Source organism: Staurois parvus, unplaced genomic scaffold (genome assembly GCF_062004578.1).
Source record: "Staurois parvus isolate SC_StPar_1 unplaced genomic scaffold, SC_StPar_1.0 ptg000321l, whole genome shotgun sequence".
NCBI lineage: Eukaryota > Metazoa > Chordata > Amphibia > Anura > Ranidae > Staurois > Staurois parvus.
Genome location: NW_028318117.1, coordinates 8,573,343 through 8,717,521, shown reverse-complemented (window position 1 = coordinate 8,717,521; position 144,179 = coordinate 8,573,343).

Here is a 144,179-nt window from a genome sequence, read left to right as displayed (position 1 = left end):
CTGGGACACGTGACAGGTCCCAGAAGACTATGTGGCCATTCACAAAGCGCAGCGCTTCTCGCGCATGCGCAGTGAGCACCTGGCTGTGAAGCAGCAAGCAGTCACAGCCTGGTGCCCACACTAAAGATGCCGGCACCAGCGAGAGAGGACAGCCAGTGAAACCAGCGGTGGTGAGGACACGGCTGGACCAAGGGACAGGTAAGTGGTTGTATTTTAGAAGTCAGTAGCTACAGTTTTAGTAGCTGCTGACTTTTTGTTTTCAGCTGGAACTCTGCTTTAAGCACTGAAACTGTCACAGCAACCTTTCTTAAACTTTTTATCTTGGGGTAACCCTTGAAATAACTTTCTAGATTCAGGGAACCCCTGCTAATAATTATTATAGCAAAAGCTCACAGTATAATAGTGTGATGGATACTAGGAAGAGCACTCCTTATATTTGTGGTAATTGAGTATCCACTTACAGATAGGTAAAAAGATCATACTTTTCAGTGCTTAGACGTTACTCATTGCTCAAGGAACTCCTAGCAACCTCAAGAGGAACCCTAGGGTTCCATGGAATCCTGGTTTAGAAACACTGCACCACAGGAAGAAGGACAATGGTAAATGTAAAATATCCAGTTTACAAGCCATTCTGAAATCTCACTAATCTAAGAGTTTTTGCAGTTTTTCTATAGTTACAAAAAAAATTGGATACATATCACCACCAGAGGTAGGATGGTTCTGAACTTATGTTTGTCTGCATTTTGAAGTTGCATTATACTGAGATATACTCAGTAATATTGGAAAGAAGTTAGAATGTCCTATGCACTGATTGGCTGAATAATGCTAAGCTCCACCTTGTCAACCATATCCATACTGCAAAAGCCTTAAACCACAGTTTAGACTGGCATGGACTCACTAAAACTGCTACTAACACTGAGCTGAATTACCCATAATATCACAATATGTATGCTTTATGCCATATGCAGCTGAATTTTCAGTCTCAGATATTTTGTGGTGATTAACGCCAAACTCCTGCCTGACCTTTAATCTTGCAGTTATACAGGCCCCTCTTATATACTAACATTGCTTGGTCATATTTCAATGCACATTGTGAACTTCCCATAGTGTGAATTAGAAACAGCAACAAGTAAGCTAATGCCCTCCTCATTTCCTGGCTGTATGATGTCCTGGCCCATACCTTTCATCATTGAATATCAATTTTTTCAATCATAGAAGTCCAGCATCACATGTGGGCATTGCTTAGGGTCACCGCATACATATGCAGTGCAGCCTGCCTAGGAATACTCACTCCACCAGACTGACACCCACTGATTACTTCATTTTGATATTTACATAATTCCCCCCAAAAAGCCAGCACCCTTCTTGCAGGTCTGAGGACTCTTGAGGGGAGTACTGAAACAGGGAACTGTTATGTTTTCAGGAAGCTATGTACAGCACCTTGTTGGCCCCTCTTGCCAGCCACGATCTGCTTGCTTTTCACAGAGAACCACCGAAACCCAGTGGTGGCAATATTAGGTCTAAAATGAGGTATGTATTTAATATAAAAATTGTGATTAGCCTGTTGATGAAGGTGGAAAGAAGGAACCACTGAAGGAAAATATCAGCAGATGCAACAAGTTTTTAATGAAGCACTGCTTGAATACGCTAGGCCAGATTGCTGTTTGAAATGTTCTGGTTGGCTGTAGCCAATAGGCACCTTGGGAACACACTAAACCTTTGATTCAGTCAGGGGATTGCCAACTGATGCATACCCCAGATTGGGTGTCGGCAACCCGCGGCTCCAGAGCCGCATGCGGCTCTTTTTCATCTTTGCTGCGGCTCCGGAGCACACTGCCCACCAGGTGACAGGCAATAGGGTCTTCTGTGTGCCGGGCGCCCGCTCCCCTCCCTCCTCTCGGGCGGCCGCCCCAAAAGTCAGGACTCTGCAGCTAGCGCAGCAATGGGCAAACTACGGCCTGGCGGACCTTTTCATCTGGCCCGCGGAGCGTGGCAAACATTGGCTGTCAGGATGTAGGCGGGGCAGCGTGACAAACTCCTCTCCTCTCACAGTCCGCCCTGAAGACCGGAACGGCGAGAGGAACGCGCAGAGCAAAGGTAAGTGAATTGACACAATATGGGGAATGAATTACTATAGGGGGGATGAATTACTATATGGGGGATGAATTACTATGGTGGATGAATTACTATATGGGTTATGAATTACTATGGGGGATGAATTACTATATGGGGGATGAATTACTATGGGGGATGAATTACTATATGGGGGATTAATTACTATGGGGGATGAATTACTATGTGGGGGATGAATTACTATGGGGGATGAATTACTATATGGGGGATGAATTACTATGGGGGATGAATTACTATATGGGGGATGAATTACTATATGGGGGATGAATTACTATGGGGGATGAATTACTATATGGGGGATGAATTACTATGGGGGATGAATTACTATATGGGGGATGAATTACTATATGGGGGATGAATTACTATGGGGGATGAATTACTATGGGGGATGAATTACTATATGGGGGATGAATTACTATGGGGGATGAATTACTATATGGGGGATGAATTACTATGGGGGATGAATTACTATATGGGGGATGTATTTTCAGTTTTAAAAATGTGGCTTTCAAAATAAATTTCAATCGTGGTTTTGGCGAGATTTGGCTCATTTGAAAAAAAAGGTTGCCCAGCACTGACCTAAGGCTATGATTGTGATTATGACGATACACTGTGGCCCTGATTAACCCTTTGCTCACTGGGCCCTTAAACCCCCTTCATGACCAGAGCGCTTTTTGCAATATATGCAGTGTCGGATTTGTTTTAAATGTTGCAATGGTTTTGCGGCTCACAGTCTTTTTTTCCCTCTCGGAAATGGGTCCAAGTGGCTCTTTATGTCTTAAAGGTTGCAGACCCCTGCCCCAGATGATTTAATTTATTATGTTCCTCTTTCATTGCAATCTACAATAAGTGCTACAAGAATAATGAATGAATCCCAAAGAGACTGACACCTCACTAGAGGCACTATGAAAGCCTTGCTCAGTCTGTCTGCAAAGGATAAAACATTTATAAAATACATTTGGAATAATGTAACACACACTTTCATGATATTAGTATAATCACTCTTTCTAGCCTCAGAAGTTGCAGGTTGCATACTTTATTGGTGTTCATTGTTCTGTGCTTAAAAGAAAGCTTTAGCTACTGTACTGTGTATGAGGCCAATATCTCAGCAATGAAATTCAAGCCACGTTAGGCAAGAAAATGAACAGACAGATGCTAGATGATTTGTTTACCAATTAACATGCATACCAATGAATAAGCATGCACACCACAAGATGGGACAAATTTATTAATAGCTTATGCACCTGTTATTTTATTTATCTGTATACTTTTTGTAATGCATTTTTAAATTTAAACTACTCCCCAAAGGTTCCTTGAAGCATATTTGATACCCAGCATAGCAGCTTGCACATCTGTCTGCTGGCGAAAGTTCCAAACGGAACTGCTTTAGTAACCGAGGCCAGAGAGAAAATCATGATCTGTGTAGCCTGTTATACAAACACTCAGCCATTTGCAAAATCTTAGAAGTAACAAGAAAAGTCTATAAATGTCATGAAAACTGTAAAACAATGTACAGTGGGGCAAAAAAGTATTTAGTCAGCCACCAATTGTGCGAGTTCTCCCACTTAAAAAGATGAGAGAGGCCTGTAATTGGCATCATAGGTAGACCTCAACTATGAGAGACAAAATGAGAAAAAAATCCAGACAATCACATTGGCTTATTTGGAAAGAATGTATTTGCAAATTATGGTGGAAAATATGTATTTGGTCAATATCAAAAGTTCATCTCAATACTTTGTTATATATCCTTTGTTGGCAATGACAGAGGTCAAATGTTTCCTGTAGGTCTTCACAAGGTTGGCACACACTGTTGCTGGTATGTTGGCCCATTCCTCCATGCAGATCTCTTCTAGAGCAGTGATGTTTTGGGGCTGTTGCTGGGCAACACGGACTTTCAACTCCCTCCAAAGGTTTTCTTTGGGATTAAGATCTGGAGACTGGCTAGGCCACTCCAGGACCTTGAAATGCTTCTTACGAAGCCACTCCTTCGTTGCCCGGGCGGTATGTTTGGGATCATTGTCATGTTGGAAGACCCAGCCATGTTTCATCTTCAATGCCCTTGCTGATTGAAGGAGGTTTGCGCTCAAAATCTCACGATACATGGCCCCATTCATTCTGTCCTGTACATGGATCAGTCGCCCTGGTCCCTTTGCGGAGAAACAGCCCCAAAGCATGATGTTGCCACCCCCATGCTTCACAGTAGGTATGGTGTTCTTTGGATGCAACTCAGCATTCTCTCTCCTCCAAACACGACGAGTTGTGTTTCTACCAAACAGTTCTATTTTGGTTTCATCTGACCATATGACATTCTCCCAATCCTCTTCTGGATCATCCAAATGCTCTCTAGCAAACTTCAGACGGGCCTGGACATGTACTGGCTTAAGCAGGGGGACACGTCTGGCACTGCAGGATCTGAGTCCCTGGCGGCGTAGTGTGTTACTGATGGTAGTCTTTGTTACGTTGTTCCCAGCTCTCTGCAGGTCATTCACTAGGTCCCCCGTGTGGTCCTGGGATTTTTGCTCACTGTTCTTGTGATCATTTTGACCCCACGGGGTGAGATCTTGCATGGAGCCTCAGATCGAGGGAGATTATCAGTGTATGTCTTCCATTTTCTAATTATTGCTTCCAGAGTTGATTTGTTCATACCAAGCTGCTTGCCTATTGCAGATTCAGTCTACCCAGCCTGGTGCAGGTCTACAATTTTGTTTCTGGTGTCCTTTGACAGCTCTGTGATCTTCACCATAGTGGAGTTTGGAGTGTGACTGTTTGAGGTTGTAGACAGGTGTCCTTTATACTGATAACAAGTTCAAACAGGTGCCATTGATACAGGTAATGAGTGCAGGACAGAGGAACCTCTTAAAGAAGAAGGTACAGGTCTGTGAGAGCCAGAAATCTTGCTTGTTTGTAGGTGACCAAATACTTATTTTCCACCATAATTTGCAAATAAATTCTTTCCAAATCAGCCAATGTGATTCTCTGGATTTTTTTTCTAATTTTTCTCTCATAGTTGAGGTCTACCTATGATGCCATTTACAGGCCTCTCTCATCTTTTTAAGTGGGAGAACTTGCACAATTGGTGACTGACTAAATACTTTTTTTTGCCCCACTGTATACTGTGATTTCCCTTTAATTTAAATAGTAGGGTCAGATTTTCTTCCATTTAAAGTAGAGTGGACGGCTGTAGAAAAAACAAACTTTGAAATGTTGCCTCCCAAATGATCAGGTATACCCTGCAAATATTTGTTAATGAATCACTTTAATGATAAACTTTTTAAAGTTTTTCTATGCTATTACGTGACAGCAAAACAATGACTTGATGACATCAGTAACCTATGGAATTAATAGGAATTCAGTGGCATTGTCTACCCCAATGTCTGTCCTCCACAGACACACAGACTAGTTGGAGCTTTACAGTCACACGACTGCATAGTAAAACTTTAAAAAGCAGGTATTACCATTGGGATTAATTAGAAATGTATGCAGGGAGTATTAAAGCAATAAAGAGGCATAATTTAAACAGTGGCCTACTGTGTAGCCTTTACATTTAATTTAACTGTAAAAATGTGTTCAGAGCTAAAATGTAAGATTTGTAATGTTACTACCTGTCTTATGTGTGTCTGATTTCCAGTTTAATTGAATTATTCCTATCCCAGCCTGTTGCTCCCAGGTTCTACCAGTACGATACAGTGTTTGCTATCCCTAATTTCACTTACAGTATTGTCTGACAGTGTAGTCTGGTATCAATTATGAGACATCAATAAGTGTCTTCATCTCCATGCAAATTTTATTTGTCACATGATACAATAAAACATTAAAATTATATAAAGATAATAAAATGATATTGTACAACTTGGGTAACAATTTCTTATAATCTGACGTGTTTCAAAATATTCTCTTCTTCAATGGTAATGAGAAGGCACAGACAGAACTCAATGAATCACATACAACTGATAAAAATATATCCCACTGGAGGGCTGCACCAACATCACTCCCCAGTGGGACCCAGAATTTACAAGATGGAATATACAGTTGGCTAAGACAGAAATGCTTCCAACTTATAGAACCTTGGACTAGGATCACCCTTTCCAATGAGAACTAGGAACCCAAATAGCATGCTACCTGAGTTAGACTCTTACATGAAAGTTCTGCTGACAGATGACAGCATGTGGGATAACCTCCCCCAGGTGCACATCTCATAGCTGTATATTCCACCTTGGGCCCCCACTCCCCATACAGTTTTCTGGGTAGGGTGAGCTGTGTTCCATCATCCTTATTATACTAAGATGTGCGTCTGTGGACCTTGCTGAGTGAGGCATTCTGGGTCCCACTGGGGAGTGATGGTGGGGCACCTCTCCAGTGTGATGTGTTAATATCAGTTGTATGTCATGTGATACATTGGGTTCTGTCTGTACCTTCTCATTTTCCTTGAAGAAGAAAATACCTTGAAACATGTTGGAACATGAGAAATTGTTACCTGAGTTGTGCTGCGATTACTAGATGTTTTAATAGCTTTGTATAATTTTAATGTTTTCTGTGTCATGTGAAAAACAAAATTTTTTATTTTATGTATAATAGACATGTGCACGCTAGGAATTTTCATTTTGTTTCTTTTCAGATGCATTTGTTCATTGAAGAATTTCATTTGTCATATTCATTATGTTAAACTGAATCGTTTTCAGAATTTTTTTCATATCTTTGGAATTCATTTCATATATTCGTTGGTCTGGGTGGATTAAAAAAATGTTACAGTTTTTCTGGAAGATTACTATATATTCTATATATTTTTGAATCAGAAAGATTTGATATTTTCGGACACTAGTCCAACCCACCAAGAGAAATGGCATAAGCTGATTGTACAATATTGACTGGCGTCATGTGCATCCAAATTAACGAATGGAACGAAATTCAAATCCATGTGTTATTCGAATCCGAAATATCGAACAAATTTGAAAGTTGAATTAATTTCTCTATGGGTTCGAACTACTATTGCATCATGGCACATCATTTGAATGAAACAGATGCATTTGCTAATTTCATTTTTAAAAAAATTTGGATTCATTTACATTCGTTACTATGTCCATTCAGAGATTCGTATACTCTTTATCCAATTCTCCGTAAAATACATTTTTGTTAAAAAAATGAATCATAATGAAATGCACATGCCTAATATATAATCTAGTAGTTGAAATGCCTGCATGCCTGTAAGTCCCAAAATCATTGTTGTGTTGTGTAGTCTGGTATCATTACACTGTCCATTCGGAACCCTAATGCATCTCAATGATCGGACTTTAGTCTAGAAACACTGTAAACACTAAAGGGATAAGAAAATTGCTCATAAAGTGTATCTCTATGTAAAATCACTTTTTTTAGTTGTGGATAGAGTACAGAAGTGTTAGACCTGTCCCCATTGATGGGATTCCCCCTTCTATTTGTAATGTTACCATTGTCATTAAAATAGAAAGAGATGGGACATCCCAAAATTTAGAGTTGTCCCAATGCAAGAGGTGAGGGTAAATCTTCCAATGGGGACATTAGTTCAGGGGACAACAATGTAAAAGGGAAATTTCCTTCACCTGGTGGATTTTTGTAACTTTCTGTTGCATCTTAGAGACAGGAGGTGAAGGTTAATTTTTCAATGGCACACAGACAACAAAAAGTCATCCATAGGGAGTTTAACTCCTTCATAATTTATCCAACACAAAACAATTAAAGAGTTTTGGCAATAGATATACATTAATCAATTCCTATAGGGGCTTGTATGAAATCTAGACTATTATATTTATTATTATATTTTAAGTTCAAGATTTATTTTATAGGATAATTCAAGAATAACTTGCATAGAGCTCTGTTGAAGTGCATATGCACCTTTCTTGGAGAAGTAGCCATCTTCAACCATAAAATGTGTAACTAAAAAAATTTAAAAAACTGTAATGTGTAACCACTAAAAATACATTTTTACTTTAATAATTATTTGCTTTTACACCTTTTTGACAGTATTGTAAAGCCAACTAAGTGTAACTTTTTATCAATTTGATTTAGTCAAGAATGTAAGATTACAATGTTGCTTCATGACTGACTCTGAGTTTAATATATCACCCTAAAGAGTTTTAGTGAGCATGCTGGGTGTTTAGCTAAGGGCTATATGTCATAATTCATTAGTCACATTGTTAAGGCTATGAGGTCTCACTATTATATGCTGATCATAATTTAATATTAGGCACAGTTAGTCTGCATCTATAGATGGCAGATGTACTGGCTACTTATTTTTGTAATGTTAATGGACATTTTAGCGTAGAGCAGGAAAGTCAGAAAGCGTATGCAGAAGACATATATGACTAGGTTTGCAGAGGAGCTGGGTTTTCAAATAGTAATAGCTATGAGAGTGGAATTTGGATTGGGCTAGCCAGAGAGTGTCTTCAAGACTAATAGGGGCGTGGGAGAGAGATTTCACAGTCAGTTGGTTTAACTTTGGGTGAACTTTCCTGCTCAAACCATTTTTTATACTGTATTTATTAGTTACTGTTTTGTCCAGCTCATGTCATGGAAATTTTGTGAAGTCATGAGGGTATTTGATAGCAATGAACCTAGCCAATGAGTAAAAGGGTTGAAGACTACCCTTTTTTTAGAGTCATGTCACAGTAACCTAGTGTATTTGATGTTACAGGCTCTATCTACAGTTACTTGTGGCCCCAAAATTCCCAAGATGGTTTGGTGCTGCTGGGGGTTTATCATGTGGGTATGCAGCTATAGGCATGCTTCATTCAATGTATGCCTTCAAAAAGCTTTGAAACAGCTAGGTCTTCAGTTATGTTTGCTTGGATCTGCAATTATGATATTTTACACCTATTTGCATGTTTTGGTGGTGTATTTAGGTTATTATATTTAGGGCTCTTTCAAAGAAGTTCAGGCAAGTGGTAAGGTTTGTTTTTCAGAGGGCAGTATAGCAGTAGCTGGCAGACGATTAGGAGATTTTACTGCTGCCTCCCGATACCTGTTTTTTTTTCTTAATTTAAATTTTACATTGCTGCCTGTAACACTCTGCATCCAGAGTTAGAATGATGTGGCCAACAAGCAAAAAACATTACTGCCTCCCAGCTGCAAGTGTGAAAGAGCACTTACAGTGTAACGTGAAACATGGTCACATTCCTCCACCCCCCACCCTCAAATAGCCTCACCACATACCAGAATGGTGGGGTTCTTCACCCCTTGATCATAATCACAGGGAGTGACTAATAAATCATAATGGAGCACAAGTATGGTGACTTCAAAATGTAGTCTATCAATTACTTCTTCCTGCCTCACAACAGTAGGTCTGTACCTCTGTACAGAACTGGGGCTAGAGAAAGAGTTTGCTGAAGCCTGTTTATTGAATCCGTGATGCACTGATATTGAGTGTAATGCCCTGCTGGCGTAATTGCAGAAAAATAATAAATTCACTTTTTTTTTTCTTTTATCAATGTGGTTGCAATTATTTTTTTTTCCAAAAGGTGAACTATGCTTTTAAAACTGTGTTTCTTCTTATTTAAAACAAGCACAGTGGCTAAAAAGTCAGCATACTGGTTAAGTGTATAGCAATTCTGTCTAGCAGCACTAAGGTCGTCGGTTTGGATCCCAACCATGGCACTACCTGCACAGAGTTTGCATGTTCCTCTGGGTCAGGGGCGGACTAACCATTCGAGCACTCGGGTATGGCCCGAGGGCCCGGGTTCAATAGGAGGCTCCATGAGATACCCCTGGTACCTTTCATTGGCTTTTTCATAGGCTTTTTTGGGTATGGGTGAGGACACTGGGGCCCCATGATTCCCTATTGCCCGGGGGCCCCATGAGTTGTCAGTCCGCCCCTGCTCTGGGTACTTTAGTTTCCTCCCACACTCTAAAGACATGCATGTAGGTCAATTGGCTCCTGTCTAAATTTGTCCTGGTATGTATGAATGTGAGTTAGGGACCTTAGACTGTAGGCTCCTTGAAGACATGGACTGGTGTAAATGTAAAATATATGTAAACTGTTGGTGCAATATAAATGCCTGTAATAAATTTAAATAATACTTTGATATTCGTATCACAGCAATGCCACATTTAAAGTGGGATTCCATTTCCACTAAAAAAAGAAGAAGCAAAATACAAAAAAGTAACAGTAGTCCCCTGCAGATCAAAAATAACTGTGCAAACAATTTATCAACATTTTACCTAATAAGAGATCAATTGCTGAGCACAAGGAGAGAGAATGAACTGAGCAAATGACATTTCTGGAGAAGTTGTCACAAATTGCATGGCTAGGAGGAAACAACACAGCTTCAATTTGCCGCATCATTTATATATTTTGTGAATTAAAACACATTTGGGGTTATTCTATACAGCCTGGCAAATGGAAATAATCTTTTAAGTATAGTAATCTATACTATAACTATCTTACATTTATACATCTACCTTGGCCTTATTAAACAAACACAATTTTTATTATATTTGAAACCCCAGGAAAACCATATGCACTTTCCCAGGGCATTTTCCAGGATGAATGTGCTATCTGAACAATGTGTACAGTATACTCTCCAAACACTGCTGTTAGGAATAGTAATGATACAAGTGACTATGTTCAGTATTGTAAGCATTTTAAAACAACACAAAGCTGCCTTCAAAGAGGTAAGGCATGATTTAAGGACTTTTCACAAAACAGGCAATTTATTTGTGATTCATAAAAGTCACATATTAGCATACAATTTAAGCTTTGAGAACATCTCATATTTGTTTTTTTCAATGCAGTTTATTCCTGAAATGTTTTGAACCTTTCTAATTAATTGTGAAATGTATGTCTCTTTATGGCTGGACATGTCTCTTGTATTTATATCACTTTTAATGAGGAGGACTAACTATTTCCCATGCATCATGTAGCTAGAATGAGCACATCCTTTCTCTGTATCAATTTTCCTTCTGCTGACTGGTTGTATTTATTATAAACATAGTTTTAATGAATAATGCATATCTCTTCTTGGTTTTACCCCATGTGGCCTCCTCACAATATAACTGCAAGGGAAAGGGTTAGAATGTATTCAACTAAATCTATCTATCTATCTATCTATCTATCTATCTATCTATCTATCTATCTATCTAGAAATGTAATACTAGACGGCTTATCAATTCTTAAATTAGGTGTTTGCATCAGTTTTATTTTTTAACCCTTTTCCTTTGTTTTTTATCTAAGGATTTTACCAGTAAAACCCTAGTGTAACAATGTCTAGAGCCTATTCACACTAAGCACATGTTCAATCTATTTTAATTTATTTTAGCATGTAGGTTAATATCCATTGTGTATTGGCAGTTGTGGGAAAAGCCTTGCTCTTAATTTATTGATTTTGTTGTGAAAAATGTACAATGACCTCAGGTAAGTTTCCATACCTTAAAATTAAAGGCCGCATGCTGCATTTTTCCACAATGCACACATAGACAACAATTGTTTTGTATTTGCCCTTGACGTGATTGGCATTGATCAAGTACACAAAAACACCAGAAACTTCACATAGTATGAATGGTTTCTTATTCACTGTTCTGCATCTGGACATTTGGACTACAGAACATCTCCTCCTCCTCATCTCAATAATATGGAGGTGAGGTTTTCTGTGATTTGTGATCAAAGGTGATCTGTGAAGGTCTGATAACACTGCTTGGGTTTTCCTACAGCAAAGGCAGAGTGCGCAGGAATTTATTAACTCATTGGATTTCTGGCAGGAGGCAAATAAGAAAAGGTAATTGTTAGATTTTACATATGGTTTATTGCCACCACAGGCAATCCTTGGGAAATAAGTAATTAGGAAACGTTTTATTTTGCTAAAAATTATTCAGAATACAATATGTGCCCTGAAATGCTTTTTTTGTTCCACTTTTTTTTTACTAAAGTTAATTTATCTTGACACTGTCCTTGAAGATGAGGGAGTGCAACCTGTAACTGGGCTTTAAATGCAGTGACCCTGATCAACCAGATTTCCATTTTCAGCATTTTTACGTCTAAAAAATGGATTTGGCTTGATTGCTATGGGGTATTGCACAATATTTGATTATTTTAACTATTAAAATCAAATGTAAATCAATTGCTCTCAGGGTGGATTGACACTTTATTGAATATTTGAACTGTTTGGCAAAGATGCACTGTGTGATATGAAGAACTACTGCAACATGCAGATGCAAACTTGCACAACAAAGAGATATACATAAAAAAAAAAAAAATTTCAGACAAATGTTCTTCTACCACAATATGAATTCTTGGTGACATACAGTATAATTTCCCTTTAAGACCTTATCAGCTAAATTCAGGCTTTGTTGCTGGTAAACATGACTGGCAGTTAATCATTACTCTAATTAATAATAGAGGGTTTAGTTTCTGTAAAAGTCATTCTAATTGTCCTCTTGCAATTTCCTATCACAAAGTCCATTGGCGCCATTGATTACAAAACTCAATTCAGCAAGCTGGAAAAATTCATTAAAATGTTAATGTCTGAAGATTTTTGAAGAAGACAAAAAGTCGTTCACAAACTGCTAGAAAATAAGAATATCTACAAAGGACATTTTCAAAGTGATGCCAAACGTCTGTTGTGTAATTCACAGTGCCTAGAAGAACTGTGTGAATTTATTAGGCTTTTCTATGTTTACTCTGAATGGAAACCAAAACAGAGAAAAGAGGAAAAAGAAATCAAAATTTTATAGTATAAAACAAAGAACCTACCTAATAGGCAGTGGTGTAACCCTTATTATATCACACAAATAAAATTATTATATACCAGGCCTCACAATCTGTTTTCTTGTAATCACTCCAACAATCCAGTGTTAGTGTAAGAGCGGTTCTCTTAATGGGTAAACTTCATTCTTTTCCACAAGCATTCTTGTTGTTAAAAAGGTATGATACCCCCATTCTATCAATATTAGTCCTGCACTGGACTCCAAGTTCCATTTATGATGACATTTGTGCTCAATCCACTCCTTTCAGTTTGAAGAATATGCAAACCCAACATTTCACATTCCTGATACGTGCTTGCTGTACCACATACTTGTATGAAAGAGTATCCTGTCTCTTTGTATTGCTGGCTTTGTGTGAAATTCCTTGTGTCCCTATCAGTGACTCTGCTTTCCTATTAAAAACTGATAACACTACCCACATGGAAGAAAAATATATTTGAAATATATGTTAAAAATATTCTTCCCAAATATATTGCCATATATTTGAAATACTAAAATGTTGGCCATATTCAATATACTTTAAAATATATTTCAATAAATATATATATTATATAAATACTTTTTTTTTAAATATATTCTTCAGATTTTTTTTAAAATATAAAAAAATCATTTTAACATATATTTTTACATATATTTGTAAATGCATTATAAAAATGTAGATTTGCATTTTTAAAGACAGACAGTATATTTGAAATGTATTTTTAAAAATATTTTTCATATATTTTGTAATAAAAATGCATTTCAACATGCAGTATATATATGGCCACAATTGTAGTATTTCAAATATATGGCAATATATTTGGGAAGAATATTTTAAAATATATTTCAAATATATTTTTCTTTCATATGGGTAGGAATGAAAGCACAATATGGTCAGTTTTTTAGCGATGCTGGGAACTCAGCCTGCTTTCCTCCAATGATCAGGCTGGTGGAACGGTGGAGTTCTGTTGTTTGCATGGACATTTTATTATAGATACACATACTGGACTGATATTAGTTTTGTTTTTGTTGTGTTTTATGAACTTTTTAGTTTGGTTTCTTAAATATTTTCTAGTAAAATTGATACTTATGTGGACAATTCAAGCTGGCCACGTGAACTGTATGTCAGTACAATCAGTAGATCCTGAGATACAGACATTTATATGTAAATCTCAAATTTTCCTGGAAGAATCAGAATTGGTCCTACTTTTACTCATCTCGCAAGTCTGCCCTTTGGTCAGTTGGAGCTCTTATCATATTAACCTCCCTGGCGGTATTCCCGAGTGTAGCTCGAGGTAACGTTTCAGTACCAAAAGTGGTAACCCCGAGCTACACTCGGGCTTACCATGCGGCTTTGCACAGGGATTCTCTACAGCGCTTACCTTGTCCTTCGCTCCCGCGATGCATCCCCTGCAGCTTCCCCGGCCATCTCCTCCGGCCGATGCCGGCATCTGGCTTCTGTGTTCCGGTCCCTGTGACGTCGGGACATATGGGCGCCAGAACCGGCAGCAAATTTGAAAATTAAAAAAAAATGACATTTTTTTTAAAACGATTATTTCATAGCAAAACATTCCTGTATCAAAGCATTTCACATACATTTTGTCCCGAGTGCTTTGTCCTGTGCCCTGCCTGCATTTTGACTGTTCTTTCTGCCTGGAAACTTAGAAAAGTCCACGGCGTCCAAAAAGCGTCCCTTTAGGTCAAAATCGGTTTTAGATCGGCTAGAGAACAGCGATAGTAAATCAGAACTACTTGCAGAATTGAGTGATAATGATTCATGGGGGAAATTCGTCATCAGACACTGAAAACGATTGCTCAGTGATGTGCGAACTTGGCGCTATATTTCAAATTTCAGTGTTTTTGGTTTGATTATATTATTGAATTAAATTTATTATTATTATATTATTATTTTTTATGAGTATTTATTAAATTATAATTTATGATTTCGTGTTTCAAGTTTTATCATATCTGGAATGTTTACTAGACTCTTGTTCGGACAGATTTCAGGGAGTTATTCCTAAATTACAGTCCTACAATAAAAAAAATACATATTTCCATGCAAAAAAATGGTACCTCTTTCAGCACCAAAAATCTGAAATAATCATACAGCCAGGGAGGTTAATGGACCAGCAGAGGACATTGTTAGGCAGAAAGGGGTAGGACAAATTTATACATTTACATAAAAAAATCAGGATTTGCATATAACTTCAAGAAGACTTCTAGATATATATATTTTATACATAGTTACGTTGGTCCAGCTTGGATCAATGTAACTATGCATATCCCAAGCCCCTGGAAGCTGGGAATCACTGAAGTAGACACCATTGCTCTGCATCATTGTGAACACAGGAAATCAGCCATTCAGCACAGGCGCCATTCAGAGAATGCCTTGCATTTCCAAATTAATGCAAAGCGTTCTCTGAGCAGATGAGGTGTAGAGGCGTGGTGAGGTCAAAAACAAAAATTAGTTTTGTTTGCACTGATCCTTTAGAGTTTAAGTTAAATTTTAGATCCAAAAAGTGTGCAATAGCACATGCATCACATATACAGCTACTTCTCATATTTACATCCAACAAAGAAAAGAAAAAGAAAGGGGACTTTTCAAGTACTACTTGTACATATATGACATACAATTGAACATTGGTATAAAACTTAATTTTTATTAAATTTTATTTAGAAATCCCATAGACTCTGGTGGGCGGTGGATTGACATGGATAATCTTGACTATATTCCAATCACACACATTGCTGGAAATACAGCTCATCAATTGCGGGTACTGTAGCAACTACCAGCTGGGACTGGAAACATCATAGACAAACATACATATTCGCCAGCACACCATTAATCTCCAAATATGGTCCAAAGAGGTTTTAATTACAAAAAGATCACATCACAGAAGAAATTGCAATGTTTTGGAGCCACGCAGGACCCCTTCACATGCCTGATGAAGAGGTCCTGCGCAGCTCTGAAACGTTGCACTTTCTTCTGTGATGTGATCTTTTTGCGATAAAAACCTCTTTGGACCATATTTAGAGATCCATGGTGTGCTGGCGAATATGTATGTTTGGATTGACATGGGTATCTTCCATGCGACACCAGGGTATTGCCATCTCTGCACAGGTACGAGACTATTGTCAATTTATTCTATTCCCAATGGTGCAGGTCATCAAGCAGAGGTTGAGAACTTGGAGCAATCTTCCTTTAACTATTATTGGTATAATTAATTTACTAAAAATTAAAGTGCTCACTGTACTGTTATATGCACTTCGGCATTCTCCAACATGGATACCCAAGAGTTTCTTTAACCTGCTTCATTCTCTTATAAGTTCCTTCATCCGGCAGTCTCGCCCACCCAGATTCAGTAAACAAATTCTCTGTAGGTCAGGTACCCAAGGAGACTTGGCGTGTCCTGATTTTTACATATATTTTTTAGCTGCTCTCCTTACCCATGCTCACAATTGGCTGATTTCAGATTACACCATTTCCTTGGTTGTCTTAGAGGCGGCTTATGTGGGATCATTTGAGATGCTTCACAATTTATTATACCATGGATATCGGGCTGTGTTCCCACCTCTCACCTCGTCAATGCAAGTGATTGTCAAGGTTTGGTACATTACCATGCCTAAACACTCCTTGACTCCTGCCTTTTGCTCTCCTCACACACTGGTATGGTATATCCCCAATCTCCAAAATTTGTGACTCTCCCTTACTCCTCTAGTTGGGCCTCAAGAGGTATCAAATATTTAGATAATATATGTGACAGAGGCTCAGTGACTACCTTTGAGTGACTAAAAACACAATATGACATTCCAAACTCTCACTTCTTTTGATTTCTGCAGTGACTCCATGCCTTCTGTTTTCAGTTTGGGGCAGATCCAATTCACCTATTACCTGATGATTTGGAGTCTCTTCTACATGATAAAAAAGCCACTGTCAGTCATCTATAAGGAAATGTTACCCTCAATCCATACAGGTCTAGATTCCTTACAATCAAGATGGCAGGCAGAGATTGCAGAACTTGACGGGTAGGATTCGGAAGATGCTTGGGGTTATCCCCTTTCTTACCTAATGGCCACCAGAGACAAACTGATACAGTTTAAAGTATTGCATATTTCTGATCTAATGCATATAACCCCATCTAGGCTTCATAGAATATATCCTGATGTGCTATCTAAGTGTTGGCGCTGTGGTGATTCCTCAGCGGATTTCTTCCACATATTTTAGCATTGTCCTCACATCTCTGCATTCTGACTGGAGATCCTGACACTTGAATACCATAAACATCCCATAGACTGTAGATGTGTGTTTATTATATTTGGTCAAAGAAAGACCATAGTTTTGATATGGAATGCTTCCCAACCCCCCTCTTTAAATTATTGGAAGACACTGGTCGACTTAGTTGTACCATTTTACAAATTAACTTACGTATCCAGGGCATACCCAAAAAGTTTAATAAAATTTGAGATGTGTGGCTTGAGTCATCTACGGTTGCGGATGATTCTGAGTGAGGGAGAATGGGTACTCTTTTAATCCGGAGAAGGGAAATTATTTTTCCCCTTTATGCAGATATAAATAATCTACACAATAATGCAAAAAGTATTGGGACACCCCTCCAAAATATTAGATTCAGTTGTTTCAATCACCTCCATGGCCACAGGTGTATAAAATCAAGCACATAGGCATGCAGACTGCTTCTACAAACATTTGTGAAAGAATGGGTTGCTCTTAGGGGCTCAGTGAAGTCAAGTGTTGTACCGTGATAGGTTGCCATCTGTGAAATTTCTTTGCTAATGAATATTCCATGGTCAACTGTTAGTGGCATTATACCAAAGTGGAAGCAACTGGGAACAACAGCCACTCAGCCACGAAATGGTAGGCCACGTAAAATGACAGAGCAGGGTCGGCGCATGCTGAAGCGCACAGTGCACAGAAGTCACCAATTGTCTGCATTGTCAATAGCTAAAGACCTTCAGATTAGCACAACAACAGTGCGTAGAGAGCTTCATGGAATGGGTTTCCAAGGCCGAGCAGCTGCATCCAAGCCTTACATCACCAACTGCAATGCAAAGCATTGGATGCAGTGGTGTATACCATGCCGCCACTGGACTCTAGAGCAGTGGAGACATGTTCTCTTCTCTGTCTGGCAATCTGATGGACGTGTCTGGGTTTGGAGGCTGCCAAGAGAGTACTTGCCTGACTGCATTGTGCCAAGTGGGCCAATCCAATATTGAACCCTACGGACAAATAATGAGATGCCATTTATGTGTGTGTAAAGGCAGGCGTCCCAATACTTTTGGCAATATAATGTATGTTCTATTATCCCTCAAATTTTTTTGAAATCCCGAGGTATTTGACTGCTCCTAAGGACCCTACCCTGACCTGGGTACCTTCCTACTACATATCCTTTTTATTCACCTAAACTGCAAGGATCTCTGTTCTTCCTTGTGTACCAACTAGATAGCAACACTGGTTAATAGAGAAGTTGAGTGAACTACTGTTATATTTCTGTTGTTTTTATTCTTCTTTTTATCTTGTGATTGTACTAAAGTGAGCCAGTGAATGCCTAGAGGCTCTGTTATGTAACCTCTTTTGTTATGTAACCTCTAAAAACTCAAATACCCCCCCCAAAAAAAAATAAAAACAGCACTAGGCAATAATAATCTATATATGCAAGGTGTACAAAACATATAGGGGGTGATTTACTAAAATTGGGGAGTGCAAAATCTGATGCAGCTCTGTACAGTAACCAGTCAAGCAACCAGGTTTTATTGTCAAAGCTTAATTGAACAAAATGAAGTTAGACGCTGGTTGGCTATCATGTACAGCTGCACCAGATTTTGAACTCTCCAGTTTTAGTAAATCAATCCTGTATGGTAAGGTGGGTTGTTACTTTGTTTTTATTTTTGAAAATCATTTGATATCTATACATACAAATGTTGTTATTATTATTTCATTGTCTTAATCACAATCATTATCACATCTTAAAATATCAATATCTGCCTTTTTTTTTTGTGAATTTGCAATACTCAAGGGTATACACTGACAAACGTAACAGCAAACTTGGTGCACACAGCTCATGCTCTTATCAAGAATGTTTGAAGACACTTGCAGTGATTTATAGGAAAGGGCAGGAACCTAAGGGACAGCTAAATATAGAAATAAGTCAACAGTTGAAAGGAGCAGGTACTTTGCCGGCAGGCAGAAGTGATGTCTTTTTGAAATGTCTGCATGCTGTCACAGTATGACATGTCTTCAGCTTGTCAGTCTGTCATGAGGTTCTGATACATTACAAATTTTTTTTCTTAACCTAGAAGAAAACATTGTGGGCGAATGTGACTGAGGTCATTCTGCACAACCTGAAAGTGTTTGCAGTTCAATTTTCTGAGTATTTACCTGTGTCTTTGCATTGTAACATTAAAACACACTCATGCTTTCTGCCACCAGTCTGTGATACTTACAAGAGACACGGGAGCAAAAGGTGCAGTTTAAGGAGGCATTGTCACTTCTGTAAAAACATAGGCAGGATTGTAAGAGACACTATATTTACCAATAGCAGGTAGGTTTCTGTTCTCTTGCAAAGCTAGAGCTGTGGTGTGAGTCTTCAGTATCTGATACTTTCAAGTGTGTCAGGCAGTGCTGGGAAAGGGTTATCTAGTGACCAGGGCGAAGATGCCAAACTGCGCCCCTGCCCCCGATATATGAGCATTATGTATGAGCAAAAATCCCCCACCCAAAAAAAAAAAAAAAATCAAGCACTACTCTGCATTCTGACCCCTAAGCATATGTTCCCTTTGTAATCCAAACTTCTCTCTAAATGAAAATTCCCCCACATCCCAGCACAAATCTTTGACCCCCCCATCCCCCCTACCACCTCAAATCCTCTCTCTTCCCAAATCTCTCCTCCTAGCACAATTCCCCCCACCCCCAACACCCATGCAAGTACAAATCCTCTACTGCTCAAAATTTCCTTCCAAGCACAAATCCTCTCCCAGCAAATATTCCCCCTATGCCCACTCCTAGCACAACCCCCCCCCCCCAAATATCCCTAAGAGTATTGCATGAGCAAATCCTGCCTTTCAGCACAAATCCGCCTGAATCCCCTTAGCACAAATCCCCCTAATAATTCCTACTAGTATGAATCCCCCCCCAAATTCCCCTACCTAACACAACCCCCCCCCCCAAAAAAAAATGCCCTTTCTAGCACAAAGCCCTTACCCTCCAAATCCCCTCTCCCAGCGCAAATCCCCTCCCAAACTTCCCCTCATAATACAGATCTCCCTCCCCAAATTTTCCCTCCTTACACACACAACCTCCCCTCCCCAATTTCCCCTTCAAGCACAAATCCTCCCCCACAAATCTCCCTTCCTAACACAAATATCCCCATCAAAAATGTTTTTTTTCTTTACTAGAACAAATCCCTTTCACCTTCCCAAATCCCCCCTCTCAGCACAAATTCATCCAAATCACCCTTCCTAGCCCCCCCCATTATCCCCCTACACAAATCCTCTCCCCCTCAATCTCCACTCCTAGCACATATTCATCCCCACCAAAACTTCCCAACTAGCACTAATCATCTTATCCTACTACCCTCCTAGCACACGCTCATCTCCAGTTTCTTACTTTGCACCCCCAACATGTCCCCAGTACAATTCCCTACCTTCTTTTAAGCACACAGACCTAAGATGCAGAGTGGCAGTGGCTGTGTGATGCCCTTCCCCCCAGTCTCCTTCTCATATTGTCACACTAGAATTGAGGGGGAGCCTAGGGCCAGCAAACTTTTAACATTTTGCCCAGGTGGACAAAGATGTTTGGCTACTGCAGGGGGACAGGAGAGCAGCTCAGGAACAGTGGCTGTCACATCGGGACTTTGCTACTAAAATGTGGTCCCTTTAAAAAGGAGAATATATATAATTGGTAGAGATGCTATACATGATGCCAAATAGACTAAACAAACTACTATCAGGGGGCCAAACATTTCTGACAACATACCTCTTATGATATAAATAAATTTACAATAGCTGAACAGATCTTGAAAAAGGGCAGAGCCTAGCAGCCCTCCATCCACCTGGCTTTCAAAGTGTTGAGGAATATCATAGAAGTTAGCCTTCAAGAGTGGCATATGTGTAAGCCTATGGTAAATACAGACCACCAAAGTAAACAGTGCAGACCTCCATTCCTTAGCTTCTCTATCAAATAAAACAATCAGCTGTCCAATATCTTCATCTCTCACCATAGCATAACCAGCTGGGACCTATAGTGCCTCATCGGTACTCCCTGGACAATAGCCAGGGTAGTTCCTCCTTATATGTGTGCCCACCGATGGACTTCCATCATACGGCCATACATCGGTGTGGCCGATGATGTCATCTTTCGGTGCTGCTGACACGACTGGGCATTTGCAAGCGTGTTGCCCAGGCAACTCACCACAGCAGATTAGGGTAATCCCCAGTATGGATACCAGAAGCTTTAGGTCTAGTTTTGTTATATAAAACCAATTTTTCTAAATCATTTTGCTGAATGTTGGTCTTGTTGGACTGTTCTTTTAGAGCTCATCTCTGTTCTATCTCTTTATTCTCCTGAGCACTCTGTTGGTCTCACCCTCCCCTGATATACTGCCCTTCAACTTTGATATGTTATTGGAGAAACTACGTTCCATTGGTCACTATCTTCATAACACCAGGGCCTCATGGGCTGACCATATAGCACTGTAAAAAATGTTGCTATTACCTCATATTTTTTACATGTTTCAGACTCTCCCACTTCACCTGTTGTCCTCCCAATTCCTTCTAAATTTGTTCATATGGAACAAAAAGCATCCACATATAAGTAACTAGGTACTATGTATGCTGACCTAATAGGCAGTTATAGGTGCTCCTAACATTACAACTTACTATAGAGTTATTATACTCAATCAAGCTAAACTCTGGTGGATGCCTACCTCAGCCCTCTCCTGGATGCAGACTGAACAATCAGCATTACAAACCTCACCACGGCTACTACAAAGTGCCTTACTAATGAACTAAAGAATATATCCACTACTCTTGAAGCAAAATCACAGCAACTTGAAGCAGCACAGCAAATAAGGACTAACATCCCACACATATAGAAAGGGATTCCAAAGTGTTCTCACTTTCCTCAATGAAACTTCTTACTTTTGACCTCTCCACTAGGTCTGAGTGGGCATCGAACACATGAGTAACCAAGTAAGTATACTACAATGGTACTATCATTACTTAATCAAGCTTGTGCACTAACTACAATATTAACTGTACTGACTTCACTAAATACCTCTGAACATTCTGCAAAACATTTACAAAAAAATCAGTTGGTCCAACAATCCATTTTGTAAGACTTACTGCACTTCTAAGTAAACCTTAAACCTCTAACCAAAAGAATATCTTACACATACTGATTACTCTTTAAACCAGAATTGCAAACCCAGTTCACCTCAATGGTCTACTTGGAAGACCTTTTACACTTCTCAGTCTGCCCTGCTCATTGGTATTCCAGGTTCAACATGACACTGAAACTCTAAATACTGTACCTATCACATAGGGAAGCCTTGCAGAAGTTATTTCATCGGTGATACTACAAGCACTCTAAATTCGCTTCTATTTTCCTGGATCACTCACCACAATGCTGGAGCAACTGTGACCACATAGGAACTCTCTCCCACATCTCACGGTCCTGCCCTGGCCTTGCTAGATTCTGGAAAGATGGTAACAAATTCCACTCCTCAGTCACACAGATAACTGTACCCATTACACCACATCTGGCTCTTTTCGGAATAGTACAAGCTTTACCTTGTGATATGCAATAGTTTACAACTCATACTCTGGTAGCAGCCAGATTGGCCATAGCCAAGAAATGAAAAAATGCCCAGTCACCTCAACTTCAAGACATTATTAAAATGTTTAATGACCACTTTCTATTTGAATATTCCTTTGCTAAAGCTAATGCAGCAATCCCCAAATTCCTCTCACAATGGCACCTATGGATCTCTGATGAGCTCTTGCCTGTCATGACATCACATCCACCAAAGCCTCTAGATCCCTTTTTTCAAGTACAAGACCTTAAACTATTAGTTAATAAACCTGGAGAAGATTTCAGGGACACCTATTAATTCATCTGTCTGATCACTTTTCTGGTACAGTCTGGTGTTGGCCAGTTATTCTACTGTTTGCATGTTTGTTTGCAGATCTGTACACATCTTGATAATAACTTGGTTGTTGGGACCACCTTTAAGGGTGATGTCTTTCTCTCCATATAGTTTACTCACTGCATTCTTCTAATATACAATGTTTTAACTGCTTTGAAATGTATTTATAGTATGCTTTCCAGAATAATTCTTCTCCTACATCCAAAGTATCAGAATATCCCTGTGTTATAGCTGTTCTTCGCTGGATAAATTTAACAAAAGCTGTCAACACTGTTCCAACTAGCACAAACATGAAATCTACCACCAAACAACCCAACATGTTTTGTTGTAATCTTTTCTTTTTGGGGGATGCCTTCCTTTTATATAATTCTATGCACCCTATTTCTGGCATATGACTTCATCATTCACTGTCATGTGCGCAATGTTAATGGCGTCAACACACGTAACATTGTTTTTCTGTTGATTTTGGGTCCGTGCTAGTTGGAACAATGCTGCCAACGTTTGCTAAATTTATCCAATGAAGAACAATTAATATGGCACAGGGACATTATGATGCTTGGATGGAGGAATTAGGAGGAGGGATGGAGAATTAGGAGGAAAATTATTCTGGTGAGCTTACCCAGACAGAAAGGTAGGGCAATTTTCAAGTACCCTATTTAACTATCTGTACCCTGTGGACCAATATCACACACAGAAATTACAGACATTTTATTATCCTTCCTACTACTATAGATAGTCCAAAATATGTGGCATGCATAGTAACCCAGAGAAAGAGATATAGACGCAGCCCAGTGCTGGCTTATCTGTATCATCGCAAGACATTCATAAAGACTGTTATAGTGAAATTGTGTACAGAGGCACAGAGAGATAGAAGGACCCAACAAAGAGCGGGGAATTGTGGGATATGTAGTCCAGAAGGCTGGATTTGCAGAGGGACCAATACTGTTGTGGACTACAAGTTCAAACTAGCTGGAAGAGGAAGTGGAATACTGGGAGAGGACATATATATCGGATCCCAGGAGAAGAACTTCCTCTTGGGACTACGGGCTGAAACTGCAAGCTGCTATGGAGAGTTAGGCAGGCTGCGTGGTCCATGAAGTGTAAAGAGACTTTTTGCAGGTGAGCTACAGACCTCCAAGAAGATCATCCATCCCCAGCTTCCTGTTGGCAGAGTGACTAACTGGAGTAGTTTACATCATCACAACCACGACTGAATTCCAGTGTCGCAAGGTGCTAGGTCAGGTGCCCCACGCTGGCTGCAGATTCCCTTGAGCTGCGGTGTCATCAGTATTGGTGAGTGGGCAGAAGTCCATGCTGTGTACACTGTTCACTAAAGGACATTGCATGCAGACACCTTTTACCACGTCTTCTAATAAATCAGCAATCTCCACTAGGAATCATTTACTTTTATCTTCCACTGCTGCTGGTTGCCATTGCACATTAATCTCTTTGGGCCCTATTGTGCTAGATGATTCAAGACATCCTTCTCAATTGGGACTCCTTTTACTATCTCTCAAACCAATGACTCTGTGCCTCACATCTGTGTGTATATATAAGGGGAACTCTATTTAGAATTTGTTCATAGAGTAGTTTACATGGTTAGCTCATACAAAGTGTGTTGTCATTTCTGGACCTGTGACATCATGATTCTAAGGGAGCAGGCTGACACTGAGAAGTCTTTCTTTTCCCTTTCATACCAGGGCTCAAAAGCTCCCCCTGAGTATATTTGAAGCACTGTCTGACTTATTAAGTTCACTATTGCAAGCGTATTTGTATTTCACCTTGAGACTAAAAAACAGGTTATAAACTGTGATAGGTAGTCATGAAGTTTAATGAGGAAGTATTTGCATTAACTGTCTGTTGACTAAAGAACCTTTAGTAAATACTGAATTGATTTATTGCATTCTTCTTTGAAATCATGATTTCTTGTACATTATGTCTGAACCCAGGGTGTTAGAGGTGTCGGGAGGCTTGCAAGGTCAGGGTAACCTTTGGGGACCATCATCTTACAGCGACCCTATATTTATATAGGAAAGTAGATAGAACATTGGGAAAGCTGGCATCACATTTCAAATTTAAATAATAAAGAATGCGATTTTATTGATGGTTTACTAAAGTTTTAAATTACATCTCTGATGGGTTTGACACGCATGTCATATTCATTACACCAGACATAAATAAGGTTAGGGTGATGGTCACAATGTCAACATTCTAAATAACATCTGTACTTACAGAAATGAGAAGGATGCTATTGCTACGTTCCTTCTAATGAGTGCTAGTTGCCCTGCTGTCTCTGGCATCAATACTGTATAAGCAGATAACCTGTAAAAAAATGAGCCTAAAAGAACTAAATTGAATACTTTTTCAGTGATTTATAGTGGTTGTAAAGGTAGAAGGTATTTTTACCTTAATGAATTCTCTGAATTAAGGTAAGAAACCTTCTTTGATCAAGTCCCCTCTCAACCCCCCTAAATACAGTTACCTGAGCCCGATCTCGTTCCTGTGCTGTGCCCAAGAGCAGCGGCCCTCTCCGTTCTTCACAAAACCATTGCAAAGAGCAGGTAAATATAACATGTGTTTTATTTTATTTTTTAATTTAATGTTTACAATCACTTTAATCACTTGACATCCTGAGGATTTAGCCCTCTTAATGACCACGCCTCTTTTTGCTATTAGGCGCTGCAGTATTTCAACTAATAATTGCGTGGACATGCAATGCTGTATCCAAACAAAATGTACGTCCTTTTTTTCACAGGTGGTATTTTATCACCTGTGCGCTTTTTATTTTTGCACTATAAACAAAAAAGACTGAAAATTTTAAAGAAAAACAATATTTTTTACTTTCGGCTATACAAAAATATATAGTAAACACAAAGTTAGTGATAGATTTAGGCCAAAATGTATTCTGCTACATGTTTTTGGTAAAAAAATCCCAATAAGTGTATATTGATTGCTTTGTGTGAAAGTTATAGCGTCTACAAACTATGGTATAGATACTGCAATTTGCGCCATTTTTTGCTATACAGCACTGCACTAGTTTAACTGAGAACTGTGCAATCATGCAATACGGTACATAAATTAAATTTATGTCCTTTTTTCCAAACAAATAGAGCTTTCTTTTTGTGGTATTTGATCACCTGTGCTCTTTTTATTTTTGGTGCTATAAACAAAAAATTTTGAAAAGAAATTTAAAAAAAGGAAAAAACGCTATTTTCTCATTTCTGTCATAAAAAATATCCAAAAAACTCAAATTTCATCATAAATGTAGGACAAAATGTATTCTGCTACATGTTTTTGGTTAAAAAAATCCCAATAAGTGTATATTTATTGCTTTGTGTGAAAGTTATAGCGTCTACAAACTATGGTATAGATAATGGAATTTACACAGCTTTTACTTTCTGACTGCCCATCACATTTCTTGTGGTGCTCAAATACCAGGATAGTACAAACACCCCCAAATGACCCATTGTTGGAAAGTAGACACTAAACTATCTTCTGAGAGGCATATTGAGTCCATGGAAGATTTTTTTTTTTTATCCACAAGGTTTTAGAAAATGACAAAAAGCATTTCTTTTTTTTTTACACAAGGTTGTCATTGAAATTACATATTTCTCACACAAGCCATGGATATATACACGCCAAAATACATTCTTCTACTTCTACCGAGTATGGAGATACCACATGTGAGCCTTTTTGGGAGCCTAGCCACATACAGGAGCCTGAAATCCAATAACCACTTTGAAAGCCTGAAGGTGCGTAACTTCCTCATTTCATTTCCTCACTACCTATCACAGTTTCGGAGGCCCTGAAATGTAAGGATAGCACCAAACCCCCCCAAATGACCCTTTTTTGGAAAGTAGACACCCCAAGGAATTTAAAAAGAGGCATGGTGAGAATTTAGCAGATCTCATTTTTTTCTCACAAGGTTTTGAAACATATATATATATATATATATATATATATTAAAAAAAAGAAAAATATGTTTTTGTTTTCTTTCTTCATTTTTCAAAACCTTGTGGCAACAAATGAGATCTGCAAAATACTCACCATGCTTCTGATCAAATTCCTTGGGGTGTCTACTTTCCAAAAAGTGGTCATTTGGAGGGGTTTGGTGCTATCCTGGCATTTCAGAGCCTCCGAAACTGTGATAGGTAGTCATGAAGTTTAATGAGGAAATAAAGCCCTTTAAAAGCCTGAAGGTGCTTATTGGATTTTGGGGTCCTGTACTTGACTGCCAAAAAGTCTCTCACATGTGATATCCCCATACTTGGCAGAAGTAGGAGAATGTATTTTGGGGAGTAATTATACATATATCCATGGCATGTGTGAGCAAAAAATCATTTAAGAGACAATTTTGTGTAAAAATAAAATTATTTTTTTTTGTCATTTTCCAAAAACTTGTGGTAAAATAATAAATTCTTCTATTGATTCAACATGCCTCTCAGAAAATAGATTAAGGTGTCTACTTTCCAAAAAGGGGTCGTTTTGGGGGGTGGGGGATTGCCCAGCAATAGAAGTTTATGGCACACATCATTCACTCTTCTAAGCACCTGAAGACCAAGCCTTTTCTGACACTTTTTGTTCCCATGAAAACAAATCTGTATTTTTTGCTAGGAAATTACTTTGAACCCTCAAATATTATATATTTTCAAACACAAAGTTTTTGCAAAAGATACACTTTTTTTACTTTTAATGCACAAAAACTATAAAAAAAACTATATATACTCTAGATATCTCCTCTGCCTTTACATTATCTAATCTCACCAAGATTGGTGTGATCAGATGCTTTCCCATATATAGAGATTCTTGGCACCATTCCAGTCTCCAATCAGCTCTATGGTCAGCTGGCAGAAACACCGGCTGCATTTTCAGGTTCCCCTCCTGGCACTGGACTGCTCGAGAAGGCCGTGGAAGGAAGCGGGGGAGGTGGGCATCGTCTCCCACTGCTTATAAAAGCAATCCTACAGCTAATTAGCCACTAGGATTGCTTTTACATGAAAGTGGATCGCCGGCTGAAAAAAAACTATACCAGGATGATGCCTGCAGCTGTAGGCATCTTCCTGGTATAACCACTCAAAGTCCAGGGATGTACCAGTATGTCGCTGGTCCTTGTTGGGTATATATACTATGTTCTTTTTTTTTGTATGCAGCCTGTGGATTGAATGAAAAAAAAGAGAAGAAATTTCTGCCAGAAAAAGTGTGTGGTATGCCTACCATTAGAATACACCCCCCTGCATTCACCCACTTCTAATGGTGGGCACACATTAGGTCGCAAGGTGCCGCATGCGCCAATTCCAAGATTGTACAACTGTCTAACCCTTTGAGGACCGTAAGATTTTGGAACGCCAAAAGAATCATTTTTTTTGTTTTTAAAGTTCGTACACTTCAGTTGCTGTAACTAACCCATTTCATGAAATAATTGGCAAAAAGCTAGATCCATTTTTTGTTTTTTGATAAGAACTAATATTTTGACTCAAACCACAAAAAAAAAAAGAGTTTTAAGTTGTTAATCAGATGATACACGCAATTAAAAACATGGGACAAATACATCCCTTGGTCCTCAAAGGGCTAAGCAGTGGTACGCTTGAATAAAAATTGTCCACGTATAAGTGGTACCCCATATGGAAAAAGGATGACACCAAGTCCCAAACTATCTTGCCACTGCTCCCCATGTATTTTGGGCATCTTGGGGGCTCCACATGACTATCTTTTCCCTCATAAATCCGTATAGACTGTTGCCCTCTCACAGGTCTTATACATCTTGACCCCATATCTGGCACACTTGCTGAGAAGAAATAGTTTGAATGGAAGGAGGCCATAAAAATTAACGAGGTACTCACCAATGCAGATTTTTTGCTGGGGAGTAAAGACATCTGCAAATTTTTGGTTAAAGTGATTTACGAGGGGGTCTAATTTTGTGGAGCCGGTCAAATTCAGGGTCACTCCGAGGATGATAGAGTGTTTTGTCATTGAAATGCATAAAACATATTATACTCTCATATCTATGCCTGGCTATGGCAGCAGAGAACACGGGCATATGATGAATTGGGTCTGTGGACCAATACAACCGCAATTCATTTTTTTAGTAATGCTCATGTTGAGGGTTAGGCCCAAAAAAAAATTACATTTGGAAACCGTAATGCATTTCCATGCGACTGGTCTGGCAAGGTTTGAATTTGGTTTGGCTGCTATAAATTGTTGTGCATATAAATTGCTTTGATCCACAATCAACGCATACAGATATTCTGTGAAAAACAGCTCCAAAAATCAAGGGGAGTAGTTAAATTTGCTGTTTCCACCTGAATTCCGGGTTGGGCAGTGAATGGGGGAAGTACGGGTGCTGATTCTGCAAACACTGCGGTTTTATGTGCAATGTATCAAGTGACAGTGACCTACTGACACTGCACTTGCTGGGGCAGAAGTAAGCAGAGGGGCTAAACGCAGGTGTTGGCAGGTGCAGGGGCTGATCCCACTAACGCTGTGTTTTTGGGGACACTATACTAATGTGAACACTGGTATAGTGCTGATCTGATCAAAGATATTGATCCATTCAGACACTATACTTGCATTATACAGTATGTTTATTGTGTATGAGCGTGTTCCTGGCAACCAATGGGTTAAATGTGATTACTGGTGTACTGACGGGCAATCTGACGCTATCTGGGAGGGGAGTGAAAACCATGGGAGCGCGAATCACATATATATATATGTGATTTTGCGCACCCGTGCCGCCCTGTAGCAGTATTTCTGCTATAGGGCGGTCAGGAAACAGTTACAGAAGCGGTTTTTGTTATGGCGCTACATTACTTTAACTGAGAATTGCGCGGTCATGCAACACTACACCCATATTAAATTTACGTCATTTTTTCCCACAAATTGAGCTTTCTTCGGTGGTATTTGATCGCCTGTGCATTTCTTATTTTTTGCGCTATAAAAAAAAAGGACCGGCAATTTTGAGAAAAAACAATATTTTGGACTTTTTGCTATAAAACATGTCCAGTAAAAAAAAATTTAAAATCAAATTTCTTCATACATTTAGGCGAAAATGTATTCTGATACATGTCTTTGCTAAAAAAAATCCCAATATGTGTAAATTAATTGGTTTACGTGAAAGTAGCATTTACAAATGGCGGTGTAGGTACTGGAATTAGTTTTTTGTATACTAATAATGGCGGCGATCAGAGACTTATAGCAGCGATTAGTGACTTATAGCGGGACTGCGGGACTGCGGCGGGCATTCTGACACGGGGGGGAACTGACCAGTGATACCAATACAGTGATCAGTGCTAAAAAAAAGCACTGACACTGTACTAATGGGACTGGGGAGGAATGGGTTAACATTTGAGGGCAATCAAAGGGTTAACTGTGTGATAGGATTGTTTTACTAGGGGGTGGGGGGGTGGTGCTAAGCCATCTCGATCAGTGTGCCCAAACTGACAGGGAGGAGGGCTGCAGTGTTTGCTGGTAATCACTGGGCAGCAGCGGGTAATCATCATCCGGGACCCAGTGACTGACACCCACGGCCGCGATCGGCAAATGCAAAATCATGTATATATACGTGATTTTCGCAGCGGGTCCGCCCTGCCGCAGTAAATGTACTGTGGGCAGGCGGTAAGCAGTTAAAGAGTCCCCCTAACTATTGTTTCCAATACAGAAACATTTAATATGATGTGTTGGAGAATCACTGAACACAGAATGTTTACTAAATTGAATTGAACGTTTATTTGCATTTTGGAAAAAAAAGTAACTAGAACCTAAACTATAAATGGTGAATGCTTGTGAGCTATTATGAAATGAGGTGTTCAATATGTGACTTTAGATGTCCTTATTTCTCACGTGAGGTTCGCTGGCACTTGCACTGACTCATATGCTAGTGTATATATAATATTTTCAAAATAGATAGTGCCGCGCTCCCATGTACCAATATGTATATCTTATACTTTCAAAGTGCTAATGAATAGCTTTCAAGATACTGCATGTATCAAACAATTATTACTAGTGACTCAAAACATCATTGTGAATATTAATCTTCATGCAAGTGACATTAATAACTGATAATCCTAAGGTGATAGTGCCTATTAAAGTACAGTGATATACAAATCAGAAATACTCCTCTATTCTACTGTGATCCTTATATTTATATTGTGCAAACACATATATATTATGTGCACGTGCTTATGATATATTCAATAAAAAAAAAAAAAAAAAAAAAAAAAAAAAAAGTCTTTCAAAATAAATGTGCAGGTGGATTCTTGGTTCCCTCTCGCCGAGTGCTTAATGGTCTCCCTATGTGCTCACCTCTATATTTGCCTGAATAAATCCAGGCAAATACACTTTTTATCCTTCCAGGATAGATGGGATGGAATGATGCTCTTGAATTATCTCAGAAGGTGGATGTGGATTTATATTTGTTCTCCTGTAGTTGCTCATGAGTGGGTATACTGACCATCTCTCTGAGGATCTCCCAATTCCCCTCCTGGGGCTGTTTCCTTTTCCAGTCCTCCTTATATCAGCTCAAAGGGTGTTGTTCAATTGAGAAAGGAAGACAAACAGACCATAGTGTCTTATCCTTGTGCAAAAAGGGGGTTTATTGCTGCCAGTTGCACAGTAGTATACAATTGTAGTCCAGCATAAATGTGCTCTGCCTCTGTTCCTGCAGTGCTGTCTACCTGTGTCTGTATTCAGATCACCGAGCCTCTCCAGTGCAATGTCGTGACGTCAGAGCCCCTCCCCTACGCGTATCGTCACAGGGTCACGTGACTTCATCAGGGGGAATGATTAGATCCCCCTGATCCCCCCTGATCTAATCATTCCCCCTGATGAAGTCACGTGACCCTGTGACGATACGCGTAGGGGAGGGGCTCTGACGTCACGACATTGCACTGGAGAGGCTCGGTGATCTGAATACAGACACAGGTAGACAGCACTGCAGGAACAGAGGCAGAGCACATTTATGCTGGACTACAATTGTATACTACTGTGCAACTGGCAGCAATAAACCCCCTTTTTGCACAAGGATAAGACACTATGGTCTGTTTGTCTTCCTTTCTCAATTGAACAACACCCTTTGAGCTGATATAAGGAGGACTGGAAAAGGAAACAGCCCCAGGAGGGGAATTGGGAGATCCTCAGAGAGATGGTCAGTATACCCACTCATGAGCAACTACAGGAGAACAAATATAAATCCACATCCACCTTCTGAGATAATTCAAGAGCATCATTCCATCCCATCTATCCTGGAAGGATAAAAAGTGTATTTGCCTGGATTTATTCAGGCAAATATAGAGGTGAGCACATAGGGAGACCATTAAGCACTCGGCGAGAGGGAACCAAGAATCCACCTGCACATTTATTTTGAAAGACTTTTTTTTTTTTTTTTTTTTTTTATTGAATATATCATAAGCACGTGCACATAATATATATGTGTTTGCACAATATAAATATAAGGATCACAGTAGAATAGAGGAGTATTTCTGATTTGTATATCACTGTACTTTAATAGGCACTATCACCTTAGGATTATCAGTTATTAATGTCACTTGCATTAAGATTAATATTCACAATGATGTTTTGAGTCACTAGTAATAATTGTTTGATACATGCAGTATCTTGAAAGCTATTCATTAGCACTTTGAAAGTATAAGATATACATATTGGTACATGGGAGCGCGGCACTATCTATTTTGAAAATAGAACCTAAACTATGCTTTGGAAAGGGTGGGAAAGCAGTAGAACCTCTATCTGGAAACAACAAACAAAAACTGTTTTGAGTGGAAGAAGGCCATATTCAGTTTACATTTTTTTTGTTAGCTGTTTCTTTCACAATACAGATATACAGCCATAAGGCTCTAGGCACAGGAGTGCTTAGGCACACTCACACACCAGGAAGCTATTATTCAGGAGGAATTCTAAACTAAGCTCATTCACACGGGTGTAGTGATCTGTACACCTATTCGAAGGGTCATCTTCACCCATGTGGAATGCACAGGTACATAGAGCCCAATATAGACATCCTGTTCAAATCACTGAAACACAGGCAGTTCCACAGACACTTCAGGATGAGCTTGGACATCCTCGCAGGTCTTGTGCATTCTTCATGTATGAAGATGACCCTTTGCCTAGTTGTGCAGATCAGTACACCTGAGTGAATAAGGCCAAAAAGTATATTTTTCAGGGTACAATTAACATTTCTAAATGTTCAGATTTGATTCTACTCAGATTCTATCCTGCAACATAGCAACATTACATTTATAGGTTCTGTTTCACTTTAAGAATATAATGCAAAAAAAAGACCTTAATAGAGTTTTCCATTCAGTGAATACCACTTGTCACAAGGATCCTTAGTTCCAGAGCTATAGAGGGCAATTGGAGTTGAGAATCTTTACTCAATAAACTGCAGAGCTGCTGACTTAGAATACCTAGTTCAGATAAAATCTTGGGTTTTGCTTCCTCATGTCAGAGCTGCTCCCGATGACTTGTGATCTGATAACTATTGGGGTAATGAAGAAGAAGCAGCTGGAGAGGTTCACAAAGCACAGATCCAAAGAATGAATGAAGTAGAAGCATGCAGATGTTTGATTATTTTCAAATTGTTTTTTATAGATTTATTCAATTATTTAAGCTGTAAATTTGATCAGCAGAATTCAGGTGAAGAACCAAACTTATAGTTTTCAAAAACCATTTTCTATAATATGTTCAAAGCAGTTAAAGTTGCATGAAAGTTGCCATGTGTATGACCCCTCAAATCTCATAACACTAACAATCTCAGGTAGCAGTACCTTGTATGATTCCAGATATACATTTTTGGGGCTGAAGGCAATGGTGTGTCTAGGAACTCTGAAAATGCACTTCTATTTTTTGGGAGGAAATCTAGACAAAAGGCACTTTTTTAGGGTACTGCTTAAGCACAATTTATTTTTCTAGATGTTCTCTATAACATAAAATCTTTACTTTTTGCATTCAGGTTGTTTTTTCAAAAAGGAGAGTGAACAAAAAAAAGAAACAAAAATCCAAATGCAGTGTTTATGTAAACAGACCAGCTCCAGGCATTTACTCCAAGCAAAACATAAGTGCAATTTTTATACAACGCAGCAGAAACTGTGTGAATTATTACAATAACAAAATATATTTTGGATCTGGACATCATTTTGTTTGCTAAAAAAGAAAGATGAGATTTCAGTTTGAGGTGATGCCGGGCTTACCCTGAACTCTTACTGTTCACTGTTCATGGAATTGGCTATCTAAATGGCCAGATGTGGCCATGTTCTCCTGCCCAAACCTCCTGCAATATTACTACCATCACTAAATGACATCTTCCTGCTGTATGGGCTGCAAGCATCACTGGTTACATAGTTACAAAGTTTAATAGGCTAAAAAGGACACTGGTCCATCAAGTTCAATCTATATATGTTTGATTATTGTTCATTAAAGAGTGCCATAGTCCTGTATATTCTGCTTCATGAAGAATACATCTAAATGTTTTTTTAAGCTGTACCATTTCTTTGAGAGGGAGGTTTTTAAGCTGCCAACACTCCTGCCTAGTACCATTTCCTTGGGAGGGAGGTTAACATTTTTACTGCCCACCTGTAAAAGACTTTTTCAAAATATAAGGTTAAATCTCCTTTCTTCTAACCTCAAATTGTGTCTGTGTGTCATTTTCAGGGACCTTGGAGTAAACAATTTATTACACTTACTGAAGTCACCTTTGATATATTTATACCTTGTAATCATATCCTCTGTTCAGCTCCTCTTCTCCAGAGTGGATAACTGTAATCTATGTAATCAATCATCATAGCTGAGGTCCTATATCCCCCTTATTACTTTTACTGCCCTTTGTTGAATTTTTTCCTAAGGAATAGTGATCAAAACTGAACTGCTTATTTAAGATGAGACCAACCCAGTGTTTTGTAAAGGGGTAAAATTATTAATTTATCTCTTGAATGTGTGCCTTTTTAATGCATGATGTTATTTTGCTAGCTTTGCTAGCTGCAGCTTGGCACTAGATGCTAATGCCAAGTCTGTGATTCACAAGAACCCCCAGATCCTTTTCCATCACTGATTCTCCAGGGCAGCCTCTCCTATTGTGTATTTTGCATGTATATTTTTAGCACCTAAGTGCATAACTTTACATTTCTCAACATTGAACCCTATTTGCCATGTAGCTGCCTACCACCTGTTTTATCATGGATGCTAACGTTAAGTGGCCACACAGCATCATTGGTTGCTAGGATGCAGGCAGCCATGAGTGTCATAGTAGTAACCACGGATCCCACTGCCTGCTGGCTTGCTTCATCATTAAGCTGCAGTAAAAACATTAAAGTGGTTCTAAAAGCTGTTTTTTTTTTTGCCTTTATGCATTCTATGTAGAGATGAGCGAATCGAACATGACGAAGTGGAATTCGTTCCGAAGATTTGGAAAAATTCTATTCGCGACGAATCCGAAGATTAGCAAACTTCGGATGCACGAATCGAATTTTCCCAAAAATGGCGGCGACATGTGTGGCGACAGGAGAAAATGGACAGAGAAGATGGGGCGGGGATCTCTGGGAAGGCGCGCAGACAAGGCGCGCTGACCCATAATGCATTCATGAGTCATGAATCATGACATGTGATCGCATTAGCCAATCAGCAGCCAGCCAGCCAGCACTGTGTAATGGTGGAGCTATAAATCGCGGCCATCTTAGAATTCTCCATTAGCCTCCGGTCATTCAAGAGAGACAGACCTCTGTGTATTGAGGGACAGAGTTAGGGCCACAGAGACTTTAGGGCCACAGAATCGTTACTCAGGGACACAGAATTGTTACTCAGGGACACAGAATTGTTACTCAGGGACACAGAATCGTTACTCAGGGACACAGAATCGTTACTCAGGGACACAGAATCGTTACTCAGGGACACAGAAATGTTACTCAGGGACACAGAATTGTTACTCAGGGACACAGAATCGTTACTTCGGGCCACAGCTATCAAAGAATCTAAAATTTAAAGTGACATACACCCTTTTTTTTTTGGTGGCTGTCGTGCACAGTTGGTGCTGCATTTTGACGATTGTGCAAAATAAACTGACTTTCTGCTTCACAACCACTATTGTACGTTCAAAGAGTTAAATCCATTTACACGCCGGCTGGCGGTAATATTTTTTGGGTGATTAGTGCATTCCAGTGACAGAAACGTACAGTTTCCAGCCAACAGCAAGCTGCAATTGACCGATTGTGTACAATAAACTGACTTTCTGCTTCACAACCACTATTGTACGTTCAAAGAGTTAGATCCATTTACACGCCGGGTGGCGGTAATATTTTTTGGGTGATTAGTGCATTCCAGTGACATAAACGTACAGTTTCCAGCCAATGGCAAGCTGCAATTGACCGATTGTGCAAAATAAACTGACTTTCTGCTTCACAACCACTATTGTACGTTCAAAGAGTTAAATCCATTTACACAACGGCTGGCGGTAATATTTTTTGGGTGATTAGTGCATTCCAGTGACAAACGTACAGTTTCCAGCCAACGGCAAGCTGCAATTGACCGATTGTGTACAATAAACTGACTTTCTGCTTCACAACCACTATTGTACGCTCAAAGAGTTAAATCCATATACACGCCGGGTGGCGGTAATATTTTTTGGGTGATTAGTGCATTCCAGTGACATAAACGTACAGTTTCCAGCCAACGGCAAGCTGCAATTGACCGATTGTGCTAAATAAACTGACTTTCTGCTTCACAACCACTATTGTACGTTCAAAGAGTTAAATCCATTTACACGCCGGGTGGCGGTAATATTTTTTGGGTGATTAGTGCATTCCAGTGACATAAACGTACAGTTTCCTGCCAACGGCAAGCTGCAATTGACCGATTGTGCTAAATAAACTGACTTTCTGCTTCACAACCACTATTGTACGTTCAAAGAGTTAAATCCATATACACGCCGGGTGGCGGTAATATTTTTTGGGGGATTAGTGCATTCCAGTGACAGAAACGTACAGTTTCCAGCCAACGGCAAGCTGCAATTGACCGATTGTGCTAAATAAACTGACTTTCTGCTTCACAACCACTATTGTACGTTCAAAGAGTTAGATCCATTTACACGCCGGGTGGCGGTAATATTTTTTGGGTGATTAGTGCATTCCAGTGACATAAACGTACAGTTTCCAGCCAACGGCAAGCTGCAATTGACCGATTGTGTACAATAAACTGACTTTCTGCTTCACAACCACTATTGTACGTTTAAAGAGTTAAATCCATTTACACGCCGGCTGGCGGTAATATTTTTTGGGTGATTAGTGCATTCCAGTGACATAAACGTACAGTTTCCAGCCAACGGCAAGCTGCAATTGACCGATTGTGTACAATAAACGGACTTTCTGCTTCACAACCACTATTGTACGTTCAAAGAGTTAGATCCATTTACACGCCGGGTGGCGGTAATATTTTTTGGGTGATTAGTGCATTCCAGTGACATAAACGTACAGTTTCCAGCCAACGGCAAGCTGCAATTGACCGATTGTGCTAAATAAACTGACTTTCTGCTTCACAACCACTATTGTACGTTCAAAGAGTTAAATCCATATACACGCCGGGTGGCGGTAATATTTTTTGGGTGATTAGTGCATTCCAGTGACATAAACGTACAGTTTCCAGCCAACGGCAAGCTGCAATTGACCGATTGTGCTAAATAAACTGACTTTCTGCTTCACAACCACTATTGTACGTTCAAAGAGTTAGATCCATTTACACGCCGGGTGGCGGTAATATTTTTTGGGTGATTAGTGCATTCCAGTGACATAAACGTACAGTTTCCAGCCAACGGCAAGCTGCAATTGACCGATTGTGCTAAATAAACTGACTTTCTGCTTCACAACCACTATTGTACGTTTAAAGAGTTAAATCCATTTACACGCCGGCTGGTGGTAATATTTTTTGGGTGATTAGTGCATTCCAGTGACAGAAACGTACAGTTTCCAGCCAACAGCAAGCTGCAATTGACCGATTGTGTACAATAAACTGACTTTCTGCTTCACAACCACTATTGTACGTTCAAAGAGTTAAATCCATTTACACGCCGGCTGGCGGTAATATTTTTTGGGTGATTAGTGCATTCCAGTGACAGAAACGTACAGTTTCTAGCCAAAGGCAAGCTGCAATTGACCGATTGTGTACAATAAACTGACTTTCTGCTTCACAACCACTATTGTACGTTCAAAGAGTGAGATCCATTTACACGCCGGGTGGCGGTAATATTTTTTGGGTGATTAGTGCATTCCAGTGACATAAACGTACAGTTTACAGCCAACGGCAAGCTGCAATTGACTGATTGTGCAAAATAAACTGACTTTCTGCTTCACAACCACTATTGTACATTCAAAGAGTTAAATCCATTTACACGCCGGCTGGCGGTAATATTTTTTGGGTGATTAGTGCATTCCAGTGACAGAAACGTACAGTTTCCAGCCACCGGCAAGCTGCAATTGACCGATTGTGTACAATAAACTGACTTTCTGCTTCACAACCACTATTGGACGTTCAAAGAGTTAGATCCATTTACACGCCGGGTGGCGGTAATATTTTTTGGGTGATTAGTGCATTCCAGTGACATAAACGTACAGTTTCCAGCCAACGGCAAGCTGCAATTCACCGATTGTGTACAATAAACTGACTTTCTGCTTCACAACCACTATTGTACGTTCAAAGAGTTAAATCCATATACACGCCGGGTGGCGGTAATATTTTTTGGGTGATTAGTGCATTCCAGTGACATAAACGTACAGTTTCCAGCCAACGGCAAGCTGCAATTGACTGATTGTGCTAAATAAACTGACTTTCTGCTTCACAACCACTATTGTACGTTCAAAGAGTTAGATCCATTTACATGCTGGGTGGCGGTAATATTTTTTGGGTGATTAGTGCATTCCAGTGACATAAACGTACAGTTTCCAGCCAACGGCAAGCTGCAATTGACCGATTGTGCTAAATAAACTGACTTTTGCTTCACAACCACTATTGTACGTTCAAAGAGTTAGATCCATTTACACGCCGGCTGGCGGTAATATTTTTTGGGTGATTAGTGCATTTCAGTGACAGAAACGTACAGTTTCCAGCCAACGGCAAGCTGCAATTGACCGATTGTGCTAAATAAACTGACTTTCTGCTTCACAACCACTATTGTACGTTCAAAGAGTTAGATCCATTTACACGCAGGCTGGCGGTAATATTTTTTGGGTGATTAGTGCATTCCAGTGACAGAATCGTACAGTTTCCAGCCAACGGCAAGCTGCAATTGACCGATTGTGTACAATAAACTGACTTTCTGCTTCACAACCACTATTGTACGTTCAAAGAGTTAGATCCATTTACACGCCGGGTGGTGGTAATATTTTTTGGGTGATTAGTGCATTCCAGTGACATAAACGTACAGTTTCCAGCCAATGGCAAGCTGCAATTGACCGATTGTGCTAAATAAACTGACTTTCTGCTTCACAGCCACTATTGTACGTTCAAAGAGTTAAATCCGGTTTTATTTTTGGGGTGCTTATTGAATTAAAGAGTATGTCAGACAACACGCAGAGGAGTGGCAGAGGAGGCAATGTTTCAGGAGCGAGCAGACGTGGCAGCAGAGGAAGGGGTTGAGGCAGCACTAGTCGCAGCTAGAGGCCAGTGCTCCCGGTGTCATCCAGCGGTCGTGTCTCCACCGACAACCCTGCCGTCATCGATTGGTTGACTCGGTCGTCTTCCTCTTCTCAGGTCACCTCTGACACCTACAGCCAACGGTCAGTGGTTACGTCAGACACAACCGTTAGTTGGCATGGCCCGGGAGCAAGCCCACTGAAATCACGTGTCCTCGACCTGCCCCTGTCCTTTGGTGTTCCCTCACCAAGCGAAGTATCGCATGCTGTGGGCTCAGCCCCACTGTACAGTGAGGAAGAGCTAACAGAGGGCGGTCAGGAACGGGGGGAGACATCCGCCTCTTCAGCAGCCAGGCGAAGAAGTACTGGCGAGGAGAGTGGCTCGGTAGCCGGTCTAGAGACAGGTCTGTCTCCTGACCCACATGCAGCCGAGGGGGCTAGTAGTGACGCGGAGACCCTAATTGATGATGATGAGGCTGATCGCACTTGGCAGCCTCGTCGTCTTTCTTGGAATCCGTTTCCAAGAGACAACAGTTTGCGAGCACGCACCCGACGGTGCAGAAGCTGAACGTCCTCCTGTCCAAGTTGCTGGTGCTGCAGTCCCTCCCTTTCCAAGTGGTGGACTCAGCACCTTTCCGAGAAATGATGGCTTGTGCCGAGCCGCGGTGGAGAGTGCCAAGCCAGCATTTCTTCGCCAAAAAGGCAGTGCTAGCCTTGCATTCACATGTAGAAGAGATGGTGGGCCAGTCTTTGAGCATGTCGGTCTCTGCCAAAGTGCACGGCAGCGCCGACGTGTGGAGCTGTAACTACGGTCAGGGACAGTACATGTCATTTACGGCCCACTGGGTGAACGTGGTGCCAGCACAGCCGCACCAGCAACTTGGACAGGTCACGCCGCTTTTGCCTCCACGTTTGCACGTCCTTGGTCCAGCAAAGATGTCCGCCTCTACCACCTCTTCTTCCGCCGTGTCCTCAGCCGCCACCCCCGTGCCAAGTCCCATTACCCGACCGGCATATCACATGTGCAGGGCGCAACGGTGTCACGCTGTGCTGCACCTGGTATGCCTTGGCGAACGTAGTCACACAGGGGAGGAACTTCTGAGTGTAATGAACAGAGAAATCGACAGATGGCTGTCTCCGCGCAAACTGAAAATCGGAACCATGTTGACCGACAACGGAAAGAACATGGTGTCTGCTCTGCGTCAAGGAAGGTTGTGCCATGCGCCATGCATGGCTCACGTGTTCAATCTGGTTGTCAAGCGGTTCCTAAAATCCACCATCCCACTGCAAGACATCCTTAAAATGTCACGTAAACTTTGCATGCATTTCAGCCATTCCTACACCGCAAAGCACACCCTCCTTGAGCTGCAGCAGCAGAACAGAATTCCACAGCATCTCCTGATCTGCGACGTTGCAACAAGGTGGAATTCAACCCTACATATGTTAGACCGCCTTTACGAACAGCGAAAGGCCATCACCGATTTCCTGATGTTACAAGCGGATAAAGGTACTCCCCTGTGTAACTTAGATGTCAGCCATTGGCAGCTCATGCGTGACACCTGCCGCTTGCTCAGGCCCTTTGAGGAGGCCACGCTATTCGTGAGTCGGCAGGACTATGGGATGAACGACGTCATTCCTCTGTTGCACGTCCTGGAACAAATGCTGTTAACAATGGCTGGTCAGGGTGCGGTAGACGTGGCGCACAGATCTCAACGCCACATGACCCCTGTGGGAGCAGGACAGGAAGAAGAGGAGGAGGTAGAGGAGGACATTGGTGCTCAGGAATTATTGAGTGAAATTGGTGGTTTTTCCACTCAGCGGACAGGAGTGGAGGAGCAGGAGCATCTGGTAGAGGAGGAGGAGGAGACAGAGGACCCAGACGCACCGTGGCATTATGCTGTGGAGATGGAGGCAGGGAGTCCCTCGCATTCCTTGGCACAAATGGCCCATAGCATGCTCGGTTGCTTGCGTAGCGACAGCCGAATAATAACCATCAGACAGAGGGATGACTTTTGGCTGTCCACCTTGTTGGACCCTCGCTACCGTTCAAAAATGGTGACCTTTTTCACACCTGCTGAGAGGGAGGCCAAAATAAAGTACTATAAAAACCACCTATGTAGTCAGTTGGTCTCTGCCTTTCTGCGCCAACGTCCATCCTCAGACACTGTGGGCCCTGTGCGCTCGCGTTCCGCTGCCATGGCAGCAGTGGAGGGGTGGGGTGGTAGGAGCAGTGGCAGCTCCACCAGCAGCGGCTGCCGCAGTCTGCAGTCGATGATGAGTAGCTTTCTTCACCAGCGCAGTGAGGAAACTACTAACCAGCCGCAGCAGCAGCAGCATCAGGTGGACCTGGAGCAGGACCTAAAACAACAGGCTTGGGCCTACTTGGACAGCACCCTGCCAACCGAGGTAGACAATCCCCTTGACTACTGGGCAACGAAACTTGACCTTTGGCCCCAACTAGCTGAATTTGCCCTTGAAAGGCTGTCATGCCCGGCCAGTAGCGTGGCATCGGAGCGCGTGTTTAGTGCGGCAGGAGGTATTGTAACTCCGCGGAGGACACGACTGTCCACCCAAAGTGTGGAGAGACTCACGTTTGTAAAAATGAATCAGGCGTGGATTAGTCTGGATTTCAAACCACCAGTTCCTGACACAACTGACCTAATAACCTAGCCGTTCAGGCCGTTCAGGCCGCTCCCTGAACACCTCGGGAATTGCTTTGTATATCTGTCGCCTTAGAGGCCGCTGTCTGAACAGCTCATGAATTGCTTTCTATATGTGTCGCCTTTGAGGCCGCTGGCTGGACAGCTGATGAATTGATTTGTATATATGTACTTATTGTCCGCTGTCCGGACAGCTCATGAATTACTTTTTGTATATAGCCTTCCAAACCACTCTCAGAATAAGTCATGATATTCATGCTGTGTATAGCCTTATAGGCCAATGGTCAATCAAGTCATGATTGTTATAGTGTTTATAGCCTTATAGGCCGCTGTCTTTACAACTTTATAATTCCATGCAGTATATAGCCCTATCGGCCACTTTCTGGCATCCAGTTGCTGTAGCCCCCATCACCACACTGTGCCACGGGCCCCTGTACCGCCTTCTCATACTGCTGCCAGATCCATCCTCTGCCATGTGTGTCTTTGTCGTCTGCTCACGCTGCTGGGTTCCAGTTTTAAACCTAGGCCTGTGTATGGCTTCCGAATACTGCTGCCGCCACCGCCACCCTGCGCCATGTGCCTCTGTCGTCTGCTCACGCTGCTGACGGCTTCCGCTTTTTAACCTAGGCCTGTGTATGGCTTCCGAATACTGCTGCCTCCACCGCCACCCTGCGCCATGTGCCTCTGTTGTCTGCTCACGCTGCTGACGGCTTCCGCTTTTTAAACTAGTCCTGTGTATGTCTTCCGAATACTGCTGCCTCCACCGCCACCCTGCGCCATGTGCCACTTTCAGGTCTCCTTACACTGTTGGTGGGTTCCATTTTGTGATAGGGTGCTGTATGGCCTTCAATTGCTGCTGCCTCCACCGCCGCCCTGCGCCATGTGCCTCTGTCGTCTGCTCACGCTGCTGACGGCTTCCGCTTTTTAACCGAGGCCTGTGTTTGGCTTCCGAATACTGCTGCATCAACCGCCACCCTGCGCCATGTGTCTCTGTCGTCTGCTCACGCTGCTGACGGCTTCCGCTTTTTAACCTAGGCCTGTGTATGGCTTCCGAATACTGCTGCCTCCACCGCCACCCTGCGCCATGTGCCTCTGTCGTCTGCTCACGTTGCTGACAGCTTCCGCTTTTTAACCGAGGCCTGTGTTTGGCTTCCGAATACTGCTGCCTCCACCGCCACCCTGCGCCATGTGCCACTTTCAGGTCTCCTTACACTGTTGGTGGGTTCCATTTTGTGATAGGGTGCTGTATGGCCTTCCATTGCTGCTGCCTCCACCGCCACCCTGCGCCATGTGCCTCTGTCGTCTGCTCACGCTGCTGACGGCTTCCGCTTTTTAACCGAGGCCTGTGTTTGGCTTCCGAATACTGCTGCATCCACCGCCACCCTGCGCCATGTGTCTCTGTCGTCTGCTCACGCTGCTGACGACTTCCGCTTTTTAACCTAGGCCTGTGTATGTCCTTCAATTGAAGCTGCTTCTGCTCCGCCACTCTGCCATTGGACTCTTGATAGTCGTCTCCCCACGCTGCTGCTGGGGGGACTTTTTAACATAGGCCTCTGTATGGCCTTCAATTTTAGCTGCTTACGCTCCGCCACTCTGCCATGGGCCCCTGTTCCGCCTCCTCATGCTGCTGCCAGGCCCTTAATCTGCCATGGTCCCCCGTACCGACTCCTCATGCTGCTGCCAGGCCCGTAATCTGTCATGGGCCCCTGTACCGCCTCCTCATGCTGCTGCCAGGTCCAGAGTGTGTCATGGGTCCCTGTACGGCCTCCCATTGCTGCTGTCTCCATCGCCACACTCTGCCATGTGCCACTTTCAGGTCTCCTCACACTGCTGGTGGATTCCATTTTGTCATAGGGTGCTGTATGGCCTCCCATTGCTGCTGCCTCCACCGCCACACTGTGGCTCCACACTCTGGTTTTGGCCCTGTGACTGCCCAAATGAGTGAAGTGTGCGGTGATTCTAAGATCGACGGCACTCATCTGCATGTCATACTGACTGACAGTATTATTTCTCTTCCCCAGCAGACTCCAAGGGCATTTAAATTAAAGGTACAGTGTTCTGCACTAATATAAAGGCTCTCTGAAGCCTAGAAACACCCTTTTTATAAGTTAAATTCGCAGTGAATATATTCGGCTCGAAGCGAATTTTTTCCGCGAATTTGGCGAATCAGCCGAACCGAATTTTTGAATAATTCGCTCATCTCTAATTCTATGCATGACGGTAAAAAAACTTCAGTGTGCCGCTCCACCCACAAGCCCCTAATACATACCTGAGCCTGATCCCGATCCTGCAATATGCACAGGAGCATCGGCTCTCCCATGAATTTCTCTCCTCATTGGCTGAGACCCAGCAGCAGGAGCCATTGGCTCCCACTGCTGTCAATTACAACCAGTGAAGAGGTGGAGGGATTAAGCCATGCTCTGTGTGTCCCATAGACACACAGAGGCAGCTTGGGAGTGAGCATGCACTAGTGCCCCCAGAGCAAGTAGCTTGCTCTGGGGGCACTCGGCAAGGGGAAGGGACCAGAAGCGCTGTCCAGGGGACCCGAGAAGAGGTGGATCAGGGCTGCTCTGTGTAAAACCATTGCACAGGGCAGGTAAGTAAGCTGTGTTTATTAAAAAAAAATCAAGCCCTTAAAACCACTTTAACATCACATAAAAAAGTATAATATCTGTAATACAACATTGTAATCATGAAGCAGATCCAGTGGCACACAAACTTGCCCTGGCTGTCAGTACTGGCCACTCTCATCATTGAGTACACATAACAAACAAATAATAAACCTAAGAAAGAGAGCCATCCCTTCTTAAATTCTTGTGAACCTCAAACATGTTTGTATGTGCTGAGATTAACGCCCTGGTACACAAAGAAAAATTATAAACAAGCTGTTTGGTACCACTGTGAACCTGCAACCGCCATGGATCTGACAATGCTGAATAACAAAAGATCACCAGATTTATAACAAAAACCTGTTGTGCTTGTCTGCTACCTATAGCTCATGACCTCAAATGCTCCCCTCCATAATTCATTAGGATATTTTCCTACCCTTCATTCAGCCTTGGTTGTATTTATTATTCCAAAAAGTCAGTGTGATGGAAAGGTAGTGGTGTAAAAAAGCATTTATGACCAACTTTCTTTGCATATGACTTTGTCATGGTCTGCCTACCTGGTTGTGTGGCAGGGTTGTATCCTTTCCTTGCACACCAGAAAGTTGAGTGATATAAATACCCTTTCGTATTTGAGCAACACGTCTCTGCTCATGCAATAGGGTGTAGCAATTTTTGCCCTATAAAACCCAAAGGCAGTAAAAGTGGATTCTGCATTTAGACCATTTTATCAGCTCACTAATTAAATCAGCTTAAATGCTATAGCTACCTGTCAATCCATGGCTTGTAGTGAATGGCCAAATTCCCTGCACGTTTTGAGCTCTAATAGTCTATTAAAAACTATAGCCTCCCTGTAAAGCTAATTTATTTTGTAATAGTACAATAATTGGTAGGCAATAAAAAATAAAAAGTGCATACATGAAGATAACCCCTTTATGCCTTTATTTGTATAACACATCGTTTCAACATTGTAAATGTTACAAAGTTGATTTCAACATGTTTTATGACATGTGGTATTTTTGGCAGAGAGATAATAACGAGTAAAAGGATTATATATATAACAAAATAGCAGGTGCGAGTTGGGATTACCACCAGCTGTTTATGTAAATTTCCAGAACATTATAAAGAGAAATGCATGTTTGTGACATCTCTATTGTTCCAGCACCTTAACTGCAACCCTTGCGACTTCAGTACTGTTGGAGAAGAGAAGAAAACTTGACTGTGATAAATGATAGTTCATAGCAGTTATATGTGCATCCCAAAACAAATTGCAATATAACTCACATAAAAGTTCCCTCATAAATGGAAAAGTACAATAGCACAATCTATAATTTTAGTAAAAATGACACTTTTCTTGTAAATGTACACTAACATTTTGTTTTTTTACAAGCAGTATGATGGAATTATGCAAAAAAAAATAATAGTCACACTTATTATCTGTTTTAGACAGCTTAAAGCTCCACCAGCAAAGCTATGTCAACCCATTTGTCTTTCAAAAGATTCTCTAATTCTGTACAGTTGGTTTTATGACCCAGACAAACTTACTAGACAGCACAGCCAGGTTCTGCACCTCTGTGTAATTAAAGCCTGATTCCACTTCTTCAGATATTCTTCAATTGCCACACACTAGCTTTATAATAATGATAAAGTGAATAGCTTCAATGCTTGAACATTGGTATTTAGCATATTACACTGACCCTGTAAAAGTGAGCACTTACCTGTACTCGATTTCAAGAGAATACAGAGAAGGGCAACAAAGCTAATAAGGGGGCTAGAGGACCTCAGTTATGAGGAACAACTACAAACATTAAACTAATTCTCCCTGAAGAAGAGACCCTTAAGAGGGGCGATGATCATAATATGCCAGTCATTAATGAGGACTAGTATTGGGAGGACACTATTTAATCTAAGGTCTCTAAAGAAGACACACAGTCAAATACAATGAAGTTTGACAAGAGGCAGTTCAATCTTAAACTGAGTAAGGAGTTATTTTGCTGTTAGAGCTGTAAGGATGGGGAATTCCCTTTCACAGTTGGTGGTGTCAGCGTGCAGAGTTTGGTTTAATTAAAAAAATTATAGATGTACCGTATTTCGCGCTCCATAAGACGCACCTGACCATAAGACGCACCTAGATTTTAGAGGTGGAAAACAAGAAAAAACCAATGGACTGCAGACATAGTACAGGAAATGACCAGAGACTGCGGACATAGTACAGGAGATGACCAGAGACTGCGGACATAGTACAGGAGATGACCAGAGACTAGACTGCGGACACAGTACAGGAGATGACCAGAGACTGCGGACACAGTACAGGAGATGACCAGAGACTGCGGACACAGTACAGGAGATGACCAGAGACTGCGGACACAGTACAGGAGATGACCAGAGACTGCGGACACATTACAGGAAATGACCAGAGACTGCGGGCACAGTACAGGAGATGACCAGAGACTGCGGACACAGTACAGGAGATGACCAGAGACTGCGGACATAGTACAAGAGATGACCAGAGACTGCAGACATATAATATATATGATATATATATAATATAATTAATTATAATACAATGTTATGCAGAAAATGGGCCTTATATATATTTTCCCAGTGTTATTTATTATAATTGAATAAGAAAATTCTACACCACGTGTCTCATATAATGTTCTAAACATGAAAGCGTCTGCGTTTATTTTTTCTCCCTATGCTGAGCATTGCACCAATAAATCTGGTGAGTTTTGTATTTGTTTTTGTATATTCATGTTATACTTTATTTTCAGATGGAATATACTTTCCTTAATGTGTTTGCCATGTAAATTGCTTCAATAAATTTACTGAAGAAGAGGTATGAAACCATGAAATGAGTAGACAACAGACACTTTTATGTTTAGAACATTATATGTAATGCTTGTGATTTAGAATTTGAATGCTGAACTGGTCGGACCAGTTCTGTTATTCAACCTTACCAACTATGTAACCAACGTCTCCTACCTATGCTGGTAATTGTAGCTCTGATACTAAGAAATTATCCCCAAAGTTTGTCCAGAAAAAAACACTTTCAGGGGTGTCATATTTTTGTCCCCCACTGCACATTTGTTGACCCCTACATCACTGTTGTCCCTTGTGGTGACTTGGGGATCACTGAGTGCAGCAGGGATCCACAGGATATTGACCATTAGGGTTCATGCACAGTGGGCTTACACAGGCCGGGCACAGTTCTGTGTAAGTCCATGTACAGGAGCCCCTAACCTTTAAGCTCCACCAACAGTTTTTACAGTTTCTGGATATCCACATAATGATCTAAATGCCACTGCTCTAAAACAAATTATATCATATGTGCATATGTGAGGTAACCTACAAAATGTACTCTGTTGGGAAGACTTGGTGGGCAAGGTTATAGAAACACTGGCATAGAACATCAGCAGGCACTGCATAGGAGAAGATGTTTATCACACAACCTCCTTAATAATCTCATTTGATGATTGAAACCATCAAATACATCCAAGAACTGCATATTTCTACATGCTATCCATCTGTGTATTTCTTATCTATGTGTTATTTTGCTCACCATAATCACCAGTGATAATTCATCAACAGCAGAATTTTAATTACTTTTTCTCTAGGAGCTATTCCAGGAGACCACAGTCAGAAATTATTCAGTTGTTGCCACTGCTGAACTTTATTAACATAAATAGAAACAAAAGCAGGAAATTATCACTGGTGGGATATCAATGAATAATAGATTAACCCAGTTATTTTGCCGTGTGCTGCATTGATTTGAGCCCTCTTTCCTGACAACGGTCCTAGTTAATCATATGTATCACACAATTCATCTTCATCTCATTCATCTCATAAATATTATCCTGTAGGCTGTTTTTGAATTAGCCTCTAATTAGATTTATCTTTTCGTGGTTTTATGGTAGAGTAGATAATACATGAGAAAATAATCAACTGGACATGATTTTTTTTTTCTACGTGCTCATTTTCAATGACCTCAGGAGTCTGTGGGCAGTGATAAAGGATCATAGATTTTTTTTCAGATGAGTCATTTTAAATCTGATGCTTGATACTGTACATGAAAAATGACCTTTGTGCAAAAGACTACTAACTTTACTTCAGTTCAAGTTACTTCAAGGATTGTTAAGAAAAAGTACCCACTGGAAACTGGAGTCAAGTTATATCTTAGGCTTTCCATACATGTGAAGGCCAACCAACCCAGGTGGCTCTATCTTTAAAGATCAGTTACAGTCAAAACCTTTTTTAACATTTTGGATAGAGTAGGCGAGAGCTAGAACGTCTCTCTGTGACCTCACTAGGCAGACTTCCATCCACTTCCTGTCCCTATACCTAGTAAAGGAGAATAAATGATGCTTAGACTGGAAGATAGAAACGACAATAAAATATTGACAGGCAATCCAAAGCTGTCCATAAACTGATTAAAATATAAAAAATGTCAATCAGTGTATGGCTGTCCATCAAATGATCGACTTCTATTGTAGGGACATGTTGAAGATTTTTTCTCCATCAGTGGCTGCAGCCGCTGATCAGTGTATTCCAACAGTGGGGTGTCCTGCTGTCAGGATACAATGTCCCACTGGGAGGTTTCCTCCAGTCACCTTATTTATGTGGATGGAGGAATCAGTTAAGATTTTTTGTCCAGCCCATTGGCTGAAAAAAAAAAATAACAATGTATAGCCAGATTAACCCTTTCCAACTATGATAACATTGTTTTTATTGTTGTTTTAATCTCCATTGGGTAGATTTTCAACATACAACTGATTCTTGAGGAGGCACTGTATGTTTAGAGAGAAATGAGGCACTAAATGAAGTAGAGGTGCAAGGCACTGCATATAATAATAAGCTGCATATAACAGAAAGGCATAAGGACCTCATGTAATTAAGCTTTAATGATAGCTGGACAGGAAGCATGGAGGATTGCATGGAAAGGGAACTGCCTGGCAATGTATACTGTTTTCCACAGCCTGAATGCTCAGGTGCGTCACAGATTCATGTGGATCCGTTGTGTTACCAAGAGATGACAGGTATTTCTCAATAAAGCACAGAAGCATTGCCAATAGTTCTGTTTGTGCAGTTTTGCTATGTCTTCTCTCAACTCATGTGTGTTCTCAAAATTCTGTCACTTCAACACCTTTAGCATTGTGCAAATACACTTCACCATCTGCCAAGTTTTTACTGTAAGGCTGATGCTTTCTATTACTCTGGCACATTCACTTCTTTAGTACTTACTGTATCCTCATCAGTGAGCTAAAACTAAAATTCCTCTGCTTTGCTATCTAATTCAATCGATTCTATACTATTCCATTTACGGGAAGTAACTATTTAGGCAATGAACAAATGACTCTTTTTTCTTTTTTTATCCCTAAATTATCCCTTTTCAAATAAAATCTACATAAATAAAGTAAAACGTAAACCTACAACACAATCGTGCAATAGCAATCAAAAATAAATAAAAATTACAATGCGTTAAAATATAATAAAATAGTGTCCCAAAATATCTCTCAAACAATTCCAGTCATTTTCTTTCCACCTTCACAACTTCTTCTTGTGATATTGTATACGAAATTCCAAATATGATGCTCCAATGTAGAAAAACCTCAAAAAAACATAAACCGCAAATAGTGTATTATCTTAATTACATACAATTGTGCGCTATGTGTCATGCACACTCCCTAACCGGTGTGCATGACACATAGTGCACAATTGTATGTAATTAAGATAATACACTATTTGCGGTTTATGTTTTTTGAGGTTTTTCTACATTGGAGCATCATATTTGGAATTTCGTATACAATATCACAAGAAAAAGTTGTGAAGGTGGAGAGAAAATGATGGGAATTGTTTGAGAGATATTTTGGGACACTATTTTATTTTAACGCATTGTAATTTTTATTTATTTTTGATTGCTATTGCACGGTTGTGTTGTAGGTTTACGTTTTACTTTATTTATGTAGATTTTATTTGAAAAGGGATAATTTAGGGATACAAAAAGAAAAAAGAGTCATTTGTTCATTATATCACTTTCAAGGGTGAAACTTTTTATTTTTTATTTTTCTTCATTGTAGTTATTTAAATTCGGCAGTGTTCACAATAGTGATACTTAACTATTTAGGCACTCTTGCTTTATTTACAGGCAGGGGTGGACTGACAACTCATGGGGCCCCTGGGCAATAGGGGATCATGGGGCCCCTGTGTCCTTGCCCAAACTCAAAAAAGCCTATGAAAAAGGTACCAGGGGCATCTCATGGGGCCCCCTACTGACCCCGGGCCCTCGAGCAGTGCCCGAGTTTCCAAATGGTCAGTCCTGCCCGTTTACAGGTTTATTGTCTTGTTTTTGTATGTGCATTTATGGCTTTGGTCACTAGCCTTTTCAGCAGAGCCATTTTTTTTGCAGTTTTCCACACACATGCTAAAATGCACATTTTTTAACATAGCAATGCACTTAAAGCCCCAAAACATTATATATTTTCTGAAAGCAGGGGACCTATAGAATATAAACATGGTAATTGCAATTTTTTTTATGTTAGAAGATGTTACTGTTTTCAAGTCTATATTTTCAGTAAAAAGCTACATTGAAATTATTTGTAGTATATGCAAATAGAGTAAATACTTCAAATTGTCCAAACATAGGATGAGACAGAGTCAAGTAATTGGATTCCAAATACATCAAGGCCCAAAACTGCATAAAAAAGTTGATAAACTACAATACCCCAAATTTTCCCTATATAATATATATAGGGGGTGTTCAAGTCAAACTGGGACTTTTGAATTTTATATAATAAAATAACAAATTTCAAGGAGTGGTAGACATGTGCAGATGGAAAAAAATAATTTTTTTTTTTTTTCATTATTTAAATAATTTCATTTCGTTAAATTAATTTTCAGAATTTGTTTCATTTTCAAATTAAATTCAAATTCAATTTGACCGAATTTGAACTGAAATTCAAATTCCAATTTATTCTATTCGTAATTCGAATTTCGGAAGATGGTTATAAAATTTCTATTTATTCTATTCTATTTTATTTATTTTTTTTCTATTCTATTTTTTAAATTCTATTCTCCTATTTTTTATTCTATTCTTTTCTATTATACTCTCCTCTATTCTATTCTAATCTATTCAAATTCATTCTATTTTAAATTAGAATTTCGGAAGATAGTTATATTATTTCTACTTTTTCCTATTCTATTGTTTTTTTCTATTCTATTCTTTTCTATTCTATTCTAATCTATTCTATTCAATTTTTTTCTATTCAAAATTCAAATTTCGGAAGATAGTTACATTCTGTCTATTTTATTCTATTCTGTTGTTTTTTTTCTATTCTTTTCTATTTGATTCTATTCTTTTCTAATCTATCTGAATTTGAATTACATTGTACAGGGTGCTGTGATTGGTCCAGGTGCCATGTGAAAGCTCTGGGCCAATCACACCATCACTATAGGCATCACAGCTGTTATGTTTAAAATTCATTCATAACAGCTTTGTCGACATTGTGACCATGTCATTGCATAGGTACCGAGAGCCCCAAACCACTGTGACACACAGTGTGCTTGTGCTAAGTGACGTACAGGTATGTTGGTTGGCCTACTTGTGCTGCCTGCACACAGTACATGTACTGTGGGCAGTCCAGAAGAGGTTAAAAATTGTGCCATGAGCTGGATTTTAACTAGCCAGTTTGATCCAATATCCATTCCTATTCAAAGTGGTCCAGCCTAAATAACGTACTTTATCAAAACAAAAGCCTTTAAATTATTTTACATTTTAATATGCTTATATTATACTCATACTAATACACTTCTAACAACAGTGACTCTTTGACTCCCCCCCAAAAAAATATTTCATAACATAAATAAATAAATTTGTAAATGTGGCCCTCACAACCCTAGCTATCTAGTTTGGACCTGTAGATCCCATTCTTTGAAAAAACAATTATTTACTAGATTAATAACTGAAATGCTTACTTGCATATTAACAGACATTTGGCATAAAAATAGTACTGAGCTGAAAAAGCATGTTGAGAGTGTCTGCACTAACTTTGACCATAATAATAATCATCAAAATATCAATAAATTAGTTACATTAAAGTCCAACTTCACCCAAAAATGATTGTTTGCCTATACCACCCTCTCACCCTCTAACCCATGCTGGTGGTGTAAGTGTGTCCTTACCTCTTCAAACCAACTATATTCGCCTGACTCCTCTCATCCATGTCCCTTACTGATGCTGTTTCCTCCAACAGGAAACATTTATCCAGGGCCATTTGTTCACCCTCACCATATAGTATCCCTCACTCCCATTGGTCCTACGTCTTCTCTTTTCAGGATCCTAAGAGGACCCTCCACTGACTGGCCAATGGGAAGAAGGACCCTTCTTGGAAGTAAGCAGTGAGGAGAAGCTCATCCTGTGCTTGATGATTACATGACTGCAGCTTCAGGTGAGTGAAAATGGGGGTTTAGAGAGCTTTTTTTGTTTCTTTTGTTGACCCAGCTATCACAAGGGGGTGGGAGGGAGGGCTTGGAAGGGGGTAAGTTTATTCTGCAGTTGAACTTTAAACAAACATAAATATTGTAAATTCTATGTAGTATGTTGTAGCATGAAATGACTTATGTTGCTGAAAAGCTAATCATTTGTTGCTCAGCAGGTGATAAATAGCAATCAGATCAGGTAGATAGTGCTGTTGATTGGAATACACGCTTATTGTTTTTTTTTATGAAGACAATTGTTTATTGATTGAGCCTCCTATTTACTGCAATGAGTTCTGAAATATACAGCATTAGACTTATGTCACATTTTGACATTTGCCAAAGATGTATATATTTGTTCTTCTAATATATTAATTATAATGCTTCCCTGGTTTTAAGGCAACCAGCCAGGTATTTTGGCATGGCTAAGGAGAGATAGATGCAATTTGCTTTAAAAGTAGCAAAGTCTTGAACAACTGCCTTAATGTACCCTCTGCCTTAAAGCTATGGGGAGTTGGGGTTATTCCCTACCCGCCTTCCTTTTCTCTTGTATGATATGTCTAAATGTCTTTCTGTATTTGAAACTTATGTGTAATTATTTGGTAACAGAATGTTTCATATCATTGCCTTTTTCAATGCTATGTAAACATGAAAAATTTCAATAAAAAATAAGTGAGGAAATGTGGCAATGTCTCTGATACTGGCAGACTTTTCAGTGTATTCTTGGAGGTTGTAGACTTTGCCCTTGTAGCTGAAGAAATGTGGGTACCATGGATGCCAAGTGTCCCATTCCACTGTATCCGCATCCTGTGGGTTACCTTGGTGGACCCTCAGCACTGGACAGAGTGGCAGGGGGATGCCAAGTGCTGAAACTTCATGCATCATAGCTTGCTGATTAAAAGCTAAACTTCTAATACAGGTTTTCTTGCTATGTATTGAATATGAACACTTTATAACATTGTTATGTCAGATCTTTCCATCATATGCTATGGAGCAGAAGATAATTATGTATTTGGACATAATACTTTTAGGTACATTTGATATGTGTTACCTACTGAGAAGAACACCCAAACATAAATATCACAACTGCTGGGCATTTTACATTCTGCTGTCATTAGCAAATTGAATACTGGATAAATGAGTCTCTTAAATGCATACAAAAACATATTTGAAAATCAGACTGCTTTAACTTTAAGAACAGAGAATGATATGACAGAAAGAAACCTATGACAGCAGCAGCAATTCTCTAGATAGCTTATTACTGCCAGCAATGTAAAGATGAAACAGAATCTCCTCTTTGTTTCTTGTTATCAGATTGGAACATGCCCCCAATGTAAATGACCTATCTGACAACCACATTGTAGACTAGGATACCAATGACTTCTCCCTACATGCAGTAACACAAATACATATGGTGAAAGATAGAATTCATGAAAGCTCATCTGCAGTTTTGTCCAGTATTGTTTTCTGGACCTAAAGTACACCTGTCACAATCTTGGCCAGTACAAACCAAGGATGTGTGAAAAATGCAAAAGCTGATAATACCAAATGTTATCCAGTAACATAAGCATACTAAATTATAAGAAAATATCAAGTTTTTCTTTTAAAAGTTACCTCGGCCCAACCCTTTCATGATAATTAACCTCCCCGTTGGTTACTAAGGCTACCAGTCTTGTGGAAGTCCAATAGTGAAGATCAGAAAGCATGATAGGGCAGGACCATTACTATAAAAGTTCAAATTTACTTATACATTTAAGAGACTTTGGGGATGATCTCTCCACATGAACCATGTGACCAAATGCCTAGATTTTGGCTACATTTAAGGCAATAGAGAGAGCTTGCACCAGTACTCAAGATTGCTGGAGTAGGTTTAGGTTAAAACTTAATTCCAGCCAAAATATACATATTTTCAGGTTTCCAATCAAACACCATAAACAGAGGGTACAAAATAAAAAACCTAATCTCGTACAATAACACACATGTAACATCTTTGTTATAGTGCCCTTGTGAGCTTCAATATGTCGGAAGGACAGTGCAAAGAGTGTATACAAAGATAGGTGAACGTGTTCAAAACGTAAACAAAGATACAAGAACCATAGTATCTACAAACATTTTAACTTATACCACAATGGGGACCCCCGACAGTTAAAAATATGTGGGATTGATACAGTCAAGGGACATTGGAGAGAAGTTAATAAAAGGAAGGAGATATCTCAAAACAAAACCAGGTGGATATGTGTGTTAGATTTTTTTGCAACCTAAAGGCCTGAATGTAGAAATTGACCTCAAATGTTTTTTGTCTAATTTTTGAGGATAAGAAGTTAGGTTTTCCTGGGAGTTAGCAGATTGGATTTTATTGGCTTATAAAAAAATGTATATATATTCAAATACATATACAGGTGCCGCGCTCCATAATATAAACATAAAATCATATATAAGTGATCATATAAATAGCGATGTGAAAAACTTTTGTGCTTCAAATCAGTGCAGTGTTTAGTGCTTTTCAAATATATTACTACTTAAATACTGAAAAATAAATTCATAAATAGTCCTCTTTGTGCTTTAATTCTTTTCAGTGACAAATTTAGTTAGTAATGATTTAGAAAATTTGAGGATCAAAAAATATAAAGAAGATATGCAGTTGCAGAAAGGCATTAAAAGCCTAAGGAAGAGGTCAAATTTAGTGATTAGACCAGCGGATAAGGGGGGAGGCATAGTGGTTATGTCAAAGGAGCAATATGAAGCCACTATGGAAGAAATGATGGGTGATACTAACACTTATCAGAAACTTATTAGAGATCCCACTAAAGAATATAAAAAAGAATTGATTAAATTAGTAAAATATGGAGCTAAAAAAGGTGTATTGAATAGTAAAGAAGAGAAATATCTAATACCTACTGTTTGTAAATTACCAATTATATATTCAGTGCCCAAAATACACAAGGACAGTACCAACCCACCAGGCCGACCAATTATAAATGGTATAGATTCAATGACATCAAGATTAGGAGAGTACATTGACAGCTTTTTGCAACCTCAGAGATTCGGCCTCAGAGATTCTGCTCTCTCCTGGCTCTCATCCTACCTGTCACAACGCTCCTTCAGCATTACCTATAATGCTACCACCTCCCCCTCACTCCCCCTCTCTGTTGGGGTCCCTCAAGGCTCTGTCCTCGGGCCCCTTCTCTTCTCCATCTATACCTCCACCCTTGGCCAACTCATACACTCTCACGGCTTCAACTACCACCTCTATGCCGACGACACACAAATCTATCTCTCAACCCCCCACCTCACCCCCTTGGTCTCAGCCCGAATCACACACCTACTGAGCGACATATCAGACTGGATGTCGCTCCATTTCCTTAAATTGAACCTCTCCAAAACCGAGTTTCTTGTCTTTCCCCCAGCCCGGACACCACCCCCCATTGATTTCTCCGTCACGTCCAACAACGCTACCATCAAACCCGCCCTGCAGGCCAGAGTACTGGGTGTCATTCTGGACTCCAACCTATCCTTCCAGCCCCAAGTCCAATCTTTAACAAACTTGTGCAGACTCCACCTCCGCAACATCGCCAAAATCCGCACGTTCCTAACCCCAGAAACCACTAAACAGCTCATCCACTCCCTCATCATATCACGACTCGACTACTGCAACTCCCTCCTCACTGGCCTGCCTCGCCGCTGGCTATCCCCGCTTCAGTCGATCCTGAATACGGCTGCCAGACTCATTCACCTTTCCAACCGCTCTGTCTCCGCCACCCCCCTCTGCCAATCCCTCCACTGGCTTCCGATTGCGCAACGGATCAAATTCAAAATCCTAACGCTGACGTACAAAGCTGTCCACCATACTGCCCCGAACTACATCACTGACCTAATATCCAAGTACCGCCCAGCACGCACACTCCGCTCCTCACAAGACCTCCTTCTCTCTAGTTCCCTGGTCTCCTCCTCCCATGCCCGCCTCCAGGACTTCTCCAGGGTGTCACCCATCCTCTGGAACTCCCTGCCCCAACCCATCAGATTATCACCTACTCTCCTCTCCTTTAGGCGCACCCTGAAAACCCATCTCTTCAGGGAAGCCTACCCCACCCCCTGCTAACTTGCCGACCTCCTCCACTCTTCCTACCACTCCATCCCCCACAGCTATCTCCTCCTGTGCCACCACCCCCTCCCTCCTAGATTGTAAGCTCGAAAGAGCAGGGCCCTCGATCCCCTCATGTTTTGCATTGTATTGGTATTGTTCTGTCACATGTTCTGTCCCCCTTTGTAATGTACAGCGCTGAGCGAACTATTGGCGCTTTATAAATACTGTATAATAATAATAATAACCGCTAGTAGAGAATACACTAGCATATTTGAAAGACACGAAGCATGTTATACAGTTGATACGGAATATACAGGTACATAATAATATTATCATGAGTACAGCTGACATCTCCTCATTATATACGAATATTGATCATGGAGGAGCAGTAGAGGCAGTAAAGTGGGCTCTAAACAAATACTCGAGTATTCCCAACAAACACAAAAAATGTATTATTAAGAGCTTGAAATTTTGTCTACTCCATAACTATTTTTGGTACAACAAAGAGTACTATTTACAAATTAGAGGAGTGGCGATGGGCGCTAAATTCGCCCCGAGTGTAGCGAACCTGTACATGTCAAAATAGGAGGAGGAAGTAATCTATAAAAATCCCAGGGAGGAAATTAAACTGTATAACAGATTTATTGATGATATTATTGTAATATGGGATGGCAGTAAGGAAAGTCTAGAATTATTTTATAAAGATCTCAACGATTATACAGATAACATTAGTTTGAGTTGGAATATTAAGGAGGATGAAATCAATTTTCTGGATATTTTAATCAAAAAGGACGGACAGCTATTGTATACAAAAAATTATTTTAAAAATACTGACCGTAATGCATATATTCCAACTACGAGCTGTCATTACCAACCGTGGATAAATAATATCCCGAAGGGCCAATTTATAAGGTTGAAAAGGAATTGTAGTAGAAAAGAAGATTATAAGGTACAAAGTGAAGTTTTAAAAAACAGATTTTTAGCGAAAGGATATGATCCAACAAAAATAGAGAAAGAGAGAAATGAAGTGGGACAGATGAATAGAGATATTCTACTGATGGATAAACCAAAGAAAGATAAGGGAGAATGTGATATACCTATAGTGCTGGATTATCACAAGCAGTATAAAGCAATACAGAGAATTATCTCTAAACATTGGGGAATATTAAAATTAGATAAACATCTCAAAAATATCATCCCCCAGAAACCAAAATTCATATATAAAAAAGCACCCAATTTAAGAGACACATTGGTAAAAAATGTATTAGAACCATTGAAAATTAATAATAATTTCACCTTTTTTCAAGGTGAAGGGTTCTATGCATGTGGTAGGTGCTATGGGTGTAAGAGAGTTGGAAATAACCCCAGACATAGATTTGTATTCTCTAATACATATAATGATAAGGAATACAAAATTAAACAGTTTATTTCCTGTGAAACGAAGGGAGTAATTTATGCGTTGAAGTACCCATGCAATTTAATATACATTGGTAGAACTAAAAGGGCACTAAAAGAACTCATTAAAGAGCATGTATATAACATCAATAGAGGATACAGATACCATCATGTTTTGTATCACTTTCGACAGTGTCATAATCAAGATGCATCAAAATGGCAATTCTGGGGAATAGAGAAACACAATACACATTGGAGAGGAGATAATTTGGTGAGGGAGATAAGTAAAAAAGAATCAAAATGGATTTATGAAATGAGATGTTTAGCCCCCCATGGTTTAAACAAGGAATTTGTCCTAACTTGCTTTATTAGTAATTTTTAAATAGTCTTTTTGTGTTGACAGTTTTTAAAAAAAAAAATTTTTATAAGTTGTATTTATTACACATATATATTTATTTGACTCCATGTATATATAAATGGATTAAAAGAATGTAATTATGAGTACTGGTAATCATGAGATACAGGTAGTATAAATTAAGATGAAAGTAATTACAGCAGAAGAGTTAACAATTTTAATCATGGTTAAAAGAATAAAAAATCATGGTAAAAATGTGAATGGAGGAGTAGGTTTAATAAGGGGTTTATTAAAATGGTATCTGTAATGAGGAGAATAATAAATAAAGATAGAATAAAGTATTGGATAAAGAGTGGGTAATATATTAGTCCTGTATATAATTGTATGTTATACATATGGATTTGGTTTATTTTAATTTTTACGTCATTTTTAATATTTATATATATTTATATATATATATTATTTTATGGGTATATATATATATATATATATATATATATATATATATATATATTTTAAAGTATATTTTTTAATTTTCAATAAATAAATTGGTATAGATATATTTTAATAAAATTGTGTATTTAATATATAAAAACATTTTTTTCATTAATTGAAAAGTTGTAAATGTGCTGGGATCCTGTAGGCTTGCAAATAGTGACAATGCAGTCAGAAAAGGCATAGGAAACGAAGTTGGGAACATGTAATGGAACTGACGATATGTGAATACATATCAGAAGTCGATTAGCATATATAGACCCCAGGAAAATGGCCACGCACATGGGGTCTACAAGAAAATGGCGCCGACTGCCTATATAAATAGGGCAGAGCATAGTGACGTCCAATTGTTTTCCCCCTGATGAAGCCACGTGACCCTGTGGCGTAACGTATAGGGGAGGGGCTCTGATGTCACAACGCCGCGGTGGACGAGCGGCATTTACAAGCACAGGATCTGGGCACATCTCTGCTGAACACTGTATAATGTGAGTGGCGATTTACTTTTCAATAAAAGGTGATTTAACCTCACAAAGGATAAGGCACTATTGTGGCTCTTTCTTACATGGTTTCCAAATATACTGGGAGGAGGAAATGCCACTCAAACCATCCCTAATTATCCATTGAGGCTCAGTGTGGAAGGAGGAATAAGGGAGACCTCTGGTGGCAGGAAAATGGCAATATAAATCCACGACATGGATGGAAATATATATATAGCATGAAGATTACCACCCAGTCCTGATAGGACAAAAGTGTTGTTAGCCACTTTGTTTGGCTAATTAAGGAGGTGAGCGCACACCTATCTATAGAGCACGGGGAGAGTGGCACAGCACTGTATTTGTCACTGAAAAGAATTAAAGCACAAAGAGGACTATTTATGAATTTATTTTTGAGTATTTAAGTAGTAATATATTTGAAAAGCACTAAACACTGCACTGATTTGAAGCACAAACGTTTTTCACATCACTATTTATATGATCACTTATATGTGATTTTATGTTTATATTATGGAGCGCGGCACCTGTATATGTATTTGAATATATATACTTTTTTTATATACTTTATGTTTCACACAGATAATGAGTATTGTGTAAAGTGTTGATGTACCATAATTTGATGAAATCGTTTGTTAATTAATTTATTGCACAAGGGGAGTATCACATTTTGGCTCATGAGTACTATTAATTTCATTTGGATTTTATTGGCTTCAATGAATTCATAAATATTTATATAGGGATGATATATTTACAGGAACCTTTTAGGGTAAATTATTATGTGTACCAGATTTATTATAATTATAGTTAGAATTTGGATGTACAGTAGTACCAGTAGAGGACCTCTAGGGTGAGCTTTTCTAGGTTGGCTCTGTTTATTTGTCTCACTGTTTAAGTATTTCACACTTCAGTCCGTGGTGTATTAATGTAGCAAGGGCAGAAAGTAGTGCACCGTATGTGGGAAAATTATATATTAAAAGGCACCAATAGTACTTCCAGAACTAATATCACATTCAGTTGTTTATGCAGTATGGAAGGAAGTAATGGCTCAATTAATGGACAAATGGGGTGTAAAAAATGGGACTTCCAGTACTTATGCCTGTAATATTGGATAAAAATTTATATTGATGCAGCTTGTACATACTGCAAACCTAAATATGTATTCTCCCAAAGCAAATTGCTAATGATTTTGTATTATGTATTATATATTTATTATACACATAAGATCATTCACTCATTAAATAACAGGATACCTTGAGGTGTTCACTGCCAAAACCTGGCCAGAATGACAGCATGATTCCTGAAGGGGAAGGATGATGTGGACAACCTGTTTAATCATCTGCTTAAAACTCATTTCTCAGCCTCGAATAGGAATGAACTTTTGTGACCTTTGGTTCAAGATAGCTTCAATGACTGTAATTACCAACACCCAACTGACGGTGAGTTTCAAGTCTAGACAAGAAGGGCCCTGGGTTTGAGAGATTCAGTGAGAATGATATGTTATAGGCTAGAGGGAAGCATCCATATTCCTATCTCACATGATCCTGGAAAAGGCAACACACAGCTGATGAAGGGGTCTTGCGTGACTCTGAAATGTTGCACTCTGCTGCTTGTGATGTAATCATACTTCAATAAAGCCAATTGGACAACTTGAAGATCTGTGGTGTGCTGCAAAATATCTACACTGTGTCAGACTAGAGAGAAAACCTCTGTCAGGGAATGCGCATATCTATGCATGGGCACAGAGCCCCTGTTAGCCCTGCTCGTGGCTAATTTGTGAATGCGCATGCGCGACGGCGCACACAGGTGCGCACAAGTGTGCATGCATGACGGCACTCTGGTGCCAGGCAGGCTATTTAAGCTGGGCTAGTGCCTTGCATTAGCGCAGTTTGGTTTTATAATTCTGAGCACCCGTGCATCCTGTTACCTGTGATTTCATTGCTGATATGATCTGTTATTGACCCTGCTAGAAGGTTGCCTGTACCGACCCCTGGCATGCCCTTAGTTGCTGACCCAGACCGCCTGACCTTGTTTTACTCTGATCCTGCACCTGAACCAGCTTATCCTTGCCAGTATCCAGCTTCTGCACTTCTGCCTGAGTGCCATCTGCCAAGCCGTTCCTGCACCTCTGCCAATGTGCCTTCCACCAGCTGCTCCTGCATTCCTGACGCACGTCAACATCCATCTGCAGAAGTCCTACCAGGCACTCGTGCACCTCTGTGCTCCGGCACTCCCTGTTACTCGACCAGGGCCCTTGAGCCAGAGCTGCAAGGGAGGCCCTCCTCTGCACTTCAGGTTCTACCACAAGGTACAATACAACCTCCCTCTTCCCCATACATCTTCCCCACCTCCTTAATTTCTTATCCCTTTTCCTCTCTCTTTTTCCCTCACTGTGGCCTGGGGATTGCATGCAGGCATTTGCCAATAATTGTGTGGCCTTGCAGTCAGTAATCTGTGTTTTTACAGCTAGGTTTTTTTTTAGGCCAGAGAAGGAAAAATATTCCTTAAACTGCATTCTAGTAGTTAATTGTTCAGGGTTATTTCTGTCACACGCTTACTATTATTTTCTGTGCTGTCCATCCCTTCCTATGTTTTTTTTAATTCTTTGTTCTAACCTGCCATCTTGATTTCCCAGGATGTTTTTATTCTTTTTTTGCAAATCTAGTAAATATTTGTTCTGAGTTTTACCAGACTTGTAGTTTTTTTCCTTCAGCATATAACTTTTAGCTTTATGTTTATAGATCTAGCTAACACAGCAGAGGTTTATGTTCTTTCCTTTTTTTTTACAACTTCTAACAACGTTGTGGCAGATTGAATACATTTTCCCCCTGGCATTTAATGGAACATATGTATTCAGAGAGAGTGGTGAATATGTTCTGTCCCTTATGCTCATACAATGCAGAAACAAATTAACTTCGATTTGAAAGTGAAAACTTTGTGTGACTTTTAACACTTGACTGTCTAATGATTCAACTTTGTGACTTGGTAGGTTTTATTAGCTTCTGCAAAGGAAAGACTCGCTTTATTTGCTTGAATGTAATTGTTTTCTGTTGTCAGCTGCTGCAGTGTTTTTTTATTGTAGTTTCTGGACATCATTAAATTTACATGCTTCTGCTTACCTGTCTATTCCATTGACATTAAATACTGTTTACTTTGCTATCTACATTTGGAGAGGGGCCTGAGGCACATAGATGAACCCAACTGTGTTGTGATCCTTATTACAAATACAGTTGCAAGAAAAAGTATGTGAACCCCTTGGGATTACGTGGAGTTTTGCATGAATTGGGCATAAAATGTGATCTGAATGTCATCTAAGTCACAACAATAGAAGAACACGGTCTGCTGAACATAATACTACACAAACATTAGATGTTGCCAAGGTTTAATTGCACATAACATGTAAACATTCACAGTGCAGGGAGGAAAAAGTATGTGAGGACCTAGCTTAATAACTTCTCCCAGAGCTAATTGGAGCCAGGAATGAGCCAACCTTGACTCCAATCTGGGTGATGATATTGGATGTGTTGCTGGCAGCTGTCCTGCCCTTAAAAAACACACACCTGTTTTGGGTTTACTGGTTTCAAGAAGCACTGTCTGATGTGAACCATGCCTCGCAGAAAAAAGCTCTCAGAAGACCTACGATCAAGAATTGTTGACTTGCATGAAGCTGGAAAGGGTTACAAAAGTATCTCCAAAAGCCTTGATGTTCATGTGTCCACGGTAAGACAGACTGTCTACAAATGGAGAAAGTTTAGCACTGTTGCTACTCTCCCTAGGCGTGGTCGTCCTGTAAAAATGACTGCAAGAGCACAGCGCAGAATGCTACATGAGGTAAAGAAGAATCCCAGAGTGTCAGCTAAAGACCTACAGAAATCTCTGGCACATGCTAACATTTTTGTTGACACATCTACAATAAGGAAAACATTAAACAAGAATGGAGTACATGGGAGGACACCACGGAGGAAGCCATTGCTGTCCAAAAAGAATATTGCAGCACGTTTGAAGTTTGCAAAAGAGCACCTGGATGTTCCACAGCACTACTGGCAAAATATACTGTGGACAGATGAAACCAAGATTGAGTTGTTTGGGAAGAACACACAACACTATGTGTGGAGAAAAAAAGGCACCGCACACCAACATCAAAACCTCATCCCCACTGCAAAACATGGCGGAGGGAGCATCATGGTTTGGGGCTGCTTTGCTGCCTCAGGGCCTGGACGGATTGTTGTCATTGATGGGAAAATGAATTCCAGAGTTTATCAAGACATTTTGCAGGAAAACGTACGACCATCTGTCCGCCAACTGAAGCTCCGCAGAGGATGGGTGATGCAACAGGACAATGACCCAAAGCATACAAGTAATTCAACAAAACAATGGCTGCAACAGCACAGAATACGCCTTCTGGAGTGGCCCAGTCAGAGTCCTGACCTCAACCCGATTGAAATGCTGTGGCATGACCTTAAGAGAGCGATTCACACCAGACATCCCAAGAATATTGCTACACTGAAACAGTTTTGTGAAGAGGAGTGGTCCAAAATGACTCCAGATCGTTGTGCAGGTCTGATCTGCAACTACAGGAAACGTTTGGTTGAGGTTATTGCTGCCAAAGGAGGGTCAACCAGTTATTAAGTCCAAAGGTTCACATACTTTTTCCTCCCTGCACTGTGAATGTTTACATGTTATATGCAATTAAACCATGGCAACATCTAATGTTTGTGTAGTATTATGTTCAGCAGACTGTGTTCTTCTATTGTTATGACTTAGATGACGTTCAGAGCACATTTTATGCCCAATTCATGCAAAACTCCACGTAATCCCAAGGGGTTCACATACTTTTTCTTGCAACTGTAAGTGCCTTCATTAGACACAGAAAATCCTAAGTATAAATAAACATTTGTAAAATAAAATATATATATTTGCCCATTATTTTGGTTATGGTCTCTTTAAGGGGAATAACTTAAAAGCAATTTTTGATTATTCAAGGATAGCCCAGTTGGAGAAGAGAGGACTGACTTGCAGTGCTCACTGGATTGGTATGTCCTCAACTGTGAGCTAGAATTGGAGGTTCAGAGAGACTGTGGGTGAGAAGGAGCCTCCACAGGGAATTTGCTGCTAAGGAGAGGCTTGTAGGAGAGGCATTTTACCAGTGTGGCTGTCTGATGACCCATACAATATATACTGTACATACATATACACTATATTGCCAAAAGTATTGGGACGCATGTGTAAAAGAAAACTTGATTCATCAGAGCAAGCCACCTTTTTACATTGCTCCATGGTCCAGTTCTGATGCTCATTTGTCCATTGTAGGCACTTTTGGATGTGGACATGGGTCAGCATTACCAGTCTGCATCTACGCAGCAACAAACTACACACAACAAACTGCATTTCACTGTTTTGACAGCTTTCTATCAGAACCAGCATTAATTGTTTCATCAATTTGAGCTACAGTACCTCTTCTATTGAATCGGACTAAATGGGCCATCCTGCACTCGCCATGTTCATCAGTGAGCCTTAGTTACCCGCAGCCCAGTTTTTCTTCCTTGGACCACTTATGGTGGGCCCTGACCATTGCAGACCAGGAACATCCTACAAGAGCTGAAGTTTTGGAGTCTGACACAGTCATATAGTCATTACAATTTGGCCTGTGTCAAAGTCACTCAAATCCTTATGCTTGACCATTTTTTCTGCTTTCAACATACCAACTTCAGGGACATGTTCACCTGCTGCTTAATAAATCCCACCCACTTTCAGGTACCTTTCTAACATTGTAACAAGATAATCAATGTTAATCACTTTATCTGTCTGTAGTCATAATGTTATGGCTGAACGATCTATCTATCTATCTATCTATCTATCTATCTATCTATCTATCTATCTATCTAGTCTACCTGTCCTGTTTCCAGTCCCATACTGTAGTTTATTGACAAGCTCAGGGTTCAATCTATGGGTCTTTTTGCTGTTTTTATCAGTTCTCAGAAAAAATGCAGGGTCAGTATACACAGGTCTTGACTTAGGGAAACCCCAGGGTAGAGGGAGCATCTGACCAGAGCCTCACAAATGTTTATCCTCTCCTCAGCCATACCTTATGAGCTATACTCCTAGATATTGACTGGGTTGGATATACATTCATAACTACAAAAGTAGATCCTCTCACTGTATTTACTGGAACAAACAGGCAGGAGTAATCAACCAACAGATTTCGGGAGAACCTTCAGAATTCTAACACTGAATGCAACTCAGCTGGCTACAGCTCAGCCAGCCCAAGGCAAAAGTGCTTCTTAAATCATTCTTTTTAAATAGCAGATTAAAATAATAACAATATGTACTTACTGATATATTTATATATTCTTTAAAGTGAAGTCTAGACAAATATGAGACATAAATGAATGTAGATCTGTAATCATTAATCATATGTTTAAATGCAAGCAGTATAAGTACCTGGATTTGATGAGGAATCAGCCTCTTGCAGTCAGTACTCTTTAGCAGGGGTGGGGCGTGAGAGGAAAAAGCAGTACAAGAAGCCAATCTGATCAGAAGAGGAAGCAGAGAGATGAGTTAATTACTGTTCTGGTTCTCCTTTACTATTCAGTAACAAACTGAGACAGGTACACGGTGACCTGGGCTCAGAGAAACTGGGTTGTTTGTTGCTACAATCACAAATCAAGACATCTAGCATCAGAAAACAAGATACTGCAGGGGATCTCTAGAATAAAGGTGTATGTTACAGCAAAACGGAAAATTGAATTCAAATACTTACCGTAATTTTCCTTTCCTGACGAGCTCCATGGCAGCACAGCTGGGTGAGGCCCCACCACCCCTGCCTGATCAGGATGTAACTCAATACAGTAACCCACCTCAGCCTAGGCATTATGTAACTTGTACTACTAAACTGGGTGGGATTTGTGCTGCCATAGAGGTCCTCAGGAAAGGAAAATTATGGTAAAAATTGGAATTCAATTTTTCATTTTCCTGATGGCTTCATGTCAGCACAGCTGAGATTTAACTAGCCACACACAGGAGGGTAATGCAAAACCAGTTTAATTTCAACTGGAAGCAGAGGTCAAGACACCCCTGCCAAAATCAGCAGTAGTCAAAGCCGCAGGTTCTATACAATAATGAGTCATGAAGGTATGAACAGAAGACCATGTAGCCGCTTTGCAGATTTTTACGGGGAAACTCGGCCCACCGTTGCCCATGAGGTTGAAACGCCTCTAGTGGGATGCGCTGTGACCCCTCAGGCAAAGGCAACCCTCCCGCTCTGTAAGCTAAAAAGATGGTCTTGACCAGTCATGTAGTGATTATTCTAATAGAAGCTCTCGAGCCATTCCGTGCACCATTTGGGATGGTGAAAAGATCTTCTGACTTCCTGAGCTCAGAATTAGCATCCACATAGTCTCTCAATGAGTGCCCAACATCCAATTGACTTGGGTCCTGGGAATTTTTCGAAAGGAGCTTCAGGAGTGTAATACCTTGCATTATGTAAAACCTGGAGGCAACTTGGGCTAAGAATACTAGCATTGGTCTAAGCACCACCCTAGCTGCAAAGAACGAAATAAAGGGTTCTTTAAACCCTAAGGCTGCTAGTTCCAAGACTCTTCTGGCTGAAGTTATCGCTGTGATGGTGCGCGGCATCAGACCCCAGCCCTTCTCACCAACTTGTGACTGAAGGACCAGCTGATCTCGCACAGCGCTGTCACTTGCATAACAATACCACTCTCAGCTGCACCCTGCACAAAGATTTTCCAGCTCGCGGGACCACAAACTATGTGCCAGCAGCCTGAGAGCGATTGTTACTGGGTCAGGTTAATTACGTAATTGACCCTTCACACTGCCACCACCACCTTTTTACAGAGAAGGAGAAGACTCACAAATCTTAGTAGTAACACTATGATATTAGTATAAGCATCTGTAATACACACTGTCACCACAGACAGATATATTCAGAGGATTATTACATACAGTAGCACTCTTCAGAGACAGGGATTCTTTAGTTTGCATTAAAAGCTTTAGAGACAGTTCAACACTTTTCAGAAAATAGGATTTATTACTAAAAAAGGTCAAATTGGTGCAATTAAAATATTTACAGAAAAAGATGTAACAAAGATATAAAGAGAGCATCAAAACAACAGAGACATAAAAGAAAGTTCAGAAGGCAGAATACTTGCAAAAATCCTTGGTTTAAGTCCAATTGTCCGAACAAAAGGCTGCTTTGCTCTCGAGTCTCTTAGATGGTTCCTGTTCGATGTTAAAGGAGAGCCTTTTTTCTCCAGGCTGCCAATCTTTTTCTATCATCTCAAAGGGGTGTCTCCTGAGAACAAATGACCAATCATCCAGTTTGGGGATGGGTGTAAGGCGGTAACCAAGGTTATGACCAAATCCCTTACAATTTCATACTAAGGTCAATAACCTTCAATAGGTACAGGTAGCATCCTAGCAACTGGCAGATTAATGTTTAGAATTATATTCCAAACACAAAGATATCAAACATAGCATATCCTTGACACTCCGGATAAAAGAGACTGCTTCTTCTCTCTTGTAGGTACTAATATAGCCATGAAAGGTCTTGTGTGATTCATATTAAAATGACCTATCCGAATATATACTTCATATTAATGTGCCCAGTTGCTGCTGAAGTTTATGAATTTGTAGGAAAAATGACTCATGTGGAATTTATGTTTTATGGTATGCTTTAGCTCTAATGGCCGAACAGATCATGACTGACAGAGTTATTGTTTTACAATCGGGCAGAGGAAAGTGGTTTTTCAAAGAAGACCCCCTGGAACCAGATTAATTAGTGGTTTACAGCCATGGAGCTCATCTAGCTGTGTTTTATTTAGGATAAGAGGCCCTTTTGACCTCCGTTCACTTACAGCCTCACATTCCATTCAAAAGGGAGGAGGGAGGATCGAAGAGACAACATGGCTGTGACCTAACAAGATGGCTGTCATATACAGCGTCCATGCCTCTATGGCGCACAATTGTCACAATCGCTATGGGAAATGCTGTTTTCAGAGTAAGATGCCATAGTGAAACAGGATGACTGAAGGTGTCTGATAAGAGGAAGTCCAACACCATTGGCAAGTCCTATTTCAGGAAAATTAGAGGCTTAGTTGGCCTTTGGCAGATAGCTGCCTTAAAGAACTCAACCACCAAATAGTCTGATGCCCATAGGGTACCTGTAAAAGCCGAGAGGGCAGAAATGTGAGCCTTCAGAGTACTCACAGACAGACCCATATCCAGCCCCACCTGGAGGAATTCCAGTAAGTGGCAGACTCTCAGAGTATCTGGAGCAAAGCCATGCCTATTTGCAAATTCCACAAACTGGCTACATATCCTTCTATAGGCTGTTTTGGTGATGTTCTTTTTGGCTCTCATCAAGGTATCTGTGACCTTAGTTGAGCATCCTAGATTGATCAGCCTTTGCCTTTCAAGACCCAGGCTATCAGCCTGAGTTTCTCCGGAGCAGGGTGCCAAATAGGTTCCTGCATGAGCAGATCCGATGTCACTGGCAGAGGGTATGGTTCTCTGATGTTCAATGAACAGAGTAGCGTGTATTCTACGCAGCAAGCTAAGAATCACTTGAATTGGAGGGAAGGCATACACAGTCTTGAAATTCCATGCTATTGTCAATGTAACCATAAGGTAGATTGGTATTCTCTGGGGAGGCAAACCGGTCTATCTCTGGCTGAAAGACCCATCCCACTAGACTCTGAAAAACCTGAGGTGAAAGGACCCACTCGTTGTCCAAACTTGTTCTGGATAGATAATCCGCCTGGGTATTCAAGTGACCGGGCACATACATTGCTGTTATCAGTTGTAAGTTGGCTTTGGCCCATTCCATATTTGGAGTAACCTCCCTCAGGACAGGTATGCTGTGGGTGCCCCTCTGTATATGTAGGCTACTGCCATTGTATTGTCCAACTTCATCAGAAAGGGTGCACCCCGAATGAGACTTTTGAAAGTCAGGAGTGCTTGGAATGCTACCCTCAATTCTAGAATGTTGCAAACCATATTGACAGCCTGGAATGACCACTGGCCATGGGCCCAGTGAACTCCACACAGGGCTCCTCAGCCTACTTCTTTGGCATCTGATCGGACCACCTGCCACTGTATCGCAAGTAACGAATGGTATTGTAGGAGATTCTGCCGTCTCGACCACCATTCCAGGCTCGTTCTCATCTGGGAAGTGATTTGTATCTTCTGCCCAAGATCCTCCAATCTCCATTGTTCTAAGAGCCCCACCTGAAGGGGACGTGAATTCGATTGTGCCCATTTGACCATTGGAATAGCCAAGGTCATAATTCCTAACAGCCGCATACAATCTATTGCAGGAAGGTAGAGCCTCTTCTGGGCTATTGACATCGTGTTCAGGATGCCTGACATCTTGTCCTCCAGTAATGCCACTGATGCTGCCCAAGTGTTCACTTCTGCGCCTAGGTTTACCAGGTTTTTGATTGGCACAAGGTGACTCTTCTCCCAGTTGATTAACCATCCAAAGTTCTTTAGTGTCTCCATGGTTAACTTCCAGTGTGACAGAAATGTCTATCTGTCTTGATTCAGGAGCAGAATGTCATCCAAGAAGTGATATATTCACACTCCCTGCAACCTCAGTTATGCCACTAGGGCCAGAAGATTCTTTGTGAATACTCTGGGTGAGGTGGTCAGCTCAAAGTGTAGGCATACAACCTGGAAGTGGAGCTGCCCTACCGCAAACCACAGAAATTTCTGGCAGACTGGGGCTACTGGTACATGGTAATACACATCCTAGAGATCCACTGATAGTAGCCAATCCCCTGCCTGAATGATTTTCAGAATTGTCTGGAGAGATTCCATTTTGATATATATGTTGAGCCTTCTAAGGTCTATCACTGGTCTCCATGCTCCAGATGTTTTCTGCACTAGAAATAGAGGTGAGTAGATTCCAGAAAAACATTCTTGCTGAGGTACTGCAACTATCACTTCTTGGTTGAGGAGGATTTCTACGTATTTTCATAAAACATCCTGCTTTTCTCTTGCCAAAGGTAATTTTGTCGGGACAAAGATTCTGAAGGGATGCCTCAGGAACTTCCAAGCATGGCCGAACCGGATGGTTGAAATTACCTAAGGCTTCTCTCTTGTGCCCACATCTGATGGAACTTGAGTAATCTGGCTCCCATACAACAAGCGTGAGCCACCAGATAGTCAAAAAGACTTCTGGGTCTCCTGTCCCAGAGATGAAGTTGGTCTCTTCGACTTGCGGTTTGCAGCCGTGTTAGACCATTGACAATGAAATTCTCTCCCTGGCCTGTAATACTTAGCATCTCTACCTCTGGTCCTTGGCACATTTTTGTATGCTGCAGCTCTTCTGCAAAGCAGCCTCTGATCCTGGGAAATAAACCCCGACTTCCCCCTGTGGCTTTTGTGATGGCAGTGTGTAGTTTATTTCCAGACAGGGACTGCCTTTCAAATGGTATCTCACACCTCCTTGTTTGGAGGCTGGGTCCACCACCCAGGGCCTCAGCCATAGGGCTCTTCTGGCTGCTACTGCATTAAGCATGACCCCGGCCAACATCTTAATTAGGTCAATGGATGCCTCCGCCATAAAAGAAGCCGTTAGTTTCAAATTGGAAAGGAGGCCAAGACCTTGACTTTGCTCAGGTCACTTCCCACTGCCACTTCTGACTTCTGAACGCAGGACTCCATGGCCTTCAAAATAGCAGCCAAAGCAATAGGAGGTCTACACTCCCCATCAGCAAGTGTGTAAATCCTTTTGAGATCCACATCCACTCTTCTATCCAACATGTCCCTGAATGTCACTGTGTCATCTAGTGGAAGGGTTACGTGTCTAGTCACGTTCATAAGTACGGCTCCTCCAAACACTTAATACTATCAGACTTGAAGGGGTATAGCTTTGCAAGCCAATCCTTAAAAGTGATTCTCTTATCCACTCATCAGTAATTCTGTCCTAAATTTCTTCAATGAAGGGGAAATTCACCCCCTCCTTTTTCATGTTTGTGAAAACTTCCTCTGCTTCTTCTGCGGTTTTTCCCCGGTGTCTTCCCAACGCAGAGCCTGCCTAATCTCTTTCACGAAAGGCTGGACCAAGTCAAAATCAAAACCATCACAATGGCCCTCATCCTCCTCCGAGGAAACAGCATCTGAGGCCAAAGGTTCCTGGGCCTCTAGAATCACCTGACTAGCTGGCAGCATCTGCGGAGACAAGGAGCGTGAGGTGGACGAAACAGGGGCGACTGAAAGCTGCAACTGCGCTGTAAACACCTTTAGCGTCTCCTCAAAACCTGCTTCATTAACGATACCTTCTCCGCCTTATCGGCATCCTCCTGGTTTGGGTTGATCATGATGCGAATCTCTGCCATATCGTGATGGTGAGCACTGACCACTAGTGGCTGAATGGGAATGCAAGGCCTCTGTCCTTCTCCGGGAATGTCCTCCCTTGCAGATGACCATCTCTACTCCTTTCTTAGCTTCTCCTTTCTAATCATTGGGAAGGATCATGAACAAGACCCGAGGAGCTGGGGAAGCACAGACAAAAAAAGGCAAAATTAATAATTGACTTGAAAAACAACTAAAAGAATATGCGCATCTGTGGATGTCTCCATTACCTTCTCTGAGAACGCTGGTCTTTAGAGGGGATAGGCATATTATCACTGCTGTAAAAAGACAAAGCCAAGAACATGAGGCAGAGTAATACAGCAGATAGGACCACAGGAGCACAGCCTTGCAGGTGCCATGCATACCTGGAGAAGAGAGAGGGAGTAGCAGGCACAGGCAGGCTGCAGGAGCACACAGTCACATAGTAGCCAGATGCTTCAGCCAGAAGCATCTTTAAATTTTGGCTCCCTTAAGCCTGGCCTCGCCTCCCTTCTCCTGATTGGCCGAGCTGTCCCACACATACTCAGAGCGGGCCACAGCGTGCGCTCCACACTGGCTTGCATACACTGACCAGGCGGTGATGGTAAGAAGTGGGGAGACCAGTGCTGCTCCCCTTAGCAGTGTCCACAGCTCTATCCACCACCATCATCCCCAGCAGCCGCCATGGAAGGATTTTATCCCTGTCAGGAGCCGCCAAGGAACTCCCACCACTGTAACACCCCATAGCCAGCAGTACTTTACCATGGCCTGATGCCACCCTGAGGACCAGCAGCGGGGCTCCCTGGTCAAACTGCTGTTAGCAAAGGAGTACAGAGGCCGCGTCCAACTTTGAGAGTGATTCTGGACGGACACCCAGCTATTAGACCAGCTAGGAGGGGAGACACCACCTGTCCTTACTGCAGGAGGAAGAAAAAGGAATGCCTAGGCTGAGGTGGGTCAAAAAGTTATTGAGTTACGTCCTGATCAGGCAGTGGGTGGGTGGGGCCTCACCCAGTTGTGTTGACATGGAGCCATCAGGAAAGATGGTTTTCTTTTATCTTTTAAAGGACTTTTCTTTTTTATTTTAATATTTTTGGCTAGAGGCAGCTCATTCATTGTGCATATGTTGCTGTGCACTACTGTAAAGGTCCATCGGCACCTACTTCTATTCTAAATGAATGGCATGCATGACTTTGCACTGGGACAATATGCATCACTGCAAAAATTAAGTGCACAAGGGGCCTTTGAGACCCCTCTAATAGGAAAAAATATTGTTGCCTGCAGCTACCAGTGTCACCTAATTTTTATTCCCTGATTTTGAAAATGGCAGTTTGAAGCTGATCGGTCCCCATGGTCAAGAAGAATAATGTCTTACAACACACTGTGCATGCATCAAGTTCATAGTGTTTGAACTTCACATGAGTAGCAGACCAGCATAATACTTAACACACATGTTACATGCAGACCTTTGGCCATGGAAAGCCATAATCTGATTATTGGCTTTACTTCCAAATAATGAATCCAAAAGTTACATTTAGACTTGGATAAGTTTTTTTTTTTCAATTCTCCATTGCATATATATTTTTCCTTCCTTCTACTTTAACGTTCATGCACTTTGAATAAAATTACACCTTACTACAATAAACTAACAATATATACCAATCTGGCATCTAACAGAATCAAAGACAAGTGATATATTGTTGGTATCAGTGCATTTTATTCACAGTTACTGCTTATTCACTTTAAAGTGTATCTAAACCTACAGACTATAAAAATACATTGTAAAGTTCAACTTAATGTTATATTTTGTGAAGTGTCTTCACTTTTCTCTCTATGCCACTATGGAGCTTGGAGCCTAGCTACCAAGATGCTTGTTACTAGCTATATCCTTATAGAGGAGTTCCAGGCTCCCCCCAAAAAACTGAAAGTCAGCAGCTACAAATACTGTAGCTGCTGACTTTTAATATAAGGGCACTTACCTGTCCAGGGGTCCAGCGCCATCGTCGCCCGGGCTAGTTCTTCGCTATCTTCTCAGCGCAAGCATTGCAAGTAAGGGAAGCCAGATGTGAAGCCTTGTGGCTTCACATCCGGTTTCCTACTGCACATGCGCAAATTGCGCTGTGCCTTGTGATTGGTCTTGTAGTCTTCTGGGATTTGTGAAGTGTCCCAGAAGACTACGGAGGGTAGGAGTGGGACTGAACTTCTGTCTCATTATGCCGTGGCTAAATTAGCTGAAAGTGGGAGTGGGTACCTCTCAATACCAGGTACCCACTCCCCCCTCCCCCAAAAAAGTGTCAAATGTGGCAGTGGAGGGGGGCAGGGTGAAAATAAGCGGGTGGAGCTCCACTTTAAGTAGTCCACAATCTCTTCCCCTCTCTCGGGGCCAATCACTCTCTTGCTCAGAATGACAGTGGCTCCCAGAGAGAGGCTCAGCAAATGTGTTAGCAGTAGCAAGTGTGCACTGCTTTGATGCCTCCTTCACTGTTGCTATAGACTTGAGCTTGTACTAAATTATGGGATGTGTAGTCCCTTAGTGAGTTGTACCTTCTCTTTGGTACCTTTTCTTTAATACAAATACACACAAATCTATCTTTCTACTCCTCACCTCACTCCTTCAGTCTCCTCTCGCATTACTAACCTACTAAGCAGCATATCAACATGGATGTCACACAACTTCTTCAAACTCAATCTCCCTAAAACTGAGCTTATAATATTCCCTCCAGCCTGTGCCCCCCTCTGACATCTCCATCAAGATCAATAATACAACCATCAGTCCCTCCCCTCATGTCAGGGTGCTAGGTGTAATTCTGGACTCCGATCTGTCCCTTCCAGCCCCAAATCCATCACTGTCTAAATCTTGTAGACTTCACCTCCATGACATCTCCAAGATACATCTGTTTTTAACCACTGAAACCATTAAGCAACTTATTCACTCCCTTTTTATCCCTCACCTTGACTATTGTAACTCCCTCCTCATTGGCCTACCTAATCTCAGGCTATCCCCTCTTCAGTCTATCATAAATGCTGCTGCCAGACTTATCCTCCTTACCAACCATTCCATGTCTGCCATCCCTCTCTGCCAATCCCTCTACTGGCTTCCCATTGCCCAACAAATTAAATTCAAAACATTAACAACAACATGTAAAGCCATTTATAACTCTGCCGCAAATTACATCACCAATCTTGTCTCCAAATATCACCCAAACAGTCCTGTCCACTCCTCCCACGACCTCCTTCTCTCTAGCTCCCTTGTCTCCTCCTCCCATGTTCATCTCCAGGACTTCTCCAGAGCCTCCTCCATCCTCTGGAACTCTCTACCCCAATCTATTCGACTATTGCCTACTCCGCCCAATTTTAGGTGATCTCTGAAGACCTATCTCTTTAGGGAAGCCTATCCTACCTTCAGCTAATAACAGAATCTTCTTTTTCTCCTCTCAGTTCATCCCCCACAGTTATTACCTTATGTAACACCAACCCTCCCCCTCTTAGATTGTAAGCTTCAAGGAGCAGAGCCCTCCTAACCCTCTTGTATTGAACTGTATCTGACCACCATAAACTGAAAATGCTATTTAGTTTATTTTTAATATTCAAAGCAAACTCACCCATCCATCCATGTTTATATGCTTTATTTTGTTAACAGGCATCTTGACAAGGGGAAGATGATTGCAGTGTTTACTTGCTGGAATCCATCCACCCTTAACTCAGTTATGCAGGGTGTGATTAGCTGAGAAATCCTCCCTTCCCTCCTCCAGATGAAAGAAAAAAATGCCCATAAAGACTTATGGGCTAGGCCAGAAACCAGGACGCAACTGAGGAAATGTAAAAGAAAGGTTAAAAAAAAGAAAATATAATATACCTTCCTATTTCCTAATGCTAGCAGCAAAGTCTGATGTAAGTAAAGCAAAACATAAAGAAATATAACTAAAATAATCATATATAATTATTATATTTTGCTACAAGAAATGTTTTGCTCCTCATTACTAGGGCCCTGATCTGTTCCTCCTCCTGTCTGAGCCCCATAGCCACCACATGGCAGTAGCTCTGCCTGTGTTTTTATATATGAATTTATAGTATTATGTTTTAAAACTTTAAGCTCTGTTCATAAATCTTTAACTAAATGATAATGCTCCATAATTAAAGTATTACTAAACCCAGGACTCGGCATTCACTATAACTGATCTCCCATAGTACATATAACTTGGAAATGTAATTATTTTAGTAAATATAAACTACTAACTACCTTTTCTCATCAGCAGTTAGAGCAGTCGTGTGACTTCTATAAGTGTCTAGCTGAGCACTGGTTAAAGCTAGTAGGAGGAGTTTTCATTATGCTCTGACTGTCCTATGAGGCTGTGTAACCCCTGACCCTCTGTCTGGACAGCGCTGATTGGCCCTGTGCTGATTACATGCACCCTCCAAAAGAAAAAAAAACCCTCTCTAGTCATTTACCCTAAACTGAGAATGTGCAGAGTGACTCTTGGAGCTCTGTACTATCAGCAGATGGACTGAGGACTGTAGAAGAAGGGGAGGATCAGAGAAGACAGGATCAAACAGCCATTTTTACACAATGAGGAGGATTAACCCCTTAGGTTCCACAGTGAGTATAACAAGCATGCTTCCCTGCATATACAGACTGATTTTACTGTTGTAGGTTTAGTAACACTTTAAGCCAGGTGATTACAATTTTCAAACTTCATTGGAAAATAACTCACTTTTTTAAAAAGAAATATCCCTATTGTGTGGAGTTAGCTTCATGAATTGAGCCTATATATCATAATATTAGAAGCCAGGTTAGGACCAGTAAAACATCAATATGTTCTGTAAAAGAGATGATCCTATTTGAGGGTGATGCTTTGGGGTGTCAAAGGTTTTGTGCCTGCAGGCTCCAGTGATGGAATTCCAGCCTTGTTTGTGTAGTTTATGCTCACACCATGCAGTTTAATTATCAGGTTATCTCAGCTACTGTACAATATAACTGAACATGACTGTTATGTCCTTACCTGTTCTCCTTTCTTTTCCTCTCAACAAACAGAACTTGCTGCCTCAAGTGGTTGACGTGTATGAATGATTCATATTTATCATCTCTCCCTCTGTGCAACTTCTGCACTTGAGATTTCTGTTCATTGGTAAAAATAGCCTATTTTGACGTCTTTTTCTTTTTTTTTTAATCTACACTGCAAAAGCAAATATGATCTAAAAGTTAGCTATTCCATGTGGTTTCAAAAAAAGAAGTTTATATCAATTAAATATAAAAGTGGTAGTAAAGTTGTTTTTTTTCACTTGTACCTACAGGTAAGCCTATATTATGGCTTACCTGCAGGAACTGTAAATATCTCCTAAACCTGCACCGTTTAGGAGATATTCACCTATAAAAGACACTGCTCTGAAGGAATGGCATACCCGTGCCGTTCCTTCAGAGCTGTGTGCCACAAAAAGTGACTCCAGCATGCTTATGCAGGAGTGACATCATCGTGGCTCAGCCATTCAAGCCACTGGAGCCCGCGAACCCGGAAGAAGGACTGGGTGAAGATGGAAGCCCTGTCAGCGGTGACAGCACGCCACTGGAGGGCTTTATTTTAAGGTAAGTGTCACATAATTTGCTAATATGCGATTCATACTAGTACATCATGCCATTGTTTTGCAGTTTTTGGGGTTTTTTAATTTTTTTTTTAAAGTTGCGGTTTACTACCACTTTAACCTCTTCAGTACCGGGCACTTTTACCCCCTTCCTGCCCAGGCCAATTTTCAGGTTTCAGCGCTTTCACACTCTGAATGACAATTGCGTGGTCATACAACATTGTACTCAAACTAAAATTTTATGGTTTTCTGCACATAACTAGAGCTTTCTTTTGGTGGTATTTAATCACCACTGAGGTTTTTAGTTTTTGCTAAATTAACAAAAAAAGACTGAAAATTTTGAAAAAAACCCCACATTTTTCTTTGTTTCTGTTATAAAAGTTTGCAAATAAATATTTGTTCTTCATAAATTTAAGCCAAAATGTATTCTGCTACATGTCTTTGGTGAAAATAACCCAAATTAGTATTTATTATTTAGTCTGTAGGAACGTTATAGAGTTCACAAACTATGGGATATATCTGAAAATTGATCAATCCTGAAGTACTGATGGCCAATCTAATTTCTTGAGGTCCAAGAATGTCAGAACAGTACAGATACCCCCCAAATGACCCCTTTTTGCAAAGTAGACAGTCCGACATATTTTATAACAGGCATGGCAAATTGTTTGAAGTTGTAATTTTTTTGTCATAATTTTTCGGAAAATGAAGAAATTAAAAAAATGATTTTCACTATTTTTTTACATACTGTCACCAGTGCAGTACAGCATCATCATATATTTTTTATTTAATTTTTGTATTATTTTTAATTTTTTATTACTTTTTTTCTCTTTTTTTAAGATTTTTTTTTCATATTGCACTATGACCAAAGTAGTACAATGTTACCATAGTAACATTGTACTACTTTGGGGAAGATATATTTTTTTTTTTTACACAGTTTGCTTATAGCAAATAGTTACTTTGCTATAAACAAACATTTACCTGAAGGAAATCGATTCATTCAGGGGTATTGTTTTGTGATTAGCTGTGATTTGGCCACTGCTAATCACATGACACAGCTGGGCTGTGATTGGCCCAGCTTGTGCATGTGATCGCTGTGACCATTTACAGCTAGACAATGGATGGCATAAAAGGAAGCCATCCACTGTATACAACTGTCATGTGACCTGCTGTGTTTCATCACATGGTACTGACACCTGGGCCTGTACACAGATCTGTCATCGGCCATGTCCAAGGTACACGGCCAGTGACAGATCGTGCCGCAGCGCGGCCCTGCGGGCATGCGCAATGCGCATTCCAGAAAGGACGCCATATGGTGTCCACCCGGAAGGACGAGCTGTTCGCCTGGACGCCATCTGGCTATAGGCCGGGCAGCAACTGGTTAAAGCAGAACTGAGATTACGTTTGCCAAAAAGCCAAATACTGCTTCCTTGTAACCAAAGTAACTGAGGTTGTTCTGTACACTGCTATGTGCTTCCCCAGAAATATAATTTCCTGTTCATGTGATTGGCTTACTTCTTTCCTAAGCAGTATTGGGACCAATTATGTGATTATAGCAAGCAGATCTGCCCACTTAATAGACCAACATATTTGTCAAAATCACTGCTTCATATGTAACTGTCCTAGGGAACATTGTTTTTTTATTGCAAAAGAAAGCACATGCACTCTATTCACAATTTCTTCATTGTTGTTATGGAATCGATTGTGCAAAATTATGGAAAAGGTAGTCCCAAAGGGAGGATTTTTCTTTCAGAAAAACATTACTTACTTTAAAATGAATCTGTCAGATGGAAGATGTCACTGCTGAGTAGAGATGTGCACAACGAAAAAAGTTGTTTCATTTCGGATTATTTTGTTAAGTCAATCATTTTGTTTTGTCATGTTCATTATGTTAGAATGATTTGTTTTCGGAATTAATTTAGTATGTTTGGATTTGTTTTGTATATTCTTTTTTTTTTCAAATTAAATTTGTATTTTTGGAATTTATTTCAGTTTCAGATTCACGTGCTAAGTCATTTCAGTGATTTGCTTGCAACTTCTATGTGCTTTATGCCAATTATAACAATATAGAGTGTAACATGTATTACTGAACTTATAAAACTCTCTGAAGTCACAAACAAATGAATACAAATTTGATGTTTTCTTTATAATTTATTTTGGATAAAGTCATAATGATGAAACATAAATGTGTCAGACGTATACCGGAAGTATGAGTACCATAACACTATCAGTGTTTTATTGCTATCAGGAGTACTATCAGGAGTACTACACTATATGAATATTTTTTTTTTGGGGGGGGAGAGTCATTTTAAGGAGTAAAGAAAAAAAGAAGAGGGATGCAAGATCAATTTATGTAGAAGCAAGAAAATTTGGATTGGAGGATGTAAGGATGACAGATATTGGAGTGTTGTCATGTGGTGGATAAGTTGGCACAATATTTGCACTATTTATGTGAATTTAATACTTCATTTAAATTGTGATTTAAAGAGATAATACATTATATTCAGTTTTTGTATATATTTTTGCATGAGGAGAGAGAATTACCCTAAAAGAAGAGGAAGAGTGTTTACAGATTCACGTGTGAATTAGAGTATTTGATCAACTTTGTTATATGGTGAATATTTATGGAGAATTGAAGACAATCTTGCAGCACAAACAATCTCATATGACTGTGAAAGGGAACTAATTATTTTTTAATGTTGGACTTGCATGCTGGATTCTAACACATACATTTCAGTGACTTGCTTGCAACATCTATGTGACTTGCTAGAGACTTTGATTGCTTTACGCCAATTATAACAATACAGAGTGTAACATGTATTATTGAACTTACAAAACCCTATGAAGTCACAAACAAATGAATGCAAATTAGTTGTTTTCTTTATAATTTATTTTGGATTCATTGAAATTCGTTACTATTGTGATATAGATAAATCTGAATCTCAGAATAATGAAAATGTTGCCTGAATTTCGATTCACAATAAAAAAAAATCTCACGTCTATCGCTAACCTCTTGCTATAATAATGTTAGTTGCCTGGCTGTTAAGCTGATGTTTGGGCTTTAATGCATTCTGAGTACCTGGCTTGGAACAAGCATAGACGTAGGGAGTTCTGACACTCATTTACAACATGCCTGTTCCAGGTCTGTTACTTAAAGTATTGATACAAGAAAGGTTTCCACCTCATCACTGGGCACTGATTTGTTTCTTCTCCTGTCTGGGCCTTATAGCAGCTGTGTGGGCAGCTATAGTGGTAGCTCCACCAGTGGTATTTTTATACAGATTTATATTATTTTTATATTATGCACTAGGCTCTACTTACAAAGCTTTAATAAACAGAAAAGGCTCTCAAATTAAGCCACATGATTGTAACTTTTAAATTGTATTGGACAAGGCAGAAAAAGCTGTCACCTGTTTGAAATAAATATCCATATTGTGGTGTGTTAGCTATATGAATTATATGAATTAAACGTATTTGTCATGATATTATAGGCCATATTAGGACCAGTAAAACAATAAAATATCTGTAAAAGAGATGATTTTGGCAGAGGGTTTTGCTTTGGGGTGTCAAAGGTTGTGTGCCTGCAGGCTCTAGTGATGGAAATCCAGCCTTGTTTTTGTAACTTGTCCTCAGTTTATACCTAAGGTTATTTCAGCTACTGTGCAATAAAACTGAACATGGCTGTTATGTCATTGCCTGTTCTCCTCTCTTTTCCTCTCAGCAAACAGAACTTGGAAGTGGTTGTGTTTATGAATGATTTATATGTATCATCTCCCTCTCTCTCTCTCTGCAGTTTCTACATTCCTGTTCTATAAATAAAAAAGTCTATTTTTACTTTTTTGTGATCTATATTGCAAAAGTAATTGTGATCTGAAAGGAATACCTAATTACATTGTTTATCCCTGGGTGCTGGGATGAGCTGCACCCTCGTTAGATTTTAGTCATGCCCCTGTAGAACCAGTGATGCCGGTGAGGGGCCAAGCAGCCTCGTCAATACCAAGTCTGCATGACTGCACAGTGCCCTGCCCCTTTATGTTGCACCATATAATTTGTTTCCATGCTGCAGTGTGTGACCAGAATAGAAGCACAGGGTCATTTGATGCTCTAGTGCTGGTGGCAGGCCCATCGTGGAAATGGATAACGTTGATCAAGAAAGGGAATTCAGAAGAGAACAGAAGTCCTACATCTGCCCAGTGAAGATCTGAAAGTAGAGCTTTATTTGTGAAAGAGAGACTGAGGACTCTTTTGTTAAGGAGGGGGGGGGATGATGTGAAGAAGGGGACACTGATGTGATGGGGGGACTCTTATGTGATGAGGAGGGTAATACACTATGATTTGATTTAATCCTCTATAATAACCACCGTGGAAGGGGAGTTTTGCTGTTTGGGGTCCTTCTCCACTCAAACGATAGATATCATCCCATCCACACTTTGGCCCATTTAAAGGGACACAAAACCTTACTTAACTGTTCGAGCACAACTGGTGGGTATGGACACTGTTGTTGAAAATCATCATTATTTTATTCATTTTTTCATTTAATTTGACATATAACTAATAGTAATTGGATGCACAATTGTATATATATTTTTTATTTTTATTCATTTATATATTTGAATATGCATTAGAAATATTAGTGATTGGATACACATATTACATTTGAAGTGAAACATGGCACATTGTGGTTTTTGGTTTGTGAATAGGTTGCCCTTGATTTTGCATATTTTATCCCTTTCCTGCCGACAGTACATATTTATGCGGCCTCACAGAAGTAGGTCTTTATCCTCGAGGACACATATATGTATATCTGTCTTTGTGGTGGGAGCGCACTGCACAGTACACTTCTAGCACAGAGACTGGGCTCTCACTGAAAGTTCTGGGTTCTGTACTATGATAGGGACCTGGGACTCCCGGTTCCGGGTCACCTGATTGCTGTGATAGCCTCTGATTGTCTATCGTAGTGATCAGTCATTGTGCAGTCCGCACCAGTGTTTTCTTTCTCTTTGAAACCAGAGCACGTTTACGCAAGTTATTCACACTAAATATTTTTTTTCAATCCTACCTAAAACATACTGACATTGACACCAACTAGCATTGATACTAATGTAAACAATGCCCAAAGTATACTAACTTTGACCCTGATCCTAATTGGCATGTACCTAGTTCAAACCTTGATCTTGCTATTTTTTTATGATTTTCAACAACAGTGTCCATATGATTGTTATAAGCAGTCAAAAGAAAAATCCATATATAAGTTTCTTCAAACGTGCAAACGTTGCTTTAACGTATAATATCCTGTGCTTCTTCAAAAGTATTTAGTGCAAATAACTTGCATAAACAGGCTCCCCCACCGGTTGTGCTCAAACTGTTAAGTGAGGTCATATAGCACTTGTGTCCCTTTAAATGGACCAAAGTATATATATATTTATTTATATATATATGTATGTATATATATATATTTTTTTTTTTTTCAATCCTATTGATTGAATTAGACCATGGCAGGATACTGCACTGCCACTAATATATATATATATATATATATATATATATATATATATATACTGTAGGCAGTGCAGTATCCTGCCACGGTCTAAATCAAGGTTATAACCCAGGATTCTCAACTATACAGATTGAGGGGCCCCAGGCGGTTTGCTTAATGCAGAGGAAACTGGTTTGTCAGTTTCCTCGTTGGTTCGTAAAGCCTGTTTTGGGACTTGAGGCCTGGAGATTTCAAAGTGATTTAGGAGGGATGAGACCGCCAATCCTGGGTCCATGTTTTGTGAACATCCAACACACTGATTACACAGGTGTGTGCAAGCCTTTTTGTAGAGGCCTAACCATGGTTCTGGGCTCCATCCCAGCAGACAGGAGGTCCTTGCCCAGGAGTCAGGAGGGCTCCACCTAGGAGAGGTAGAAGCCAGAGCAGCAAGGGGCTGCTAGCTGTGTGCAAAACAGCCAGTCAGAAAAGAGTCTGCAGGAGACAGACATGGGCCTGAAGTGGAAGGCCAGAGCGACAGGACTGTATGTATAAGCCAGGAGGCTAAAAGTCTGTATACGGAAGAGTGAAATGCTGAAAACCCCTGTGAGGGAAATCATTTATGTTTGGATTTATGGAACTTTCCTTTAAATAAAAGTGGACTAAAACGGCCCATAAAAAGAAAGTGAGTGGCTGTGTGCTGTAAAAGCTCTACCCTTGATGCTAGCTCTCACAATGTATATATATATATGTATGCACTATTGTATCTGGGCGGTGCTATGGGTACAAACAAGAAATGACATACACATACTGTATGTAGTATTGTTGTGATCATCAGGAGCAGGAGCATTTATTTTCAGTTGTTCTTTGGTGGTAAATTATGGTAATGGCAAGAAATATACAGCTAAATTTGGGCCAGTTTTACTCAGACATGTCAAAGCTGAAAAATTGTGTTAAGCATTAACATTTGTTTTACTCTCAGTCACTAAGGGGTTAAAAAATGCTGTGACTGTGAAAAAAGCAGACTGCTGTTTCAAAAAAAAGTAGAGAAATGTTGGCTTAATACATACACTCTTTGTTACAGTCATATAGAAACACAGGGAACTGGCATTCTCTGCTCACTCCTGCACCACCTCTGTACTGCCCAGGAGTAATATGAGATGTCATATCTGGTCATGACTTGTGGTACAGAGGTGTGCTGCATGAACAGGGAATACTGGTTCCCTAGATCTCTGTCACTATGTGATAGACTGTCAGTGGCTCTCACACAATCAGTGTCAGCAGAAAGAGACAGAAAAACAGGGAGAGCTAGGAAAACAACGGTGTGTTGACAGTATGCCCCCTGACTTTTTTTACTGTACCCTCAGATCAGACAGGCTAGATCTGGCCCTGTTGTGGTTCTAAAATAAAAGGTTTATGTCAACCAAACCTTACAACAGAACTAAGGCTAGTGAAAGTGGGAAGGATTGGGAAGCAGTTGCAGTAATGTGCAAGTATTCATAACATATGAAGAAGTGGGTCAAATGACCATCAGCTGACTTGAATAACTACTGACATCTAGAGGTTAAAAGGAATCACTGGGAGGGGGTATCTCAGTAATAAAGGTGAGTACTGCAGCAAAAACTGTTTTATTTTTTCACTGTTCTTTATTTTTGCTAGCTGGAGTTCAGCATTATAAACTTTCTATCCAGTAATAGAAATACACTCTGTTGCCTCCAGCTAATGACAGCAGCATCTAATATAGAGCAATGGAACACACAAGAAACTGACATTGATAATAAATATCTTAAATTCTGTACAAGTGTGGGAATGTTGACATATTTTACTGTAGATTTTCTTAGAGTATTGTTAAAAGGAAACCCAACTTTCATTAAACGCATTTTACTTTTGATTCATTGTTAAAATTATCTGTGAACATTCCATAGAAAGCTTGCTTTTATCAAGTTGATTTACTAAAATTGGAAAGTGCAAAATCTGGTGCAGCTGTGCATGGAAACCAATCAGCTTCTAACTAGTTTGTTCAATTAAGCTTTGATAATAAAACCTGGAAGCTGATTGGTTTCTTTGCAGAGCTGCATAAGATTTTGCACTCTCCAGTTTTAGTACATCAACCACTATAAATCTGCAAATGTCTGCAAATGTCTGCAAATGTTTCATCCTTGTAACCAAAGTAACTGGGATGTTGTGTCCACTGTTCAGGTACTCCCCCTGAAATGTAACTTCCTGTTCATGTGATTGGCTTACTTTTTTTGTTGGACATTAAAGGAGAAGCAGGGCCAAAGTTTTTTTTTGGGCTACTTCTCCTATGGATCACAGGCGTGCTAAAGCCTGCTGTCAGCTGACATCACTCAGCTGGTCTAGGCTCAGGAAAGATCCCAACTTTACAGTTGGGATCCACTGAGATGCCTGAATTGGCAGCCTGAGTCAGCCACTCCCACTCCCTGCACTACGGCGCTGCAGTGAGTGCTGAAGGGGTAGAGCAGTGAGCCAGTGACTGACAAGTCACCTCTCTCTGCTAAGAACTGAGGGAAGAACTGAGCGATCAGCAGTGCAGAGCCTGGATGGGACAAATGCAGCATCAGCTCTATGCTGCATCTACCTACTGTACGTGAGCATCATTTTTTTTTTCAAACTCCATAGTTCTCTTTTAAATTTATTTTTACAGCACTGGGACTGATCATATGATTATGCCAATTAAATCTGTCCACTTAACAATCATGAACAAGAAGCAATTGGAATCCATGTGTACTTTTTAAACAGAACAGCCAGAAGTTGACAAGATCCTTGCAATATATACAACTGACTTAGAGATGATTTATTTTGAATAGCAAAAGCACAGGTATAATATATAATATAAAGCAAGATCCTTGTATTTTGCTTTTAGGCTCCCTGGAATATTAACATGGCCAGTATGTTATATACTTTTGGCTAATTCAGTTAAATAGCTTTCAAATGTCTAGATATTACCTTATAAATATATGGCAAAATAAACATCAAAGTCAAAGTCACCAAAGCTTATCTTCAGAAACTATGGCTTGATTGTTTGCAAAATGTCCTTTTATACTGCACTCTTATTATGTCTCACACTGTGTGTTGACTGCTAAATAGCCTTCTTTCAAATTACAATTGGCTGTGACAAGCAACAATATTAATGAAATATACCATCATTGATCATGTTGTGACGGAGTAATAATCCTTACTGCACATTAACTGCTTCCTAAATATTTATATACAGTTTGCTGAGTACTTTGCTGTACATGTATTGCAATCCACCTGCAGCCGGAGGGCCTGGCGCATAATTCATCGCCCTCCTGTTAACAGGGAAGGGTTTCAGGGCATCAATTAGAGAATACAATATTCATTATGAAAGCAAATATTCAACTGCCACTCAGAGCTATGACTATTGTGGAAGAACAATCAGGCTTTTAGAGTCTGCCAGGATTTACAGGGGAGGAAAATGCAGCTGCTTTCACTAATCAGAGGTTTTTTGTTATTATTAATAATATATTATGATGTATTCTCCCTAGAGCTAAATTGGATGTGGAGCTGAATTAGCCTCCACACTTTAAATAATGTTGGCTTTCCCAGAGGGAGCTCAAATTGGGACTTTTTTTCAAGTAAAAATCCAATTATGCAAAGAAATCTGATTCACAATAGGCTAAAACTACTGCAATACTTTTATATTGTATTTTGTTGAAAATATTTTGAATATACTTGATGTGTCTATTGGAGTTCAAGGTTTAGATTTGCACCCTGCACCCAATAATAGCCCTATGAAAATGTAATCAATAAAACGTGTTATAGCTACATAGATGCAAATATGATCTGAATTGTTGGCTTTTAGCTGGATATATATGCAGTCATGCAAAAGATGAAGTACACCCCAAATACAATTTTCAACATATTTGGATAAGCAAACACTAGATCTTCATTCAAATAGTGCCTACAGATAAAAGTAATATACTTTAAAAACTTACAATAATTTAAGACTTTACATAAAGTCTCAGGAGTATTTCATTAATGTTATATAGTTTAAATACCATGTCATAGATAAATTATTTATCATTGTAAAAGAACATATTCCACACTTCTTGCTTTTTCACTTTTTCCAGAACCCCCCCCCCCCCCACCCCCCAGAAAAAAAAAATTGCACTGAAAAAAAATAGTCCTTTTCAATTCTACTCCTGAACAGAAGGATCATTGATCATTTAAACACACAACTTGCTGGACCCTAAGCAGCATGGTTTTACTGAGCAGGTCATGTCAGACGAATCTGATAAATGTTTTTTTACTATATTACCAATGTTTTGGACCAGAGTGGTGCTGTGGACATAGCACATCTTGATTTCAGCAAGGCATTTGATACAGTTCTACATAATGAAGTAATACAAAAGTTGCACAAGCTGGGATTTAACAGACAGCCTGTGACCAGGTAGAGTTCTAGGATGCATTACTAGAGGGGACACCAGTAGGAGGAAGGAGGTCCTGATTCCCCTATATAGACCTTTAGTGAGACCTCATTTAGAATATTGTGTCCAGTTCAGGAGACCTCACAGGTAAGAAAAATGGTGAAAGATCTGAGGGATAAAACACATAGAGTGACTTCAGAAACTTAATACGTACAGTCTGGAGGAAAGAAGGGAGAGGAGAGACATGATTGAAACCTTTAAGTACAACAAGGGGGGTGAATAAGGTTCAAGAGGGCAGAATTTTCAATATGAAACCTTGATCAAGAACATGGGGAAATTACCTCAAAATAAGTGGTGGGAAGTTCAAAACTAATCTTAGAAAGTGTTATTTTACTGAAAGAGGAGTTGATGCTTAGAATAAACTTTCAGCAAAGGTAGTGAGTCAGTCAACAGTAAGTGGTTTCAAACATGCTTGAAGCAAACACAGATCTATACTCAATAAAGTTACCAAAAACAAAACAAAAAATTAGTCTTTTTTCTGCCGTCACTTTTCTATGTTTCTGTGTAACCATAGAAATAAAGGAGCACCTTTAAAAGGAATTAAAAAGTCACATATGAATATAGGTATTTACCACAAATTTTAAAACATCTCATAATAACAATGACAATAACATGAACTTCAGTTGTCTTAAATGAATTAGGAATGATAAAAGATACAAGTGATATACATAGTAAAACCTCAAATAAATAAAGTAGATTTATAATGTAAACATATACAGTATTTGTGGTAACCCTCATAGCTAGGGTTAGAAAACACCTAGCAACATGGACCAAAGTACTACATGGATTTTGTTCCATAGGTCTGCATCAGATCAAATTCTGGTTGATGAGAATGTGAGGCAATCTGGGGAAAGTATAAGATGAACTGGAAATTAATCTTTTAATTTGATAATGATTCAAAGCCACCATGGTAAGGCAGAAAAAACAGACACTGAGGGTTATGGAATGGCCTAGTCAAAGCACTGACTTGAATCCCATTGAAATGTTATGTGATTTAATCATGAGCAATTCATGCAAGGGAACTCCCAGACATTTTACAACTGAAGGAATTTTTAAGGAAGAGTGGTGAGTGATTTTACTGAGGATATGACGTTGGATAATGCTCTAAATGCATTCCATATGTTTATTTGCACAGTTGTAGGTATGCCCACATTTTCAAGCTCTACTGAGAAAGTGAACTTTGTTTCACAAAATGCATTGAGAAGAAGTGACCTAACTTCAGTAAACATTATCCATAATGTTTAGAACATTAATGTTATGTGGGATTTATTTATTCAAAAATAGTATATGCATGAGCTATTAATAATCAGCCATATTTGAATCTGGTTTAGTAATTTTTTTTTATGTTCACATATTATTATTATATAGTATTTATAAAGCGCCAATAGTTCGCTCAGCGCTGTACATTACAATGGGAGACAATACATGAGACAGTACAATGACAATACAGTGTGATACACAAAGGGTTCGAGGGCCCTGCTCATTGGAGCTTACAATCTAGGAGGGAGGGGATAGTGGTACGGGAGGAAAAGCTGTGGGGGATGGAGTGGCGGGAAGAGAGGAGGAGATCGGTAGTTAGCATTGGGCGGGGCAGGCTTCCCTGAAGAGGTGGGTTTTGAGGGTGCGCCTAAAGGAGAGGAGAGTAGGTGATACTCTGATGGATTGGGGTAGCGAGTTCCAGAGGATGGGTGATGCCCTGGAGAAGTCCTGGAGGCGGGCATGGGAGGAGTAGACCAGGGAGCTAGAGAGAAGGAGGTCTTGTGAGGAGCGGAGAGTGCGTTTTGGGTGGTATTTGGATATTAGGTCGGAGATGTAGTTTGGGGCGATATTATGGACAGCTTTGTACATCAGTGTTAGCATTTTAAATTTAATCCGTTGGGCAATCGGGAGCCAGTGGAGGGATTGGCAGAGGGGGGTGGCGGAAAAAGAGCGGTTGGTAAGGTGGATGAGTCTGGCTACCGTATTCAGGATCGACTGAAGCGGGGATAGCTTGCGGTGAGGGAGGCCAGTGAGGAGAAAGTTGCAGTAATCGAGTCGTGATATGATGAGGGAGTGGATGAGCTGTTTAGTGGTTTCCGGGGTTAGGAATGGCCGTATTTTGGCGATGTTGCGGAGGTGGAGTCGGCATGAGTTCGTTAGCGATTGGACTTGAGGCTGGAAGGATAGATTGGAGTCAAGAATGACACCAAGTACTTTGGCTTGCGGGGTGGGCCTAATGGTGGCACTGTTGGACTTGATGGAGAAGTCAGTGGGGGGGGGGTGCGCGGGCTGTGGGGAAGACTAGGAGCTAGGTTTTGGAGAGGTTCAGTTTAAGGAAGTGGAGTGACATCCAATCTGATATGTCTTTCAGTAGACTAGTGATTCGGGCAGAGACTGAGGGGGTGAGGTGAGGGGTCGAGAGATAGATTTGCGTGTCGTCATATGAATAATAGTATGTTTTAATATTGGAATAGTGTTACAATTATGTATGGGATGTTGGTAGAGGCTGAGGTGAATGAAACATTGCAGGAGCCTTGTCTTTATATACATCTCACTAAGGTAAAGTCAGAGACTGGTAGACAGTTGTGCAAAACATCTAAAACAAGATATATCTGTTAAAGGTTGCAATGCCAGCTTTTGAGGCCAATGGTGTATTTACTTTTTCCACGGTACACCATTATATACTGTATATTGATATTTTTCTTAATTAATTTCAAAGTTCTATTTCTGTGAGTTTTCATTCAGGCACACCACCTTTAACTGAAGGCTTTATCTGAATTAGGATCTAACATTTGCCAGTTCAGATATGTTGAAAAAGTCAACAGTTTCCATGGGGTGTATTTACTTTTTCACATGACTCTATAAATGGGCACCTAGTGATTCCAAAAATTATCCAAGGTACCTGAGCAGTCTTTGTTGTACTAGATCACTTAACATATTTGCTAGTTTTGAAAGAGGTACTGTGCTTGTGCTTAAACTGTATGTAACAATATTAAAACATAACACTCCAATCACTACCTTTTATTCTTATGTATTGTTGCATTATTGTCACATGGCTGCCCAACAACTCCACATGTCTGGTCTCATTTGGGCTCTCCAAGCAAATCTGCCCTCACAACTCAAAGACTATGAATAGTGTACTGAATAACAGTCATGTCACCGCCTAATTTAAAAAGTATATAACAATGTATTGTATTGATGAGGATTGCATTAAAACCTCATTGAATACATTCAGGTGTTTTTCTCCCTAAGGGTTCACATACACTTTAATTTCCAAAGTTATTAATTTGGGGTATATGAGTGTGTGTGTATGAAGGATGAGGCAACTTAGATGACTATGCAACTGTACATTTATCCATAGTGTGCACGACTCAACAGATTCTGCTTTACCAGTCAACAGAAGGTGGAAATGTCGCACAAAGAAGCCTAGCCACTATACAGAAAGGTGAAGATACAGATTCAGCCTATGCTCCTGCTGACTACACTCCTCTGCCATGTTTTGCCCCACCAATGGGGCTTAATCATAGAGATTGGTAATACTCAGTACATTGGCATCTGAGTCTGACATTTAATTTTAGCATGATTTTTATTAATACCTGACAATTATATATATTTTTGGATTGTATTAATTTCTATATGAAAATACCATTCTCTGCTGTAATGAGTTTATGCCCAGCATCGATATATATATTGGACTTTATGAATGAGATCTCAAATATGGAGCCTGGTTTCTAGGTAACAATATGTAATCACTGGGTCGTGGTCATTGGAATGTGTGATTTAAGATGGCAGTTTTCAAGCAACCCATAGTAAATAATAAGATGGCATTTAAATAGTGATCCTTCCATATTCATGAGCAAGTCACGTGACGCAGTGACGAAACATGTCGGGTATAGCCTGTTTCGTCTTTCCACAAACCTGGAAGTGGACGAGCGGTGTTTTTACAAGGAAGTAATGCCGATCTACTGATCTTAAGGGGGCAATGCTGGACAATTTTAACCTCATAATATTCATAATGACACAGTAACACATATATGTGGCATGTGCAGAAGGTGGGCTTTAAACCTGAGCAGTGCATATATGTGTTCCTATGCTGGTGTTGGGAGTGCGTCACACAACACGCTCCCAAAACAAAGAGTGGGCTCTCACTGAGATCCCCAAGTCTCATACTAATGATCTGTACTCTATATTTCCGGCTCCCAGTCACCTTATTGCTGTGATAGGCTCTGAATGGCTATCACAGTGATCAGTCATTGTGCAACCAGCCAATGTGTTTGCTTTCTTTTTTGAATGGAGAGAAAGATACATTGTATCTTTCTCTCTTCATGGAGAGAAAGATATAAACAAACAAAAGTGTGTAAAAAAATCAAATTTAAAAATGCCAGGGTCAAAGGTCAGGGCCAGCATATTTTAGGTAGGATTAGAAAAATGGTTTTAAAAATTTGTTTTCAGTGTGTTTTAGGTAGGATAAAAGAAAGCAAAGTGCACACTATTGTTTCTGGGCCCTACTATGGGCTCATGCAACATATAACATACACATATGAGGTATTGCTATGATTGTCAGGAGCAGAAGAATTTATTTTGGGTTGTTCTTTGGTGGTAAGTTATAGTAACAGCAATACTATTTTGGGTCTGTTGTCATTTGATAATAAAACTAAAGCAGGAGATACCATTACCTCCAAATGAAAGCTTAATTTGTCCAGAAAAAAACAAGGTATAATCCACTTGGATATACAAAGTACTTGCAATGATATGTACAGTTTTACTAAGACATGTCAAAAGTTGCAAAAATGGGTCTGTGTGCTAAGGTTTACAGTAGTCATACTGTAGTGCATGGTTTTAAAGTGTACACATAAATGTAAGTGTGCATCTATTGTTTTTTTAATAAAGGAATATTTTGTTAACTAGCAGAAAGAACAATACTGTTTTTTTTTTTTAAACAATTGATGTTTATTCATAAAAATCAGAGCATAGAAACATCAGTGAACAACAATAAGCTTTGCAGGTTATAAAGTCATGTAGTACACGGTAACAAATGTTGGCTTCAGGAAAAGCTCGATAGTACAATCAGATCAGTGGTCTACATGAAGCAGTCACAAACTGAGATGTTTATAAATTGCAGGTACAAACATCAAAACTGACATAAGAAAGAGCATGAACAGAAGAATGAAGTTGAGGAAAGAAAGAAAAGAACAGCAATCATAAGAACAGATCCAGTTCCGCAAGCGGTGTTACGTACCCACCAGCATGATGCGCACATCGACAAGTAAAAAAGTGTTATTCGCCCATCAGCCCTCTATACGTTTCTGATAAAGTGAAAGCATACCAACTAGACCATAATTTGTGGAATCTGGCAACCATGTCATAGTCAATGTCCTTTCCAATTCCTGAATAATGTTAACCTCTCTTATCAAATCTCTTTAACCTATCCAGTGTAGCATACCATTTTGTTAACAATGTGTAAGAGGTTTCTTGGGTTCTAGTGTTAATGGAGCATTTGTGAGAAAAAATGCAGGTTTTTTTTCCATTGCTCAGAAAAATTCTACCGGAAGGGCTGATTCCCAACCTGTTGGGGGTTCAGAGTGAGTGTTTTGTGTGTACAAGTCATCAAGATTTGAAGTAAGCCATATACCCAGATATTTAAGGGCAGTAGGAACCCATCTGAAAGAGCAGTTTCGTTTCATGAGGGCTAAGGGGGAAGAGCTTACCGTTTAATTCAATGCCTCTGATTTAGTGTAATTTATTTTCAAATTCGAGAGAAAATGATGATTGAATAAGCTCAGGAGATTAAGTACATAAATAGGAGGTTGAGATATGAAAAATAACAGGTCATCCGCATACGCAGCAGTTTTGAAAATTTCACCGTTGATACGAAAACCATGATTTTGCTGGACCAGTTGTATGATGGGTTCAAATGTGAGAATGAACAGAAGAGGAGACAGGGGACAACCCTGTCTCGTTCCATTCTTAATAGTTATGGTTTCAGAAAGCGTACCAATAACCTTAATCTTAGCTGTAGGATTCTGATACAGAGCAGAGATCCAATTCAACATGTGAGGTTCCAGCACACATAGCGAACATAAAGTCCCAAGATACGCGATCGAAGGACTTCTCTGCATCAGCATGCTTCTCTGCCTGACATAAAACGTATTTGTTCCGATCCAATAATTTCAGATAGGTAGGGTCTACGTCGGTTGGCCAGTATTTTCGCAAGTAATTTTCTATCAATGTTAAGTAGGGAAATTGGTCTATAGCTTGTACAGTCGGCAGGGTCTTTATCCTTTTTGGGGATGACAGTGATATGAACAACAGAAAAAGAAGGGGGAATAGACAGTGGCATGCTCAAAGAGTTAAGTGTTTGCAGTAGGGGCATAGAGAGTTGGAAGCTAAAAGTCTTATAATACTGCGATGTCAATCCTTCTGGACCTGAGCTTTTCCCTGATTTTAGACTTTTAATACCAGTAGCCAACTCTATCTCCACAATAGGTCATTCTAGCAATTTGACATCTGAACGTTTCAGGGAAGGCGGAATAATATTGGTGAAATAAGGAGATGATTATTTTACTGTCATGTTACAAGGTAACTTTTCGATTTTCTGACGCCATTAATATTTTCATTTAATTTAGCTTCCTGCAAGGCCCTGGCCAGGAAACGCCCACTTTTTTTTTTGCTCCCTCATAGTAAACTCATTTTTTGAAAAACAGGGAGTGCTTATAATTGGTGTCTAGAATGGCTTGTAGTTCCAGTCGCGCTTTCTGCAGTTCAACCGTCACAGGATTTGCAAAGGATAGTTTATGCTGAGATTCAAGTTTTGCTATGTTTGCGGAAATATCTGCAATTCTCCTAGACAGCTCCCTTTTCCGTTTGGCACCCCACTTAATAAACACTCCGCGAACAACACATTTGTGTGCCTCTCACATGCTAATTGGAGAAGTTTCCATACCCTTATTGATATCAAATTATTGTTTAATCGTATTGGTGATATCGGTCAGGATTTCAACATCAGTGTGAGCGGAATGTGTGAGCGGATCTGTTCAAAACAAACACGTGGGAAACAATTCATGTTTATCAGTAACCTATATGATATTGCACACCTGGAAAGAGCAAATGGTATGTGGTACAATAAAAATACCATATCGTAAGGTTAAATAAGCATCAGCAGAAGCAGGCAGGAAAACTAGAGATTATGATATTGAACTCAAGGCTTTACTCTGCCAAACTGCGGGGCTAATGGGAGGGGCTATTGAACATGCAGAGCCGTCTTTCAGTAGTGAAAGATAATGCCTTTGGTAAAGCTTACCGTAGGAACGGCACAAGAAGTAATAAACAGTGGCAGATACATATAGGGAGATCTAAACTCAAAGCCAACAACACATGTATTAAATGCAAGATTCAAGTAACTGCAGGGACAGTATCATAGAGATGAGATAGAATCCACAGATCAATTGCAATTATAGAAAATATATCATGCATAGATGCAACAATTTCAAATAATGTGCCAGTAGATACATAGCTATTAGGCCATGTGAGCCTAGAGAGCCAATAACAAGGAACATCCCGGCGGTAAGGCCGTAAGTAAAACAAAATAGTATCACCTGGTCAATTAAGCACATAACCATCAATTAGGTAAAGAATATCAAACATAAATACAAGAACGGTGGTTACCCGCGGGCAAGACCTCCTCTGCCATGTGAATTCCCTATGCCCTCTCCATCCGGATATAACCATGGATTGAAAAGAGCAACAGGGACTTAAAAGAGGAAAAATAGGGTTAAAACCAACTAATCACAGTCAGGTATCATCAAAATTTTCTCTCGCTGTGAACTTCTTAGATTTCAGTGAGGACAAGCTGGAACCCAGACCTGCTTGCTTCTGGTGACTGGTTTTCCTGTGCTGTAATTTAGAAGCGGTTTGTGGAGGCTTAGATTCGATGGCGGGAAATTCTGATGGAAGACATAATTTCTCATAGCATTCTGGTAGTTCCACGTACGGAAGTTGGAGGTCATCATAGAAACCCCGGATATCTGCGGGCAGTTTCAACAGATAGTGCTTGCCATTCAGGGTGGCTTGCAAAGCAAAAGGAAATTGCCATCTATTTTTAAAGTAATAGGGGAAAGGTCCTGAAAGAGTGCAAGTTCATCACCATTAAAAGTAATGAGATTATTTTGTCTGGCTTTTTTGAGGATTCCTCCCTTCAACAAATAATGTCCCTGGGGGGGGGGGAGCCGTCCGCCCCCCTTGGCCTAAGGTCTCTGTGTGCTCTCTCAAAATCAATGACAGTGTCCTCAGGTCTCTCTAAAAGATTGTTAAATATAGATTGTAATGACGCCAGGAGTTGTTCAGCAGACACAGATTCAGGGATGCCTCTCACTCTGATGTTATTCCACTTCCCTCTGTTATCTAAGTCTTCAAGGTGGCGATTCACATTAATCAAGTGTGTGGCATGTGTTTCAGGTGATTGTAGCCGTATTAGTGCATTTACGACAGAAACAATTGAGTACTGTCCGTGATACTTTTTTTATTTGCACTAACATACAATTTTGAGGACAAGCTTTCGGGGTATGTCCCCTTCTTCAAGGTCCAGTGCAGAAAATGCAGCAAAGGATCTTATGTTGGTGAAACAGGACAGAAGTTGCAAACAAGGATGAATTTGCACAGACATACCATCAAGGAACATAAAGAAGATGACTTCTGCACACCTGTGGGACATCATTTCGCACAACCAGACCACACAATGGGAGACCTCAATATGTTAGTTCTTAAAGGAAATTTCAAATCCATTCAGGAAAGAAAAACGTTTGAACTAAGAATGATAACTCTATTTGACACAAAAGATAACGGCCTGAATTTGGACATGGGAGTCCTCAAATATTATCCAACAGTTTTCAACTCAAGCGTGACTCCCTCTGTGTGAGTGTAGTATTTCCCCTCCTCGCTTTTGTTGCCTCTTATCTCTAGCCTCTTTTTTTTTTCATTCCTTCCAACATTCTGCTGAAACTTTGTGATTTGTATTTGTATAGTACTGCTTGGACCTTGAAGAAGGGGACATAACCCGAAAGCTTGTCCTCAAAATTGTATGTTAGTGCAAATAAAAAAAGTATCACGGACAGTACTCAAATGCATGTGTTTCAGAGACTGTTTCCAGCCTAGATATCGCCTTGTCTCTGTAAGCTGCAGCCTTCTGCAATGTTGTTAATTGCTCAGAGAGAGATAGGAGATGTTCTGTTAAATAAATAATATCAAATATAAACGATCTCTTAACCATTAGCCGCCCGGCCAATGGCTGTTTGGCGGCTTCAAAAGTGTTGCTGCATCCCGGGTGCACGCCATTTGGCGTGCTCCCGCACATGCGCAGTTTGCGCTAATGCAGAGCGGCACAGCAGCGCGATCTGTCACCGGCCGTGTACCTCGGACACGGCCGATGACAGATCCGAGTACCGGCTCCTGTTGCTGGTACCATGTGACCTGCTGTGACCAATCACAGCAGGTCACATGACAGTTGTATACAATGGATGGCTTCATTCATGCCATCCACTGTATACTAGTGCCTAGCTGTGAATGGTCACAGCTAATCACATGCACATGTCATGTGATTAGCTGTGACCAAATCACAGCTAAGCACAAAAAAAAAACAAAACTGAATGAATCGATTTCATTCAGGTAAATGCTTGCTTATAGCAAAGTAATTATTTGCTATAAGCAAATTGTGTAAAAAAAAAAAATACTGATCACTTCCCCAAAGTAGTACAATGTTACTACATTGTACTACTTTGGTCATAGTAAAATATGAAAAAAAATTCTTAAAACAATGTAATAAAAAATTAAAAATAATAAAAAAAAATAAAAAAAAAATATCTATTTTTTTTTTCATACTGTAACCAGTCAGTGTCCCTGTTCACCGCCATGCCAGTTATATGATGACGCTGTACTGCACTGGTGACAGTATGTAAAAAAAAAAATAGTGAAAATAATTTTTTTCATTTTTTCATTTTCCAAAAATTATGACAAAAAAAATACAACTTCAAAAAACTTGCCTCTTATGAAGTACGTCGGACTGTCTACTTTGCAAAAAGGGGTCATTTGGGGATATCTGTACTATTCTGACATTCTTGGACCTCAAGAAATTAGATTGGCTGTCAGTACTTCAGGATTGATCAATTTTCAGATCTATACCATAGTTTGTGAACTCTATAACTTTCCTACAAACTAAAAAATACATCCTAATTTGGGTTATTTTCACCAAAGACATGTAGCAGAATACATCTTGGCCTAAATTTATGAAGAACAATTATTTATTTGTAAACTTTTATAACAGAAACAAAGAAAAATGTGTTTTTTTTTCAAAATTTTTGGTCTTTTTTTTGTTAATTTAGCAAAAAATAAAAACCCCAGCAGTGATTAAATACCACCAAAAGAAAGCTCTAGTTGTGTGAAGAAAATGATAAAATTTTAGGTTGGGTACAGTATTGTATGACCGCGCAATTGTCATTCAAAGTGTGAGAGCGCTGAAACGTGAAAAATGGCCTGGGCAGGAAGGTGTAAAATTGCACGGTATTGAAATGGTTAAGATGTGAAGCAATCTGTGTCATCTCAGAGTATGTGAGTGGTGGATTGGAGCGATCATCCTCTCTTAGGATATCCTCACAAGCTGGCAAGGACTCCTCACTGTGAACTTCCTCATGATATACAGGCACCATCTTACCCCCAGCAGGGCCGCTCCTTGGTGTGCCTCTGCTTTGGTAAAGATACTGGATCTGTTGTGCTAATGACCCAGATTGTGAACGATGTGGGCGATTGTGTGAAGAAGGTTTAACAATCCTGCCCATGATCACCCTGCAGTATACCGCCTAAGTGACTGTAGAGCTGATCTCTCCCTGGAGCTTTAGTAGTGTGTTGCCATGTGGCTCAAGCTCCAAGCCACGCTCCTCGGTACTCTTTTTTATGTTCTGAGTTGAGGCATACATCATCTGAATAATGGCATAATCCCTGCCGCTTCTGCACCAAACTGGAGGATTCCTCATGAGAGGATTCCTGGTAGTAAAATTTGGAGATATCAACAAAAGGTGTTTGAAGTCCCTTAAAGGGGAATGTGCAGTATGAACTTAATGTTTGTGTAGGTCCACAATTTCAGGTGAGCACACAGAGTGAAAGGTGGTGGTGCTCATTCAGCACATCTATACGAGAAGCAGTCACGAGTACACTAGGTGGCAAATGTATTAATATACACAGATAAAACACAAAATAATAGATTTATTTTTTTATAAACAGATAAGCAAAGGACATCTGATTGAATTTGAGTTTTTGTTGATCTGGGTATATATGCATACAATCTAAAAAAATAGGTGGTATATGAATTTATTATGTTTGAGTTGTTGTGCTGCACTTTAAGTATATGTCATTTATTGATGGTGTGGGCTACAATAAGAGGATTACCTGCACAGGTTTTTAGTTGTTTTAGGAGGTATTGATTATGCAGAGGTTTATTTTATTGATACTCCACTCCCATTTTTAGCTATACTTGTACCCTAATTTATTTTTTTACAGTGCAGTAGGAACTAAGAAACCCCCAAAGCAGAGAACTGAGCATCTCCTTAGCTCGGTGATAACACCATACTAAGTATAGATGTATAATGGACAGAAATAGCATATTTTTACAGCTAGAGTCAATATGGTATTAGACCTATGTAATGTCACAGGGAAAGCCAGGAATCCAAAGATTACTGCATATTCAATATCTTTGCTGTGAAGGGATCTCCCAATCTCTCAACCTTAATGATGGGGACTACTTAAAGAGGTTGAACTTTTACATATACCCATTGAAGCGATAAACCTGATACACAGAGATGAAACCAATCCTCCTATTTAGGTTATATCTGTTTATTAGCAGCCCTCTCCCTTCTACAGCTTTCTAAAACAACACATCAAAAACTATTTCTCAGCTCCATTGACAGGGGATGTGGATATGACATCATATATTGCACAACATAAAGCTGGGAGCTGAGTGTAATCTGAGACCTGAGTGGAGGGAATGGACCCCCCTACACCTTCTCATAGGGAAACATGTACATCTGAGGCTGTTATTCAACTTCTGTGTGTTGGAAGGGGGAAAATCTATCTTCTTAGATTCTGTGGTGTTGCATTAGACTGTCTGAAGTGGCTAATGCAGATAGCAGAGGGATCAGACCAGGGGTGGACTGACAACTCATGGGGCCCCCGGGCAATAGGGGATCATGGGGCCTCTGTGTCCTTGCCCAAACTCAAAAAAGCCTATGAAAAAGGTACCAGGGGCATCTCATGGGGCCCCCTACTGACCCCGGGCCCTCGGGCGGTGCTCGAGTTTCCAAATGGTCAGTCCGTCCCTGGATAAGACACAAACCACACCCTCTGCTTTGGATTGAGGCTAGTGCACACTGTGAGTGATATGCTATATTAATTTTTAATTTCAGAGGTTTAAAACCATGTTCAATGAAGAAATCTGCTATAGTGGAAGTGTAAAAGAGAGAAAAACTTATACAAAATAAAAAAATGTAAGCACCCCTGTTGCTTTGTGCTCACGCGCAAAAGCAAATACACGTGCTTGTCCTCACATGCATATGTAAATAGTGAATGCACCACACATGTGAGGTATCAACAAATGTCAGAGTGGAAGCAATAATTCTAGTGCTAGATCTTCTGTATAACTGCAAACTTGTAACCTGTTATGGCTTTTAAATCACCTATGGATAATTTAATGTATCTTTTTTGTTTGTCCAAGCCTCATTAGTTTATCACCGCTTCACAGGCATGAGCAATTTTAAAGCATGACATGTTTGGTATCATTTTACTCAGCTTAACATCATCTTTTATATTTTATCAAAAATGTTTATTACATTGTGTTTCAAACTGTGTTTGAAAAACAACTGTGCAAATACTGTGTGTCATACACAAAATGCACCACCCACCATTAGATATATATATATATAAACTTTTTACCTTCATATTAAAGAATAAGTTGATCTTTTAGACAAAAATAATAAATGCACATTTTTGTGCAGGTATAAATATGTGCATTTATTATTTTTGTCTACAGGAGCCTGGAAAGCATTGCACCAGCGATCAGTAGATTGCTAATGCCATGCAGGTCTCCTGCAGACCTGTCAGAATATCAACTTGCCATACAGGATGTATGGAGAAGCAGATATACTGACAGGAAACTTCAATGAACTACCACAGCACTCCACAGCATCGTGGTAGTTAATTGAAAACTACAAACTGACAGCCCCTAAGACTGTCTGGACTTGCAGTTCGTTCATTCATAAATGTAAGTCTGTGAATGAATGGCGCAGCCGTATGGGCCGTATGAGTCCCACATGGTCGTGCTGTTTTCAAATTTAACAGATAGTACGGGGATACTTCTTGCACTATCTGTCAGAGGGAGGGGGGGCAGCGGGTGGCGGCTTCAGCTATGGGAACATGTTACATGTTCCACCCTAAGAATGGTTGGAACATGTAACATATTCCCAAAGGTGAACTTATCCTTTAAATCCTCCTATGCCTAAATAAAACTGATATTTTCCTTAATGTGGTATTAATTACTTTTATGATTTTTCTACATCGTGTCCTCTTCTTTTTTTTATTTTGGTCCTTTTTTTCACATTGCTTTTTAGTAAGTTTTACTGTTTGAAGCTGCAGTTTCCTAACTTTTTAAAAATTGGTACAAAAAAACAGGCAACATTTAATGACATGGGGAGCAAGGAATTATTTTGCCTCTTTTAAGTATTTCTTGCCTTTCTTTTATAGTCTGCAATTTGTGTATTAAAAACTAGGTTCTCCTAAGGGTCTTTTTTAAAGGCTAGCTCTCAGGTTATACATTTCAAAATGTTGCAAATAACTACATAAACCTAGTAAAGCTTAAAAGTAATTTTATTGATTGAGTTTACATATTCTTCAACTTTTGCTGCTCTGGTAATTCATTTTATTGACCAACATTGTCAGCAAATGTGGCCACATTTTACCATCAAATGGAGGGCAATCACAGCCACTGAATGTGCAACTCATGATCTTTTATATGTGTGCCCCTTAGAAGATGAATAGTAGAAGAACTTTAATTGGCTGTTTGAGTTACTAATCTGTGTACACTTACAAGATTATTTAATGTAATATGCCATGTGCTCTGCATTGTAGAGTATACAATAATGATAGCCATTTATCTGCATTTGCACTTTTGTAAATTGTGCCTTTGTTCACTGATCTTTTTTACATAAGCCCCTGTAAGTTAAACACTTTAAAGGGTAAGTTCACCTTTTGGAACATGTTACATGTTCCACCCATTTTTAAGGTGGAACATGTAACGTGTTCATGCTCCTACAGCTGCTCGATGATCCGCTGCCTCTGTGTGACAGCAGTACAGAGAGAGGTTCCCTGTATCAGCTGTCTCTTTTTGAAAAGACAGCGGATGTGCAGGGCTCCGCTCTCACGGCCACATCATTTTTTCAGAGTTCTGTGAATGAATGAACTACAAGCACTGACATCCTTTGGGTCTGTTGGCTTGTGGAACTACAAGTACCAACATCTTTTGGGGCTGTTGACTTGTTCTCAATGAACTACCACGGCGCTATTGAACACTCAAGTAGCTCATTGAGTCTTCCTGTCATTGTGTATCTGCTTGCTGTACATCATAAGGTAGTTACACTGACAGTTTGCAGGAGCCCTGCACGACACCAGGGATCCACTGATCGCTGGTGCAATACTTTCCAGGCTCCTAAAAACAAAAATAGTAAATGTACATTTTTTTACCTGCAAAAAAATGTGCATTTATTATTTTATTCTTATCCTTTAACTGCCTACTTGAGATATACTTTTTATACACTTACAATATTATTTAATGTATTACAGTATCCATTTTGTATTGTATAATATACAGTATTGATAACTACTGTATTTATCTGCTTAGCCATCTTTGGTTTGATGCTACGGTATCCATCAAATGTGTATTTTGGATTCTGCTGTTGAACACATTTTTTCCTTACAAGAAGAATTCATCTTTTTTTGTTTAATGCAGATATCAAACAGAAAAATGAAGGCATTTTATATATTTTCCAGAAGAGAAATTCTTATTTCTTCCTTTTTTTTCTTTCTGTTTGACTGCTCTTCCCCCAGGGAAGGACAGAGTAGCAATTATTCTTATCCTACCTTTTCCCTTCTCCAATCTCTTTATGTGATTTCTGCTGGGGTCTTTCTCATATTGCTTGCCATATATACCCTTTTCTTTCATGCTATCTACAAGGAGAATTGAGCAGCATTTGAATCAGCGAGTAAGCAGCAGTATAGCTTCCATTCAACTTGTACTGTGAATATGTAAGAGAATGGGATACTACCAGCACTTAACTGACCAAAACATATTATTTCCTGCAGTGTACTGACAAAAAGAACTATTTATTTTTCAAAGCCTGATTCATATTTTTTCCTCAACTTTACAAATATAGTCAGCAGCTACATACTTTATACTTGGATGTATTACGTGGCTGAAGTATTTAAGAAATATCTCTAAACATGGCTGGATTGTGTATACAGATGCTATTGCTTTTTAATTGATCACTTTAGAATCCGAAAACACTGTTGTATAGACAGATATTATGAAAAATAGTCCTTCTATCCTTTCCTTCCTTCCTTATCTCAAATTAAAAAAAACCAAGAGCAAAAACAGCATGCACCTGAACAACCTCAGGTTATATTGCTGACATTCATTGGACCACCACCCTTGGAGATAAAATAAAAATTAGGCATACACTAGTTAGGCCTATTGTCTCCATTTAAACTGTCCTGCTGGCCAAGTGCACATTGCTGTCTCTTAATTTTTGTAGTAAAACCCCTGCTAGTGCTCTTTGCCTGTGGTAAATTTAAGCTTAGCCTTGCTCATTAAAATTGTCCTACTGCTGGCCAATTTTACACTACTGTATCGTCTGTGGTCTCTTTAACTATTTGCCAACTGCAGATAGAAGAATGACGGCTGCACTGCGGCCGGCCAGTTCTGGGTGGACGTCATATGACGTCCTCCCAGAACACGCTCTCCTGCGCGCCCCCGGCGATCTCTGTGATCGCTGTGTCCTACGGACACAGCTGATCACGTGACGTGGTAAAAGGCCAATCACAGCGGCCTTTTACCCACGTGATCAGCCGTGTCCAATGACACGCTGATCACAGGGAAATGCAATTGCCGGTTCTCGGCTGCACTTTCCTCACGCTGTCAGATCGTGAGGAAAGTACTGCCGAGAACCGGCAGTTGTCAGAGCGGGGATCGGCACCGATCATCAGGGCACTGATCATCAGTGCCCTGATGATCGGTGCCCAGCAGTGCCACCCACAAGTTCCGCCCACCTGTGCCCAGTAGTGCACCCACCTGTGCCCAGCAGTGCGCCCACCTGTGCCACCCAGCAGTGTCACCACCTGTGCCCAGAAGTGCCATCTACCTGTACCCAGTAGTGCCACCCTCCTGTGCCCACCCACCAGTGCCAACCACCTGTGCCCACCAGTGCCACCCACCAGTGCCCATCAGTGCAGCCCAGCAGTGCTTCCAGTCAGTGCCACCAGTCATTGCCCAGCGGTTGTGCCAGTCAGTGCCCAGCAGTGATGCCAGTCATTGCCACCTATCAGTGCTGTCTATCAGTACCCATTATCAGTGTTGCCTATCAGTGCCACCAATCAGTGCCACATATCAGTGCCCCCTATCTGTGACACCTCGTTAGTTCTGCTTATCAGTGCCGCCAATCCGTGCCACCTCAACAGTGCTGCCTATCAGTGTCGCCTATCAGTGCCCCCTATCAGTGCCCTTCAGTGCTGCCTATCAGTGCCCATCAGTGCCACCTATCAGTGCCCATCAGTGCTGCCTCATCAACGCACATCAGTGAAGGAGAAAAATTACCTGTTTGAAAAATTTTATAATAGAAACAAAGAAACTTTTTTTTTTCACTTTTTTTGCATTTTTTTTGTTTATAGCGCAAAAAGTGAAGTGCCCAGTGGTGATTAAATACCACCAAAAGAAAGCTCTATTTGTGAGAAAAAATTTATAAAAATTTCATATGGATACAATCTTGCATGATCTCGCAATTGTCAATCAAAATGCGACAGTGCTGAAAGCTGAAAATTGGCCTGGTAAATAAGGGGGTAAGTGCCCGGCAGGCAAGTGGTTAAAGGATTTGTGTATTTTCACTGTTTCCCTCAAACCACATGAAAAGATCCACTGTATTTGTTTTTTTTTTTTGTATTGTTATACATCTCCTGTGGCATTCTACAAATTCCTGTGCCTTTTTTTTTATACTAGTTTACCTATTAGTCTTAACCATGTCCAGAATTTAATATCAATATTTACAATTTATTAACTACAATGAGCCTCTAAGTTTGGGTTCATTGAGTTGCAAACAAGATGTGCAGAACTCTTGGCGATTCAATCGCACATCACTAATTGCAGAGGTAAATACCTGAAGCTCAGTAATACATCTATAGCTAAAAGGGAGGAATGACAAACCCCCTCTCCCCCTCTTCTTTTCATTCAGGGCCTTGTGAGCATTTATTTAGGCAAAACAGTCCCAAAAGGGAGCACCTACTACTGACTTCTATATGAAAATCAAAAATGCCCTGCAAAACCAGTCTGATATTAAAAGTTTACTTGTAAAATTAAGATTGATAAAACTTTATCATAGTAAAGTACTTCTCCTTTATCATTATAAAATAGTTGAAGGAGAAGTACAGCCATAGTTCTTTTGGCTGTACTTCTCCTGTGGATCACAAGAGCGCAGTTTGTTCCAGAGGCATAGCTAGGGGGTGGGAGGGGGGTACATATGTACCTGGGCGCCAAGGTACAGGGGTGCCAGAATGAGGTCACAAGATCACTGCAGCGGCTGCAGCAGACGTGTCATCTGATACGTCTGCCATCCACAGTGAGTTATGAGAGGAGCCGTTTAGGAGAGGAGCTGAGAGGAGGGCAGTGAGCCAGGCATGTGCCGGAGGGGATGAGGGGAGAGCCGAGCCGGGTGAGTAGTGCCATGGATGAAGGGGGGGGGTCCCCTGGCACAAAATATCCTAGCTATGCCTCTGGTTTGTTCTGCACTCCTGTGAGCTGTTTTCAGCTGACAGTGGGCTGAAGTTGACCTTACTCAGCCGGTCCAGGCTGGGGAAAGATCCCTACTTCAAAGTCAGGGTAGAGTGGCACCTACCTCAGCTTCTGACTGAAACGCTGAGAGCCTCAGCATTCGAATGAGTACTGGGGGGGCAGAGCTGATAGTCACTGCTCTCTGCTCAGAGCGGAGAGGAGAACTCAGTGATCAGCAGTCATGGATCATGTGATCGCTGAGTTCTCACCCTTTAGAGCCGACAGGGGACAGATGCAGCATTGGACTGTTGCTGCATCCACCTAGGTAAGTATAAATGGGGAGGGGGGCATACATCTCTTTTAAAGTTTAAAAATACAATGGATCCAAACTATTATAATTTCTTTTTAAAGTATGCCAATAATGAAATTCATATATGAATGCGATAATACTGACCCCTAATGACCTTGAGCTTCAATACTTCTGGAAACCACATGAGCACAAAAAAAGAAAACTAAATCATAACCATATAGTTCCATATAAGTGAAATAGCTTGTTTGGACAAAAACATATTGTCCAAACAAATCCAAAATATATTGAACTGGATACAAACAATCACAGTATGTAGGCTGTCATACAAGCTGCTAAGAGACCGAAAACCCCCCTAAAGACGTCAATAACTGATAAAAGCTGATTTCAAAACACAAATAGATTGCAATAATTATACAATATGTATTAGTATTAGGGAGTGAATTAATGTGTGAATTTTTATAAATGGCTGTGTCTTTTTTTGTTAACAATGCAGTTAATTAACAGCTGTGTAACACTGGTTTAACTCTGCATAGAAACCAATCAGCTTCCAGGTTATATTGTCAAAGCTTAAAGGATAAGTTCAACTTTTGCTAAAAAATAATAAATACACATTTTTTGCAAGTAAAAAAATGTGCAGTTATTATTTTTTGTTGCAGGAGCCTGTAAACCATTGCACCAGTGATCAGCAGATCGCTGATGCCATGCAGGTCTCCTGCAGACCTATCAGTATATCTGCTTACCCATGCAGGATGTACAGGCAAGCAGATATACTGACTGTAAGAATGAATGAACTACCACGGCGCTCCACAGCACTGCGGTAGTTCATTGAGAATTACAAGCCGACAGCCGTTAAGGCTGTCAGGACTTGTAGTTCCTCATTCACAGAGGACTATGAATGAGTGACATGGCCAGGACAGCCCTGCATGGCTGCGTTTTTTAAATATTTTGACAGCTAGCTAAATATGGGTGTAACATGTAACATGTTATGAAAGATGAACTTATCCTTTAAAGTGACACTAAAGCTTAATTTTTTTGAAAATTAAAATAACAAACATATTATTCTAATCTGCTCTGTGCAATGGTTTTGCACAGAGCAGTCACAATCCTTCTCTTTGGGGATCTTCGCCAGCACTCCTGGCACTTCCTTTTGGATGGTGCTCTCATGGAAAGCAACCTTCCATGGGGGCATTCCTTGTAGGCTCGTTCCCAAGTCACCCTGTTTGCGATCATTGACAAAGCGGGTGGTTTGGCTCTGCCCCCGCTCCCTTAGCACAGCATTTGATTGAAAGCAATGGGAGCAAATAGTTTCCACTGCTATAAATCTGCCCAGGGAGGAGGGAGGCAGAGGCTAGAGCCGCTACTATCGTGCACATTGCTGGATTGGATTGGGCTCAGGTAAGGATATGGAGAGGCTGGGGGGGATTGGGCAGCACAGAAGGTTTATCATTTTAATACATAGAATGCACTAAGGTGAAAATCCTTAAGACTTTAGAACCACTTTAATTGAACTAAAGTTAAAAGATGATTCGCTGCCATGCCCAGTTGCACCAGATTTTGCATGCACCAGTTTTATTAAATTTCCCCCATAGTATCTATTGACTGTAGTACTTTTAAATTGAAGTGTGTTACATTCTTTCCCCTGCTATGACTAAGGACCACACAAAGCTCAAACATGTAAGCTGTCACAGGAAGGGGAGGATTGGGGTGGTAAGATGGAGATGCTGGAACATGCTACATGTTCCACTCTAAAAATGGGCAAAACATGTAACGTAAGGTGAACTTATTCTTTGATAGATTGTTTTGTTGTTTTTGGCTCATCTCAAAATTCTTGCAAACATGTTTCATCGTTTACTAAAATAAATATTTCTATAGTGCTATGTCTGTGCTGTTTGTCTTTGTTGCGTTGTGGACATTGCTTCAGTCTTAAGATTAAAGCTGCAGGGCATGGTGCTGGGTGCATGGAACCATGGAACATATGAGAACTATTGCAGCATTCATATATTGCAACTATTGCAAGCTGTCAAAGCAGCAGAATATCCTTTATTGTGTATTGCTAGATTACAGTTTAGTCAGTGTGTTTGCAATTATTTATCTTCCGCCTATTTACACTATATTGCCAAAAGTATTGGGACACCCCTCCAAATCATTGGATGCAGGTGTTCCAGTCACCTCCATTGCCACAGGTGTATAAAATCAAGCACCTAGGCATGTAGACTGCTTCTAAAACATTTTTGAAAGAATGGGTCACTCACAGCAGCTCAGGGAATTCAAGTGTGGTACTGTGTTAGGTTGCCACCTGTGCAATATGTCTATCTGTGAACTTTCCATGCTACAAAATATTCCACAGTCAACTGTTAGTGGTAATATAACAAAGTGGAAGCAACTGGGAACAACACCAATTCAGTCATGAAGTGGTAATTGCCAATGGTCTGCAGAGTCAATAGCTAAGACCTCCAAACTTCATGTGGCCTTCAGATTAGCACAACAACAGTGCGTAGAGAGCTTCATGGATTGGGTTTCAATGGCCGAGCAGCTGCATCCAAGCCTTACATTACCAAGTGCAATACATAGCGTCGGATGCGGTGTTGTAAATCACATCAGCACTGGACTCAAGAGCAGTGAAGATGTGTTCTATGGAGTGACGAATCATGCTTCTCTGTCTGGCAATACGATGGACTTGTCTGGGTTTGACGGTTGCCAGGAGAACAGTACTTGTTTTACTGCATTGTGCTAAGTATAAAGTTTGGTGGAGGGGGAAAATGGTGTGGGGTTGTTTTCCAGGGGTTGGCCCCTTAGTTCCAGTGAAGGGAACTCTTAAGGTGTCAGCATACAGAGACATTGTGGCCAATTTCATGCTCCCAACTTTGTGGCATCAGGTTGAGCATGGCCCCTTCCTGTTTACAACATGACTGCACACCAGTGCACAAAGCAAGGTCCATAAAGACATGGATGAGCAAGTGTGGGGTGGAGGAATTTGACTGGACTGACCTCATCAGACAGCAGAAAACACAGTGCATTTCCTGGTGCTACAGATAATGTACTGCCCAGTTCTCATGCTGAATTAGACTTTATTCATTCTTCATTCTTCATTTTACTTGGATGATCCCTAAAAACCACTTATATAGATTTCAGCATAGAAGACTTTATGACAGTCTAGCTTAGATATCACAAGAATAACATTTTGTAAGTTAACATGTAGAATAAAAGTGCAACAGAAATCACTTCAAGAAAGGTATTTTCTGTCCAGCAGGAAAATAACAGTAAATTGGTATTTTTTCCTTTTATTTTAGTATAATATCATGCCTTGGAAAATTTAATTTTGATGATATCAAAGACTTTAATTAGTGCAGGAAGTAATTTAAGCAACAACAAAAAATGGCTGTGTTCTAAAAAACATATGCCCTTTTTCAGGCTTAACATAACATATTTTTCTTAACTGATATTGCACAATCAAGGTTTACTATAACATTTCTAAAATAGATATGGTACTTACATTATGTTCAGGACTGGTTTGGTGAACTTTACTGACGTTACACAGTACATAGTTGGTCAGGTTGAAAAAAGACACATGTTCAGCTAGTTCAACCAACAGAATAAAATAATAGAATACCTCCATATACACAATCCTATAACCACAGTTGATCCAGAGAAAGGAAGAAAAACCCTAGAATGCGTGGACCAAATTGCTCCAGCATGGGAAAAATTAATTCCATTCTGATCCCTCAGAAGATAATCTGATATTCCCCAGATCAACTATCCCTGGTGTTATTACTTAAAAAAATGTAGTATCCAGTTATGTTTTGTGCATTTAGGAATGTATCTAGATGTACAAAACAAAACAAAAAATTACTGAGCTAGCCAAAGCCTTTCCGTATGTGGAGGTTAAATCTCCACATCTCTCTTCCTCCAGAAGTAAAGTGTGCTTCATTGTTCTTTATGATGACTTTAAAGTGAATAACTCTACACCAAGTTCACTGAATGGACCACTGGACCAAATGATCGTATTACCTCCTTAATCACTCCTTCTCTACAGAGAATAAATTCAGTTTAGCTACTCTTACTTCATAGCCGAGGTCCTCCCCATGCCTCTTAAAAGTTTGGTTGCCATTTTCTGCACTTTCTCCAGCTCCCAAACATCTTTTTTGTGAACTGGTGTTCAATACTGAACTGCCTATTCCAGAGGTCTTACTAATCCTTTGTACAGGGGCAAAATTCTCTCTGTACCTTCTCTCTGTACCTTTTAATACAAGAAAGCATTTTGCTTGCTTTAGAAGCTTGGCATTGCATGTTATTATTAAGTCTATGATCTACCAGAACAACCACATCCTTCTTGATCATTGACCCATACAGTTGTACTCTTAGAATGCATGATGCAGGCATGTTTTAGCCTCCAAGCGCAAAACTTTACACTAACTAACTGTATGCAACATTAAGCATAATTTCCATATTGTTGCCTAATTAAACATTGCTTTAGGATATGCTTCTAGGTTGGAGACATCATGTAAAGACATTATTCCAGTATATAGCTTGATGTCATCAGCAAATACTGAAATGGTACTTTAAATCCCAAATACGATTTACATGATAATAGTGTGCCTTCTTTTTTATATTTTTTAAAATGTCCTTTTCTTATTCTTTATAGCTTTTTAACTTTGAACATGAGCCACATAAGTATTATTTTAGCCTTTTAAATGATTTGCCCATGGGAATATATTTTGCAGTGTCTTTGTGTACAGTCATTTTGAAGCTTTCCTATTGCTGTTCTGTGTTCTTTGATGACAATAATCCCTCCCAGTTTAAGTCTTGGAGAGAAGCCCTCACCCTTGGAAAATCTTAAAATTTAGTGTTTTAATCTTTCAATATGTACTTGTTGTGTCAAGCTTACATTAAATATTACGGCATGGTCACTGTTACCCAGATGTTCTTTTATATGAACATTAGTATTAAGCTCTGCACGGTTTGAAATTATCAGGTCCAACAGAGTATAATTTTTTAGTTGTGGCTTCTATAAACTGTACCCTAAAATTGTCTTGTAACAGGTATATAAATTTCCGTTTCTTTACTGTTCCACCAGTGCCATACTCAAGTCAATGTTAGGGTAGTTAAAACCTTTATTATTACCACTGTCCCAGCCCTTTCAGTCCTTTCTATCGTGCAAGGAGTTGAGTCTCTACCTCTTCATTAACACTGGGGGGCCTATAACAATCTCCAATAATTAGGTATGCACACTCATGTGCAGCTCTACCCATATTGCCTCAGCACCATCACACATTTCATCAATATCAACAAGACCTTCCTTTACACTCTCTTTGAGACAACTTCCCATATAGAGACAGACATCACCACCTTTTTATTTTACCCTGCCTTTCCAAAGCCAAAGAAAAGCCAAGATTTAGCAATACCAATTAAATCATAGTTCTCTTCATGCATCAAAAGTTTTAACTCTCCTATTTTGCTTGGAAGACTTCTGGCATTGGTGAATTTGTGTTTTTCATAGTTTGTTTTGTAGTACAAATAGCACGGTAATTGCCAATGGTTGTTTTTAATATGTGAATCTCCTTACCAATTGCAAAAGCCCTCCTCCATCTTCCCCCATTCAACCCTCCATTATTGTCTGACCCCTATCTGATATGTCTACTCCATTATATTCTAATTCTCCCTTGTCCCTCAATCATAGTTTAAATGTCCCTGTACTTACCATGATTGGAGCAGGGTGAACCCAAGGGTCGCGACCTGCGGTCAGTATGAAGCTAAGTCCAAACCTTGAGGGGATCCCTGACTGAATACTGGCTGGTCCTTAGACTCCCCACCCTGGGGGTTCCTATGTCACCTGCCCACGCATAAGTTCATTTCATTAATCTTGGTGAGAGTAGGCTTATGCCTTTAGTTGGCACGGGCAAAAAGGTAACTTTTCCCTGTTCCCCATCTTCAAAAGAAATATAGTCATCAACATATTACTACAACCAAAACCTGTGATTACAGTAAGTTGGTTAAGTACTAGTAAAAAATAAAAATGTTTTGTTTTAAAAAAGTGTTCCTAGAAGAGTGTGGTTGCTTTTGGTTGTGTTTCCACTATTTCCAGTGATGAAAATCTGACTGTAGCAAGAACAAATTATGTTGTCATTGGTCGTATCAAAAAGATTAATTATACAATGATGCTATTATGCTGCGATCTCAGGAGGACGGTGATTTAAACCAAATAGGCTTAATGTTACTGTAGGTTCTGATTAGAGTTGTCCTAAATGGCTGACCTAGAATGATGAGTTTACAGGAGGAAATCAAAAGCTATAAAATGTTGGAGAAGTTTTTAGTAGCAGTGTTGATGTTGTAAGCTGTGATTAGATAGACCAAGTATAGCAAGTATTTTTTCTCTTCTCTTCTATAGCCAATTCTCTTCTATACGCTCCACAACTAGGTGACAAAAGGCAATGGCAAGTCCATGTCCAAAATACCTTTCTTAATTCAAACTTCAGCATACAGCTACCGGTATATTGTAAAATGAACTGTATGCCAAACTTGTAAATAAAGAACTATTTTGTACATGGAACATTTTGCTGGAGTATAAATAATATAATTGGTTGCATGATCTTGCAGAGCTGATGTGGTGTTAGGATGAGCAGAGCAGAGCACTCTTGCCTTATTATAACTTTCCTATGCTGTCCTATAGCTAACCAGAAGGCCCTCGTAAACAACCATCGCTGAAGTACATGTTTATCAGTAGCTATCTTCTGTCACTAAGGCAAAAAGGCACAAACGAGTCCTAAAGAACTTTGAGATATCTTGTGTGAACCAATTAGACATCATGCCAATATCAAAATTGATTTTGATACAGAGAGTTAACCACGAAATCCTTATGATTATTTTCATTAAAACAGTCAAATACATTTGGATGAACCTTAAAACTAGCAGATCTCTAATGGCAACTAGCCAGAGTGTATATTTAACCAATATGACTCCAATTAAATTAAACTGGATAGTGAAATCTGAACTCTGGTTTTCTGTGAGTTACGGATTTTAGCATATCTTTGTTGGTCCTTTCACTGCCTTTCTGAATGAACCCAAAATGTGTCAAGGTGACAGAACGATTGACTGCATATGGCCCAATTTACACACACTTGCTGTTTAATAACTAAAACCTCATATTATATTACTTTCTAATATGTAAGCCATTTTGTCTGCCAGCAAAGCTTCAAGACTGACACGTATAGAATTGGATATGGAAAATTGACTTTGTATAATATGGACCTGTTACCCATGGGGACAAGCTAAACTTCTAGGTGTTTGTCAATCATTTTTCAATACTGACATAATGGCTCAAAAACAGAGTCAGGACTTTGACTTCATGCTGCCAATAGTCACTTTAAATATGGATTGTGCTGTCAGATTCTATTAGACAAAGCCTACGGGAGGAATGAAGCAGACTGCAATCGTAAAGCGTTTATAATAATCATTGATCTGCAAAATGAGCCCTTGTCAAAGAAGAGGCTAAGCTAATGGTTGCCTCTGGTGACTTTGCACTTATTGCAGGTGTTAGGGCACACATTTTATAGCAGTAAAAGGAAATATTCAAGTAAACTTCCAATAGAAGTCATTTTATACAAAATATTACATTAGAATGCTAGAGTGCTAGTTAATTGTACACCTACAGACAGATAGATAGAAATGTATACCAGACAAAAGAAAAATATGGTGTATTTTCAGTGACCATTGGTTCTGAATCATTACTACACCATTTAACTAGAAAACGTTTTATATGTTTTTTTTTAATGTGTGTGTTTTCTATGTCACATTGTCAAGATAACATTATGGAGGTAGGTGAGCAGTGTTGTGTGTGAATAAAACATCTTGGAAAATGAGCTGGTTGAAGAACAATGATCACTTTATTAGTGTATGATGTTAATTCTAACACCGTTTGTAAATAGGCTCTTCCCCTTTCTTCATGGCTTTGGTTTTATTAGATTTACTAATTGTAGGCACTGCAGTCCTAATATAATACCAATATTTTGGAGTATCCACTGTGCCTGAAAGCTGGGAGGCCCCATTCCCCTGAAAATCAGTGGCCATGTTTTATATCATACACTAATTAAATTTAGCTTAGTGCTCCTCACCTCAATATTCTTCACATGCTCATATTGTGATTATTGCATTTCATAAATGCATCTGCTCATTTTCCTGCTGGCATCTATCTATGTGTCAGACAATGCAATCAACATCCTGCATCACACTGCTGAGTAATAAACTTTTGATATGAGACACTGCATGAAGTATTATTACATGTGATAATAGAAGTGCTTGCTTCCAGTTCCAAGCCAATGTCATCTAGTGCCCAGGGCAAGGAGGCAAACTGCCCCCCCCCCCCAATCTATTATACACTAGTGAGTGTCTTTATAAGACACAAAATATTTTAAACTATTTGACATAAAATAGGTTTAATTAAGTCAAAACAGAATTCACTCACAGGTGCTCCTCCTGCCCCCATCTTTCCCATCCCAACCCTGAGAGTATACATACAGTGCTGGTTAATTAAAAAATGATATAAGGCTTTGAGTGTAATCCCCAGCACTTCAAGGGGGCTGCACAACAGCAACATGTTTTTGAGCATTGAGGTGCATTGCATCAAATTAGGCAGCCCATTCAAATATTTCAAAACAAAATTAAAAAATTTCCAAAAGCCTTGCTGCTTTTTAGTGTATTAAGACACTCACTGAGGAAAAAGTGGGAGTAAAATAACTGATGTCAGTGGCAGTAATGGCAACCCAGTATTGGTGTCAGTGGCCACAATCGAAATACCTAGCATTGGTGTCAGTGGATGCAATAACAGCCTCCAGCATTGGTGTCAGGAGCCACAACAACCACACTGATGTCAGTGACTGCAATAAAAATCCCCAGCACTGGTGTCAGCAATAGCAAACTCTAACATTGATGTCAGAGACTGCACTAACAAACCCTACTTTAGTGTCAGCGATTACAATAATAAACCCCAGCATTGATGCAAGTGGCAGTGCTATTAAATCCACTTCCTGCACTCGTGCTTAGTTGCAGTGCTATTTAACTGTTAGATGCGTTCTGGGGAGAACATCAGTACCATGGGATTGCTGTGTTGTGTTGCTCACTGTGATTGGTCACAGTGATCACATAGTACAAATAGGGCCAATCTCAGCCCATCTGTGCCATGCAATTAGCTGTGGCCAATCACAGCTAACCACAACAATACACACTTGATAAATGTATTCATATACAACAAATGGTTGCTTATAACAGTGATTATCACTGTTATAAGCGATCAAAGTGTGCAAAATAAAAATCCTGATCACCTCCCCAGAGTAGTATGTTGTTGCTCTGGTAACATCGTAATATCCTGGCCACAGTATGTATTTTTACATACTGTCACCAATCAGTGTCTGTGATCACCACCACACCAGTTATATGTACTGCACTGGTGTCAGTATATAAAAAAACTATTGTGCAAAAAAAACAATTTTTTTTAAATTTTGTAAAAAAATTGTGACAATAAAATGACAACATAAAAAAATGTGCTATGCTTCTTACTAAATACCTTGGATTACCTACTTTTTAAAACAGGGTCATTTGTTCTGTCCTGGCATTTTTGGGTTTCAAAAAATTAGATAGGCAGTCAGTACATTAGGACTGATCGATTTTCAAATATATATACCATAGTTTGTAGACTCTACAACTTTCCTACAGACTAAATAATATACCCGAATTTGGATTATTTTACTAAAATATAGCAGAATACATTTTGGCTTATATTTATGAAAAAAAAGTTATAACAGAAATGAAAAAAAATGTGTTTTTTTCACAAATTTCAGTCTTATTTTATTTGTTTAGCAAGTAATAAAAACCCAGTGGTGATCAAATAACACCAAAAGAAAGCTTTATTTGTGTGAACAAAATTATAAAAATGTAATTTGCGTTTCATGACCAAGCAATTGTCATTCAAAATGTGACAGCGCTGAAAGCTGGAAATTGGCCTGGGCAGAATGAGGGTAAAAATGTCCAGTATTGAAATTGTTAAATACCCCCACCCCACATTGCTGGACTGTGGTAGTGATGTTAACCACCATTTTAAAGAGTGATATCCTAATTGCAACTCAAACTTGTGTGATCTCACTCCAGTATACTGTAATGCCTCCCATTGACTACTAAATGTGATAGGCAGCCCCACTGGCCTATAGAAATATTCTAAGATTAGAACTGGTGGGCCAGAGCACAGCCATATACAGTAAGATTGAAACTGCATAATACATTACCTAATATTTTCTGGAAATAAGCAAATGATGCATTCAGGAACACTGAAATGTCTGTTGCTAAGATCAGAGGCCAGTTTGGTATGCTACAAGCCAGAAATGTAGCTTGAAGCTTGTGGGCCCTGATGCAAAAGTTGAGCTGGGCCCTCCACACTACCACTCGCAACTTTCACTGTGTGCCAATATATTCCCACTATGCACCAAGGCACTCCAAGTGCCTAAAGAGTTATTTCACATCTTTATTTTCATAGTGAGAGGGTAATTTGAAAGATTTTGGAGAAACTGTCCACATTTTGACAAACCTCTCCAATTCTTTTGAATACCCTGGAGCAGGATTAGGCAACCTATGAGAGGAGGAGATCTACTTGAACAATATCACAACAAAACCAAAGAAATCAAAGATCACTGGGGTACGGTACCCTTTTTTGAAAAATAATAAATTAACTAAATAGTAAGGAGAACTTGGAAAAATATAATAACACAAATGTCACTTTAGAAATATAAACTTAGCCTTCCTTAAAAAAACATTGTGTAAGTTGGTAGAACAGTAGAACAGTGGACCGTGTTAGTGGACAGCGTTAGTTGGGCAGTGGATGGTGTTAATAGGGGAGTAGATGGTGTCAGTAGGGCACTGGATGGTGTCAGTAAAGCAGTGGACGTGTCAGAAGAGCAGTAGATATTGGACAGTGTCAGTCAGTAAAGCAGTGAACGGTGTCAGTAGCGCCACGGACAGTGTCAGTATGGCACTGAATGTGGTCAGTAGAGCAGTGGACAGTGTCAGTCAGTATAGCAGTGAATGGTGTCACTAGGGCAGTGGATGGTGTTAGTAGAGCAATGGATGGTGTCAGTAGTGCAGTGGTGGGTGTCAGTAGTATTTTATTTTTGTTATTTTTTTTATTATTATTAAATTATTATTACATTTATTTATTGCTATTATTTTGTACCTTTTTTTTTTACAATTGTATTTGTTATTATTTTTAAAATTTTTAGAAACCCCATTGGGGGGCTTTGGTGAGATATCAGGGGTCTAAACAGAACTCTGATGTTTCACCTTTCAGACAGAGAAAGCCCTCAATCTCCATCTCTGCAGCTTCAGCTGCATAGAATGATTGAACAGGAATAGCTCTGTACAGAGCTTCCTGTTCAAACGGAAGCAGTTATGAATGGACACAGGAGCAATCAATACCAATCACTCACTGTGTCCATTCAGAAAAGGAAGGGGCCGGTAAATGACATATTTACCTTCCACTTTCCCAACTCTCCATCCTGAAACATCCCCAGCAGCAGCCTGCAGGAGAGGAGAGGGGGAAAGTCGGCAGCACTGCAAGGGATGAGGGGGACCAGGGGAGTAAACGGGCCTGGTGCCATATAGAGGAACTGATCATTTTCCTTTTGCAGCTGATGAATGCTGGCTTGGGGGAGAGAAGAAGCTGGCTTTCAGTGGCTGCAGAAGGAAAATGTAGGGCATTGATTCCTCTATATGTTTCCCCCGCCAACCCTCCTATCCAGCTGTAGAGCCAAATGTGAATGGGGAGCCACACGGGCCCCTTGCAGCATAGAGCCAGGTAGCAATTATAACCGCTGCAACCCCTATAGCTGTGCCAGTGCTAAATGCTTGCTTTAAGCAGATATGTATCCAAAAAAGATGGTAAGTTTGTGTTTGGTATGACTTTCCAAAACAGCACATTCACATGAAAAATAAAATGCTTGGAAATTCATGTGAACATTAAAAAGCAATGTCACATTTTTTCAGTAATCTTCTATCAATCCTTAGTGAATTGTGCCATAATAGATGGTATTGTGTTCCATGGTAATCATGCTGTTAAACTCCCTATACATCTACATTAAAATATTTTTAGGTTCTCTTTAAAGAAACAATACTTCCAACAAAAAGGAGTTGCACTTATCACACATTCAAATTCCCAGAGTATAAGTTAGAATATTAAATGTGGCTATAAGGACAGATGTGAATGTATAATATATATATGTAAAGCGCTGCGTAAATTGACAGCGCTATATAAGTACCTGAAATAAATAAATAAATAATAAGGAGAATAGCTTGGTAGCACATTTTGATTAGCTGCCTTCAGTGCCAGGATTAAAAACAGAAACAGTCTAAATATCAATACTAGATATAAAAAAAAAACATTCCCAGTGTCAAATTTTCCTGGTATGGAAGACTATCTATATGTACAACATATATCTTCTTTCCAGATCTATTGGGCACCAAGCTTCCTTTTTAAACATCCAAATGGTTTCAATTGTACTACAATAGCAAATCCCAATTTCATGCATCCCTTATCCCCATTGGATTTCTGTAAAAAATCAGAACCCATAAATGTATTGTATGTTGGATACCCAGCATGCACATCCTGTATGTGGTTAAATAAACATGGAGTGTTTACACCTGTGTATATACTGTAATTTACTTTCTTTAAAAGAAAAGTAAATTTTACTGTACAACAGTACCAGGACAATGTTATCAAAGGCTGTAAATTTTGTAGAAAGCCATTGCTGTAGGAATAAGGTATGTATACACCTGAGGCAATGGAGAGGGGGATATTTTAGGTCCAAGGGGGCAGGAACCTGTAGTGCCCACTAGGTGGGGCTAGTGTAAGGTAAATTTATTTTTGGCTCATGGTAGGGAGTGAGCCTGAATTTACTGTGGGTTCAATTTGAGGTCAGGCTGGGTAACTCAGCAAGCTGGGACTCAATCGCTTTCACCTGTTTCTGGAGGCTTATGGAAGCTTTTCCAGAAGCCAGAGGGAGGAAGGATAGAGACCTCAATCTGCATATTCATGGCAGTCTAACCAATCCCAGGCTAAGTGGTAGTGTGGTAGACCAGCCCATAAATATGAGAGAGCCATGCTAGCAAGAGTCAGAGTCTGGAGTCGGGTGGAAGATGCTGGTGAGGAGCTTGGCAGGGGACCCTGGAGAAGGGGTGGGTCTACCTACAGGCTGGGAGCATGAAGGATGGACCTCCACTGTTCTACAGTCCACCACGGAAGGACAGCCTGTCAGCAGGGGAAAAAGCCACCCTAGCGTATGGCCTGAAAGCAGTTTCACCCTTAAAGCTACAGAAACAGGACAGTGTGAATACCCCTACATCCCCTTGGCCTACAAGGGAGAGGACAGTCAGGTGTCATACTCAACTTGTTCTCCCTGGAACAGTTTATTAATGTGTCTCGGAATCCCTTGCTCTGTTATACTTTCATGACTCCAGAGGGAGTGGAAAGTCCAGGATATATTTTTTCTTTTGGAACATAGGAAGTTTTATCCCCAAATTGTTTCAGGTCCATTGGCCATCCCATATACCCCTAGATCCCAGTTGTTTAACCCCTCATAAAACAAGCAAAACCAAGCTCATGCACTGATCACTGATTTTGGAAGTGGAAAATGCATGTAACCTGGCTGTGCAGGAACATAGGGGGACCCAAAACAAGCAACTCTTGAGAGGGTAGCGCTTCAGAAGTGTGGGATATTTTTTTTCAAGGGAAGTGTAAAGATGCGGCAAAAATAAGTGGGAATTAAGGAACTTGTCTGGGTTTGATTGAGTTCTGTGAATGAAGCAGGAATTCCTGAACTTAGTAGTGAACCATAAATGATGGCTATGAGAGGCAAATTTTATATTTGTTCTGGCCATTTTCAAGGCTGATAGGCAGGATGTTGAAAAAAAAGAAGACACGGGGGATTCAGCATTGCCCTAGAGGAGTACCAATACGTGTATGACTGCAAATACAATTGAAAAAAATTAATTTTAGTGGGGAGTGGAGAGAGAGCATTTTTTATGTGGCTTAATTGGTTCCCACCCAGCCACTGCACATAAATGGCCAGGTGGGAGCTTTCTCGTTCTGAGTAGACATCCCCACACAGTACACCAGGCACCAACTGTCCCTGTCCAAGTTTCTCATCAACATCTGTACCAGTGTACCAGTACACAAAACATCTGTCATAGTGTACTAGTGTTCATTCAACATCTGTCACAGTATACCAGTGTCACATCAACATCTGTTGCAGTGTACCAGTGCACATAACATCTGCAATAGTGTTCCACTGTAATATCAAAATCTGTCAGTGATGAACATCAGTCACAGTGTACAAGTGTACAAAAACATCTGTCAGTGTACCAGTGTCCCACCAATAAATACATTTAAAAAATGTAAAGTGCCCTGTTCCCCTCCGTGCAAAGGTGAACGCACGCATTGGTCCCATTCTCATATGTAAACGGCAAACGCACCACACGTGAGGTATTGCTGTGAACGTTAGAGTGAGAGCAATAATACTAGCACCAGGCCTCCTCTGTAACTCTAACCCGGCAACCTGTAAAGGCTTATAAAGAGTTGTCTATGGAGATTTTTAACCACTTGATGACCGGGCTATAGCCAAATAATGGCTACAATGCGGTTGTCCAGTTCTGAGAGGGCACCATATGATGCCATTTATAATAAGGGTGCCCCCAGATATTTGCCCCTGAGTAAAGGTATACTGTACATTACAACCTGTTATTACTCATTCCCCCCCCTAAACTGAAATGTAAATAAGCACACACAGACATTTTATAAAAGTAATTTACAATACCAATACAAGAAAAACGTACAACAACAATTCAATAACATCTCTGGATGTAAATCCATAATCAATAATATTGTCCAGTCATTTACATTATCATCAAGCACAGCATTCCTGTTGCAAATGGCAGATCCCCAGTACAGAGCATAGGAGATCCTGGGTGATATAATTGACCAACTATGGTCGTGATCATATTTGGTCAATAACCTTGCCAGCTAACTGTTTACATACAGCAACTGGAATTCAGGCAGACAAAAAAGGCAAACAAAAAAATGGAAGCAGACAGGCTAAGTGCCTTCTGCAATAAAACAAACCTTCTGTACCTGCCTATTTGTAAAATTTACACTGAGTTGTGGATGGAGTGTCTTGGTGCCAGGACGAATGAACTCCTGCATCATCCCATGCTGGCCATATCAAAATGGCCGAAGATCCACCACCTGGAAATAGCCTCATAGATGTCATTCTGGGGAGAGGTAAGTATTTGCGGAGTTTAGTCCCACGTTAAAGTCTATCTCTAGGCAAAACCTAAACCCCCTCCCACTCTTCCATTTCATCCATGATACATTCATTCTGCATTTTTTTAAATACATTTGTATACTCATGTAAGTCAACTATACAGTAATCCAGCACTGCAGATGTGTCACCAACAGCCAATCCCCTCATATTATGTCATTAATCCTGTATACAAAAGAAGAATAAAGACTAGAACTTCACAAGACCACAGATTTAGGTGAATAAAAAAGGGTATTACATTTTTTATTGTCTATGCCAGAGATATGTTAGACAGGATTGGGGTTTGGGGTGTGTGTGGACCAGATGGGGGGAGGGGGTGTGTGTATGGGGGGGAACAGCCCAAAAAGTAACTTTAACTTGATGCTTTTTCTGGGTGTCACTGCAGGATGGGGTAAAAACTCAACCTGAATAAAGATTATGGTGTGTGCATGGGGCTGCCTCAGAAGAGTGTGGCTGTTTAGTATCATCAAGGATATCTCTCTTGATCAGTAACTGGTATAACTGGCAGTTAGGCTGGGAACCAGCGAAATTGCAATATACAGCAAGTGTAACTGCATCAAGGGTACAGTTAATGTGTAATTAAACTGTAAAACCAAAAAATGCAAACAGTCAGGCACGCTCAGGTCAATGTACATCTTTGCATACCACGGTGCCAGAAAAGAATGAACTCTAGGTGCATACTTGTGAGCTACGTCAGTCTCCATCTGTCTGTCAAGACAACCAAGTCCAGCCACCCAGAAAAGGAAAGTGAAGTATTTGTGGACTTTTAGTTCTGTTTTTACTTTTAAAATGAATTGAATTGATTTTTTAACAGTAGCACAAGTGTATCTTTTCTTATTTAACATCACCTGTTCATTGGTCAGATTCACTCCACTTGTTTCTTGTAGATAATCTTTATGGCACCTTTATATTACTGCTTGATGTATCATTTTAAATTCAAATAATTTTTTACAAAGAAATGTACAGAATGTTAAATACATTTTATTTTCATCCTGGCATTACTAAACAAACATCAATTTATAATTTGAATATTGCCTTTCTGCTAAGAATTTTGTCTTAGGAGTTCTGTTAATAAAAGCAAATCCATCAAACAGAAAATAGCATAGACCTCCACTACACTAGGGCTTTTTATCTACAACCTGCAGAGGCAGAAATTTTCTTTTATTTGCATAGGATTTAGATAACACCTGCTTCGTAGACCATAAAACATAAGATTCTCTTTGAGCCTAATTTTATATACAGTACTGTGCAAAAGTTTTAGGCAGGTATGAAAAAATGCTGTACAGCTTTTAGAAAAAGAAATGTTCATAGTTTATTTTTATCAATTAACAAAAAGCAAAGTAAATGAACAGAAGAAAAATCCAAATCAAGGAAGGATTCAAATGAAGGAGCTCGGCTGGTAGGTTGTGCCAAACATCTCTGAAACTAACCATGGATCTTCTGTGGATGTAGGCTGCCTCATATCCTTCTTTCTCTTCTTTCTCCTCAAGTAACCCAAGACAGACTCAATTATGTTAGGATCAGGGCTCTGTGTGGGCTAACCCATCACTTCCAGGACTCCTGGTTTTTCTTTTCACTGATGATAGTTTTTAATGAAATTGGCTGTATGCTTGGGGTCATTGTCCTGTTGCAGAATACATTTGGGGCCACTCGCATTCCTCCCTGATGATATGGCATGATGGATAAGTATCCACCTGTATTTCTCAGCATTGAGGACACCACTGATCCTGACCAAATCTCCAACTCCATTTGTAGAAATGCAGCCCAAACTTGCACCTCCACCATGCCTCACTGTTGCCTGCAGACATTCATTATTGTACCACTCTCCAGCCCTTCACAAACAAACTGCCTTCTGCTACTTACAAATATTTCAAATGTTGACCCATGAGTCCAGAGCACCTGCTGCCATTTTGCTGTACCCCAATTCTTATGTTTTTGTGCATAGGACATGGAAAGAAGGCTAAGCGACTCAACTATACACAAAAAACATAGGAACTGAGGTGCAGAAAAATGGCAGCATTCCGTTTTCTGAAAACTAAACTGCCCAATTTGGGTGGCACAGGCTCCTGCCTAATTATACACGGTCTCTTAGTACCTCTTCAGGCAAGAGCCCCTCTACCTGCATAAGTGAGAACCCTGGATGACATCTAACCCTTCTGACACCGTGACAAGGCACAGCACTGTCAAAAAAAAGTATAGTTACATATGTGTGTTTTATTATTATTTTTTTTAATAAAGGAAATATATTTGTATAACTATACTGAATACTAATTCACCAAAACTACATTTCTATCATTTTTCTATATATTTTCTTTTTATAATTCATGCATTATGCTCAGTTAATCATAATATAATGCATACAAATATTTAATACTTACGCTTTGCATCCAGGACGTGGTATGTGCATGTCTGGTATTCCAGAGAGCTGGTTAAATGCTGAGCTGCAAATATACAGTTGCAAGAAAAAGTATGTGAACCCCTTGGGATTACGTGGAGTTTTGCATGAATTGGGCATAAAATGTGCTTTGAACGTTATCTAAGTCACAACAATAGAAGAACACAGTCTGCTGAACATAATACTACACAAACATTAGATGTTGCCATGGTTTAATTGCACATAACATGTAAACATTCACAGTGCAGGGAGGAAAAAGTATGTGAGGCCCTAGCTTAATGACTTCTCCCAGAGCTAATTGGAGCCAGGAGTGAGCCAACCTTGACTCCAATCAGTGTGATGATATTGGATGTGTTGCTGACAGCTGTCCTGCCCTTAAAAAACACACACTTGTTTTGGGTTTACTGGTTTCAAGAAGCACTGTCTGATGTGAACCATGCCTTGCAGAAAAGAGCTCTCAGAAGACCTACGATCAAGAATTGTTGACTTGCATGAAGCTGGAAAGGGTTACAAAAGTATCTCCAAAAGCCTTGATGTTCATGTGTCCACGGTAAGACAGACTGTCTACAAATGGAGAAAGTTTAGCACTGTTGCTACTCTCCCTAGGCATGGTCGTCCTGTACAAATGACTGCAAGAGCACAGTGCAGAATGCTGCATGAGGTAAAGAAGAATCCCAGAGGGTCAGCTAAAGACCTACAGAAATCTCTGGCACATGCTAACATTTTTGTTGACACATCTACAATAAGGAAAACATTAAACAAGAATGGAGTACATGGGAGGACACCACGGAGGAAGCCATTGCTGTCCAAAAAGAATATTGCAGCACGTTTGAAGTTTGCAAAAGAGCACCTGGATGTTCCACAGCACTACTGACAAAATATACTGTGGACAGATGAAACCAAGATTGAGTTGTTTGGGAAGAACACACAACACTATGTGTGGAGAAATAAAGGCACAGCACACCAACATCAAAACCTCATCCCCACTGTAAAACATGGCGGAGGGAGCATCATGGTTTGGGGCTGCTTTGCTGCCTCAGGGCCTGGACGGATTGTTGTCATTGATGGGAAAATGAATTCCAGAGTTTATCAAGACATTTTGCAGGAAAACGTACGACCATCTGTCCGCCAACTGAAGCTCCGCAGAGGATGGGTGATGCAAGAGGACAAGGACCCAAAGCATACAAGTAATTCAACAAAACAATGGCTTCAACAGCACAGAATACGCCTTCTGGAGTGGCCCAGTCAGAGTCCTGACCTCAACCCGATTGAAATGCTGTGGCATGACCTTAAGAGAGCGATTTACACCAGACATCCCAAGAATATTGCTACACTGAAACAGTTTTGTGAAGAGGAGTGGTCCACAATTACTCCAGATGGTTGTGCAGGTCTGATCTGCAACTACAGGAAATGTTTGGTTGAGGTTATTGCTGCCAAAGGAGGGTCAACCAGTTATTAAGTCCAAAGGTTCACATACTTTTTCCTCCCTGCACTGTGAATGTTTACATGTTATGTGCAATTAAACCATGGCAACATCTAATGTTTGTGTAGTATTATGTTCAGAAGACTGTGTTCTTCTATTGTTGTGACTTAGATGACGTTCAGAGCACATTTTATGCCCAATTCATGCAAAACTCCACGTAATCCCAAGGGGTTCACATACTTTTTCTTGCAACTGTATATGTGAATAACAGGATCTCAGATTACACACACCATAAAGTATCCCTTATATGAAAGCACACCTAACCCTTACTCTTAATACAGCATTTAATGTATTCTTAGTCTAACATCTGCCAATTAGAGGTTTCCAATTAAATATGAACAGAGTCATAGCAGTACATGCTATCCATGACAATAACTAAAATATCACCCACCTCTAAAACCTGAATTTAGCCCTGGAGTCTGTCAGTGTAATTTATAACCAGCAGCTGTTGAAACCTACAGTCCCTGAAAGACATGCATTGAAGTGCATGGGATCAGGCATTAACAATGACTGACAGGCAACTCTGCCCCTAGCCATACTGATGGACTTTTAAGATGGCAGCACCTAGGAAGATTTCAGCAGCATGTTACACATTTGCTGGGAATAGCATTTTTAGATGTATGAGACTCTAGCGGAGCTACTGTTAGCTTTGAATACAGATTGGTTTTCCATAGGATATGAGCACATAACAAATTTGCTTTAACACTTAAACCCCCAAAACACTTCTAATTCTGCTTAAACCGTCAATACACTAAAAGGAAAACCTGCAGTAGGATAATTATGGTAACACTAGCCACCATTTCTGACACCCCCTTTTAAAAATGCCAATTAATAGGCAGTAATGTTGATCAAATGGGTCAAATGGGTTTAATATTTAATGAGTCAATAATCAGAAATACGTATGCAGATTAGGAGGAGTCCTAAATTCAGCCTGATTTAATTTGCTTGTTCCGGTAAGTCATTTAGAAACTAGAGACAGTCAGGCAATAAACAATTTTGGAAGGTAGCAATTAGAGATGAGCGAATCGAACCAGGCAAAGTGGAATTCGTTTCGAATTTCAGGAAAAATTTGATTCGCGGCGAATCCGAATATTAGCATACTTCGGGTGCGCGAATCGGATTTTTCCCGATCAGCCGGCAAAAGTGTCCCTGCAGAGAGCTCCGCTATTTCTGACAGTTCTCTGACAGTTCCTTCACATGTACAGCGGTTGAAACATTGTATCTATTTGTTTCCATTTAGGATACAGATGTTTTTATTCGGAAACAGATACAATGTTTCAACCGCTGTAAATGTGAAGGAACTGTCAGAGAACTGTCAGAAATAGCGGAACTCTCTGCAGATACACTTTTTGCTGTACTGGAATACTTCTTCTTTTCATTCTTCTTTTCATTCTTCTCATTCTTCTTTTCATTCTTCTTCTCATTCTTCTTTTCATTCTTCTTCTTCTTTTCATTCTTCTCATTCTTCTTTTCTTCTTCATGAAAAGAAGAATGAAAAGAAGAAGAAGAATGAAAAGAAGAATGAGAAGAAGAATGAAAAGAAGAATGAGAAGAATGAAAAGAAGAATGAGAACAATGAAAAGAAGAATGAAAAGAAGAAGAAGAAGAATGAAAAGAAGAAGAAGAAGAATGAAAAGAAGAATAAAAGAAAAAGAAGAATGAAAAGAAGAATGAGAAGAAGAATGAAAAGAAGAATGAAAAGAAGAATGAAAAGAAGAATGAGAAGAATGAAAAGAAGAATGAAAAGAAGAAGAAGAATGAAAAGAAGAATGAGAAGAAGAATGAAAAGAAGAATGAGAAGACGAATGAGAAGAATGAAAAGAAGAATGAGAAGAATGAAACGAAGAATGAAAAGAAGAAGAAGAATGAAAAGAAGAAGAAGAATGAAAAGAAGAAGAAGAATCTTTTCATTCTTCTCATTCTTCTTTTCATTCTTCTCATTCTTCTTCTCATTCTTCTTTTCATTCTTCTTCTCATTCTTCTTTTCATTCTTCTTCTTCTTTTCATTCTTCTTTTCATTCTTCTCATTCTCCTTATATAAACATATTGTCTAGAGATGAGCGAATCGAACCAGGCAAAGTGGAATTCGTTTCGAATTTCAGGAAAAATTTGATTCGCGTCGAATCCGAATATTAGCATAATTCGGGTGCACGAATCGGATTTTTCCCGATCAGCCGGCAAAAGTGTCCCTGCAGAGAGCACCGCTATTTCTGACAGTTCTCTGACAGTTCCTTCACATTTACAGCGGTTGAAACATTGTATCTATTTGTTTCCATTTAGGATACAGATGTTTTTATTCGGAAACAGATACAATGTTTCAACCGCTGTAAATGTGAAGGAACTGTCAGAGAACTGTCAGAAATAGCGGAGCTCTCTGCAGATACACTTTTTGCTGTACTGGAATACTTCTTCTTTTCATTCTTCTCATTCTTCTTTTCATTCTTCTTTTCATTCTTCTTCATGAAAAGAAGAATGAGAAGAAGAATGAAAAGAAGAATGAGAAGAATGAAAAGAAGAATGAAAAGAAGAAGACTGAAAAGAAGAATGAGAAGAAGAATGAAAAGAAGAATGAGAAGAATGAAAATAAGAATGAGAAGAATGAAAAGAAGAATGAAAAGAAGAAGAAGAAGAATGAAAAGAAGAAGAAGAATGAAAAGAAGAATGAAAAGAAGAAGAAGAAGAATCTTTTCATTCTTTTCATTCTTCTTTTCATTCTTCTTTTCATTCTTCTTCTTCTTCTTTTCATTCTTCTTCTTCTTTTCATTCTTCTTTTCATTCTTCTTCTTCTTCTTTTCATTCTTCTTCTTCTTTTCATTCTTCTTCTTCTTCTTTTCATTCTTCTTTTCATTCTTCTTCTTCTTTTCATTCTTCTTCTTCTTCTTTTCATTCTTCTTTTCATTCTTCTCATTCTTCTTTTCATTCTTCTTTTCATTCTTCTTCTCATTCTTCTTTTCATTCTTCTTCTTCTTTTCATTCTTCTCATTCTTCTTTTCTTCTTCATGAAAAGAAGAATGAGAAGAAGAATGAAAAGAAGAATGAAAAGAAGAAGAAGAATGAAAAGAAGAATGAGAAGAAAAATGAAAAGAAGAATGAAAAGAAGAATGAGAAGAATGAAAAGAAGAATGAAAAGAAGAAGAAGAATGAAAAGAAGAATGAGAAGAAGAATGAAAAGAAGAATGAGAAGAAGAATGAGAAGAATGAAAAGAAGAATGAGAAGAATGAAAAGAAGAATGAAAAGAAGAAGAAGAAGAATGAAAAGAAGAAGAAGAATGAAAAGAAGAATGAAAAGAAGAAGAAGAAGAATCTTTTCATTCTTCTCATTCTTCTTTTCATTCTTCTTTTCATTCTTCTTCTTCTTCTTTTCATTCTTCTTCTTCTTTTCATTCTTCTTCTTCTTCTTTTCATTCTTCTTCTTCTTTTCATTCTTCTTTTCATTCTTCTTCTTCTTCTTTTCATTCTTCTTCTTCTTTTCATTCTTCTTTTCATTCTTCTTCTTCTTCTTTTCATTCTTCTTCTTCTTTTCATTCTTCTTTTCATTCTTCTTCTTCTTCTTTTCATTCTTCTTCTTCTTTTCATTCTTCTTCTTCTTCTTCTTTTCATTCTTCTTTTCCTTCTTCTTTTCATTCTTCTCATTCTTCTTTTCATTCTTCTTCTCATTCTTCTTCTTCTTCTTCTCATTCTTCTTTTCATTCTTCTCATTCTTCTTTTCTTCTTCATGAAAAGAAGAATGAGAAGAAGAATGAAAAGAAGAATGAAAAGAAGAATGAGAAGAATGAAAAGAAGAATGAAAAGAAGAAGAAGAATGAAAAGAAGAATGAGAAGAAGAATGAAAAGAAGAATGAGAAGAATGAAAAGAAGAATGAGAAGAATGAAAAGAAGAAGAAGAAGAATGAAAAGAAGAAGAAGAAGAATGAAAAGAAGAATGAAAAGAAGAATGAGAAGAATGAAAAGAAGAATGAAAAGAAGAATGAAAAGAAGAATGAGAAGAATGAAAAGAAGAAGAAGAATGAAAAGAAGAATGAGAAGAAGAATGAAAAGAAGAATGAGAAGAAGAATGAGAAGAATGAAAAGAAGAATGAGAAGAATGAAAAGAAGAATGAAAAGAAGAAGAAGAAGAATGAAAAGAAGAAGAAGAATGAAAAGAAGAATGAAAAGAAGAAGAAGAAGAATCTTTTCATTCTTCTCATTCTTCTCATTCTTCTTTTCTTCTTCATGAAAAGAAGAATGAGAAGAAGAATGAAAAGAAGAATGAAAAGAAGAAGAAGAATGAAAAGAAGAATGAGAAGAAAAATGAAAAGAAGAATGAAAAGAAGAATGAGAAGAATGAAAAGAAGAATGAAAAGAAGAAGAAGAATGAAAAGAAGAATGAGAAGAAGAATGAAAAGAAGAATGAGAAGAAGAATGAGAAGAATGAAAAGAAGAATGAGAAGAATGAAAAGAAGAATGAAAAGAAGAAGAAGAAGAATGAAAAGAAGAAGAAGAATGAAAAGAAGAATGAAAAGAAGAAGAAGAAGAATCTTTTCATTCTTCTCATTCTTCTTTTCATTCTTCTTTTCATTCTTCTTCTTCTTTTCATTCTTCTTCTTCTTTTCATTCTTCTTCTTCTTCTTTTCATTCTTCTTCTTCTTTTCATTCTTCTTTTCATTCTTCTTCTTCTTCTTTTTTTCATTCTTCTTCTTCTTTTCATTCTTCTTTTCATTCTTCTTCTTCTTCTTTTCATTCTTCTTCTTCTTTTCATTCTTCTTTTCATTCTTCTTCTTCTTCTTTTCATTCTTCTTCTTCTTTTCATTCTTCTTCTTCTTCTTCTTTTCATTCTTCTTTTCCTTCTTCTTTTCATTCTTCTCATTCTTCTTTTCATTCTTCTTCTCATTCTTCTTCTTCTTCTTTTCATTCTTCTTTTCATTCTTCTCATTCTTCTTTTCTTCTTCATGAAAAGAAGAATGAGAAGAAGAATGAAAAGAAGAATGAAAAGAAGAATGAGAAGAATGAAAAGAAGAATGAAAAGAAGAAGAAGAATGAAAAGAAGAATGAGAAGAAGAATGAAAAGAAGAATGAGAAGAATGAAAAGAAGAATGAGAAGAATGAAAAGAAGAATGAAAAGAAGAAGAAGAAGAATGAAAAGAAGAAGAAGAAGAATGAAAAGAAGAATGAAAAGAAGAAGAATGAAAAGAAGAATGAAAAGAAGAATGAGAAGAATGAAAAGAAGAAGAAGAATGAAAAGAAGAATGAGAAGAAGAATGAGAAGAATGAAAAGAAGAATGAGAAGAATGAAAAGAAGAATGAAAAGAAGAAGAAGAAGAATGAAAAGAAGAAGAAGAATGAAAAGAAGAATGAAAAGAAGAAGAAGAAGAATCTTTTCATTCTTCTCATTCTTCTTTTCATTCTTCTTCTTCTTCTTTTCATTCTTCTTCTTCTTTTCATTCTTCTTTTCATTCTTCTTCTTCTTCTTTTCATTCTTCTTCTTCTTCTGAGGATGAGGATGAGGATGAAGAAGAAGAAGAAGAAGAAGAAGTAGGATGAAAATAAGAAGAATTCCAAGCCGGCAAAAAGTGTATCTGCAGAGCTCCTCTATTTCTGACAGTTCTCTGACATTCACATTTACAGCGGTTGAAACATTGTATCTATTTGTTTCCATTTATGGAAACAAATAGATACAATGTTTCAACCGCTGTAAATGTGAATGTCAGAGAACTGTCAGAAATAGCGGAGCTCTGCAGATACACTTAGCGGAGCTCTGCAGATACACTTTTTGCCGGCTTGGAATTCTTCTTATTTTCATCCTACTTCTTCTTCTTCTTCTTCTTCATCCTCATCCTCAGAAGAAGAAGAAGAGGATGAGGATGAGGATGAAGAAGAAGAAGAAGAAGAAGAAGTAGAAGTAGGATAAAAATAAGAAGAATTCCAAGCCGGGAAAAAGTGTATCTGTCAGAAATAGAGGAGCTCTGCAGATACACTTTTTGCCGGCTTGGAATTCTTCTTATTTTCATCCTACTTCTTCTTCTTCTTCTTCTTCTTTATCCTCATCCTCATCCTCTTCTTCTTCTTCTGAGGATGAGGATGAAGAAGAAGAAGAAGTAGGATGAAAATAAGAAGAATTCCAAGCCGGCAAAAAGTGTATCTGCAGAGCTCCGCTAAGTGTATCTGCAGAGCTCCGCTATTTCTGACAGTTCTCTGACATTCACATTTTACAGCGGTTGAAACATTGTATCTATTTGTTTCCATTTATGGAAACAAATAGATACAATGTTTCAACCGCTGTAAATGTGAATGTCAGAGAACTGTCAGAAATAGCGGAGCTCTGCAGATACACTTAGCGGAGCTCTGCAGATACACTTTTTGCCGGCTTGGAATTATTCTTATTTTCATCCTACTTCTTCTTCTTCTTCTTCATCCTCATCCTCAGAAGAAGAAGAAGAGGATGAGGATGAGGATGAAGAAGAAGAAGAAGAGGAAGAAGAAGAAGAAGAAGAAGTAGGATGAAAATAAGAAGAATTCCAAGCCGGGAAAAAGTGTATCTGTCAGAAATAGAGGAGCTCTGCAGATACACTTTTTGATGGCTTGGAATTCTTCTTATTTTCATCCTACTTCTTCTTCATCCTCATCCTCTTCTTCTTCTTCTGAGGATGAGGATGAGGATGAAGAAGAAGAAGAAGAAGAAGTAGGATGAAAATAAGAAGAATTCCAAGCCGGCAAAAAGTGTATCTGCAGAGCTCCGCTAAGTGTATCTGCAGAGCTCCGCTATTTCTGACAGTTCTCTGACATTCACATTTACAGCGGTTGAAACATTGTATCTATTTGTTTCCATTAATGGAAACAAATAGATACAATGTTTTAACCGCTGTAAATGTGAATGTCAGAGAACTGTCAGAAATAGAGGAGCTCTGCAGATACACTTTTTGCCGGCTTGGAATTCTTCTTATTTTCATCCTACTTCTTCTTCTTCTTCTTCTTCTTCATCCTCATCCTCACCCTCTTCTTCTTCTGAGGATGAGGATGAGGATGAAGAAGAAGAAGAAGAAGAAGTAGGATGAAAATAAGAAGAATTCCAAGCCGGCAAAAAGTGTATCTGCAGAGCTCCGCTAAGTGTATCTGCAGAGCTCCGCTAAGAAATAGCAGAGCTCTGCAGATACACTTTTTGCCGGCTTGGAATTCTCCTTCTTCTCATCCTTCTTCATCTTCTCATCCTTCTTCTTCTTCTCATCCTTCTCCTTCTTCTCATCCTTCTTCTTCTTCTCATCCTTCTTCTTCTTCTCATCCTTCTCCTTCTTCTCATCCTTCTTCTTCTTCTCATCCTTCTTCTTCTTCTCATCCTTCTTCTTCTTCTCATCCTTCTCCTTCTTCTCATTCTTCTTCTTCTTCTCATCCTTCTCCTTCTTCTCATCCTTCTTCTCATCCTTCTCCTTCTTCTCATCCTTCTTCTCATCCTTCTCCTTCTTCTCATCCTTCTCCTTCTTCTCATCCTTCTCCTTCTCCTTCTTCTCATCCTTCTCCTTCTTCTCATCCTTCTCCTTCTTCTCATCCTTCTCCTTCTCCTTCTTCTCATCCTTCTCCTTCTCCTTCTCCTTCTTCTCATCCTTCTCCTTCTTCTCATCCTTCTCCTTCTTCTCATCCTTCTCCTACTTCTCATCCTTCTCCTTCTTCTCATCCTTCTCCTTCTCCTTCTCCTTCCTCATCTCCAAGGGCATTTAAATTAAAGGTACAGTGTTCTGCACTAATATAAAGGCTCTCTGAAGCCTAGAAACCCTTTTTATAAGTTAAATTCGCAGCGAATAAATTCGCATCGAATCGAATTTCTTCCTCAAATTCGGCGAATCAGCCGAATCAAATTTTTGAATAATTCGCTCATCTCTAGTAGCAATAGTAAATTAGACATGCTTCATTTTGTACAGGTTCCCTTTAACCTAAAAAAATTATATTTAAAGAAAAAAAAACAGCAAAACCTAACCCTAACCTAACCATGAACTAAGAATGTAAACTAAACTACCCTGGTACTAACGCTAAACCTGCCCCTAGACTGATTGAAATTTCAGTGTGTGGCTTTTCCTGACTGATCAGTGGCTGCAGTGGAAGCCACTGTCAGAATACAATGTTCTGGAAGGAAGATTATCCCATCCATCTCATTTGTGTGGCTGGGGAACTCTGTTATTTTTTATTATGATTATTATTATTATTATTTTGTGCAGCCCACTGATTGAATTAAAAAATAAGCATGTCTATGATCCACCTAAGATAACCTAACCCATAAACTAATCCCTAATGCTAAATTAGCTCCTGTAGTAAAAGGCATTGGTTCTGCACTAGATAAGAATATTTACTGTATACTTGAAACTGTTTTACTGTGTAAGACATCAAAATTATCTATATATAGGGGTATACATATATATATATATATATATATATATATAAATTATCTGAAACATACTGTCTATCTATACAGACATTCATGAACTCAATTATAATTTTAAATATACTGCATAAATTATACCTAAACAATACTAATAGGTTCCTGGCCTCTTTGATGGACTCCTAGTAAATTGTGAGCCACAAAGTAAATTATCATAACAACAATATTCATTAGTGTTTTTATTGGTAGGTCTTTTTTTATGATCATTTTTGTTTTACACAAAATTTTATCACAAGCCTTTATAATTTTTTATAACCTTTACAAAGCCTCTCTGTGTCATAAGTTAGCCTATTGCAAACTGAAAATAATCAATAATAATAATAATTGTTCAGAACAAATTAAAAATTACTACAGCATATAAAAAAAACAACAAGATGAACTGCTAGAAATATTTAGTAATGATATACTGTAATTTTATCTACAATTGTCAGTTATAGTTCAATAGCAGTAATTACTTATCCTCCTTTATAGTTCTGAAATAATGAATAAGAGTGTATTAAACTATCTGCAGCTGTAATTTTAAGTTTGCAGCAAATACATTTCCATTATGGTATCTGTTAGCTAGAAGCGAGTGTTCTCTACTTCACAATGTAAATGCAGACAGTGAATGCATTTAGGAATTATTTGTTTGCCTATATTCTACTTTGTACATTTCAATATACAGTATGCTCAAGCTGGCAAAGCAATATGCTTGGAGCAATAAGTTCTGCTGAATGTAGCCCCTTTGTAATATATATATATATATATATATATATATATATATATATACACTGCTCAAAAAAATTAAAGGAACACTTTTTAACCAGAGTGTAGCTTTAAGTCAATTTAACCCTTGGGATAGTGATCTGGTCAGTTAAGTAGCAGAGGGGGTTGTTTCAGCTGCTTTGGTGTTAATTAAATTAACAACAGGAGCACTAGATGGGCAACAATGCGATGACCCCCAAAACAGGAATGGTTTTACAAGTGGAGGCCACTGACATTTTTTCCCCTACTCATCTTTCTGACTGTTTTTCACTAGTTTTGCATTTGGCTAGGGTCAGTGTCACTACTGGTTGCATGAGGTGACACCTGGACCCTACAAGGGTTGCACTGGCAGTCTAACTCCTTCAGGATGACACATCACTACATGTCATTGCCAGAAGGTTTGCTGTGTCTCCCAGCACAGTCTCAAGAGCATGGAGGAGATTCCAGGAGACAGGCAGTTTGTCTAGGAAAGCTGGACAGGGCCATAGAAGGTACTTAACCCCTCAGAAGGACCGGTATCTGCTCCTTTGTGCAAGGAGGAACAGGAAGAGCACTGCCAGAGCCCTACAAAATGACCTCCAGCAGGCCACTGGTGTGAATGTCTCTGACCATACAATTAGATACATACTTCATAAGGGTGGTCTGAGGCCCCAATGTCCTCTAGTGGGCCCTGTGCTCACTGCCTGGCACCATAGAGCTGGATTGGCATTTGCCATTGAACACCAGAATTGCCAGGTCCACGACTGGTGCCCTGTGCTTTTCACAGATGAGAACAGGTTCACCCTGAGCACATGTGACAGACGTGAAAGGGTCTGGAGAAGCCGCGGAGAATGTTATGCTGCATGTAATACAGTTCAGCATGACCGTTTTGGTGGTGAGTCATTGGAGGCCTAGGGAGACATATCCATGGAGGAATGCACAGACCTCTACAGGCTAGACAATGGCACCCTGACTGCCATCATGAAATCCTTGGGCCCATTGTTAGACCCTACACTGGTGCAGTGGGTCCTGGGTTCTTCCTGGTACATGACAATGCATGGCCTTATGTGGTGAGAGCATGCAGGCAGTTCTTGGAGGATGAAGGACTTGATACCATTGAATGGCCCCCACACTCGACTGACCTACACCCAATAGAAAACCTCTGGGATATCATGTTTCAGTTCACCTGATGCCACCAGGTTGCACCTCAGACTGTCCAGGAGCTCAGTGGTGCCCTTTCCCAGATCTGGGAGGAAATACCCCAAGACACCATCCATCGTCTCATTTAGGAGCATTCCCCAATGTTGTCAGGCATTCATACAAGCATGTGGGGGCCATACAAACTACTGAAAATGAAATTTCAGCAAAATGAATTAGCATCATTTTTTCACTTTGATTTTTGGGGTGTCTTTGAATTCAGTCCTCTGTCGGTTGATCATTTTCATCTCCACTCCTCACCTCACCCCTTCAGTCCCTTATCACCCACCTGCTGAACGACATATTAGACTGGATGTCGCTCCATTTCCTCAAACTGAACCTTTCCAAAACCGAGCTCCTAATCTTCCCCCGAGCCTGCGCCCCCCCCACCCTCTCCATCATGACCAACAACGCCACCATCAGTCCCACCCCACAAGCCAAAGTCCTAGGTGTCACTCTAGACTCAAACTTGTCCTTTCAACCCCATGTCCAATCGTTGGCAAACTCATGCAGACTCCACCTCCGCGACATCTCCAAAATACGTTCATTCCTAACCCCAGACACTACTAAACAACTCGTTCACTCCCTCATTATTTCACGTTTGGACTACTGCAACTCCCTTCTCACTGGTCTACCTCATCACAGACTATCCCCGATTCAGTCTATCCTGAACTCAGCGGCCAGACTCATCGACCTTACCAACCGCTCCTCTTCTGCCACCCCCTCTGTCATTCCCTCCACTGGCTCCAGAATTGCCCAACGCATTAAATTTAAACTACTAACACTGAAATACAAAGCCATTCACAACGTTGCCCCAAACTACCTCACCGACCTGATACCCAAATACCACCCAACCCGTAATCTTCGCTCCTCACCAGACTTCCTACTTTCAAGCTCCCTGGTCTCCACCTCCCACGCCCGACTGCAGGACTTCTCCAGGACTTCTCCCATTCTCTGGAACTCACTACCCCAATCCATCAGACTGTCACCTACCCTCCTCACCTTTAGGCGCACCCTGAAAACCCATCTCTTCAGGGAAGCCTACCCCACCCTCACCTAACTGCCAATCTCCTCCACCCCTCCTACCACTCCATCCCCCACAGCCACTTCCTCCTGTACCACTATCCCCTCCCTCCTAGATTGTAAGCTCGAAAGAGCAGGGCCCTCGAACCCCCGTGTATTGTTTTGTTACTATATTGTCTCATGGTCTGTCCCCCGCTATAATGTACAGCGCTGAGCAAACCTTTTGGCGCTATATAAATACTGTATAATAATAATAATTTCCATCAAATGATGGGGCATCCTTAGGTTCCTAACACATTACTCAGTCCATATCAGTATACAGTAGATATCCAGCATGATATTTTTTCCCATTGAGATCTGATGTATTTTCAAAGTGTTCCTTTAATTTGTGGGAGCAGTGTGTATATATATCTATATATCTATATATATATATATATATATATACAGTTGCAAGAAAAAGTATGTGAACCCCTTGGTATTACGTGGAGTTTTGCATAAATTGGGCATAAAATGTGCTCTGAACGTCATCTAAGTCATAACAATAGAAGAACACAGTCTGCTGAACATAATACTACACAAACATTAGATGTTGCCATGGTTTAATTGCACATAACATGTAAACATTCACAGTGCAGGGAGGAAAAAGTATGTGAACCTTTGGACTTAATAACTGGTTGACCCTCCTGTGGCAGCAATAACCTCAACCAAACGTTTCCTGTAGTTGCAGATCAGACCTGCACAACGATCTGGAGTAATTTTGGACCACTCCTCTTCACAAAACTGTTTCAGTGTAGCAATATTCTTGGGATATCTGGTGTGAATCGCTCTCTTAAGGTCATGCCACAGCATTTCAATGGGGTTGAGGTCAGGACTCTGACTGGGCCACTCCAGAAGGCGTATTCTGTGCTGTTGCAGCCGTTGTTTTGTTGAATGACTGGTATGCTTTGGGTCATTGTCCTGTTGCATAACTTATCCTCTGCGGAGCTTCAGTTGGCGGACAGATGGTCGTACGTTTTCCTGCAAAATGTCTTGATAAACTCTGGAATTCATTTTCCCATCAATGACAACAATCCGTCCAGACCCTGAGGCAGCAAAGCATCCCCGAACCATGATGCTCCCTCCGCCATGTTTTACAGTGGGGATGAGGTTTTGATGTTGGTGTGCTGTGCCTTTTTTTATCCACACATAGTGTTGTGTGTTCTCCCCAAACAACTCAATCTTGGTTTCATCTGTCCACAGTATATTTTGCCAGTAGTGCTGAGGAACATCCAGGTGCTCTTTTGCAAACTTCAAACGAGCTGCAATCTTCTTTTTGGACAGCAATGGCTTCCTCCGTGGTGTCCTCCCATGTACTCCATTCTTGTTTAATGTTTTCCTTATTGTAGATGTGTCAACAAAAATGTTAGCATGTGCCAGAGATTTCTGTAGGTCTTTAGCTGACACTCTGGGATTCTTCTTTACCTCATGCAGCATTCTGCGCTGTGCTCTTGCAGTCATTTTTACAGGACGACCACACCTAGGGAGAGTAGCAACAGTGCTAAACTTTCTCCATTTGTAGACAGTCTGTATTACCGTGGACACATGAACATCAAGGCTTTTGGAGATACTTTTGTAACCCTTTCCAGCTTCATGCAAGTCAACAATTCTTGATCGTAGGTCTTCTGAGAGCTCTTTTCTGCGAGGCATGGTTCACATCAGACAGTGCTTCTTGAAACCAGTAAACCCAAAACAGGTGTGTGTTTTTTAAGGGCAGGACAGCTGTCAGCAACACATCCAATATCATCACACTGATTGGAGTCAAGGTTGGCTCACTCTTGGCTCCAATTAGCTCTGGGAGAAGTCATTAAGCTAGGGCCTCACATACTTTTTCCTCCGTGCACTGTGAATGTTTACATGTTATGTGCAATTAAACCATGGCAACATCTAATTTTTGTGTAGTATTATGTTCAGCAGACTGTGTTCTTCTATTGTTGTGACTTAGATGACGTTCAGAGCACATTTTATGCCCAATTCATACAAAACTCCACGTAATCCCAAGGGGTTCACATACTTTTTCTTGCAACTGTAGATAGATATATATACATATATATATATCTATATTGTATATATATATATATATATATATATATATATATATATACACATATACAGTATTACATATCTGAAATACATGCTTTGCTTATTTCCTTATGTTTTATATTTTATACATACTGCAAGTACAAAAAAACTGCTGATGTGCTAGAAATATAGTGGGTTTTTCTGTGTGAAATCCAAAGCAAGTCCCTGCCTACTTCATTTGCAATAGATTACAAAGAACACAGCTCCTCCTCATTGCCCCCTCTTCTTCATCACCATATATGCTTCTTGCGCACAGGAAGTTATCAGCTCCCAAGGTATCTTAAGAAACCAGGCAGGTATTTCTATAGCAAATGTATTTTATACGCAACATACAGTGCTCCCCTACATTAAATATCTAAAAAACAAATATTTTATACAAAAACAAACAATCTATACAAATAAGAAGAGGTGCATTAAAACAGTACATCAATGCATCAATAAATATATGCACAAAAAAAATTATTCACAAAAAATTCTGTGCAACTCAATAAGGGTGATTTACAAAATTATAAGTCTATGCAGTGTTTGAACAAACATCTTCCAGGTGAGAAATGTGCCAGCAAATCTTCAAATGTTGTAAAGTGCTTGTACCTCACACCCTTCATGATGCACACCAGTGGCATAACTCACTCACCAGATTTGATTGACCACTTGTTACAAAATGGTCAACATCGCAGAGTAACATTACTCAAAAGCATATAAACCTCTGGGATCCTATGATCTGGACTACATTCACACTGAGCTGAGTGTTAGGACCTTCTTTCAAGTGTTTTTTTTTTTAGGCATTTCTGAGTTGTTGTTTTTTTTTAGTAGATTTGCAAATATTATAGATGTTTTATTCAGGAGGTTTTCATTTAGGCATTTTTGCTGTGGCCAATAAACACCTGTGTAGATGTGTCCTAAGCACATACAACAGAAAAACCAGAATGAAGAACATGGCTGCTGTATATAGAAGTCCTGTTCCTTTATCTGGGGAGCAGTATAGATAATCCACTGGGATAGCAAGTTTCATCCCATTTCCTCCCAGGCTCTGGTGGTTTTTACCCTGCTATAGTTATAGGAATCCCTGGGATCATAAATGCAGGAGTGACCAGAAATGAACGCAATGAATGTCATGGCTTCCAGAAGCAGACTGTCCTCCATTTTGATCACAAGATGTGTTTTTAAGGTGTGGAGTGATGGGACAAAAATGTTCAAATCTACCTGAAAAATAGCGCACATACTTTTTTGAGTGACAGGCATTTTGCTAAAAAAAAAAAAAAAAAATCTGTTGCTTCTTTTTTGTCTCCCAGACCCACACTGTTTGTTTGCAGTGTCTTCCAAGCACTCGGCCACCACTGCACGCTGCTCTTTCAATAAGTCTCTTTCTAACTCTGCCTTTTTTCTCTTTTCAGATTCAATCTGTAGAGTATGTAGGAAGTTCAAACCAAAGACAACTACTGCCTTACTGAACCCCAAACGTTTAAAAATAAAATCTGAGGAAAAATCAGAGACTCCACCACCCCAAGTGTAACATACATGTAACTGTAGAATAACTTTATCAGTAGCTGAGATATGATATGATCTGTAGAAGTAGTTCTATAGTAGATATAGTTTAATCCTGTGTAGTTAGAGATACAGTATTCCTTAATTAGTCAAATACATATGTTTTTTATTAGCAGTTGAAAGAACAGAGCAAGATTCTAGGCTAAAGTTGCTACCTACATGCTAATAAAACTTTCTCATCCATGTAGCTAAAGATTGCCACCTTCTTGAACCTAAAACAAGAGTCCTAGGCATTTCGGCTATACAAATCAGCAGGAGACAGGGAGAAGGCTCCAAAATGTCTGTCAGCTTTAAATTATACAAACAGATCAAAGGAATCTATTTTATCTCTCATAAAAGCTAAAATATTAGTTGCAGAGAGATGAAAATAATTTCTTCTGAATAAACACATTTTAGACCATGTAGAGTACATGTAAAATTGTATTTGTAGCCTGTGTATAATCCCAGAGAAACACACAAAATGGTTATATGGCACCTGATTGTGATTGCTGAACAGTGATTGGTACTGTGATGATCGGATTGATGCGCTGGTGTCAGAAATCCTATCCCTGACCTAATGATCCAAACCGTTCCTGGCCCATTCGGCTCTGGGCACTTCAGAACACAGAACGTTCTGTGAGATGGTACAGAAACATCCCTTAGGGTTAATTGGCCAAGGACTAAAGTCCAGCCCATATCCATATCTCAATAATTTGAGATCCCTGAGATATGGACAGTGTGACTCATACAGAGCAGGTTCCATTTGACTGGTGAATCACGGACTTTTGATTTGCTCCAGTCACAGGATAAATCTTTGTAAAAGTTTTATTTCTGTTTTTATTCCCTTTTTACTTTGTCTTTCTTTTATTTTATGTCATTCATTTTTCTTACTACATATTTTATGCACAGCCCACTTTGGGGATATTAAATCATAAAATTATTAAGTGACTTCTGTGTACTAAATAAGGCTCACATTCCCAGAGAGATTTTAGTGTCTATGTGCTTGGCTAAGTTCATTGCTAATCTGTATGCAATTGCACTGCTTGTTGGCAGATTGCATTCAGATTAAAAAGTAGCAGATGTGCCAGACAGAGATCTGTGTGTGTGTGGTGGCTCAGCAGACAAGTCTGTGGACAAACTGTTGGGCGGTGACAAGCTACTGTTTGTTGTGTGTCTGGTGTGGGGGTTTATGGACAGTGAAAGAGTGATTAACTCCGGGGTTCTAGCTTGTAGGATAGCTGGAGGAATCCTAGAAGGGTGTGCCAATTGCTAGACTGCTCCCCAAACCTTAGAGTGCTCCAGACTGTATATAAGATTTGTATCTGATTGTGTGTGGTCAGCCAGCTAGATTGGAGTGGAGTCTAGTGGTGGCCTAAGCTAATGCGGGCTGTGGAAGTGTATTACGGCCAGTTTTATATGCTCAAAGTAAATCCCCCTCATTCCCTCTTACCCAAAGTCAAGGACCACCCCCTGGTTAGCTAGTTGTCATGGGTCCTTGTTCATGACACCAAGTTCTGTTAAAAGGTAAAGCATACATAGCAAGCTCTTTTGCAACAGACATCTACCTACTGTCTCTGGCCCAGGTAGGCAGGGTGCATGCCTTTTCCTACAGGACAGCAAAAACCTATGCAGCCTTACTCTTCCTAAACAATGTACGCAACATCTTTCCTTGGCACAAGTAACAACAAAACACTTCAGAAAATAGTTCTGCTTCAGTTAAGCTTTAGTGCAAATCCGGCCACGAGCCCACAGTTGTTTTGCTTTATATCTATTTAAGCTTCTTGCGATAAAAGCCAAGGAATCTTAGACCTCTATAGTACATTAATGCTTTTACTAAATAGAAAAATCTGCACACACAACTGAAAAAAACACCAATCATAACAAAATATGCCTAAAACATGCACACGCTCACTATCTAGGTGACAGGCATACACTAAAAGGTACTTAACTTAGCTCTTTCTGTTAATAAAATCTTATCATGGTTCCAGGATATTCCTTCAGAGTCCAGCACAAAAGAACATCTATTGCTTCTTCTTTGTCTCCCAGAATCACACTGTTTGCCTGATCACATGTCTGTTCAAACGTCTTCCCCTCCCCCTAACTTCCTTCACATCATATCCTCTGTTGAGCTCAGAAACCAGTCTGACTGGTTCATTTGCATATCAATAGGGGAAGCTTTCCTTCTAAAGCAGCACATGGTCTTAAAATCTAACAATTTAACAAATATCTAAGCTATAAAAACCACAAAATATCCATAGCAACATATCAACCCAGAGGGCGGGAGAGGTCACCATATCAAATATGTGATGTTAGTGTGGCAATCTCGCTCACTGAGCTATTGTGTTCCGATAGGGGGACTGCCTCTCCGCCAGAATACTCTGATCAGCTCTGGCAGGCATTGGCTGCCAGCACTGATCGGATGCTGGTTTTCCAGCATTTCCATTCAACAGAAGCCAGATGTTAAACCGGCTTCTGTCATACAGGCTTCTGTACACACTAGCCAAATGTCTGCTGGTTTCTGCTGAACCGGCCGATACCAGTCAATATTTGGCCTGTGTGTACAAGCCATAAGACTTTGTGCCTGTTTTGTTTTGATACATGCAGAATTTATTTAGCTATTTTAAACTGAAAAATGTGATTTAAAATAGTAATAAAATATACTGATGACCCACTAAATTAGCTGATCCAAGGGCATACAGACACTAAGACTAGCCACACAAGTATAGATTTCTTTCATCCAGCCTGCAGGATGAATTAGAGAAATCTATTCAATACATTCCTCCATCCACCCTAACCAGTTCCTGTGGGCTATTGTATTCTGCCAGCCAGCACCTCATTGAATATCCAAACAGTAACTGCATCTGATTGAATGCAGTCACTAATTGGCTTGATTCTTTGATTTTTCAGTCTAAGTTTGTTGAACTTGGTAGTGCTTACAGTGCCCCCTTGGCTTGAATTGTGGCTGATTCCTGAATAAATTTGAGCCATGTATTGCTGGCCTAGTACTAGCACACTGCCTTTAAAACTCACTTGTAACTAAAACACAATCTACAATCACATTTTATCCCACAAAACACTTAAAATGGCCATGGATGGATTGAAATTTGGCCAGTTCAGCAGCTGACTGAATTTTGATCAGTGTGTGACAGCCTCCACTTTTCAGAAGTCTACCATGAGATCAACTTTTGTTGAACAGAAAAATTGGAAAACGTTTTTCGATCAGTGGCTACAGCCACTGATTAGTGTATTCTGACAGCACCAGGCCCCACTGTCAAAATACAAAGTCCCTGTGTGGGGTATTCCTCCATCCATCTCATTTGTGTGCATGGAGGAACCTGTAAGCTTTTTTGTATTCAGCCCACTTGCTGAACAAAATTTAAAAAAACTACTTTACACTTTCACTCATCATTCTTAACCAAAATTAATCCATCCAAGCAGATGGGATTGGTGGGTAAAATAATGAGCTTCTGTAGCTCCTAATGCTTATTTTATAATAACCTCAGGCAACTCAGTTATGAAGACACATAGTTAATATTCAGATTTTTTTCCCTGTGTAACA